Genomic DNA, 144179 nt, shown 5'->3' with positions numbered 1-144179 from the left:
CTGTGAGGGTTGAGGTGACAGCGGAGAAACTCCCAGCCTCACAGGAGAGGTTGTTGGAGAGACCCACAGGGTCCTAGAACATGCACAAACCCACCCATCCAGGAATCAGCACCAGAGGGGCCCAATTTGATTGTGGGTAGTGGGGGAAGTGACTGAAAAACAGCAGAGAGCAGAACAAGCGCCACTGTTTCCTCTCGGACCCCTCCCCTCACAACGAAGCCACATGGGTTACCCCACCCTGGTGAACACCTAAGGCTCTGCCCCTTACTACATAACAGGCATGCTGAGACCCCCCCCCCAAAAAAAAATCGGACCAAGTGAAAGAACAGATCAAAGGTCCCGAAAAAATACAACTAAGTGATGAGGAGATAACCAACCTATCACATGAACAGTTCAAAACACTGGTAATCAGGATGCTCACAGAAATGGTTGAGTATGGTCACAAATTAGATGAAAAAATGAAGGCTATGAAAAGTGAGATAAAGGAAAATGTACAGGGAACCAACAGTGACAGGAAGGAAACTGGGACACAAGTCAACAGTTTGGAGCAGAAGGAAGGAAGAAACATTCATCCAGAACAGAATGAAGAAACAAGAATTCAATAAAATGAGGAGAGGCTTAGGAACCTTCGAGACAATTTTAACCATTTCAACATCAGAATCATAGGGGTTCCAGAAGGAGAAGAGGGAGACCAAGAAATTGAAAACTTATTTGAGAGAATAATGGAAAACTTCCCCAATGTGGCAAAGGAAATAAACTTCCAGGAATTCCAGGAAACTCAGAGAGTCCCAAAGAAGTTGGACCCAAGGAAGCACACACCAAGGCACATCATAATTACATTAGCCAAGATTAAAGAGAAGGAGAGAATCTTAAAAGCAGCAAGAGAAAAGGAGACGGTAACCCACAAAGGAGTGCCCATAAGACTGTCAGCTGATTTCTCAAAAGAAGCCTTGCAGGCAAGAAGGGGCTGGAAAGAAGTATTCCAAGTCATGAAAGGCAAGGACCTACATCCAAGATTACTGTATCCAGCAAAGCTATCATTTAGAATGGAAGTGCAGATAAAGTGCTTCCCAGGCAAGGTCAAGTTAAAGGAGTTCATCATCTCCAAGCCCTTATATGAAATGTTAAAGGGACTTATGTAAGAAAAAGAAGATGATCAAAAATATGAACAGTAAAATGACAACAAACTCACAACTATCAACAACTGAACCTAAAACAAAAACAAAAATGAACTGAGCAAACAACTAGAACAGGAAGAGACTCACAGAAATATAGATCACATGGAAGGTTATCAGTGGGGAGGGGGAGGGGGAGAATGGGGGAAAACGTACAGGGAATAAGTAGCATAAATGGTAGGTACAAAATAGACAGTGGGAGGTTAAGAATAGTATGGGAAATGGAGAAGCCAAAGAACTTATATGTATGACCCATGGACATGAACTAAAGGGAGGAATGTGGGTGGGAGGCGGTGTGCAGGGTGGAGGGGAATAAAGGGAGGAAAATGGGACAACTGTAATAGCATAATCAATAAAATATATTCTAAAAATAATGAGATCAAGAAAGAAATCACAAGATAACTTGAGACAAATGAAAATGAGAACATAATGACTAAAATCTATGGGACACGGTCAAATCAGTTCTAATTCATAGCATTATAGACCTACCTCGAGACAAGAAAAGTCTCAAATAAACCATATAAACTTACAACTTAATAAAAAACTAGAAGGAAAGCAACAAACAGAGTCCAAAGTGAGTAGAAAGAAGGATCAGAGGGGAAATAAACAAAATAAAGATCAGAGGGGAAATAAACAAAATAGTCTTTAAAAATACAAAAGATTAATGAAACTAAGATGTGGTTCTTTGAAAAGATAACATTTATAAAATTTTAATCAAACTTATCAAGAAAAAAAGAAAGAACCCAAATAATTAAAATCAGAAATAAAAGAGAAGTGACAACTGAAACCACAGAAATACAAAAGATTATAAGAAAATAGTTCAGTTACATGCCAAAAAATTGGACAATCTGGAAGAAACTGATAACATCCTAGATACAGACAGTCTTCCAATACTAAATCAGGAAGAAACAGCCTTGCCTGTTGTTACTCAGTAGGTTGAGTGCCGACCTGCAAACTGAAAGGTCTTGGGTTGGATTCCCAGTCAGGGCACATGTCTGGGTTGTAGGCCAGGTCCCTGGTTGGGGGTGTGCAAGAGGTAACTGATCGATATTTCTCTTACACATTGATGTTTCTCTTCCTCTCTTTCTCCTTCCCTTCTCCTCTTTCTAAAAATAAATAAAACCTAAAAAAAAGAAGAAACAGAAAAATCTAAACAGACCAATTACTACTAATAAAATTGAATCAGTAATGAAAAAACTCCTAACAAACAAAACTGCACTGGATGGCTTCACAGGTAAATTACACCAGAGTCAAAGAAGAATTAGCACCATACCCTTCTCAAACTACTCCAAAAATATCAAGAGGAGGAAAGGCTCCCAAGCTTATTATATGAGGTTAGCATTACTCTGATTCCAAAACCCAACAAAGACATTTAAAAAAAATTATAGGTTAATATCCCAGAATAAAATAGAATGAAAAACCCTCAACAAAATACTAGCAAACCAAATTCAGCACCACATTAAAAAGATCATACACCATGATCAAGTGGGATTTATTCTTGGGATACTAGGTTGGTTCAATATCCGCAAATCAATTAACATGATATACCATATAAACAAAATGAAGTGTAAAAATCCTATCACCAAATCAATAAATACAGAAAAAAATATTTGTTAAAATCCAGCATCCATTTTTTCTGAATCCTCACCCAATGATGCTTACTGACTTTAGAGAGAGGATGAGAGAGAGAGAGAGAGACCAATATAAGAGGAAAATATTAATGTGAGAGAGCAACATCAATTGGTTGCCTCCCATACATGCACTGACTGGGGATCAAACCTGCAACCTAGCTATGTGTCCTGACTGGAAATGAACCTGCAATCTTTTGGTGTACTGGATGATGCTCCAAACAACTGAGCCACCTGGCTATGCCTGCACCCATTTTGATAAAAACTCTCAACAAAGATGGGAATAGAAGGAACATACCTCAACATAACAATGGTTTTGTATGACACCCACAATTAACATCATACTCAACGAGGAAAGGATAAAAACATTTTTCTTAAGATCAGGAACAAAACAGAAGTGTCCACTTTCACCACTCTTATTCAATATAGTACTGGAAGTCCTAGCTACAGTAATCAGATAAAATAAATAAATAAATAAAAAGCATCCAAATTGGCAAGGAGGAATTAAAACTGTCATATTGGCAGATGACATGATACTGTATATAGAAAATCCTAAAGACTCCACCAAAAAAATATGAGAACTAATCACTGTATTCAGTAAAATAGTGGGATACCATATTAATATTCAGAAATTGTTTGCCTTTTTATACACCAATAACAAACTATCAGAAAGAGAAATTTAAAAAACAACCCCATTTACTATTGCATCGATAAAAATACCTAGGAATAAATTTAACCAAGAAGGTAAAATATTTACACTTGAAAAAATATAAGAATTGAAGAAGATACAAATAAATGGAAGCACATACTGTGCTCATGGATAGGAAGATTTAACATATTTAAGTGCCCACACTACCCACAGAAATCTATAGATTCAATCCAATCCCAATCAAAATACCAATGGCATTTTCACAGAACTAGAATAAAAGTTTTTAAATTTATATGAAACCACAAAGACCTCCAATAGCATTGTATTAGCATAAAAAAATGCATTGAACAATGGAACAGAATAGAGAGCCCAAAAATAAACCGACATCTATATGGTCATTTAACCCATGACAAAGAAGGCGAGAATATACAATGAGGTAAAGATAGTCTCTTCAATAAATGGTGTTTGAAAAACTAGACAGGTATGTGCAAAAAGAAAATGAAACTAGACCACGTTCTTACACCATATACAAGAATAAATTCAAAATGAATTAAAGATTTCAATTTAAAACTATAATAGACCATGTGTGACATGAGGGAAGAGGCTGTCTTATTCATTGTTTTAGTCCCATAACTATCACTCAATAACTTTTTGCCCATAAAGAAAGCTGGTTTTCTCAACACCTTACACTAAATTATACATCATCCCCCAATATTTATGGTACCTCCTTTAATATACGTTTTAGTTTAGGTTCTGCCAAAAGCACAGACTGCAACAAAGCCCCAGGCGCAGGTAGTTTATTTGAAAGAAAGGTGATCTTGGGAAAGGAACAGGGAAGTGAGGCACACCAATGACAGCCGTATTAATGAGTGGGCTGGGTGCACTTCTGCTGGGGCCACTCTGAGAACTGTGTCTTTTGACAGTGGAAAGGCTGGGACATTGATTCGCCAGGTGCTAATTCCTCATGGTGAGGACTGTCCCCAGGAGCAATAACTGCCCTGCACTTCAGAGTTGTCCCTGCTCTGGGGTTGGTGGGGGTATAGCTGCTAAAGAAAAGAAGAGAGACCCTGGCACTTGGCTTGTGTTTTGGTTATCTGTTGCTGCAAACATGCCCTCCTCAAACATAGTAAAATGTCAAGAGTCATTTTGTTATTATTGCTTTTGACTGTAGTGATTGGCTAGGCTCAGCTGGCAGTTCTGCTGGGGGTCTCTCCTGTGGTTAGTCAGGTGGTGGCTGGGCCTGGGGAGTCTTGAAGGCTTGGTGCTGGCTGTTAGCCAGAACTCTCTTTGTGACCTCTCCATGTGGCTTGGGCATCTTCACAACATAGAACCAGGTTCCAATAGTGAGTGTCCCAGGGGAGCCAGACAGAGCTGCCTGGGGATACCGCTTCAGAAATCACACTTCTGCTCAGGTCACAGTGCAGCCAGTCAAGGGAGGGAGTAGATCCCACCTGTGTCAGGGAGGAGTGTTGAAGATGTATTGTGAGGAGAGTATGCTGCATGAGACATTATGTGCCTGGTTGGGAAGATACAAGCACCACATGCAGGCAGCTGACCATATGCTGGGTACTAGAGCAGTGGGTGCCCAGGGGGAGACAAGGAGGGATATGCCAACAACCTCCTTTAGGGTACCTCCCATGGGGATCTCTACGTTTCTGAGTCCCCTGAGTGGCTCCGCTGCTTGATATGTGCAGTGTCCATGGCAAGGACGGCAGAGGCAGCAGAAATGGGGATGACTGTAATGTTCTGGACACTTTTCCTGAATGTGAGGTATAGAATACAAATGAGGAACCAGGAGGCAAGACAAGGTGACGCAGGGGAAGTATCCAGACCAGAGAGCAGGAGACCTGGTTCTGGCCCCGGTTCTGACATGGCACGTCCTCAACCTTACTGGGGCTTGCAAACAGACTTGCGGCCTGACGCCCCTTTTTAGTCCTAACATCTTGATGCTTCTTTAATAATTGGGAGATACTTGGCCCCACAAACTCTGATGAGCTCACACTGGGGTTGTGTTAGCCTTTGTGGGGGCTTGGTGGTCATGAAGCATGTGTTGGGGTTTGCACGACTCACCCTGAGATATTAGCCACAGGTGCAAGAGAAACTTGTCCCCACCCTTAACTACCTAGAAGGACTTAAATCACAAACCTTGCCCATAAGAGATTATCAGACACAACTTCTTTTGACCTAAGTAGAGGAGAGCCAACTTCCATTTATTTTTTCATTATTTTTAGAATATATTTTATTGATTATGCTATTACAGTTGTCCCATTTTCCTCCCTTTATTCCCCTCCACCCTGCACACCGCCTCCCACCCACATTCCTCCCTTTAGTTCATGTCCATGGGTCATACATATAAGTTCTTTGGCTTCTCCATTTCCCATACTATTCTTAACCTCCCACTGTCTATTTTGTACCTACCATTTATGCTACTTATTCCCTGTACGTTTTCCCCCATTCTCCCCCTCCCCCTCCCCACTGATAACCTTCCATGTGATCTATATTTCTGTGAGTCTCTTCCTGTTCTAGTTGTTTGCTCAGTTCATTTTTGTTTTTGTTTTAGGTTCAGTTGTTGATAGTTGTGAGTTTGTTGTCATTTTACTGTTCATATTTTTGATCATCTTCTTTTTCTTACATAAGTCCCTTTAACATTTCATATAAGGGCTTGGAGATGATGAACTCCTTTAACTTGACCTTGCCTGGGAAGCACTTTATCTGCACTTCCATTCTAAATGATAGCTTTGCTGGATACAGTAATCTTGGATGTAGGTCCTTGCCTTTCATGACTTGGAATACTTCTTTCCAGCCCCTTCTTGCCTGCAAGGCTTCTTTTGAGAAATCAGCTGACAGTCTTATGGGCACTCCTTTGTGGGTTACCGTCTCCTTTTCTCTTGCTGCTTTTAAGATTCTCTCCTTCTCTTTAATCTTGGCTAATGTAATTATGATGTGCCTTGGTGTGTGCTTCCTTGGGTCCAACTTCTTTGGGACTCTCTGAGTTTCCTGGAATTCCTGGAAGTTTATTTCCTTTGCCACATTGGGGAAGTTTTCCATTATTCTCTCAAATAAGTTTTCAATTTCTTGGTCTCCCTCTTCTCCTTCTGGAACCCCTATGATTCTGATGTTGAAATGGTTAAAATTGTCTCGAAGGTTCCTAAGCCCCTCCTCATTTTATTGAATTCTTGTTTCTTCATTCTGTTCTGGATGAATGTTTCTTCCTTCCTTCTGCTCCAAACTGTTGACTTGTGTCCCAGTTTCCTTCCTGTCACTGTTGGTTCCCTGTACATTTTCCTTTATCTCACTTTTCATAGCCTTCATTTTTTCATCTAATTTGTGACCATACTCAACCATTTCTGTGAGCATCCTGATTACCAGTGTTTTGAACTGTTCATGTGATAGGTTGGTTATCTCCTCATCACTTAGTTGTATTTTTTTGGGGAGCTCTGATCTCTTCTTTCATTTGGGCCATAATTTTTTGTGTTGGTGCATTTGTTATGTAGTAAGTGGCAGAGCAGAGCCTTAGGTATTTGCCAGGACATGGCAACCCACGTTGCTGCATTGTGGTTCTGTGCTGCAACCAGCATGGGGAAGAGGTCCCTGAGGGCAGATGACGGGAGATGAGGAAAGACACAGACACAGACAGTTTAAGGAAAAGCAGGGGCCAGGTGGGGCATTGTCCTCTGATGGAGAGACAATGACCCTGAACACAGTCTCCGCATTTATTTTATAAGGGTTGTTAGTTAGATAAAGCTTAAGGATGTTTTGCAGACTCAGGGGAAGACTGCAGACATAATTGCTCTGTTCTCAGGCTACCTAAATGATAAACATTTCTTCTGCAAAAGTTACAGTTGCATTCAGCTGAAGCTTGTGGTTAACTATCTCCTTCTTAACCCCTGAGGGTTACGACTGTATGACGCCAGCCTTCACTGTCCTCCACAGTGCTATTTCTGGAAGAGGTGTCCAAGAGGGAACAATGCCGCTTGCTCAGCTCTTGGGCTGGCTTTCAGTTACTTCCTCCACTACCCACAAGCAAATTGGGCCCTTCTGGTGCTGATTCCCAGGTGGGTGGCTTTGTGTATGCTCTAGGACCCTTGGGTCTCTTCAAAGAGCTCTTCTGTGAGGCTGGGAGTTTCTCCTGCTGCCTCAATCCTCACAGGATTTTCAGTCAGAGGTTTTGAAGCTTTATTTCCCTGTGCTGGAACCCTGGGTTGCACAGTCTGTCTTGCTCCCTAGTTGTTCCTCCCAGTTTATGCACATGCAAGTGTGGGACTGCCCGGTCTGCCAGCCACTATCTTGTCCGGAGTCCACTCCACTCCCACTGCCCATCTCCACCCCTCCCTCCAGTCTGAATGAATGTTTCTTCTTTAACTCCTTAGTTGTTGGACTTCCATACAATTCAATTTTCTGGCAGTTCTGGTTATTTTTGTTTTTAAATTTGTTGTTGTCCTTCTTTTGGTTGTGCGAGGAGACAAAGTGTATGTACCTATGCTTCCATCTTGTCCAGAAGTCCTATTTCACAGGTCTGTCTTGATCTGATTTTTAAGCCATTCACTGGTTAGTAACATGTTATTTAGTTTCTATGTGTTTGTGTGTTTTCAGCAGGGGTTTTTTTGGACTCGATTTCTAGTTTTATACCATTCTAGTCAGAGGAGATGCTTGATATGATTTCAATCTTTTTAAATTTATTGAGACTTGTTTTATAAACATGTGGTTTATCCTAGAAAATATTTCGTGTGCATTTGAAAAGAATGTATATTCTGATGCTTGGAGGCAAAATGCTCTAAAAATATCCGTTACAGTCAAACCTCAGTTCTCAAACATCTTCCATCTCAAACAATTTGATTTTCAACCAAGTTCATAGAAAATATGTCTTGGTTGTTAAACAAAACTTTGATTCTTGACCCAACAGCCCTTTTATGTTGATACCTGGGAAAAAATCATTTAATTCTGAACAAATAACTTCTCAAACAGCCTTTGGAACAAATTAAGTTCAAGAACCAAGGTTTCACTGTAAATCCATTGATCTAATGTCAGTTAAGGTCATTGTTTCCTTGTTAATTTTCTGTCTGGAACATCTATCCATTGATGTCAATGGAGTGTTAAAAATCCGCAAGTATGACTGTACTGCTTTATACATTTAGGTGCTCCTATGTAGGGTGCATAAATGTTTACAAGGGTTATATTCTCTTGTTGGATTGCTCCCTTGAAAATTATGTAGGAAACTTCTTTGTCTCTTGTTATAGCCTTTGTTTTAAAGTCTACTTTGTCTGATATAAGTATTGCTATCCCATTTTTCTCCTTTCCATTTGAATAAAATATCACTTTCATCTTTTTACTTTTAGTCTGTGTGTCTTTCAATTGGAAGTGGGTCCCTTGTAGACATCTTCTGTATGGGTCTTGTTTTCTTATCCATCAGCTCTTTTGACTGGAACATTTAATCTGTCTACATTTAAAGTATTATTGCATTTAAAGCTGTTATTGCCATTTTACTATTTATGTTTATGTTCTTTTTTCCCCTTCTTATTTTTAAAGATGTCTCTTTAAAATTTCTTGTAAAACTGGTTTGGTTGTGATAAACTCCTTTAGCTTTTTCTTGTCAGGGAAGGTCCATATCTGTCCTTCAATTTTAAATCATAGTCTTGCTGAGTAGAGTAATCTTGGTTGTAGGTCCTTGCTTTTCATCACTTTGAATATTTCTTGCCAACCCCAAACCAGAGTCTACATAATTTATGCTGAGAAATCAGCTGACAGTCTTATGGGACCTCCCTTGTAGGTAACTAAGTGCCTTACGCTTGCTGCTTTTAAGATTCTGTTTTTATCTTTCCCTTTTGCTAATTTTTGATGTGTAGTGGTGGTGGTCATTTTAGCTTCATCTTTTTAAAAAAGATTTTATTTCTTTATTTTTTTAGAGAGAGGGGAAGGGGGGGAGGGAGAGATAAAGAGAGGGAGAGAAACATCAATGTGCAAGAGAAACATCCATTAGTTGCCTCTCACACATGCCCCCAGCTAGGGATCTGGCCCACAACCCAGGTATGTGCCCTGACTGGAAACCAAACTGGCAATCCTTCAGTTTACAGGCCAGCACTCAACCCAGTGAACCACACCATCCAGGGCTAGCTTCATCTTCTTTTGGATTCTCTTTTCTTCTTGGACTTGTGTATCTATTTCCTTCACCAGGTTAAGGAAGTTTTGAGTCATTATTTCCTCAGATAGGTTCTCAATTCCTTGCTCTCTCTGTTCTCCTTCTGGTACCCCTATTATGTGAATGTTGTTACACTTGATACTGTCCCAGAGGCCCCCTACACTATCCTTATTTTTTTTTTCCTTTTTGCTGTTCTGATTAGTAGCAGAAAGTAGCTTTCTGCTACTTTGCCTTCCAAATTGCTGATTCAGTCCTCTGCTTCATCTAATCTACTGTTGATTCATTCTAGGTATCCTTCATTTCTGCCTTTCCATGGTTTATTTTTTAATGTTTACTCTCTTTGTTGAAGTTCTCACTAAGTTCCTTGAGCATCCTTAAAGCCAGTGTTCTGAACTCTAAATCTGGTAAGTTGCTTGCCTCCATGTTGTTAGGGGTTTTTTTCCTCGAGTTTTGTCCTATTTTTTAAATTTGGAACACATTCCTTCCTCTCCTCATTTTGGCTTTCTGCTTGTTTTTATGTGTTAGGTGGATCTGCTACATCTCTCAGTCTTCTCAGGGTGGCCTTATGTAGTAAGCGTCCTGTGAATCCCAGTGGCTCAGTCTCCCTGAGCACCTAAGCCCGGTGCTCAGGGGTGTCCTTTGTGTGGGCTGTGTGTGCCCCCCTGTCGTAGTGGAGCTGTGATTGCTGTTTTCAAGTGCTGAGTGGGACTGGCCCTCAGGCTGACTGGTTATGAGGATAGTCTATGACCACAGCACTTGGAGCCACTGTGTGGACGCTGACCCCATGGAATGGGATTTGTCCCTGGAGGGCCTGGTGCCTGCTGACAGCACCCTTTTGGTGTACCATTTGTGGAGGGAATTGAGTGGTGCTCTTTTGTGGCCTGGACCCAGCCAGTAGGTGTGTTGGTTCTGGGCATCTTGGCAGGAGCTCTGATGTAGGCTAGTGACAGATGGTGGCCTGAGTGGCCCAGGGCTACCTGTTAGCAGCTAAAAGCAATCGGTGGTTGGTAGCTGCATGTGCTGGTCCTGTGTGGTCATGCTGTTAGCTGAGACTGGCTGCTGAGGGCTTGGGATGGGTCAGCAAAAGGCAAAGGCACTTGAGGCCTGCTGCCACCTGCCTGCTATTTATAAGGCTCAGCTGCTGAATGAGCCTCGGCTGGTACTCAGGAAACACTCTGGGTGTGGTGAGTGGTGTTCACCAGGTTAATGCAGATTCAGATTTGGCACCAGTGCTGATCTGAGGCCGTTCAGCAGAAGTCTCAGGGTACACTGAGGCCAGCCGCCACCAGCTTGGAGCCCACAGGCCTTTGCAGTGGAGCGAGTCTCAGGGACTTGGGAGGGTGGAGCTAGGGGAGTGTGCACCATGCTAATGTAGACTTGGATTTGACCCTGTGTGGGGAGGGCTTGGCACAGGGAGAATGGTGGCCCTCACTCTATATGTGTCTGGCACCGCTGAGCTTGGCCAGAACTCAAGAATTTGTAAAGAAAGACTGTAGCCTTGGCGAGCCACGACTGACTGACTAACTGCCACCTGAAGAGAGAATAGAAGCACTCTGAGATTACAGTCACATACCTCCTGACATGAGACATTGGGTAGGACACACCATTACTTCTTTGGTGATTTTCCACATAGCCTCAATGTAATCACGAGAAAACATCAGACAAACCCAAATTGAGCAACATTTTACAAAATACTGACTGGTACTCTTCAAAAGTGTCAAGGTCATGAAACATAAGGAAAAACGGAAGAACTTTTATGACTGGAACAGAAAAAGAATGTGTACAAGGTCAGCGCACCACAGTCTGTGGGCCAATCTGGCCCTCTGCCTACTTTTGTTAATAAAGTTTTACTAGCACACAGCCACACCCATCCATCTGTGTATTGTTTATGGCTGCTTCTGTGTCAAAATAGCAGAGTTGAGTGATTGCAACAGAGACCATATTGTTGGCAAAGCTGAATATATTTACTATCTGATCCTTTACGTAAAGAGTTTGCTTACTTTTACATTACAGGAAAAACTGGTGAAATCTGAATAAAGTCTGTGGTTTAGTTAATAGTATTTTTTAACTTTTTTTTATTGTTGTTCAAGTACAGTTGTCTCCATTTTCCCCTCATCACTTCCCCCACCGCAGCCATTCCCACTTTCCACCCTTGATCCTACCCCACTTTGATTTTGTCCATGTGTCCTTTATAGATGTTCCTGAAAACCCTTCTCCCTCCCCCCGCCCCATTATCCTCTCCCACCTCCCCTCTGGTTACTGTCAGTTTGTTCTGAATTTCAGTTTGTCTCTGGTTATATTTTGCTTGCCTGTTTGTTTTGTTAATAGTATTTTAAATATGTTGATTTCTTAGTTCTGTGAATGGTTTGTGGTTATATAAGATATAAATGTTAGGCAAAACTCTCCATACTATCTTTGCAATTCTTCTATAAATCTAAAACTATTTCAAAATTTAAAAAGTTTTTAATGAAAAAAAGCCCATACTATCTTTGCAATTCTTCTATAAATCTAAAACTATTTCAAAATTTAAAAAGTTTTTAATGAAAAAGGCTGGTGTGGCTCAGTGGATTGAGTGCCGGCCTACGAACCAAGGGGTTGCTGGTTCAGTTCCCAGTCAGAGCACATGCCTGGGTTGAGGGCCAGGTCCCCAGTAGGGGGCATGCGAGAGGCAACCACACATTGATGTTTCTCTCCCCACTCTTTCTCCCTCCCTTCCCCTCTGTCTAAAAATAAATAAATAAAATCTTTTGAAGAACTAAAAAAAGAAAAGAAAAGAAAAGAAAAGAAACCGAGATGCTTTGGCAGAAGAGATGTGTTGGCAAAAGAAGGCTTGCTCGGAGCTGGCCGTGGGGAGGTCCTGCTGGGAGGTCCTGTTGATGCAGTGACACATCTCTCTAGCTTGAGTTGTAAGGAGCAGGAACGTGCTCCTAACTACTGGGGCAAAAGAGAAAGTCATTGAAAGCAGAGGGTATGGGTGCACCAGGACTCTGAACCCAGGACTGTTACGTGTGAGTGTGCGTGAGAATACGTGTGGGAGATGTGTGAGTGCGTGGTGTGTGTGAGTGCACTTACCGCTCTCAGTTCTGTTCTCCCTCTTCACCTTGATGTCTCATGGTTTTGTATGTCTGTCTTGTCTTTCCTTCCTACCTCTCCTAGTTCTCTGTGTATCTCTGTCTTTGTGTGTCTCTTCTGGCTTCTAAGTCTCTCCTTGTCTCTCCCCCTGACCATTTCCATTTCTCTGGTCTTCCTGTGTGTCTCGTCTCTCCCTGCCCTCTCTGTTTCTCTCTTTCTCCCTGTGGGTCTTCTGTGCCTTGTGTTTCTTCCCACCCCTCTTCACTCCCTCCCAGGCTGTTTCTTCCTGTGTCTTGCGGTCTCTGTGACTCTTTTCTGTCATTTCTCTGCCTCCTTCTTGACACCCCAGCGCCTGTGTCTCCACACATTGCCTATGGCACCCAGGATGACAGAGCCCAGACAGGATGCCCCAGTGGCATGATGGGGCCCAACTTCACATTTCCCAGAGGCAAACTCTTGCTTCCCATTGTGGGCTAGAGGTCATCCCTGGCCCAATCAGTGATGACTGGGGACAGGGTCATGGGGCACAGCCTGACCTCCTGGCCCCACACCTGGAAAGGGGATTGTTAAGGCAGAGGATTCTCCAGGGCTGGCCCAGCCAGCACTGGGCCAGCTGGAAATAACTGATCTAGCAACAGAATAAACAACCATCTGAAGGCTGTGGGGGGGGAGAAAACAGAGGCTTACTGATCACATTAGTTTCCTGCTGGTGCTGCAACTCATTGCCACACGTGGTGGTTTAAGGCAACAGAAATGTATTCTCTCAAATTCTGAAGGTTACAGCCCTACATAAGTAGGCAGGCCTGTGTTCCTTCAGGTGGCTCTAGGGGAAGAATCCACTTCTTTGCCTTTTAGAGGCTGCTTCTAGGGGCTGCCCGCATCCCTTATCTCATGGCCTGTCCTCGTCTTCAGAGCCAGCAGTGTGGCATCGTCAACTCCCTCTCTCAGACCTCTGCTCTCATCCTCACACCTCCTCTCACTCTGACCTGCCTGCCTCCCTCTTATAAGCACCTTTGGAATCACATTGGGCCCACCTAGAGAATCCAGGATAATCTCCCTTCTCAAGATCTTACCTTGATCACACTTGCAAACTCCCTTTGGCTGTATAAAGTAGCATTGTCCTAGGTTCCAGGGTTTAGGACGAGGATATCTTTTGGGGAAAGGGGCTATGGTTCAGCTTCCCTCACAGGTCATCCACTAAAGTCAGACATTTTGCACACAAAATTCTGCCCCACTTCTGGCCTCACATGCCCATTGTGGGAAGGAAGTGAAGAAGAAAGAAGTGTTACTGGACAGGGCCTGGCCCAGAGCGGGCCTGCTGAGGGCCAGCTGTAGTGTGTGGGCTCCTGACTGCATGCAGGAAAGATCATGAGACCAGGTGACTATGAGGGTACAGTTATTAAAGATGAGGACAGTGAAACAAGGAAGAGCTTAGCATAGAATGAAGAAGCAACAGGAGAGCCTAGGTGGGGCTGCCTGAGGTCACTGGGAAGTCAGAGGAAAGGGACTTCGAGTAGGACATTTTCAGGGGTTTAGCCCGTAACTAGCTGCTACTGCCTGTTGCCTTAGGTTTAGGAGATGCATGCCTGTGAAGAAAGAAGTGGAGGGTGGGGAGAAGGAAAAGGAAAATGGTGTCAGATACATCCCAGAGGGAGAACACGCACAGTGGGTCCTTTGTCTTGAGGCTTTTATCTCTCTCTTGCAGGTGGGAATCTTAGGGGAGGACTCAGGGGAGGGTCTCCAAGTGTGCCCTTTCAGGATCCTGGTCTCCACTGTAGAGTCAATAACCAGGCAGGGAGTCTTTAGTCATCGCAGCTGGTCCTGGTGTGGCCCACCTGGTTTTGCTGCTTTTCTGGGCCTGGAGCTGAAATAGAACTGAGGCCTAGATGTTGTCTCTAGGGAGGCGACCTTCTGTATCAGCTGTAATTGCTCGGCCACTGTGTTCAGCCATCTGTCTGTTTCCCTAGTCCACTTGGCCAAGGAATTTTCCTGGCTTCTCACTATCCATCCCAGAAGGGGCAGCACCTCTGTTAGAAAAGAAAAACCTTTCCCATAAATCTTCAGCAGATTTCTGCTTGGTGCTCATTGTCCTCAGCTCTGTTAATTGGTATTGAATTTCTGTATCAGTTGAGATGAGCATGATTTTTTTTAAGTGTTGGGTACAATTCATCAGTGAAGTCATTTGGTCCTGGGCTTTTCTTTGTTGGGAGACTTTTGACTACTGATTCAATCTCCTTACTAAAGACACATGGTATCAGAATTTGAAGCCAGGCTTGTATACCTCCACCATCCTTGTGGAGGTATACAAGGATGCCCGAGGCAATGGTAAACAGTCTAGGACGGGATCAGCTGAGAAGCTGAATACCTCTGGTGTGCATGGGATTATGGGCCAGAAGATTTAAAATGAAAAGAAGGCACAGACTTCCTCTTGGGCTCTCTTCCTCAAGGATGCCTGGATGATCATGCTGCAGGTGTCTACATTTCCCAAAGTATTTTGGATGGATTTTGGGTGGGAGAAGATACTCTGGGCACAGCCTAGGACTGGGCTGGCCTGGCAGAGGGTGGAGGGTTATTTTTCTTCAGGTGTCCTAGAGGGGATGGGCTAGGAGGTAGAAGCCTGTCATTCTTCCCAAATTGTACAGATTTTGTGCTTTATGTTGCTTTAGTTTCTAAACTAATCCTACAGAAATAAGATAATAACAACTGACAGGGGAATGATGGAATTCAGGTGTTAAAGAGTTTAGTCTTAAATGATAGGTTTTAGTGATTAAAGGTACAACTAAAGAGTTAAAGATTTTAGCCTTAGTTGATAGGCTAAAGTGACTAATGCACGTGGAAAGGTGTTATTCCAAAATTGTGTAGCTCTTTGAATAAAGACTCCTTCCCTTTATCATCAAAACTTTTTCTACAAGGTGGCAGGGGGAGCAGGAGCCCACTTGCTATTTGGTAACAAAACCAGAGATGTCAGCATTCAGGCTGCCCGTCACTACCAAAACCAGTAAGTAGAGGCAAGGATTCAATCTTTATGGGCGCTTTATTCAGATGCTGGCAATCAGAGAAGATGGTACATTATGTACCCTCAAAAACTGTCTTAACATCTCATCTCAAGCTGACATTTTTACAAGGAGAAGAAAGGGTAGGTGAGGGGCTTGGAGAGAAGGTTAACAGGATAAGAGTTGCAGTCCCTCTATGATTTTCCTAGAACTTTATCTGTTAATCAATAATTCTTTATCTGCATCACAGACCTCCCTCCAGGGAACACAGTGGCCTAGATACCATCTCCATGGCTTGCAGACACCCTGGGGTACAAAGGTGGAATTGCTTGTCACCTCCTGGAGTCCTGCATTTGGTGGTCATGCATTCCAGTTCCTGAAACAATGGCTATCCACCTGCATTAATCACTTAAGCCTATCAACTAAGGCTAAAATCTTGAGCTCCCCCCTCATTCCTCCCCGATAGTTTTTAAACATCTTAAATCTATAAGATTAGTTTCATTAAAAAATATGTCCTGGGTGTGGCTCAGTGGATTAAGCTCTGGCCTGTGGACCAAAAGGTTGGTGGTTCAGTTCCCAGTGAGGGCACATGGCTCGGTTGTGGACTGGGTCCCTGGTTGTGTCCTGTGAGAGGCAACCAATCAATGTTTCTCTCCCTCTCTTTCTCCCTCCTTTGCCCTCTCTTTAAAAATAAAATAAATTAAATTAAATTAAAACATAAAAGCAGACAAGAATCATTAAAAATCATTTGGCTGTTAAATTAACAGTCTTTCCACACATTAGAAACCATCCTGCCAGCATTTTCACATGACTAAAGGCACAAGGCACATTAGCGGTGGTGTCGCAGTTCATCTAAAACAATTTTATTTTATTTTATTTTATTCTGTTTACTTTTTAAATTATATTTTATTGATAATGCTATTACAGTTGTCCTAATTTCCCCCCTTGGCTCCCCTCCACCCAGTGTCCCCCACTCCCTCAGGCAGTCCCCACACCTTTGTGCATGTCCGTGGGTCATGAGTGTAAGTTCTTTGGCTGCTCTATTTCCTAGACTGTACTTTACAACCCCATGGCTATTCTGTAACTACCTATTTGTACTTCTTAATCCCCTCACCTCTTTGCCCATTCCCCTACATGCCCCTCCCATCTGGCAACCATCTGGTAACTAACTTCTTTCCTCTTGCTGCTTTTAAGAGTATCTCTTTACCTTTAACCTTTGGAATTTTAATTAATATGTGTCTTGGAGTGGGTCTCTTTGCATCTGTCCTGTTTGGGACTCTCTGTGCTTCCTGGACTTGCATGTCTTTTTCCTTCACTATTTTTTCAGATAGATTTCCAATTTCTTGCTCTTTATCTTCTCCTTCTGGCAGCCCTGTAAGGTGAATGTTGGACCTCTTGAAGTTGTCCTAGAGGTTGCTTATACCACCCTCATTTTTTAGATTCTTTTTTCTTCTTGTTCTGATTGGTTGTTTTTCCTTCTTGATGTTCCAAATCATTGATATGATTCTGGCTTCATCCACTCTCCTATTGTTTCCCTGTAAATTGCTCTTTATTTCAATTAGTGAGTGTACCCTTTGTTTCTGACTATTATTTTTTTTTAATGCTGCTGAGGTCCTCACTAAGTTCCTTGAGCATCCTTATAACCTGTGTTTTGGACTGTGCATCTGATAGATTGCTGATCTCCATTTCGTTTAGCCCTTTTTCTGGAGTTTTGATCTGTTCTTTCATGTGGGCCATGTTTCTTTGTTTCCGCATTTTGGCAGCCTCTCTGTGTTTGTTTTTATGTATTAGGTAGAGCTGCTTGGACTCTGTGTCTTGATAATGTGGCTTAATGTAGCAGGTGTCCCATAGGGTCCAGTGGCACAGCCTCCCCTATCACTCACGCTGAGTACTTGAGGTGCGCCCTTCATGTGGGCTGAGTACACCCTCTTCTTGTAGTTGAGCCTTGGTTGCTCTTGGAAGATCAATGAGAGGGTCTTACCCAGGCCAGTCAGCTGCAGGGACTAGCTGCGACCACTGACCACCAACCTCCACCCTCCATGGAGGATCAGCTGTGCAGGGGAAGGGTGGGGATGCTCTGACATGGCCTGGAGCTGTCCACTCAGTGCTACAAGCAGTCCCTGGGGTTTCCCAGGTGGTGCAGGCCAAGATCAGCCCCCACCTGTGTTTTTCCTGGGGCACCCTGACTGAGTTGTAGAGCAATCTGAGATGGTTGCTACTTGTGCTGGGCTTGGAGATTCCCAGGTGAAGTCAAGCTGTGAATCTAATCTGGCTGCTGCTAGGGCTCACTGAAGCCAGCTGCTGCTTGTTTGATAGGATTTAGGAGCGAAGATTAGCCATTCTTATGGAAAAGCAGCTTGGGTGGACCTATAGGTTGGGTGGGGCAGAGCCTCTGGGGATTTCCAAGGGATGTCAATCAGTATTAGCCAGGTTGAGGGAGTCTCAGATATGGCACCATTTTACAGGATCTGTGAGGGAGGGTTTAGCAAAGGGACAATGGCGTCTGCTTGCCTTGTTGCCAGACACTTCAGTTTCTCCCCATATACTACTGGTGCCTTTCAAGCTGCTTCCCCAGTGCTGGAGCTCAGAGAGAGTAAGTCTGAGTAGGTGAGTCTGTATGTTGGTTCATTAAGAGGAACTGCTTGGGACTCCAGAACTTTCTTCCACCAACTTAATCCCTGCTGGTTTCTGCAGCCATAAATTGTGGGAACTTATCTTCCTGGAACTGGAATCCTGGACTGTAGGGCCTGGTTTTGTTACAGAACAGATGGGGTGGGGCGGGGGGAAGGGGGGTAATGAAGGATATACTATTACCAAAATGACCCCCCCTTTTTTCTCTGGGGGATCCCCCCCACCTACTAGGTTCACTTTGCTCGCCGCCAGGGGAAAGATGTCTCTCAATGCCAGAGGTTGGTGAAAATGAAAGGAATTATTTATTTAAAAGTTATACAAACTTAGAGTAATGACTTAATGTCTTCATTAAAGTACTAAATTTCTTTAGAATACCCACAAATGCACACAGTTCTTCCTTCTCCCCTTTGCCCAGTCTGGGGTACTGTATCTCAGGAAAAGAAGTAGAAGTCTATGGTTCAGGCAGCCCCTTGGTTCCAGCACCATCCACTGTGGAAGTCATTCCCATCCCTCTGGCTCAAAGCAGGGCCACAGCTATTTAGCATATCTATGAAACCAGTTGAAGGTTATAGATATGTTAAATGACCATACCAGAGGTTAGCTGAACAGCTCTTGCTGTACAAAACAGCTCTCAATGGCCCTGCTCCATGTGTCCCATCCCCCAGCTCAGACTGGTGGGGGTGAGGACATCATATACATTTTTTCTCTAATATTTCCTGAACACCCTGAGTTCTGGACCCCATTACAAATCCCTATTTGTGCCCCCCCCCCCCCGGCTGCACCCTGTTACAGTTTGGGTCTGTGACTCCTCATTCCCAAATGTCCCTCCCAAAGTCTGATCCACATGGGTCTGGGACCAGCCCATTCCACATCTGTGTCCCTCCTGCCAGTCTGGATGGGTGTGGTTTCTTTCATTCCATAGTTGTCAGACTTCCATTTCTGCTCAATTTCTGACGTTCCTGAGTGATGGTTGTTCTATAGTTGTAATTTCGATGTGGTTGTATGAAGAGGCGAGCCATGTCTGCCTGCACCACCGTCTTGACTGGAAGTCCCAAAATTTGTGTTTTAAAAGATGGCTTAGACAAGAGTTCTTGAAGAAGACCAAGTACTTGCATTTCAGACATGTAGGGAAAGAAAAGCAAGCTTCTTTGGTTTCATCAGGCAAAGGGGTGGAAATGTGGTTTGAGATTAAAATGCCATTTTTTCTCTGCATTGAGAGGCAGGCCCAGTTTTTCTGAAGATTTAGCAGCTCCCAGTGTTTTACAGTCTGGGAGGGGGCTGAAATTTTCTCCCTTTTTGTACCCTGTTTTTACTTATGGTGGGCAGAGTGGAGCCAAACCTTGTTTCAAAGGGGAATTGAATGCAGGACTTGGTTTAGGCAGGTAAGGAATAGCATTGCCCCCTGCTGGGTAACGTAGATAAAAAAAGCAAGGATTTACAGGATTAGAGTGCAGCTCAGCTGAAAAACAAACACAGCAATTACTTTGTAGCAAGATAAACTTGAGTGGAGGGGTGGTAGAGTGAGGCAACTTTGAATGAAAAGACATAGTTAGGAGAAGGAAGCCTGGAATCCCAGCTGAAGGTTAAAATCTTTCTTTCCTTTTTTTAAGATTTTACTTATTTATTTTTAGAGAGAAGGGAAGGGAGGGAGAGAAACATCAGTGTGTGGTCGCCTCATGTATCCCCTACTGGGAACCTTGCCTGCAGCCCAGGCATGTGCCCTGACTGGGAATTGAACCAGCAACCCTTTGGTTCACAGGCCTGAGCTCAATCCATTGAGCTACACCAGCCAGGGCTTAAAGGTTAAAATCTTGTCTCCTTCTCTCAGTAACGAAACCTAAGCAGGGGATTCAGACAGTAAAGGTCGAGTTGGAGGGTGGTATTATAGGTAAGAGATCTGTTCACAGGCCAGACTTCCTGGTCACCCAGTTTGTATCAAGAAAATCAAGCACTTGGGCCTCAGGTCAGTAAGTCCCAGAGCTTTCAAGATATATCCCAATGGGGAGTCTGTGGGTGGGGCTGATTGAGTATTGTCCAGGGTAAAGGGGAAGGATATCTCAGGGACAAGAACAGCCAAGGGTGGGGGGAAGGTTTGAGAAGAGCATCCCCAACTCAGACCAAAGCTCTGGCCACTAAAGTTTGTGGCCAGAGCTGAGCGTCCTTGAGCCTGAGGGCAGACCAAACCCAGCAGGGAGAAGGTTGGAGGCATCCCTCCCAGCCAAATGCCTATGGAAGTGATAGACCCAGTACTGAGGTTTATGACGAGATGAGGGGATATGTTGTCACTTTCAATAGGATGTTTTTGTTTTGAGATCCAGAGAGACTTACTGATCACTGGCTGTGCAGATGGGTGAGGTGGAGGCTGTCTGCAGAGTCCGGAGAGATGGAGAAGGGTTAGGATTCTCTCTCCAAACCTCACAGAGACAAGGCTAGGGGGTTAGCCCAAGTCGAGCTTCTACTGACCACTGCTCCCCTAATTGTAAGTCTCAGGAGGTAGAGGAGAGGAAGATATAGAGCATGTCCCCGTATGGGCCACCAAAATGTTAGGGTGGTCAGTAACATGGGCTGGGAAAGAATTCACAAAGAGAAGAAAGTGCAGAGAAAAGTTTTATTCACTCTCCAAGAAAGGAGAGGCCCACGGTGTGGAGGGATATAGCAGCACGGGGCTGGGTGGGGGGTGGCTTTGAGCTTTTATTGGATTATAATAGGATTATAAAAGGGTCGGGGTGGGGGGTTGCTCTTGTGTGGCTCCTGGGCTGTTGGTGCTGGAACAAGAGGCTGCAGTTGCTCCAAAATTAATCTTGTGTCTGTGGTTGTAGGGAGTGGTTAGTCATGATCTGTTGTTGCTTTCCAGTCATTTCCAGTCCTGGGGACACAAGCTCAGATGAGTAAAGTGGCAGTTATGTTTAACAAGGCCATAGGCCTGCTCAGCAAGTGGCGCCCGTGGGAGCAAACAGGGCTGGCTTTGTCCTTTCACCCATGCTCCCTTGCTGTCTCTGAACCTCCCTGCATGTGGGGTCTCTGACTTTCTCATCTAGTCAGGGTTTCCTAAATGTGCAAATTTGGTAATTGTCTCTTGCTAATCTGTCTCCTGTCTATTTGATTATTAGACAAGCCAGGACAACCTTGAGGGTGGAGGAAAGTTTGTTCCTCTCTGACATGTGCGTCCCCATTTATAGATACTTAAACTGAGGCTCCCATGTCTCCTTGTTGGTGATACCACCTGTAGGGGAGGAGACGCCTGGACCCCTCTGTGGTGGCGGTGCTCGGAGGCTCCATGCCGGTGGTTGGACCCTGGCTGGAGCCCTGTGAGTCAGAGGAAACGTGCCACTTCTCAGGTGAGGACACCAAGTCTTGGCATGTGGATACCACCCAAAGTCGTGCAGGAAGTAAGGGTGGAGCTCATTTTCTGCCTCCTTCAGGGTATTTTCAAGATAATGCAAACTTCCTTGATCTTCCCCCCTATACGCAAAGCCTTCCCAATTCATGGTGGATTCACTGCCAACTTGGTTATTTCCTTACACGCCCATAGAGATCTGTGGGAGACAGGGAGTGCATTTTCTCCCAGGGACAGGTAGGTGCCTCCCCCTTGCCCTTGGGAATTTTCCATGGGAAACTGTTCCTGGCTCTTTCAGGAAAGGCTCCTACGTGAGGGCACTGAGGAGTGGATGTGGCTCTGTTTGTTTTGCTCTTTCTGTCTTGCCCCAGATGTGTGTGGGAACAGCACGTGAGCCCAGTCGTTCTCCCCTGGCCTGCCCCAGCACAGCCCATCCCAGCACCATTGGTCACCAGACACATGGGGCGGGGCACGCACTGAGCCAGCTGGACAAAAACCTCCGCTGTCACCTTCTGTGGGATGGAGTTGTCATCTGGACAGGCAGGTGCCTCAGACAGCACAGGCCCCAGGGAATCCCTCTCTGGTGGGGCTCTACTGTGGCCACGCCCATGCCCTGTGAAGGAGGCTAGGGCTCCACACACCCTGTCGTTGCCTCCAATGGGCGGGCCCCTCTGCCTCCCCTTTGCTCCTCGTGCTGAGGTTCAGTGCGAGGTTCTGCTTGAAAAGACAGTTCTAGGGTTAAAGAGAAACCATCCAGTCCCCATCTCATCGCTCCCCCAGACAAGCTAGGAAGCAGCCCAGAGAGGGGTCAGAGCTGCCAGAAGTCACCAGGAGGTGGGCTGTGAGGGGTGCTCTGCCTGCTGTGGGCTTTCTCCCGCTCTGCCATGCACAGCCCTCTGTGGGAACATCGCCACCAAGCTCACTTGTTGCTGTCTGGCTTGTTGGACCTGACAACAAGGTTTGGAGCAATTTGCACTTTGTGGAGCGTTTCTTATTGAGAAATGAATCCAGGTCAAGGGGAGGGCCAAACAGAAATATGAAGTGTTTGCAGGGGCCCAATAGTGCCCCTTGGGGCTCCCCTGAAGCAGACCTGCCCATTTCCTTCCCCTGCAAGCCCTTATCTTTCCAGAATCCAGATCTCCTGGTTCCTAATTCGCCCCTCCCCCATGTTCTGGAGAAATATCCAGAACATGACAAGCACCCCCAGTTCTGCTGCCTTCCCTGTCTTCACCTTGTGGATCAAAGGCCTTCTGGTGTTGAGGGTTCGTTTTCCACCATGTCTGAGTCGGTCACTTAGCACAGTCTACAGTGCTTCCATTTACAGGATGCTGCCAACTCAGTTCTGGAGCCCTTTCCTGTGGATGGTCTGAGGGTCTACGGACCCTCAGGGAAGCAGGAGGCTGGCGGGAACAGGGGGTAGGCTGTGGGGTGGAAACCATGCTTGACTGGATGAACCTCGTTTTCTCCATTTTAGCCTTGCAACAAGCCCAGGAGGGGCTCTCTCTGCCCTGTTCTCTGGCTAGGAACGAGGCTCCCAGAGGTGAGTGAGAAGTGTGCCGTGCTGCAGTGGGTGCTGCCTGTGCCGCAGCCCCGCCTCCCTGCCCCTGACTCTGGGCTTCCTGGGGGGCGGAAGGGGGCAGCCAGGTATTGGGGTTTGGAGAAGGAGAAGTGGGTTCACACCCTGCTTGGATGCTGACTCCCCTCTAGACCTGGGCGAGTTCCACAGCCTCTCAGACCCGCAGTTGCCTCATCTAAAAATGGGAATGGGTGGTCAGGAAGAGTAAGCCCAAATATGTAATGGGGCAGATACCCTGCAGGTCCCGAACCGTTGTTGTCTAGATCAGTGTCACTGTCAGACCAAAGACCGTGTGCCTGATGGGGGGTTGGCGGCATTGCCCCGATGACCCCGGCAGTTGGGCAGGAGGTAAGCATTTTCTTAGGCTGCCAATCCTGAGCCACCCTGACACTCATTTAGGGCAGGGTCCTGGCAGGAGGGAGGAAGCTCACACACCAGGAACTACGGAGAGTTCAGTGAGGGCTGCATTGGTGAACATCAGCAGGAGAAATGGACCTGCCCCAAGGCTGGCAGCTGGCAGGGGGTGTGGGGGGAGTGTCACCACCCCTAGGTGTGAAGGGCAAGAGGAGGGAGCAGGTACTGGGACCCAGGGAGAGTGGCAGCTGGGGTGACAGGCTGTCTTCCTCAGAGGAAACAGCCACTGCCAGCCCTTGGCCTGGGAGGGACAGGGCTGACAAGTACCCCAACCCCAGTGCACTCTGCCCTCATTCCTCCCACTGGTCTGACCTCATAGGCAGCCAGAGAGCCAGGGGGGTTGTGCAAGCCAGCCTCCCTGGGCAGGGAGGGGGCAGGTCACAGACTGGAAGTACAGGGGCGAGGTGGGGACAGGGCACTGTAGGTGGTCTGCCCTCCTCCTGCTCCTGGCTCTGGGAGTTCTTTCATTTCACTGCCTCATGGAGCAGGTGGCTTTCCTGGCTGCCTGCCGACTTGCCATGCCGGGTTTTCTCCTCTGCCCACCTATCCCTGAATCCGGATTCTGAGTCTGCAACATTATTGAAAGGCAGCAGCTGCCACGTTGCCCAGTGCAGAGAGGGGGAGGCAGTGTGTGTGCTGTCTGTGGGTTGACAGGAGTGTTCAAGAGGCACCTACCAGCCCCTTAGCCACAGGGCAGCTGGGGGACTGGGTTCTGGGGCTACAGAGGTGCCCTAGCCAGCTGTCCACATCCTTCAGGCCTGCACTGGCTGGGCTCCAGTTGTTTCCCCATGAATACATCTGAGGTTGAGTGTGGGCACAAGGAAGTTGGTTTTTCCTGGCTTCTGTTTAAAACTGTTTCAGTGGCCTATTGATATGCTGGTCCCATAGGCCTCTTTTCCAGCTTCTTCTGATAAAAGATCAAGGGCAGGCAGACCAGCCAGACGTTTGCCCTAGGGCCCAGGCTCTACGTGAGTTTTCTCATTTCACCCTTCTATGGCGGGAATCCCTGGCTCTCTCAGGTCACTATGGAAATGTCAGTTCAGGAAGCTTCTCAAGCCTGTCCGGTCAGCCAGCGAGCAGGTGGAAGAGCCCAGAATCACTTTCGGGCCTGACTGGAACCAGAGCTCATCCACTTGGCTTGCTTTGTGACTTGTAGCGCCCTGCTGCCCCTCAGGCCTCCCTCTGGCCCAAAGTCATCCAGGAGCCTGTGCTGACACTCAGCAGGGAGAGCTCTCTGGAACATGTTCACACTTAGACATTCGTGGGCCAGCCTCCAGCCTGAGCCTCGCGGCCCGCCGCCCAGCACCCACAGGCCCCCCACAGCTGTGTGGCCGGTGCTCGGTGCTGCCAGCAGGTGAACGGTGGAACGCCACCCCTACCCCTGGTCTGAAATTAGCTCTGTAGGCTGCTGTGGTCTCAGTCCTTTTCTTTATTCATCATTTTTAAAATTGAGGTAAAATTCCCACACCATAAAATCAAGCATTTAAAAGTATACAATTCAGTGGCATTTAGTAGATTCACAATGTTAGGCAACCAGCACCTCTATCTAGTTCTATGAATTTACCTGTTCTGGACGTCTCATGCACACAGAACCACACAGCATTTGTTCTTCGCCGACTGTCATCTCAGCGTAATGCCTCCGGGTTCACCCACATTGCAGCGTGTGTTGTCCTTCATGCCCTTTTATGACTGAATGATCCTGCACTGTGCGGATGGGCCAAAGTTTGACCACACACCCACTGACAAACACTTGAGTGGTTTCCGCCTTTTAGGGATTATGAGTAATGCTGCCGTGAACATGCGTGTATAAGTTTTTGTTTGAATACCTGCTCTCAGTTTTTCGGGGCAATAGATACTTACGAGCAGGATTGGCAGGTCATAGGGTGACTCTGTTTAACTTTGTGAGGAGCGTGACCCCATGGCTCACCTTTCTCTTTAGACAGAGGGCAGGGCCCCCGTGTCTTTGGTCCGGCTCCTCCTCCGAGGGGCCCAGTCCAGCTCAGCTGCAGACCTGGGGTGCCACAGCTGTGGTGGCCTCACAGGGGAGCGTGCGGACTCTACCTCCTGGGCTGCGGCTCTGAGCTGTGTGTCGTCAGGCACGTGCGACCACAGCAGTGAGCCAGCCTGCGCTTCTCTGGGCCTTTCCAAGATGCCCACGGCAACCCGCCCCCGGCACCCCCCAGCTTTCATATTCACACCGGAGCTGACCTTGGTCTGTGTGCCTCTCCAAGTCCCCAGCCTGGGTGCCGGCACAGCTGTGGAGGCTGTGCTCTGCCAGAGGGCAGCCTGCCGGCAGCAGTGGGGCACGAAGTCCAGCCCACACTCTGCCATTCAAGCTGCATGCTTGGGGTGGCACCTGCCTCCAGGGGCACATTTTCTCCTTTACACATGTGTATCCTGTGGGCTGCTGCTAGCCGCCAGTGTACCTGTCTCTGGTGGGTGTGCCTCACACTCATTCCCCTGGCACAGAGTCAGCTCCACATTCATTTGTGATCTTTCTTCTCACCTGTGGACATTCACCTGTACCCCAACCTGGACTCCACATGTTATCACCACCACCAGTGGCCTGGCTGGTGCACTAGCAGCTCACTCCAGTGACCCTCTGCCCTGACCCCATGGCCTCTGGCCTCCCCCCTGCCCCAGGAGTTTTAGCCCTGGTGCCCTGGCTCTACTGGGTCCTGGGCTCCTGCCACTGGCTCCTGAGAACTCCCTTCTCCCTTCAAGACCAGGATTTGGAGCTCAGACCCCCAACCAGGCCCCATACCCCACCTTGGGCTCCTCCCAGGTGCGGTGGCCTCCCTAACATGCTCAGCACGCACACATGCCCTGTCACAGGGCAGAGGCTCCTGTGTAAACACACTCTCATCTGGACGTGACACATGCTTACACACACACGAGTGCACACACACAGGTATATGGCTTACATGTGCACAAATACGCCCAGTCTTTCCTTCCGCTCACCTCTGGGGGGTGTTTGTGATTGAATCTGACTATGAGACAGACCCCATGAGCATAATTACTCATGTGAACCAGCGGGAGGCCAGGGCCATGAGGGTTCACCTGCCCTGCGGATGCAGCACTTTGGGAGCCATGAGCCTCTAAGGCCCTCTGGACCTTGTGGAGCGCGTGGCCTGCTGTGAGATGCTTATGCCGGTGGTCTTCCCAGCCCCATGCCCTCAGAGTGTGCCCAGAATATGCCCACGTGCAGAGAGGGTGAGGACGGGGCTTCCAGTGGCTCTCCCCATGTTGGCTTTCTCACTCTGCCCTGTGTCTCTTCTCTGCAGGGCAGCCAGGAGTGAAAGGCTCACTGAGAAGGTGATGTTGAAAGGGAGTCTGAAGGAGGTGAAGGGGGCATGTTCTGTGGGTGTCTGATGGAAAAGTATCACAGGGAAAAGGGGAACAGACTATGCAAAGGCCATGAGGTGGGACCATGAGAGTTGTGGCCAGAGAGAAGGGAGTGGGAGGACTTGGGCTGCAGCGGGCGGCAGGAGCCCTAGGGGGCTCTGTGTAGAGGAGGCATGGCTGCTGGGAGGAGAGCCAGCTGTGGGGGCGGGGCTGGGGAGTGAGCAGGGAGGCCCATTGGGATCACTGCCTGATCCAGATTCCACAGGTTTGGGACCCAGAAGCAGGTCCCCAAGGGGAGCTGCTGGGCAGGCATCTGCAGGTCTAATTTTTTTCTTGGTGAGGTATGATTGGCAGTCCCGTTATCAGATATGAAAGTGTCTGATTCTAATCTAAGGTGAGCGTGCTAAAGGTGAGGGAGGTTAGGGCCAGACTTCAGCGGGGCAAGTTTAGGGTGGGCAGAGGCCCAGGGGTGCTCTGCTCCTGGATCAGCCTTGGCCCTCTTACTAGTTCCTCAGAACCCTCACCTCCAGGTTCAGTTATCTTCGTGGTTCTTCATGACTAGCACTCCTCTCTCAATGCTTGCGGACATCTAGTAAAATAGCTTATTTCCCCCACACATTGTGTCCCCAATTTTACCCTGCCTGCTTGTTTTCCTTGAGGGCAGCATTATTTGGCTGACCTGAATTTATTGTGTGGCCCACTGTGGCACTCGGGTTTTCTCCTGCCCCTGATGGCACAGTACGGATTTCTCTCTTCTAATGTGCTGTTTGGAAAATGTGCCCTGTGTTTCCATTTCGACAGGTTGCTCACCCTGCAGCAGGAGAGGCCAAGCTGCACCCTCCTTGGGGGAAGGTGGTAGGCCCGTGGCACTGATAGCAGAGACTGGCACAGATGAACAGTGCCCATGCGCACAGTGGCTGAGGGGAAGCCAGACCTACTTGAGCCCACCCCATGCCCCCTGGGTGGGAGGGAGAGGGCCTTCCGTGTCTAGGGTACACTGGTCTCCCTCCCTGTGTCCCCACAGAATGCCATTGTAACCGTGTGGCAGGGTGGGGAATCTACTCATGCTCTGTGAACCTTCATTCTTTCTGGAAAACAAGTAAGCAAGACACTGACCCCCTGCCTCTCCAAGAGACTTTGTACCAACTCAGGCTTGTCAAGTGTCCAGGCAGTTTGGAGAACAGCAGCCACTAAATACTGACTGTGGTCACACATTTGTTATTATTATTATTGTTATTACCCCTAAAAGGAGGTAACTGCTGTGACCCACTTGGTGAGCTCTTGTAACTAACGGTCTTGGAGGGCTGCAAAAACAGCAATCGTGAGTGGGAGGCAGTGGTGAGCTCTGGACAGTGAGCCCACATCCGTGTGCACAGGCCTCTGTATCTTGGTCAGAGGCCTTCAGAGTACTTCTCGAGGGAGCACTCCGAGTGCCCAACCCACTCCAGGGTCTCTGCTCTGAGCTTGGCCAGCAGGCCAACAGTGGGAGCTGCTCTCTTTGGTAAAGGAGAACGGGTACTCCGTGATTCTGAACACAAGGGCGGTGCTGAGGCTGGCCCTCCCTGGGAGGCCCGGAACCAGGGCCTGAAGTGGCATCAGAACCCTGGCCCTTTGTATGTTATGCCACTTTTGTGTGTGTGTGTGTTATTAAATTCAACAAATATGCAACCAAGAATGAAAATAGTATTGGGTTGGCCAAAAAGATCATTTGGTTTTTTTCCATATGACGGCTCTAGTGGTGCTTTGTTGTCTTTAACTTCATTCAAAACAACTTTGTTAGATTGTATCGTGAGTGTTGTCATATCAGCGTGCATTTTTTAAAAAAATCAAAATTGGTGATGAACTTTTGTGTAGCCATTTCACACTGAAGATGGAAGGAAATACACGACATTTTTGGCATGTTATGCTTACTACTTCAAGGAAGGTAAAAATGCAACTGAAATGCAAAAGAAAGGTTTGTGCCATGTGCAGAGAAGGTGCTGTGACTGACTGAACATGTCAAAAGTGGTTTTCTAAGTTTCATACTGGAGATTTCTCACTGGTCAATGCTCCACAGTCGCGTAGACCAGTTGGAGTTGATGGTGATCAAGTGGAAACATTAATTGAGAACAGTCAGCTTTATACCACCCGGGAGACAGGCAACATCCTCAAAACACACAAATCAATAGTTATTGGTAAAAATGAAAAATGTATCTTTTATGGAAAAAACTAACTGGACTTTTTGGCCAGCCCAATATGATAAACACCTGTGTACTCACCACAAGCATTTTCTTCATATTTGCTTCAATTTTTCATAAAGGAATAAAATACAATAGTGGTCCCTCTGTGTTTCAGTCCCACCTCTCCTCCCTCTGTAGCATTTTCTATTATTTCAAGTGCTTTTTGGGCTTTTAGTACTATGTGTGCCTGTGTTTGTAAACATGACTTCCTATCATTTTGTATGTTTATAAACATTTTACAAAGAATTTCCCATGGATGTTTCCTTTGGCAGCTGGCTTTTCTTCCATTCACATTAGGTTTGGGGGCCTCTCCCACTTGTCGGAGACGGGTCTCCGTTTGCGTGCTCACTGCTGTGCTGGGTTCAGCGGAACGGCTCCACCGCAGTGTTTCCAGTCCACTGTTGAGGGGCGTTAGGTTGTCCCTGACCTTTCGCTGTCCAGCTTGCCTTGCTGTGGGTTTTTCAAGGGCAGAGCCGAGATGAGGGCTTTGGTGCCAGCTGCCTAGAGAGGAGCTCGCAGGGCATAGGAGTGAGGATGCAGGAGCGTGATACCATCTCACTTTTATCTACTCTGTAGATAAATTGCCTCAAAACTTGGTGGTTTCCAACCTCAAAAACTAGAGGAATAGAGAGCCCAGAAATAGACCCACATAAGTATATTCAGCTGATCTTTGGCAAAGGAGCACAGGCGACGTATTGTGACAAAGAGTATTCTCAACAAATGGTATTGAAACTGGACCTCCACATGCAAAAAAATGAATCTAGACATGGACAACACACACTCCACAAAGATTACCTCAGAATGGACCACAGACCTACTTGTACGACGCAAAACTAGAGAACTGCCAGAAGAGAACACAGGAGAAAACCTACATGACCTTGGGTATGGCGATGACTTCTCAGATACAACACTGAGGGAGTGTTCTGTGAGAGAAATAATGGATAAACTGGATTTCATCAAAACTAAAAACTTCTGTCTGTGACAGATAATGTCAAGAGAATGAGGGGGCTAGCCATAGACTGGGAGAAAATATTTACAGAAAACACATGGGATGAAAGTCTTCATCTTAGTCTGTTTGAACTGTTATAACAAAATACCACAAATAGGTGGATTATAAATAGCAGAAATTTATTGCTCACAGCCCTGGAGGCTGTAAGCCTGAGGTCAGGCTGCAGCAGGGGCAGAGGAGGCGCTCTTCCACATCACAGATTCTCCCTGCGTCCTCACAGGTCAGACGGGGTGAGGGAGCAATCTGGGGCCTCTTTTATCAGGGCACCACCCTCATGACCTAATTACCATCCAAACGTCTCACATCCAGAAACCATCACATTTGAAGGTTAGGATTCCAACGTATGAATTTTGGGGGAATACAAACATTTAGACCATAGCAGACCGTTATCCAACGTATTCAAGAAAACAAATAAACTGACTAAAAAATGGGCCAAAGACCTTAACAGACACCTCACCAAAGATGATGTACAAATGGCAAATAAGCATATGAAAAGATGCTCCATATTATGGGTCATCAGGCATATTCAAATTAAAATAATACCTATTAACATGGCCAAAATCCAGAAGCGTGACACCACCAATGCTGGTGAAGATGTGGAGCAGTGGGACCTTGTTCACTGCTGGCGGGACAGCCACTTGGGAAGACAGTTTGGTGGTTTCTTACAAAACTAGACATACTCTTACCATACAATCATACTCCTTGGTATTTACTCAAAGGAGTTGGAAACTTATGTCAACACATTGCCCAACCTAGCCCCTCTGTCACAGACAAGAAAGTTGAAGCTCAGAGTACAGGTGGCTTCCTCAAGGTCACATGGTGAGCCAGGGCTGGGACTGGCTTCCTGGCAACCGTGACTTTATTGGAAAATGCTCTGTGACACAGAAATCCAGAGATCAAATTCTGACTCTGCCAGAAGCTTCATAGCAGCCCCCCTTGACCTCTCTGCCCTGAACCCCTAATTCCAGGCTTCCCGGACACCGGGTGATAGGTGCCTATGGGCTTGCAGTGACTCTACTGGAAATATCCCCATCCAGCCTTGTGGTAGCACCAGCCACCTGGAAGCATGAGGTGCCCTACCCCAGAATGCTTTCACTTCATTGTCACTTGCAGAGGGGGAGCTCCCAGACTGATATTTCCCATGTCCTCCTGCTCAGCAAGCAGTAGGAGGAGGATAACAGTGTTGAATGAGTAAATTAAATAGGATTCTAAAGTCATTTTTGGCAGGGGCAATCCCAGAGGGCCATGTGGAGGAGGTGGCCTTTGGGCCAGATTCTGAGTCATAAGTAGAATTAGAGGAGGTGGGAGGAGGGAGGAAGGATAAGGACATATCAGGGGGCAGAACAGGCTGAGCAAAGCCCCAGAGTGGGAAAGCAGGTGTCTGTGGGGAGAGCAGTGGTGCCCAGGGGAGCACTGGATTGAGATGGGGCTGCTGGGCCCTTTCATTAGTAAGTGCCCTGTGAAGAGGTACTTTGAGATGAAGAAAGTATTCTATTGTTCATCATACTTTCCTTGCATTCATTCATTTACTTATGTCCACGAGGACTTATGGGAGTTTTTCATTCCATGGGTTATAATCTGTTATTGTTTATTTTGATTGTCATATTATCTCTGTTTTGGGACAGCAGGAGCCCCTTTTCAAGATAGTGTCTGTATCTTTTTGACAAGTTTCCATCATGTTTTGAAAACTTTTTTTTTTTTAAAGTGTCCAATATGAAGCTCCAGGCACTCTTTCTGCCTTCCCTGCCCCATCCCTGGATTTGGCTGTTTCTCCAGAGTCCGGCATTCTTGGAGGGTGATATTAGAAACTGCAATCTGAGCAGTGTGTGTGCTCTTTGCTATTGCTGTGGTGCTGCTCCCAGGGCCTCCCCACGAGCACAGCCACATACATCTCATATCTACATATATGGGAAGTCATGAGTTTATGTGGAGCCCTTCAATTCCAGGTGTGATGGAGGAAAACTTGAATTCTTTCCCCCGTACCCTCCTATGCTTTCCAGCCAGGGCCCTGTAGCATAGGCTGACAAAAGACCAAAGGAAAGGAGAAAAACAAGTAGGAGTGTGTTAGCATGCACACGTGCACACAGGCGCTGCGCCCAGTTGTCAACATAGGAAATGTTCACACCTGTAGAGAATTTTTGTGGGTTTATTTGAGCCAAACTGATCACAATTGCCAGGAAACAAAATCTCAGTGGATTGAGAATTTTCTCCAGAAAATGGCAGTTTTGTACCTTATTTTATACATTACAATCAAAGGAGAAGGTGTAAGGGGGTTACATGAAATCCACTGGTGATGGATTAGGGAGGCAGGAGAAAGCAAAGCAGGGTTGGGGGGAACCTCTGGGATTGGATAAAAAAGTAAAATTATAGACACATCATTTACATGGGTGAGTACAGGATATGAGGGTGATCTGGCTGTGACATCTGTCACCCCACTGATCGCCAGGGTTGATTCGCTGATCTGGCTGGCTAGGCGGGTGTCCCCTTCCTCTGTCACCCACCCATGTGTGCCCCTCCCGAAGCTGTGCACTCAGTCGAAGAGGATGACCTTCCCAACTGGAGGGGAGGACCGGTCTTTGGTCAAGGGTTTACGAGTAGCTGCACTCCCCTGCTAGGACCTCCAAACCAGCTCTCGAGGTACGTAGGTGGGTACAGGACAGTTAACAGTCAACAATTAACTCAATAACAGTAACAACGAGGAGGTTTGTGGTCTTCACTGTGGTCCAGTATCTGTGCTTTGAGGGGTCCAGAAAAAAGGAAATTACTCAGACATTCCAAAGACATGTTATTGTAGATGCAAAAAGACAATAGACAGGCTCAGCTGAGGTAAAGATTGACTTTTTTTCAGGAAAGGTTAGAACCTAGGATGTGACTACCTGCCATAAACTACTATTAGTTAATAAGTTTTAATTTCAAACCATTGTTTTTGGTTACTTTAGGTTTCTGAGTTTGTAAGGCCACCACACAGGCCTCCCTTGAACTTGTCAGGTTGAGTATGTGGCTAATTTTCTTCCACAGAATGAGTAACAGAAAGGGGTGGTTCAAACCTGGGCTCATATAGCAACTTAACAAAAGACCAAACTATTTTCCGAGAAGTGACAAGACACAGGGAAAGCACTTTGCACTTCTAGGGCAGCCAATTGTGGGAAGGTAAATAACAAAAGCTCCCTTTTCAGGCCCTCTTTGCCAAAGCTATGGGGACCCCAGAAAGTATGACTGACCCTAATTGTTTCATGGGCCTTTATCCTCAGGACTAGAAAATTACTGAAGCACCCTGAAGGTGCAGAGGCTCCAGGAACCTATGAAACAGAACGTGCAGACTGCAAGGACCAGAGTGGACCCTGCACCCAACGATAGCATTGAGACAAGCGGCAGCACAGTGGAAACATCCTGCTCTACAACCGCCCCAATCACCTAATGAAAGCTCACAGCCCCCACCCTTCAGGGCCGGGTATCCCTCCACACCATGCCCCTCTCCTCTCTTGGAGAGTGAATAAAAACCTGACTCTCTGCTCTTTCTGCCCTTTGTGAATTCTTTCACAGCCCACTGCACCGACCACCCCAACATTAAATGTCTGGGGAACCTAATGAGAGTGAAGGGTTGGAGAGCAGGTTGTCATGCACATTCTGTGGGGCCTGCTCTGGCTGCTCAGGGTGTACAGTGTTGCTGATGAGTAATGTCTCTCCTTCCTGGAAGAGAGGGGAGGGGGACACTTTCTACAAATTTGTGTCTGGTTTTTAAGCAAATAGGGGGAGGGCAGAAGCCTTTTTATGTATTTGCTTCTTCCCAGTTGCTGTCAGCTCAAGATACTCCTGTCAATGTGGCGTGTTTAAGGTGACAAGCTCTGCCATCCTTCATAAGCCAGTGTCACAGGTGCATCTGGGTCTCTCCCTTCCCATATTTGCAACTCTCTCCTCTGACCGTAAGACTCCTGACTCCCAGAACCTCCCCCTTCATTGTTTAGCCCCCCTGCTGGGATAGCGACACCCTTGTTGCACTGGCTGTTCTGGCCCCTGGTCATGTCCTGGGGCTAGAAACCATCTCTGTGTCTAGGACTCCACCAAGGCATGAGGCCAAGATCCCTGAGGAGCAGGCAGTGTGCTTTTCTCCAGCTGCTGTGACCTTTGAGAACAAGAGATGCCTTATCAGCTTTGAGCTGGGAATTTGGCATTTGAAGCAGGATTTTTATGTGTTCTTCCCACCTTCCTGGTCAGACAAGAGTGTTTACTGGGAAAGAGTGTCTTAAGTGAACTCCTGAGCTTGCCGCACACACAACCTATGCAGGTGAATCTATACACTCACCTTATAAGTCAGAGGCTGAAACTCTACCCTTAGAGAACCCTTGTGGTTTCCCTATTAAAATACAAGTGATGGGCAGACTTCCAGTCTAGATGGCATCATAGGTAAACATGGCTCACCTCCTCAACAACCACATCAAAATTACAAGTAAAATATAGAACAACTATCACTCAGAACTATCAGATATCAAGTTGAATGGAAGTCTGGCAACTATGGAATTAAAGAGACCACACCCATCCAGACTGGTAGGAGGGGCACAGACATGGAACAGACTGGTCCCACATCCATGTGTGGTGGATAAAAATTCAGGAGGGATATCGTGGGAGCGAGGAGTCCCAGCCCCAAACCAGGCCCCCCAGCCCAGTGTTACAGTGCCAGGGAGATAAGTTCCCATAACTTCTGGCTGCAGAAACCAGCAGGGATTGAGTCAGCGGAAGAAATGTATGGAGTCCCAAGTAGTTCCTCTTAAAGAACCCACACACGGACTTACTCAGACTCACTCCCTCTGAGCTCCAGCACCAGGGTAGCTGCTTGAAAGGCACCAGTGGCATTCAGGGAGGAACTGAAGTGTCTGGCATCAAGGTGAAAGCTGGGGGACAGCTCTCTCCCAGACAGAAATACAAGCAGAGTCTGTTGCATTGTCCCTTTTCGGAGTCCTCCCTCCACGGAGCCACAGAGCTGGCAGGAAGGTGTCATATCTGAGACTCCATCAGCCTGGCTAACATTGCCCAGCTCTGGGGATCCCCAGAGACTCATTCCTACCCAACTTAGAGGCCCACCAAAGCTGCTTTTCCATATGAATAGCTGGTCATGGTTCATGCTTCACAACTTCCTAAATCCTTTCAAACAAGCAACAACCAGCTTCAGTGGGCCTGTAGACCCCATACCACTTGCTAACTGGCCCCAGGCCCGGCACTAACAACAGCCAGCCTAGATCCACAGCTTGACTGCTCCTGGGAATCTGCAAGCCCAGCACAAGCAGCAGCCATCTCAGGTTGCTTGTATCTCAGGCAGAGTGGCCTCAGGCAAAACACGGGTGGGGGCTGATCTTGGCCTGCACTGCCTGGGAAAACCCAGAGCCTGCGCACCCAGTGGGCAGCTACAGACCACATTAGAGTACCACCATCCTGCCCCTACACAGCTGATCCTCTACGGAGGGCGGAAGTTGGTGGTCAGTTGTCACAGTCAGTCCTTGCAGCTGACTGGCCTGGGTAAACCCCTCCCATTGGTCTGCCAAGAGCAACCAAGGCTCAACTACAAGAGGAGGGTGTACTCAGCCCACACAAAGGGTGCACCTCAAGTACCCAGCTTGGGTGATAGGGAGGTTGTGCCACTGGACCCTACAGGACATCTATACATTAGGCCATGCTACCAAGACAGGGAGTCATAGCAGCATTCCCGAATGCATAGAAACAAACACGGAGAGGCTGCCAAAATGGGACAAAGAAACATGGCCCAAATGAAAGAACAGATTAAGACTCTAGAAAAAGAACTAAGCAAAATGGAGACAAAAGCAATCTACTAGATGCAGAGATCAAAACACTAGTTATAAGGATGCTCAAGGAACTTAGTGAGAACTTCAACAGCATAAAAAAAGGACCAGTCAGAAATGAAGGATACACTAACTGATGAAAAATAATTTACAGGGAAACAACAGGAGAGTGGATGAAGCCAAGAATCAAATCAATGATTTGGAACATAAGGAAGTAAAAAACAACCAACCAGAACAACAAGAAGAAAAAAGAAAACAAAAAAACTGAGGATAGTGTAAGCAGCAAAGAGGAACACACCAAGACACATCATAATTGCAATGCCAAGAGTATCTCACTGTAAGATAAAGTGAGAATCTTAAAGGTAAATAGAGCCCTGGCTGGCATGGCTCAGTGGATTGAGTGCCAGCCTCTGAACCAAAGGGTCGCCAGTTCAATTCCCAGTCGGGGCACATACCTGGGTTGCAGGCCAGGTCCCCAGTAGGGGGCGTGTGATAGGCAATCACACATTGATGTTTCTCTCCCTCTCTTTCTCCTTCCCTTCCCCTCAAAAATAAATAGATAAAGTCTTTTTTTTTTTAAAGCAGCAAGAGAAAAGAAGTTACTTACTCACAGGGGAATTCCTATAAGGCTGTCAGCTGATTTCTCAAATGAAACTGCAGACTAGGAGGGATTGGCAAGAAATATTCAAAGTATGAAAAACAGGGACCTACAGCCAAGATTACTCTAACCAACAAAGCTATAATTTAGAATGGAAGGGCAGATAAAAAGCTTCCCAGACGAGGTAAAGTTAAAGGAGTTCATCATCACCAAGCCCTTATTATATGAAATGTTAAAGTGACTTATTTAAGAAAAAGATCAAAACTATGAATATGAAAATGACAACAAATACATATCTATTAATGACTGAATCTAAAAAACAAACTAAGCAAACAAGTAGAACAGAGACAGAATCATGGATACAGAGAGCATTTTGATGGTTGTCATATGGGAGGTGGTGTGGGGTAATGGGTGAAAGGTGAGGGGATTGAGAAGTACAAATAGGTAGTTACAGAATAGCCATGGGGATATAAAGTACAGTATAGGAAATGCAGTAGCCAAAGAACTTATACGGGTGACCCAGGGACATGAACAATGGTGGGGGGATTGCCTGAGGGAGTGGGGGGTGCTAGATGCAGGGTGAAAAGGGGGAAATTGGGACAAATGTAATAGAGTAATCAATAAAATGTAATTAAATGCAAATGGCTGTCAAGGGAGGTAACTCTTTAAATGAGGGGAGGAAGTGAGGAGAAGGTAGGGCCCCTTCACCTCCTGGGCTTACTGTTAACTTCTGGGAGAAGGGTTGACAGTTCACTCTATACTGACTCCTGGTGAGGGAGAAGAAGGACAGAGCTGGAGATGAAGTGGGCTGTGTAGAGGTGTGGGAGGCAGTCCAGAGTTACCAATGTTACCTGTAGTGTTGGCCATGAAACATTGTTACCGGTGAAGTTCTTGAGTTTTGCAAAGAAAGAATTCAGAGCCAAGAACTCAAATTATAAGAGAAAGTTTATTTACAAAATTACAGCGGTACTAAAACCGACCTGTAGAACAAAGGGCTCAGGGAGTAAGTTACAGAAGGGCCCTCGGAGCTCAGGCAAAAAAAGGGCCCTCAGAGCTTAGGAGAAAGATGAAGGTAACACACCTTGGGAGAGGGAGAGGAGACAAGAGAAAAGTGCAGGCATGCTCCCAGGAGGAAGAGAGCTCTGAGTCCTTTGTCTTGAGGGTATTTTTTAAAAAGCATATTTTATTGATTATGCTATTACAGTTGTCCCAGTTTTTTCTCCCCTTTCTACCTCTCCGCCCCACATGCCCCCCCAACCCTCCAGCATTCCCCCCTTAGTTCATGGCCATGAGTTGTACATGTAAGTTCTTTGGTTTTCCCATTTCCCATACTATTCTTAACCGCCCCCTGTCTATTTTGTACCTACTATTTATGCTTCTTATTCCCTGTACCTTTTCCTCCATTTTCCCCCCTCCCCCTCCCAGCTAATAATTGTCCATGTGATCTCCATTTCTGTGATTCTGTTCATGTTCTAGTTGTTCACTTAGTTTGTTTTTGGTTTTTAGGTTCAGTTGTTGATAGTTGTGAGTTTGTTGTCATTTTACTGTTTATAGTTTTTTTATCTTCTTTTTCTTAGCGAAGTCCCTCTAACATTTCATGTAATAAGGGCTTGGTGATGATGAACTCCTTTAACTTGACCTTTTCTGGGAAGCACTTGATCTGCCCTTCCATTCTAAATGATAGCTTTGCTGGATAGAGTAATCTTGGATGTAGGTCCTTGCCTTTCATGACTTGGAATACTTCTTTCCAGCCCCTTCTTGCCTGCAAGGTTTCTTTTAAGAAATTAGCTGATAGCCTTTTGGGAACTCCTTTGTAGGTAACTGTCTCCTTTTCTATTGCTGCTTTTAAGATTCTCTTTTCTTTAATCTTGGATAATGTAATTATGATATATCTTGGCATGCTCCTCTTTGGGTCCAACTTCTTTGGGACTCTCTGAGCTTCCTGGAGTTCCTGGAAGCCTATTTCCTTTGCCACATTGGGGAAGTTCTCCTTCATTATTTGTTCAAATTAGTTTTCAATTTTTTGTTCTTCCTCTTCTCCTTCTGACACCCCTATAATTCGGATGTCGGAATGTTTCAAGATGTCCTGGAGGTTCCTAAGCCTCTCATTTTTTTGAATTCTTGTTTCTTCATTTTTTTTTCTGGTTGAATGTTTCTTTCTTCCTTCTAGTCCACACCATTGATTTGAGCCCCAGTTTCCTTCCCATCACTATCGGTTCCCTGTACATTTTCCTTTGTTTCTCTTAGCATAGCCTTCATTTTTTCATCTAATTTGTGGCCAAATTCAACCAATTCTGTGAGCATCCTTATTACCAGTGTTTTCAGAAACCGGCTGATAGTCTTATGGGAACTCCTTCATAGGTAACTCTCTCCTTTCCTCTTGCTGCTTTTAAGATTCTCCCCTTATCTTTAATGTTGGATAATTTAGTTATGATGTGTCTTGGTGTGTTTCTTCCTGGGTCCAATTTCTTTGGGACTCTCTGAGCTTCCTGAACTTGCATGTCTAGTTCCTTTGCAAGATAGGGGAAGTTTCCCTTCATTATGTTTTTAAGTAAGTTTTCAATTTCTTGCTCTTCTTCTCCTTCTGGCACCTCTATGATTTGGATGTTGGAATGTTTAAAGATGTCCCAGAGGTTCCTAAGCCTCTCCTCATATTTTTGAATTCTTGTTTCTTCATTGTGTTCTGGTTGAATGTTTATTTCTTCCTTTTGTTCCAAATCATTGATTTGAGTCCAGGTTTCCTTCCCTTCACTGTTGGTTCCCTGTATATTTTCCTTTATTTCACTATGTATAGCCTTCAATTCTTCCTTTATTTTGCATCTGTACTCAATCATGTCTGTGATCATCCTGATTACCGTGTTTTGAACTCTGTATCTGATAGGTTGGCTATCTCCTCATCACTTAGTTTTTTCTGGAGTTTTGATCTGTTCATTCAGGCCCTATTTCTTTGCCTGGGTGCACCTGTTACATGGCAAATACCTAAGGGTTGGAGCCTTAGGTATTTGCCAGGGTGGGGCAACCCACTTCACTGCTGTTGTGGTGCTGTATGTGGGGGGTGGAGGGTCAGAGAGGGAACAATGCCACTTTCTAGCTTACTCGGATCTCACCCCACTTTCCATCACTTCCCACAAGCAAATTGGGCCCTTCTGGTGCCGATTCCCAGTAGGCTTGGCTTGTGTATGTTCTAGGACCCTGTGGGTCTCTTCAATTGACTCTCCTGTGAGACTGGGAGTTTCTCCCACCACCGCAACTCCCACAGATTTTTACAGTCAGGGTTTTTGAGGTTTTATTTCCCTGGGTTGTGCAGTTTGTCTCGCTCCCCAGTCATTACCCCTAGCTTATCTGAATGTGGGAAATCCCATCTGCCAGTAGCAGCTTTGCCATGTGTCCTCTCTGCCCCAGCTGCCCGTCTCCGCCTCTCCAGTCAGTCTGGATGAATGTTTCTTCTTTAAATCCTTGGTTGTCAGACTTCCATGCAGTTCGAGTTTCTGGCAGTTCTGGTTGTTTTTGTTTTTCAATTGGTTGTTATCCTTCTTTTGGTTGTGCGAGGAAGCAAAGTGTTTCTACTTATGCCTCCATCTTGGTGAGAACCTCTGTCTTTAGGGTCTTAAAGACTAAAAGTATAGAGGAGGTCTTATGGGAGGATCTCAACAGAATATTCATTAGCTTTTTGCTGCTGTACCAAAATGAGATTTATTCCCTTAACTTCTTCTGTGCTTGGGTGTGGCTAGCAACAATGGCAGGAATGCACTAACCAGATTTCAGTGATCTATCTCCCTGAGTAGGTGATTTGAGCTATTTACCCTCTGGTTGGGGAGAAGTATAAGCTATTTACTCTTAAGTGTCCTCAATTTAGAAAAAAATAGGATTTTGTGATTTACTTGATGGCTGTAAACTGTTGGCCATTTAACTATCTGCCTCAGTTTCCCTATTCCACTTGTCCTGGCTGATTGTCCTGTCTCAGTATCAGATGTGCAGAGCAGGCAATTCCATGGGCACAGAGAGCAGATAGGTGGTTTGCAGGGGATGAGGAGGTAAAGGGGAGACTGGGACATGGGTGAAATACCACCACTCTTATCGATTTTCACCAACCCAGTGAGCAGGGTAGGGGGTTGAGACCCAAGGTGCTCTCACCAAGCACCCAGCCAGCGCAAACCGGTTGGGCACAACCCACTCTGGGGACAGTGTCAGGTGGGGAGTTTGACTGGAGCAGTACACCTGTGAAATGGTAAGGCAGGTATTCTAAGGAAGGAGCACTCAGGGAGGATAGAAACCTCCTGTGGAGCAGAAGGGCGAAACCTTGCTTGATCTTGATTTTCAGTACAAATACAGACCATGAAAGTGGGGCCTCACAATCCTTCTGACCTTTTGCCAATGGGTATGGAGTTTTCTTTTGAGGTGGCAAAAACGTTTTGAAAGTAAATAGAGGTGCTGGTTGTACAACACTGTGAAAGTACTAAATGCCACTGAAATGTTCACTTTTAAATGTTTAAAAGGATACATCTCATTGTGTATTTTACCTCAATTAAGAGGCATATCCAGTCAGAAACAGAGTGGTGTGGCCCCAAGGAACCCATCTCTGTGGGCTTAGAACAGGGGTGTCAAACTCATTTTCACTGGGAGCCACATCAGCCTCGTGGTTGCCTTCAAAGGGCCGAATGTAATTTTAGGACTGTATAAATGTAACTACTCCTTAACTGTTAAGGAGCTGAAATTACATTCGGCCTTTTGAGGGCAACCACAAGGCTCATGTGGCCCCCAGTGAAAATGAGTTTGACACCCCTGGCTTAGAAGATGGTCACTGGTCAGAGTTAGTTCTTACAACTATTTCTAGGCCCTGTGGGATAAGCTATGGGTGGCTGTCAGAGCCCTGGTGACCCGGGCATCATCATCTGTGCCTGTGGCCTAGGAGTCATCATGATACGGGACCTCAAGAGGTAAAAATGTCAGCTTCAGTCATAGTTGATAGGCTTAAGTGACTAATGCATGTGGAACTGGAACTGGAACACATGACCATGTGAGTCCAGGAGGAAAACAAGCAAGTCAACCTTGTACCCCAAGGGGTCTGCCAGCCACGGAGCTAGTACCTGAGCCTTTGTGTATCAGGGAGGGAGTGTCCAGGATGAAGATAAAGAATTATTGGTCAACAGATAAAGAAGTACTGGGAAAATCATTATGGGACTGCAACACTTGCCTGATTAATCTTTTTCCAAATCCGTTACCTACCCTTTCCTTCTCTTTATAAAAAGGTCATCTTGAAATGAGATGTTGAGATGGTTTTTAGCGTGCATAATCCATTATCTTCTCAGATAACTAGCATCTGATTAAAGCACGTATAAAAAAATCAATCCTTGTCTCTACTTATTAGTTCTGGTAGTGACAGGCAGAATGACACTAACTTTTCCAGTTTGATTTTCTGGTGTCTCTGGTGGGACACCTTTGAGACTCCCTGGTAAGTCCAAGTATTTGCTAGGAAGTCTCTTTGGTTTCTTGGACTGGGGTACCCCAGGATGTTAATTTGGAGACTCCCTAGCAGCTTCCAATTATTTCCACTTGGGGACACTCCTTCTCCAATTCTTGGCACTCCCTGTTGCCTTCGCTTTTGATTGAATTACCGCACTTTCTGGTTCAGGGTTACAGTCCTGGGTTATGGTTTATTACAGTCATCAGGAATTAATACACCTTCTGGTTTGTGTGATATTACAGAGCTCTGTGTGACAGAATGGGGTGGGAAAAACCTCAATTCTGGGAAAACAGTCCTTTGGCTAACTGGTCAACCTATGCTATGACCTATGACTAAAAAGAAAATGATTTTTTTTATTGTAATACTGTTTGACTTACGTATAATCTGGAGTCAGGAGCGTGCTGGCCACTGAAGAGGTCTTTAAATTACTATACTATACTGCAATTAGAGTTGCTTTGTCAAAGACTGGGAAATGGGATGAAATGCCTTGTGTACAGGCCTTTATGAGTTTACATAACAAAGATTCAGGATTCAAAGGAAATACATAAATGGTCCAGAGAAAAGGGACTTTGCCTGTGGCAGATAGCAGAAGCTCAGGACAGGGACTAGGGAGATCAGGAAGTGTGGCTGCTGCGAGCATGGTCAGGGGTCCCACTGTCCCTCCAGCCCTGGGGGGGATCTTCCTCCTTACGCGGCTGACGGAGCCAGAAGAGGTGAGCTGGAACTGGTCTCTCTGTCCCAAACCCGCCAGGGAACCAAATTCAGTGCAGGACAAGCCCCTATTGGGACAGGGTAATCATTTTGAAAGGGACAAGGGCACTGGAAAAATGAGGGCCCCGAGTGGGGGAAAAGGAGGTCAGAGTCTGAGAACTTGAGAGTTATGCTGGGAAAAGGAAATGGCTGCGGTGATGAGTGATGGGGCCCAGGGGTTCAGTTATTACAACAACTTATTAAAGTCATCCCCTCCCCCAAGGAACCTTGAGTAAAACTACAGTATGGGAACAAATTGTAGACCTTTTAGACTGATACCAAAGCAACATATTCCATAGTCAATAGACCTCTAGCTGAACTGTAACTGGAATTTCTAGAAGCCCTGAAAGCCAGTTTTTCTTAAAGCCATTTGAATGTGCTATGGGAGATATGGATTTTCTCTTCTGGGAAGGGATTTGTTGTCAAAACTCCATGCTCAAATCACTTTCTTTCCAAAAGAACAAGAGCTTGACCTACAAATCCCTCCAGGGCATGCCCAGCAGTTCCTTATGCAACCACGGGAACGAGGAAAGCAACTCTGGCTAGAAGAAATTGAGAATCAAGTAAACCCCATTGTGTGGGCTGCTGGAAGGCCAGGGAGGGCTAAGTGAGCCTCCCCTGTAAAAGCTGACCTCAAACCCGGGGCAGGGACTCCTGGTAGGAGGCAGTACCCTTGCGAAAGGACACCCTAGAAGGAATGTGCCCAATAATTCAGGAATTTCAGGAATACGGACTCATTTGGCCCTGCTGCTCCCTGTACAAGATTTAAGGGCCATAAGTGACATTGTTCAGAACAGTATAGCTGGGCACAGCCTCTGGTATTCAGTACTGGACTGAAAAGATGCTTTCTTTTGCATTCCGGTTGACCAAGACTCTCAACTGTTGCTCACTTTTCAATGGTAGGACCCAGAGTCTCGAGTCAGGACTCAGTACTGCTGGACAGTCTTACCACAGGGGTTCAAGAGCTCCCCAGTGATTTTGGGGAGACCCTGAACCAGGACTTGCAAGCTCTAAAACTAGAAGGAGGAACTCCGTTACAATATGAACATGCATGAACCATTTGGCATCTGTGGCTATAAAGTATCAGCACAGAAGGCCCAGATTTGCCAACAAGCAGTAAGGTTTTTGGGGTTCCTCCTTGAACCTAGTAGAATGAGTCTTATTGGACTTGTCAAAGAAACTAGACCACACTGTCTGGGGGACCTAACCTGTGTTGCTCAGCACTGTACCCTTGACACCTGAGGCAGTGCCTCAATGCAGTACGTGTTGCGTGATTGCTGGGTGAATGCCTGAACCACAGGCTTCTGGCATGAGGCACCTCCCCAGCCTTCTCCCTGCAGCTCTGCTGCCTGCAGCTGCTGCCTTCAGCTGCTGCCTTCAGCTGCGTGCCCAGGCCTGGGAGTGGGAGGGAAATGGGGGTGGGGTGAGGGACTGTCCGGGGACCCCTGATGTATTGATGTGGGAGTTTGGGGACCCAGGAATCCCAACACCTTGACCTATCTGTGTTGGACTCAATTAGAAGGGGTGCTGAAACCTCCCCCCGCCCCCGTAGGGGACCCTGCAGGGTCAAACCCTGTAGGTCAGCCCTGCCAGAAAGAAGATATCCCCTGGATATCAAGGGTGGTAGGGGAGGGAGGCTTGGAAAGGGTCTGAATGGCTCCAACACGACAGTTAGCGTGGCAAGGGACCAGGCAAGGCAGAGAGATGATTGCAAAAGTTCAGTGATGTTGCTTTGCTATGTTCCCATTTGGTAAGAGGCCCACAGCATTGCAAAACCACCACTTCAGCTACAACCCCACAACTGGCATAAATAGCTCAAGTCTGCCTGTTCAAGACGTAAAACACAGAGTCACCACATGCCCCAGAAATTCACTCCTGGCTGTACACCAAAAGAATTCAAAACAGGTGTTCAAACAAAAGGTGGTGCACAGGTGTTCGTAGCAGCACTAATCCAATGGCCCAAAGTGGAAGCAACCCAAATGCCCATCGACAGATGAATGGATAAACAAAATGTAAACAGAATACAGTGGAGTGTTATGCAGCCACCAGAAGGAAGGATGTACATACACCTGCTGCAACATGGATGAAGCTTGAAGATATTATGCTGAGTGGAAGAAGCCAGATACAAAAGGCTACATAGTATGAGCTTTCATTTATATGGAAATATCCAGACTGGACAAATCCACAGAGATCTGCCATGCTGAGTGGGTTCAAATCCTGACTTCACCACTTACTTGCTATGTGACTTTGGGCAAATCAGTGAATCTCTCTGTGCCTAAATGAGCTGCTTTATGGCATTAATGGGAGAACTCAATGACTATTATTGCAAAGCACTACGAGTACTGTGCTTTCTGGTATTCTAGGAGTGTTTGCACTTTTCACTCTTATCTAGGTTTTTGGAAAGTCTCCACTGAGAAGCCACCGGACCTTGAAAGACAAATAGGGCTCATTAGACGGGGAGGGGAGGGACTAATGTTAGCCATCGCCCACGAGGGCCAGGTCCTGGGCCGGGGATTTTACAGCCCTTCTCTTAGGGAACATAGGTTCCCCAACAAGCCAATGGTGACTGTTTACCATCGCTCCCAGGTTACAGAGGAGGAACTGAGGCTCAGAATGGTTAAAACCTTGCCACAAGTTACACAATTTACAAGTGGCAGAGTCAGGATTTAAGCCAGGTCTGTCTCAGCACCAAGCCTTCCTCCACGGCCTCCAGAGGACTGTCCTGGAGGTGGCTTCTTTGCCACGGGGATGGTGATTGTGCAAAGTTTCTGCAATCGGGTGACCGGTTACACTTTTCCTTTAGTTTTCTTTCCTTTTAAAAAAATCTGATTGTGTAAAAGAAGGGAGACCAGTCATTCTACTCTGGGGGCAGTAGGGCTCCCTCTACCCCTAGGCTTCAGGTAGCACCAGCTGCAAGCTGGAAGCAAACCACTGGTTTTAGAAAAGCCTGCCTTTTTCACTGCTCCCTATGACCCTCCCACCCTGTCCTCAGGACAGAGGCAGAGACTGTGAGGCTGCCCCGCCAAGGTCTCTTCTTCTTACCAAACTCCATGTGCTGCAGATGCGGAACCCGAGGCCCAGGACAGGGTCCCTGTCTGAACTTCAGTTTTATTTTCTGATCAGTGGATAACAGAAGTGTCTGTGGAAGGAAAAACATTCTTTTGGCTGGTCTAATAATCAAATGACATGAGACAGATTAGCAAGAGAAAATACCAAATTAAATACATGCATACGTATGGGACCCCACACATGTGAGAGAGGCAGAGAGCCCACAGGCAGAGAGGCTCAGAGACAGAACGGGAACGTGGGCATGTGGCATTCTGAGCCAGGATGAGGGAAGGGGCCTCGGGGGCCTCACAGGGTCAGTGCCGGATGATACGAAGAGCAGGTGCTTAGTGAATGGAAGTCTGTCTGCCCTATAGAGAGGTCAGAGAGGTTTTCTCTGATAATCATTTATATGGGCAAGGCCCATAATTCAAGTCTGCCTAGGTAGTCAAAGGGTTGGGGGCAGAAGTTTTTCTTGAATCTGTGGTTAAAGTTGCCTTTAGCTCAAAAGAATCTGCCTACCACAGAGGCACGTCTTGGGGTGAGTCATTCAACCCCCCACAGAATGATGGGAGCTGATAGGCAAACCCTCATCTTCCCAACCCTCTGGGTTGGGGCAACCTGAAGTAGGTTGAACACAGCCGCCCAAGAGGTCCCCAGGTCCCCAGCAGGACTGAACCTCAGCTGCCCACAGAAGTGACCTGCTGCCTGACCAGGTGCCTCAGTTAGCTGGACATCATCCCGTACACCAAAAGGTTGTGGGCCCCACTCCCAGGCAGGACACAAGCCTAAGTTGTGGGTTCGATCCCTGATGGGGGCACGTATGGAAGGCAACCAATGTCTCTCTCTCTCCCTTTTCCTTGAGAGCCAATAAATGTGCATTCAGGTGAGGATTAAAAAAGAAGAAGGGACCTACTTACCCCTATTCCTGGTGATTGGACCACTACTCCTAGACATAGGACCTGGTGTTATATTAAGAGTTAGCATTCAGGGAGAACCAAGATGGCGGCGTAGGTGGACACACTGTGCCTCCTCGCACAACCAGAACTGACAGAGAATCAAACGGCAAGGGGGTCCGACACCAAGGAAATAAAAAATAAACATTCATCCAGACCGGTGGGAGGGGTGGAGACGGGCACTGGGGTGGAGAGGACTCACGTGGCTGTGGCGGGACCAAGACTGGCAGAGTGTGGGACAAACGGGGCAGGCAGTCTGACCACTAGCAGGCCCTGCGGCCCCACATTCGTGCAGATAAACTGAGAGGGCCGGACTCAGAGTGGCGGAGAATGGGGCAGGCAGAGCGTGGGTAGCACACCGTAGCCCCACATTCGAACATAGATAAACCGGACGAATGGCGGGGAATGAAGCAGACCACGCAACCCAGAGCTCCAGCTCGGGGAAATAAAGCCTCAAACCTCTGATTGAAAGCGCCCGTGGGGGTTGGGGCAGCAGCAGGAGAGACTCCCAGTCTCACGGGAGAGGTCGTTGGAGAGACCCACAGGGGCCTAGAATGTGCACAAGCCCACCCACTGGGGAACCAGCATCAAAGGGGCCCAGTTTGACTGTGGGTATCGGAGTGAAAGATTGAAATCCGGAGGAGAGTGAAGCGGGCGCCATTGTTCCCTCTCGGTCCCTCCCCCACGTACAGCATCACAGCACAGCAACCAGCGTTACCCCGCCCCGGTGAACACCTAAGGCTCCACCCCTTAAAGTAACAGATGCGCCAAGACAAAAAAAAAAAAAAAAATGGCCCAAATGACAGAACACTTCAAAGCTCCAGAAAAAATACAACTAAGCGAGGAAGAGATAGCCAACCTATCAGATGCACAGTTCAAAGCACTGGTTATCAAGATGCTCACAGAACTGGTTGAATCTGTTCGAAAAGTAGATGAAAAAATGAAGCCTATGCTAAGAGAAACAAAGGAATGTACAGGGAACCAATAGTGATGTGAAGGAAACTGGGACTCAAATCAATGGTGTGGACCAGAAGGAAGAAAGAAACATCCAACCAAAAAAGAATGAAGAAACAAGAATTTGGAAAAATGAGGAGAGGCTTAGGAACCTCCAGGACATCTTGAAACGTTCCAACATCCGAATTATAGGGGTGCCAGGAGAAGAAGAAGAACAAAAAATTGAAAACTTATTTGAACAAATAATGAAGGAGAACTTCCCTAATCTGGCAAAGGAAATAGACTTCCAGGAAGGGCAGGAAGCTCAGAGAGTCCCAAAGAAGCTGGACCCAAGGAGGAACACACCAAGGCACATCATAATTACATTACCCAAGATTAAACACAAGGACCTACATCCAAGATTACTGTATCCAGCAAAGCTATCATTTAGAATGGAAGGGCAGATAAAGTGCTTCTCAGATAAGGTCAAGTTAAAGAAGTTCATCATCACCAAGCCCTTATTATATGAAATGTTAAAGGGAGTTACCTAAGAAAAAGAAGATAAAAAATAGGAACAGTAAAAATGACAGCAAACTCACAGTTATTAACAACCACACCTAAAACCAAAACAAAAGAAAACTAAGCAAACAACTAGAACAGAAACAGAACCACAGAAATGGAGATCACATGGAGGGTTGTCAATAGGGGAGTGGGAGGGGGAGAGAGGGGGGAATGGTACAGAGAATGAGTAGCATAGATGATAGGTGGAAAATAGACAGGGGGAGGGTAAGAATAGTGTAGGAAATGTAGAAGACAAAGAACTTATAAGTATGACCCATGGACATGAACTATAGGGGGGGGATGTGGGAGGGAGGGGGTGGGCAGGATGGAGTGGAGTTAGGGGGGGGGAATGGGACAACTGTAATAGCATAATCAATAAATATGTTAAAAAAAAAAAAGAGTTAGCATTCAGCTGAATGCCCATGATGTCCCAGGCTCTCAATAATAAAACGAGAAGTCTTTAGTTCTCATGATTTGTTTTCATCATCAAATCAGTCAAAATAGTTATTTTTTGCTGCAGTAATGACAACAAAAACAAACAACCAACCAAAACCAACCCAAATCACAATGGGTCTTTCTCTGCAGATTTTCAAGGACACAGACTAAGTGATGCTCTACTGTCCTATGATACCACCATCTCAAAACGAGGCCTTTGGCTTTGTGCCCAGGCAGAAACAAGGACACTGGCTCTCCAGGAAGCAGCATCGATCACGTCTGCTCTTATTCCATTGCCTAAGAAGTCTCCTGGCCACACCTAGCTTTGGGGAATGGAGGGTGGAGCGTGCCTCCTGTGTGCCCAGGAAGTGAGACCTGGAGCTAGTGAGCACCAGTCATGCTGGCCACGACACCGCCCTCCTCTCACTGCGTGGACAGGAGAGGCACCAAGGCCCACAGAGGCAGCTTAGAAAGGGTCTGTGGCTCAACCGTCACTCCAGCTCTAGGCCGTGGTCCTTCTGAAGATTCATGAAGGAGACTCTGGTCTCCACCCTGAACTCCCCATCTCTGAACAAATTACTATTGTTGCATAATGGTGCACCCCAAAACTTAAGGGCTAAGACATTTTATTGTTTCTCACAGTATCCGTGGGTAAAGAATTCTAGGAGGGCTCACCTGGGCAGTCTTTCATGCAGTTCATCCTGAGCCACTAGGTGCAGGCCCACCTCTCCTTCTCTTGGTGTGACCTCCAAACTTATCCATGTGGACTAATTGGGCTTACCCAGAGCATGGCGACTTCAGACAGCTGCACCACTTCCATGACATTCCGGCAAAGCAGCAGAAACTGCGGTGCCTTCTCCGTCCTGGCCTCTGGCTGCTCTGCACACATTTGATTGCTCCAAAGTGAGTCATTCATCCACCCAGACTTGAAGTGAGAGGTAAGGTCACTTTGAGGAGAACGCCAGATGAAGGTGTTAGTATGGCCACCACAACCAGCATCAGAAGAGGTAATGGGGTGAAGCTTTGTTACGTCCTGGGAGACCCCCTGTCCCCACTGAGAATGGAGGGTGTCGAAGCACCCAAGCAGGACTCACTCAGAGATGCCTCACCCAGGTAGCCGGCCCCACCCCATGTGTCAGCGCTGTGTTTTCAGGCCCCCTGAGTGCTCAGTTAATACCTGGACTGAGGACATGGAACATGGTGGCACTGAGGGACACTGAAGGGACTCCGAGTGCCATCAAGACTGCATGAGGCCAGCAGGGTGGCCATCATTCCCCGATGGGTGTGTGTGGCCTGTGCCGCACTGCACGCACGTGGGTTGCAGAAGAGTCCAGACTAGGGCTCAGGGCTGCTGACTTCTGTCCCCACAGCCTTGCAACCCATGGCATGGGGCCACCAGGACCCTTCCTCACGAGCAAACGGTGGAGCTTCTTCAGAGAGATTGGTCAGAGACAGAGAAGGAGGGGTGGTGAAAGGAGGAAGCTGCCTCCCTACCATCTCCTGCGGAGAAAAAGTTCTTTTTTTTTTTTAAGACTTTTTTTTTTTTTTAAACTTCAGCCAAGGAATGATACATGCTACAGATTAATCTTTACTTTTCCCCCTTGGTTTTCCAAAGAATACCACCATTTCAACCCCAACAAACATGGTGCTCGTTTGTTTCTTCCCCTTCTAATTTATTCCAGATTTTCAAGTGTTTTCTTCAGTAACGATGCTTTCTCCTGTAGTTCAGGTCTGCTTTCTGTCTCCATAGTCGCTAAAGGCTCAGTCAGGAGCACTCTGTATTCAGATGTCAAACTTTCCCACTGTTTAGATTCTTCAAGTTTTTTAAGCAGTAATTCTATCACAGATAAAGCTTCTGTTCTCACAGATGAATAGGTCTTATTTTCTAAAGAATATGTGATTGATTTACAAGTTTCAAGGAGAATTTCAGCCAAAGCCTCAGGATCCGCATGTTCTTCTTCCAAAAGCATTAACCCCTGAAAAAAGGCATTCATTGACTGGAGGACTCCTAGCTGCACGTTCCACGTGCTGAGCTTCAGCTGTTCACACATCGACCTGCACAGTTCCTGACGGCAACAACGCTGAGTCCCCGCGCTCCGGGGCCAGGCTTTGCCCAGGCCCTCGAAGGCCGCCAGCAGAGATTCCAGCTGGAGCCCCTTCTCCTTCTCCTTCTCATCTTCGTTTTTGGTTGTCTGGACTCCAACACGGAGAAAAAGTTCTTAATCACTCACAGTTAAATGAGAATCAACTTGTCCAAACTTCTGTCACATCGTGGAAACTAAGGCACAACTGGGGAAGGGGCTTGGCCAAGGTCACCCAGGTGGTTAGCAGTGAAGCTGAGCCTGAACTGGGTTCCTGAGCCCCTGGCCAGGGTGAGGGGTCAGGGAATAGGACTCAGCTCAGCGAGACAGAAGGCAGATGTCATCCTGCTTTCCAAACAGTACAGTGGGTACCCAGCTGTTAATTTTTTTTTAATTTTTGTCTTTTTGTGTTAACTTTTTATTAGTTGATTTTAGAGAGAGGCAGAGAGGTGTGTGGAGGTGGGGAGGGGCGGACAGACAGACATTGGCTTGATGTTGTACTCATTGATGCATTCATTGGTTGATTCCTGTGTGTGCCAACCAGAAATAAAACTGCAACTTTGGTGTATCGGGACAATGCTCTGATCAGCTGAGCCACGGGGCCAGGGCTGTTGTGTCCTTTCAGATGTTTTCAATGGCCATCCCAGGGCTGTGAAAACAGAACTGCACAGAGACCCACTGGGCTAGGGAGGGGCTGGCCTGAGTATGCAGTGGACGGAGGCAGAGCTTGGGAGTGTGGCAAAGCCTGATGAGTCCACCAGTGTCCCTGAGCAGAGCTGGCTGCCTTGTCCGTTTCCTGTGGCTTGCTCCTGGGCTTGAGAGCCAGGGCGGACGGCCCCTGCTGGAAGGGGCATGGGCTGGGTCTCTGGGTTCCAGGAGGAGTGGATCAGAAGATTCCAGTGGGGCAGGACACGTCAGCTATCTTGGGTTTGCCTCTTACAGGAAGCCCTTCAAGCTTTCTAGAGGGTACTTACTCCCAGGAGGGTGACAGACAACTACTTTGTCTCTCTTCCTGTCTAGTCCCTTTAAATACACTTGGCCTTCTGGAAGCCCCACCCAGGGGGCTGCCCCACTACCCAGGGAGCTCAGGGCTAAAGCAGGGACACAGGTCCCTGGATATCACTTCACCCCAATTTTTGTCACTGTGATTTTGCACATGATTTACTTATATTCTGCAGATGCTCACTGGTCCCTGTGCCAAGTGCAGATGGAGCTGAGAAAGGCAGGCTGTGAGCTTGGAGACACTCAGTCACCCCGGGAACGGCGTGCACACGGGTCATGGTGACAGCAGGCTGACAGCAGAAGGTGCCATACCAAGCGGAGGCCATTCTGCTTGTCTCCTCCCCTACGCCCCGACAAGACCAGCGCTTCAGACACTTCTACTCTCCTCTGTCCCACAAGCCCCTTGACTCCTTGGTAGATTGCATCCGAGATTTTGATTCCAGATTGTTACTAAGTTTTAAGCAATCAACACTAATTTAGATTTAATGTTTCACTAGTACTTTGCTTATCACTGATTCTTATATGCCATTTATTGGATTAAATTTTCTTGCTGGGGCACATTAATTAATATTTTCAAAATGAAAGTTTCTTTCCAATGCTGAACATTTGAGACATCACGTGTCTTCAAGATGTGTTTATTCTTACATTTGTCTAGGTATAGAATTCTGAGTTTGAAATTCCCCTCAGAATTTGAAGATAATTGCTTCATTTTCTTTCTGCTTCCAGTACTACATTCTTTTGCAGGAAGTGGGGTTTGTGTCTGGAAAATACTTTGAACTTTTCACCCCAGGGCTCTAGAATTTCAACACTGTCCAGCAGTGGCCCCTCTTCACCCATCCTGCCTGGCACCCAGGTCTCTGATTAATCAGAGTCCCAGGACGATTTCAGTGTCAGCTCTGGGAAGCCCCTGCTCTGCGTTCCTGTCCCCTTTTGCACTAGGAAAAAAAATTTTGTCTTCCAGGTCTCTTTATTTTGTACTTTCCATCTTTTTGTTCTTTTGTGCTGTATTTGATGAGTCATCGGCTTAATCTACCAATTCATTTACTTGTTGTGTCTGCTCTTCAGCCCATTTAGTGTTTATTCCCCAATGACCAGATTTTAATTTGCTAAATTCTCTAGTCATTCTTGTTGAGGACCCGATATTCTAGCACATCTTTCCAAGGAGATTGACCACATTTGTTCTGAATTCTCGTTCTGATCACATTGACTCCCTTTCCTTGGGTGTCAATCCTCTCGTTTGAGAGTTTGATGCCCACCACTCATGGGGCTCATCGTGTTATCTGAGATCATTTAGCTGCAAGTATCCCATTGGTTTCCCACAGCCTCCTCCGCTCGTTGTGGGGGAGCAGCCTGCACTACCTGATGAGCCCTCATGTTCTGTGTTAAGGGCTTCTATCCTCCCTGGGTGTCACCAGCCTGTCAGGCCACTCTCTCCTCCGTCCTAGCACTCCCACTCACCCCTCCCCACTCCTCCGAGCACAGATGCCTGTGTTCTCTATGTGGCCCAGGTGGTGCACATGTGTGCACACGTGCATGCGTGTGAGGGCCTGTACGCGTGCTTTACGCACATGTGCTGTGGAAAAGGGTTCACTCACCTGGTGGCTCCTATTGAGGCGCTGCAAACAATCATTCTTCCAGGGACCCAGGGCGCTCTCGAGTCCCAGGGCCTCTGTCTCCTCGTGCCCTTTGCAGGAGCCACCCCTCCCACTGCTCTCTCCCTCCGTTGGGCCCAACTGCCTTCCACCCTGAAGGTATCCGTCACTGTTGCTGCCCATGTGGTTGGGGCTGGGGAATACGGGGGAGGCTTCAGCGAGAGCTAGCCCCCCACCTGACTTCCACTTCTGCAGTCTTAGGCAGTCCTGAATGGCAAAGAGGTCTGTGGAGTTAAACAGAACCTGAGCTCCACTTTCTCAGCCACTATTCTCACAACATTAAAATGAGCTGTTATTTTTACCACACTTTATAGTAATGTAGGAAGACTGGTGCACATGCTCAATAAATGTGAGTCCCTTCCCTGTTGTCCCACTGTCTCCCCACTCACTGAGACGGGAAACACCTGTCCTCGAGTCCGAGTCTGGAGTCAGTGGTTCAGGCAGGTAGTGCTGAGGGGGCGGGGAGAGGGAGGTGTCCCCATGCTGGGGACTGGACGTCTGTGAGGACTCTCTGGGGGAAGACAGAGGCAAGCAGGAGTGAGAGCTGTGTGGAGAGGGAAGGGGAACTGTAGGCTGGGAGTGAGGTAGGTGGGAGAACAGGGCTACGTTGAATGTGAGGGATGGTGGAGCCAATGATATTGATAGTAAGATTTTATGCCTTGTTCAGGGTCAGAGGTCAGGGACTAAAATGCCACCAGGGGTCAGGAGATAACAGGAGTGCAGGGGTGGGGACAAGTCTTCCAGCTTGCTTGCAGGAGGGATAGGATATTTATTCAAAAGCTCTGCTTAGCACTGCTCAACTGCAACAGCCACCAGCTGTCCCCAGACTGACTCCTGGACTGTTGCAGGGGGAGGGCATAAAAGTTCCCTGAAAAAACGCTGTCACTCTAATTTGCCCCCCAGTTGGTATGCGGTGCCTTGTGAAGGAGAAGGGGCGGGAAGTGAGCTTGGGGCCGCACAGCAGGGAGGTCCCATGAGGACGGGCCCCACAGTCCTGCCTTCACCTCCACAGCTGGTGCAGGACCATCTCTGCTTCTGTTCCTGGGGCCTCAAGGCTCCCACACATTGTTCTTTTAGGTGGGAGTCGGGGACGATGAGATTCATTCATTAACGCAGCCGTCATTAGCTGAGGTGCCCTCTGCACACAGCCTGAGCCCTGCCCCCAGAAGTTTCCAGAATGTACAGGAGGTCCTAAAGAGATGCTGGTGGTTGGGAATACCAGGATGAGACCTGAACACCAGGCTGGTGGGGCCCAAGAGGGCTAGCAGCCAGAACTGGTCATCTGTCGCCACTCTGTGGCCATACTTGGGAACTGCAGCTGCCGCAGCAGGCCGGCATCACCTGCTGTCTTTTCACATAAGAACGCCGCTGGGAGGGAGCCACAGAATTGAGGCAGAAACACTCTGCATCCCAGGCTGCATCTCTGAAGCCCCACTTCTGTCCCCGCTTCTAAATTTTAAATGCCCTGCTCATTTCTGGCCTCCTCCAGGCTCCAGCCTGTGGGTCCCAGCCAGTTGTTGCTGAATCCAATCAAGGATTAAAAAAATAAATAATTCATCCCAATTGCCAAGCGGCCAAGGTCCTGGACAGGTGATTTGGTTTCTGTTCATACGCATTTCTGTCCTTCAGAGTCATTTCATAACAGCTTCAGCTGAGCCTTTTGAGGACTGCAGCCTTGTGACAAAGGCCAGCCTCTCCCTCTGCGAGGCCCAGCACTTGGGCTGGGCAGCTGTGGACAAAACCTGCAAATGCAGCTAGTGACACACACCGTGGCAGGGCCTGGGGGGATGGCAGCCTGACTCCCCACCAGGAGGCCAGAGGCTGGGGGTTTTTCAATAGAAAGCCTTCCAGAATTGGAAGCAAATGGTATGTGCCAAGGCACAGGCAAGGTGCCTTCAAGGGACTGCAAGGATTTCAGGGTGTCTGAGGGAGGAGGGGCAGTGGCAGTGCGGAGGGTCTTCCTTAAGTGCTACGGAGCCTCTGCTTCAGCTCCAATGCAGCAGGGAGAGCTGGTGGTTGAGGTACAGGCCTAGGCCAGCTGGGACCTGCACAAACTCCCAGCTCAGAGGCAGGACGACTTTTGTCCTTGGGCTGTCTTAAGGCCTGACGGTGGTGGGTGTTTAAGGTTTATGGCTGGAGACATGGTTTCCTGCTGGCCAGGTGGGCTGGGTACTGGTCCTCAGCCTGGCTGACACCCACAGCCAGAGCCAACCTGCCCCATTAGCCTGGGGGTCCCAAGGGGAGCTCAGGGCATTTGGCCTTCCTTCCCTTCCTGCCATGGCCTGTGCTCTCCCAGACCCCAGCACCACCCCCGCCACCCACCCCCCTGCCCCCAGTTACCATGCAGTTTTTCAGGTGAGCCTCGCTGCTCCCTGGTGGCCAGACCTGAACAGGCGCCCCTAGTTCCCCCTTGATGACCACTGAGCCTCCACCTTGTTTCACAGAGTAAGTTGGCTGCCCCTCACCCCCAGCAGCAAGGTTCTGGAATAAATAAATAACTGTCCCTGTGTCCTGCAGCCCTTTCTCACAGAAACTGACCAACTCTGGAAATGCAGGGGGGCCGGGGGCGGGGGGTAGCGGGAAGTGGCCTTGCCCAAGGTCATGGCCCAAGGGTTTGACACAACCCACCCCTCTCCAGCGCCTCATCGGGGCCCCTCCCACTGTCCAGCTGCCTTCTGGGTCTTCCCTACAGGCTGTGCTCGCTGGGTGGCTTGGGGCTTGTCAGCGCATCTCTCCGAGCCCTGGCTTTCTGGGCAGGTTGTAGGAAGGGTCAAACTCCCATGTTGAAGCTCCGATGTGTGTGTGCGAGTTTGTCATCAACTGTGACCGGTCACTGATAACTTATCACTGTAGTGTCCTTCACTGCCAACTGAAACTTGGTCTCTTTCCACCTAAAATGGTCTTCTTTGGTCTCTAACTCAGAGTCTTTCTAGAAGCACTTAGTTCTGCCAAGGTGACAACTGGATCCAGGAGCGGCCTTCTGCTGGATGCGCTGGTCACACCGCCCTTCCTGCTTTCAGGGCTGTGCCCCGGCCACCAAGGACACACACAGGCCATGAGTGAGGTCTGCTCACAGCCCAGGTAGCCCCAGGGTCACCTTGCCCATCTTTGGTGGCCACCCCCTGAGCTGTTGACCAGTATCCTCATCCATCTCCACAGGCTGAGGGGACTCTGACCCTTTCCTTGCAGGGCCAAGGAGGAGGTGGGATCCTGGGGCACACTGCGGACCATCCGCTCTCAGCGCCGCAGCTGCGTGGGACGTCTGCCTCACCCAGCCAGGGTTTCTGCTCGAATTTCAATCCCTTCTCATGCCCAGGCACAGGTGGTTCAGTGCTGGCAGGGGGGGGGGGGCGCCCCCTCCCAGGGACCTGGCTCCAGCTAAGGCATTATGGGGAACCGTTCCAAGCGTGGGAAATATGGCCCAGCCCCCACTCAGAAAAGCCAGTGGGGAGCGAGGTTGGCGGGCAGGACCCATGCCCACAGTCAGGTTCTCCCATGGGGAATCAGGCCTGCATTGTACCTAGACTGCTATGAGACTTGCTTTTGCTAAAACTCCCTCACTCTGAATTGAGGCAGCAAATGTTTACTGCCTATCTCTCAAGTAACTTCCTAAAATCTGTGCTAAACCTCCCGAGTGTGGAGTGTAACCAATTCAATCACTTTTCCCCTTGATCTGCAACATCCTTCTCTTTGAAGCAATTAGCAACATTCTTTCCTTTGTTGTCTGTAAAAGGTAAATCACCTACAGTGAACCTGTGCATGGTAAATGAGGACCATCCTCGATGTAATGTACCCAGAAAAGCAATAAAAGCCTGCCCAGGCAAGGGTCGGGGCCCTCTCTCTCTCACTTAGAGAGTGGCCATGCCGTCCCTTTTTCTCCACAGGACTTCTGTAGTCCGTGTGTATTTGTCTATTGCCGCCACAACCCAGGATCCTGTGCTCCGGGATCCGCGTCAAGGCATCCCAAACCGGAAGGCCACTTTCTCTCCAGAGGGGTTTACCCACTCCATTCTCTCCTCCTCCCTCAGCCCACAGGCTTTCTGTTCCAGACCGTACCTGTGCTACCTATCCAGGGCCAGTAGGCCTCACAGCTTTGCTCGAGTGGCAGGAATGCAGGGGAGGACACAGGCAAATCTGGACGACAGGGGGTGTTTACAAAGTGTCCTTGTCTCCACGACATACACCCTTCCCTCCGCCTGCCCCAAGGAATCAGTGAGCTCCCCTCCCTCCTCTCCCCTGCCCTGGGCCTGTCACTGAGGGTCAGGTCAGCCAGATCTCTGGTCCTAGGAACCACCTGCTCTGGTCTGACCGGCTCCCACCTGTCTGCCAGTTTCTGCTGCAGGCCAGGTCCTAGATACCCACCGTTAGATGGAGGCCCAGCCCAAGAGAGACGGCGCTTTACCCATGGACCCTGGATCCTTCTGAGAATCTAGGTCAGCTGTCAGGACTGGAAGTCACAGCACAAGCCACAGAGTGCGGATGCCTGGCTGGATGCCTGGCACCAGTGGCCTGGCGCACCCTCTGTTAGGAGCCCTGACCCTGCCGGGCCCACAGTCCCGCTGGTTACTGGGAGAGACCACAATAGGGTGGTCACGAGGTCACATAAAGTACTTACCAGCACCCAGAGCACAGTAAGTGCTAGAAAACAGCTCTCATTGCTGCTGTGATGCTGGGAAGGGTCCCACATGGGAAAGTGACCCAGGAAAGTGAAGAAGTTACACTGAGCCTTTCTGCCCAAAACCCCTGGCTGACCCGGTGGCCCTCACTCCTTCCAGGGCTTCCAGTCCTGCAGCCCTGAGTCTTCCCAACCTTCCCACCTAGGGTGAGAGCTGAGGCGTTTCAAGGCCAGCATCGGAGAAGGCAAGGGACCACGCTGGCGCAGCACCGCGTCTCGGGGTTGGCAAACAGACTTCCTTTTCTGCAGCGCATTTTGTGGTTCTGAAGCAAAATATAGGCTTCTCGAGCTGTGAAGAGAGTCACTTTCATTTCAATTGGGTGTATCCTGTGTGACAAAAAGAAAATCAAAGTTTTGTGGACCTGGCCCCTGCCATCGGCTGTTTTCTAGGCCCTGCCTTCCTAGCACCATCACTGAGGGTGCCCCTGCAGGCCCGGCCCCAACCCTCCCCGCTTTGCTCTGGGCTCCAGTCCTGCTGCCTCCTCCCTTGTAGGCTCTGCAGCAAACCCTTCTGGTGGAGGAGCGTGCCCCGGGGCCTCTGCACGCTCCCCCACCAGCCGGACGTGCCCTTTCCTCTCCCACCCAGGTCTCACCAATGCGACCTGCTGGGAGCACCCTCCTACCTCGGGCTGCCCAGGGTCCTACTCCACCTGCTCCCCCAACACCTGGACTTGTGGCCCTCATTGTAATCACAGTGAGTTGTTTATTACTGCTCGTCTGGGATGGTTGCCCCTGAAATTATTTTTTCTCCTTTAACCTAAAGGCTGCTGAAGTGGCTGCTACCTCAGGTGCTACCACTAGCTTAGCAGAGAACAAAGGTGGCGATCCACAGCTTCAGAGTCTCTAGCCCTGCCGTTAATGCTCATGGCAGAGATCCATTTAAAAGAAAATAGTTTGGAAAGGTCAGCCTCTGGAGGGTCTGCAGCAGAGCGCCCTTGTTACAGCTTTATCAGGAGCAGAGCCAGAGTTGGGGCTGGTGTGAGCAGCAGAGTTGGCAGAGGCCAGGGTAGGGAGGAAAGGGCTGTGGGGGGTGAGCAGGCAGGGGTGTCTCACTGCCTCAGCAGGAGCAGCTGTCTTCCATGGGTGAGGGGCATCCAGCGGAAGTGGGGTCTCACAACTGAGCTCAAGAGAACCAGCCATCCCATCGGTGCCAGTACCCACTGGTCTGGTGACGCCAGCATGAGGGGACCATGGAGTCCAGACACCCTCACCACTGCCATCCCTGCAGGGAGCAAGCTCCCTGGGCTGGAGGAGGAGGAAGAGACTAAGACAGGACACAGTGGGATTAAATTTGTCATCAGCAGAGTGAGGACCCAGGACAGAAATTAATGAAGTAGCTGCTCTGCTCCCCATTATTAAGGTCTGAAGGTCAATGATGTTGGAGGGAGGGCAGGGTGCACCTGGTTTGCTTCTGTGCCCTGGTGCCAGCACACATCCCATACAGAGGGGCACTGGCAGATCCTCTTCCCCCTTGGAAGGCCAAGTGCAAGGGAAGATGCTGCTCCCATTGAGCCAGGGTCTGCAATTCTCTGGACAGTCAGCACTGGGGGTCTCAGAGGATCCCGGTAAGTCTAGACCTGACAAAGCTAAGCAGGAAGGCTCTTGGAAAGGGGGGCATGGAAGGCCGGAAAGGCAGGAACTGCTGTTGATGGGGAGGAGGGCGGAGCGAGTGAGCTGGGAGGGGGTGGCACTGCACGGCTCACTGGGCACTGTCTCCCGGCCCTCGGACAGGGGCGGTGTCCTCATGTGCGCAGGGTGGAGGGTCTCAGAGCAGCCGAGGAGCCAGTAGCCCCAGGTCCCGCCTCCTTCCAGGGCCTCATGCCAGGGCTCTAGACACAGCCCTGCTTGGGCCAGGTGACCTCGGGGCCAGCTGGTGCCATAGCAAATACTCTTCATCTGGACCAACCTGCAAAGCCCCCTACTCTGTCCCCCAAGGGATAAAGCCAGCCAAGGAGGGGGCCCTGCTTTTGGCTTAGCCAAGAGTTCTCCCTTTCTAATTTGGGGTGACAAGCTCAGGCTCCTGACAGCCTGAAAGCAGAAAGGCAAGGCGCTCTGCCAGCCCTGAGCCTCAGGCCCCCCCATCTCTCACCTCACCTTGCCTGGCCCCTGGGGAACTCAAGAGTACCTGTCACCGAGGGCTGAAGGCCTGCCAGGATCCCAGAGATGGGACAACTAGAGGTTCCCTGTGAAGGGAGTGAAGGAGAGGGCAGCGGCGGAGCAGGAAGTGGACGAGTGAAGACCCCTGAGACCACACAAGAAAGTGCAGAGAGCTGGTTGTTTAACCTTCCGCTTTCCAGTAGGTCAAAGGAACAAGAAATGAGACTCTAATGTCAGCCTGCTCTCCCCTCACACAGCCCGTGGGACCCTATAGGAACGTGGCTGTGGGAGCAGAGCAGAGGTGCGGGAATGCTGCTCTGGACCAGGGCAGGGGGCAGGGCAGGCACGGGAAGAGGGCCCTTGAGAGGGTGGCACTTGCTAAACTTGACCATTAGTGTTGGGTATGGAGTTGAGGTGGCCAAGCCCCACTACTACCAAGGTCCTACCCCCCTCAGCCTTCACACAGCACCCAATGCTCGGGGCAGGGGAAGCTGCACCCTCTTCAGCTTCATATCAGTATGGCGGGATGGCCCAGGTACTCACAGGGTATGTGGCTGGTGCCCGGGGCCCGGTGCTGAAGGATCTTGGGGTGGCGGCTAGAGGAGGCCACAACCTCAGGTGACACACGAAAGGCATTTATTTTTCAACAAATGTTCAAGCCTGATGACTCTGCTAGGTCCTGAGCGGTACCAGGGATGAGGGGTGAGGACCCTCTGGCTGGTCGAAGGCAGAGCCACATGCATGGCCCTGGAGCTCAGTGAGGGTGCTGGAGGCCCCGGGCTGGGCAGGCAAGGGGTCAGGGGCCATGGCTGAGGGTGTGAGCAGTCACACCACCTGACCCTGCTCATCGCCCTCACTGACCAGGACGGGGCTGGCGTTCTCACTGCTAGGCCAGGCTGCCAGTTTGGGGAAGCAGGGACACCCTGAGAGAGGGAAGGAGGACTGCTGGTCCTCTGAGCGATGCCCTTGCCCTCCTTATCTGGAGCAGCCTGGCCATGGCCTGAGGGCTGCCTACATCGCCAGGCTGCATGAGTCTTATCCAGTGCCCATGGGCCAGTCCTGCCCTGAGATCAATTTAAGGCCTAGCGGGGCTGGGACAAGGGAGGAGATATGCAGTGGGCCTGGGGTGTCTGAGAAGGAGCCCCTGGACCAGAGCACTAGCCCCTAGACCCTGAGCGCCACGGAGAAGCCCAGAGCACAGTCCCCTCAGCAGGGCCGCTTGCTGTCCAGAAGGGCCTTCCAGTCGTCCGCCCAGGAGAGCAGCCTGCGGCTGGGGGGCTGCAGCGGCAGGTGCCGGTTGTGGCAGGCTGTGAAGAGGACGTGCTCCCAGCTGGGGTTGGGCTCAGCCCCTGCGGGTGGGAAAGCAGCACTCAGTCTAACGCAGGAGCCTGGAGAAGCCGCCTGGGGCCCAGACCAGAGGGTCTCCCATCACACAGCTCACCTCTGACCCCCTGAGGCTCCCCGTCAGGTCCATGGTGACTGCATTGGCACCCATCTCATGGGGCTCTAGGGGTTAAATGGGGTGTCCCCACCAAGCAGCAACACAGTGCACAGTGGGGCCGGGCAGTGACTGTGCTGCTCTCTGTCACCACAGTCACCATCCAAGGCTGAGCCTTGCTGATGCCTGGCCTTCCTCTCTCCACGCCCAGTCACCCCAACACTGGCTGGCGCTAGCTGTTGGCCATGGACCCCGTGGGGCCCCTCTCCGAAGCTTCAGTCCACATGTGCACACTGGCACTGCCCCTTGGGTTACGGCGTGGCCCCCAGCTCCTTCTGCACAGGCCTCTTCCCTGCTTCCCGTGGCTGGAGATGGAAGTCACAGGGGTCTTTGGGACCCTCATGGTCACAGTCCCGGCTGGCACTGTGCCCTGACTCTCCCTGAGAAACTGCGTGGTTTGGGAGGTCAGGCATGGGTGCACCGCGATTCTGTCCTCTGGAAACAGCGACTAGTATAAAGGTGGGCATGCTTCCCAAACCAGCTCAAAAAGCCATTCGGGAAGAAATATGCTGTTATTTCCCCACTGAGGGGTCCTTATTCTCTTAAAATATTTAACTCCAACACTGTGAATGGCTACCAGGAGGAAAGAGCCTGCCTGTGTGTGCAGCACACCACAGCAGAACCAGGAGATAAAGACACTGAATGTGACTGAGGTTGTCTGGACACCTAGATTCAGCCATGCCTGAAGGCCTACTGCCCCACCTTCTCAGTTAGGTGCACCAATAAATTTCCCTCTCCTTTTAAAGACAGTTTAAGGTTGGTTTGTTGGTTTTTTGGGAGGGGGCATCCATAAGCAAAAGGGACAAATAAAGCTCCCAAAACACCTTCAACTGGAGAAATAAAGCTCCCAAACCACCTTCACTTTTCTGTTTTATATATTAGGTTCCATTCAAATTGCTTTTAGGAAACAAAGGGGGTTCTTCTGATGAAAATAAACATTTGGAAGCCAGAGTTGGGCCTTCATTTAAGATGGGAAGGCAAAGCTCCCAGGTGTAAGGGGCTCAAGGCCACCCAGTGAGTTCTGCCCAGAGCTGGGACCCGGCTCCCAGACCATATGCTGAGAAGAACCTTGTCTTCCCAACAAGAAAGAGGCTCGGCACCAGGCTCAAGGCTGGTTGCCTGACACAGCTGGTGACTAAGTGGGGGCCGCTGGGGAGAGGCGCCCGGGCCCTGCCCCGTGAACTATTTGTCTGAGCAGCTCCCAGCCATCTATACTCGCTCCTTACCTGCCCAGGCCACTTGCCTGTGATGTCTGGCCGGTCGTCTATGAGAAGGTCAGCAGAGACCACGGTCTTGTCTCTGGTCAGCACCACCTGATCCAGAAAGTCGGGGCCAAGGTGCTTCTCAACCCAGGCATACTGCGACATGAGCGGGCAGAGGGGAGAAGAGAGCGCTGTCAGGCCTGCGCACAGGTCGAGAGCTCCAGCATGGCCAGGCTTTCTCCAGGACCAAGGGCCAAGTGAGGGAGACACACTTACCCCATTGGCAGCAGAGGAAATGGGCAGTCAGTACGGAGCTGTGACTTGTCCATGTCACAGTCCCAGCTCCAACCCAGACTGCCCCACCAGCTCTAATGCTACATGGCAGCTCTGACACAGGCCTGGTGGCTGCCTCCCTCTGACCCGCTCCACCTGAAAATGCCTCACACCTGTGCACACACAGGCTCCAGGAACACAGGAAGCAGGATGGAGATCAAAGGCGAATTGAAATGATTCGTTACTTGACACTTGGGAAAGTGCTACCACAGATGGTCTGCAGGGCCCCTAATCCAGCCAGTCCGCCCATCCCGCCTGGTTGAGCCTAGGAGGGCTTTCTTCAGGATTCTGTAAGGCATCAGAGAGCATCTCGGGCAGGTGACTTGTGTGAGGTGCTAAGGCAGAAACGGGCAGGTATGTCTGGGGAGCAGAGAGAAAGCAGCTGACTTAGGGGGCATAATCCTTAGGGGATGTGGGGGCACTGGGAACATGATATGGGGCGTAGAGCGGCGTTCAGAAATAAAGTCTCCCTGGCTTTGGTTTGGGAGACGGGAAAGCCGAGCACAGCAATTGGGAAATTTTATATATCTTTGGCAACTTGGCTAGCTTCATAGTTACGTTAAAAAGCTGTGCTGCCAGGGAGATAGGTGCGACTTTAGCCCCTGATGTAGCCGGGGGCTTACAGTGCTGGCCGGAGAAGCGTGGAGGTGGTGCACTCTTCATCACAGGGCCATGCCTGCTCGAACTAACAATGGCAGGCAGAGAAAGGCAGAAGATACCAGAAACAGCCGATGTGGTCCAATGAGGGAGGGGCCGGAAATGGGGTTATGGAGGAGGCACAGGGCAAGGATTTAAACTCCAGCGCTGCAGCCATTCGCTCTTGGCCGAGCAGGGAGTAGCAGTGGGGGAGGGGGTGTGCTGTCTGTAGTAAGGGATTTTTGCCACACGGTTTGAGAGAGAGCAGTGAGAAAGGAGAAGTAAATAAGCAGCTATGTGGTTTATAGTGAAGAAGGAGTCCATGCGGCTTGGACTCCAGAACCGCAAAGGACTTCCTTACAAGATGCTGTCCTGCTGCACCTGGATACCACCTGGGCACTCGGGACTTGTGCCTTTTCTGGACTATTATATGGAGGCTGATGACCACGTACCCCAGATACTGAAGAAGAGAGCTGCTGTGTGAGGATGGCGACTTCAGTACCTTCCAGAGGGACTGGAGAACTGTTTGCACAGGATTAAGACCAGATAAGAACATGGGGAACTTTTGGAGCTTTTGGCTTAGAGCCTGGTGGGGAGCATGGGAAGTGCTGGGTCTCATGGGAAAGGAGGGTTCTGAGCTGTGGTGCTCTAAGCTTTCCCAAGGTTGGAATGTTGTAAATAAAGACCCGCTCCCTTCAGCTTTAATTGTTGGGTTTTACAGCAAGGCACCATGTGCACTGGTCCAGTCTGCTGGGTAACAAGCAAGCTTGGGCTGCTGCCCTCTGGCTGTTCTGCATACTCTCCCTTTCCCTGCAGGGTGTGGTCTTGGTGGGGGGTGCACTCCCACCACGGAGGCTAAAATGGGTCCTCCCAGCTCCCTCCAGAGCCTCCTACCTCCCACCACCTCACTGCAGGATGCCTGGGCTCCGTGGGGCAGCCAGCATCATGAGGGAGCCTCAAGGGCAAAGACAGGAGCCCCTCCCTGCCAGACTGCCAACGTCCCAGCCTTCCCCTGTCCTTCCAAGGTCTCTCTTAATTTCTGCCTCTAGCCACTTGCCAACAAGCACCTTCAGCAACAGACCCTGTTAGGTGTATGACTTTTAACCAGCGTCAGGTTTGAAGTAGTGGAGGGACCAGATGCACTTTCTTCGAAAGCACACCCTTGTTCTGGTGCAAAGAACTCCGGAAGCCACAGCACAGGTGGGCATGGCCCAGGCCTCTCGGGGAGCCGGGTGGCCCCACACAAGGCCTCCCGGAGCCCATATCCCTGTGTGTGAAAGGAGGGACAAGGCCACAGTTGCTAGGGATTGCCTCTTTCAGATTGAAAGGGCACCATGCAAAGCCCCACAACAGCCATAGAAAGTCTCCTTAATCTGAGGGGTGGGAGGGGTCAGCTGGTGAAGGCAAAGTGGAGATGCCAGGCGGCCAGTACAGCCCCTGCCATGACCTGCCAGTGCAGCAGAGCTCAGGGTGGCCCTGTCTGCTGGCCCAGCTCCAACTTGCCCTGTCATCCTCTCCCTTTCTGTGTCCCCTTCTTTTGATTTCTTGACTGTGTTATGCTCTTCCCCACTTCATTAGCTTCACTCAGAACATTCCATTCCCTCTGCCTGGAACACTTTCTGCCACTGTTTCTTTCCCCACACACTCACACACACACTCATCCCTCTCTCCCAGCCCAGCTAGCTCCTGATCCTTCTAAAGCTGTGCTTCCTCAGTCTTTCCTAATTCATCACACTCTGTCCTTCCTAGCAGTGGCTATAGGTACAGCCATGTGCCTGGGTACTTACTTGTTTCACATCTTTCTGCCCCACTTGACTGTATATTCCCTGAGGTCAGGGACCATGTCTCAGTGAATATTTATTGAGTGACCACACAAACCCAAAACAAACATATGATAAGAAGAAATGTGTCAGTGTTGGCGAGCCCTGCCCAAGGGGGAAGATGTTGATTCTGAAGGCCTCGTGGCCTGGATCACAGGGTGGTCCCACAACGATCTGGAAGCCATTGGGCGCCCTCCTGCCTATCAATGGCCCAGTTCTGCCTTCCCCAAGTATCATTGTCTAAGTCCACGAGTCTGGCAGAGCCAGGTTTCACAAACTACCTGTGGAGGAGGACCAGCTGTTTTCTTTTTTCAGTTTCCAATTGACCCTGGACCGAGACTTCTGTAAGATCTGAAACCCAGTCACATGTTTAGACGTGGCATCCACGTCAAACAGCCAGCACAGTTCTGAGCTGAACACACCAGTTCCTGCCTTTCTCTCCTCTGGCCCAGCACTGTCTGTAGGCCATGAGTGGGGTAGCTCTAGGCAACGGGTTTTAGGAAAGTGACACTAGGTTCACATCTTCCAACACTCACGGTGGTGAACAGATTCTGTACTGATAAAGAAGCTCAGAGGTTCAACAAGGGGCAGAGCCCTGATGAACACAGGGTCTGTGCCTCCAGCCCCTCGCCCCACACTCTGCTTCACAGCCCCTGAGTCCCTGAGCTCCCCTCCTGTGCCCGGGTCTCGCGTCCCCCCCACCACTACCCAGGTGCAGGCCAAAACCTAGTGTGGACACTTGGCCTAAACAGGCAGTGCTGGCTTTTCATCACTGGGTCTCCTCCTCAGCCAGTGGTCCAGACCTCGATACAGTAAAATGGGTAATAACAGTGCTCCTTCAAGGGATTGCTTTGGGGGTTAAATGTGAAGATGTACGTGCAAGTCTTGGCACAGCACCTGGCGCCTAGGAAGTGCTCAGTCAAGGCGGCAGGACAAAGAAATCTGGCTCTGGTCTCCCCTTCACCCGTGGAGGGTGAGGTGCATCAGAGCTGCAGAGCCTCAGGCAAGTCTCCAAGACTCCAAGACTCAGGGTCCTCACAGTGTTATTGCAGGGTTAAGTTACATAAAATCCATGTAGGACGCACAGAGTAACGCCTGGCACATAGTAAGTACTTAGTAAGTGTTATTATTATAACTAAACTTTAATAACCCCAAATAGTACATAAAAGCTACTCATACTAATCAGCTTGGCAAAGTTGCAGGATATAAGGTCAAAATTCAAAAATCACTTGTATTTCTATACAGTTGGATATTGAAATGACACAATACCATTTACAATAGTGCCAAAAATACAAAAGAGGCTGGCTGTATACTTAGAAATGGTTAAGATGGTAAATTTTATGTTATATGTATTTTGCCACAACCTTTAAATGTTTAAAAAATAAAGAATTAAAAAAATGCCCTGGCTGGTGTAGCTCAGTGGATTGAATGTGGGCCTGTGAACCAGAGGGTCACCAGTTCGAGTCCTGATCGGGGCACACGCCTGGGTTGCGGGCCGGGTCCCTATTGTGGGGCACGTGAAACGCAACCACACATGGATGTGTCTGTCCATCTCTTTCTCCTTCTCTTCCCCTCTCTCTAAAAATAAATAAATAAAATCTTTAAAAAGTAACCTCTATGCAAAAAAAAAATGAAATGAGGATTAAATTGAAAAAAATGTGTGAAAGACATGTATACTAAAAACTACCTATCACTGATAAGAGAAATTTTATAAGACCTAAATAAATGAAAATGTATAAATGTTCATGTGTCAGAAGATTCAGCGTCATCAGGCTCCACAGTTATGTTGCAATCCCAGCCAAATTCCAGCCAGGCTTTTTGTAGAGACTGACAAGCTGATTCTACAATTTATATAGAAATACCCAGGACCTAGAATAGCCCAAACAATTTTTAAGTGAAGAATAAAGCTGGGAAAACACAAAAGAATTGCTGTATTTTTCAAGACTATAAGATGTACTTTCCCCAAAAAATTTGGGGGCAGGAAATGGGGGTGCATCTTACAGTCCGAAAGTAGGTTACCTGGCTCCCTGGGGGTGGGGGAGGCAGCAGTGGAGCGGAGTCACAGGAGGCAGGAGCAGAACCACATTTTTTGCTTCAGTAATTTTTTTCCTACTTTCCTCCTCTAAAACCTAAGTGCGTTTTATAGTCTGGTGAGTCTCATAGTCCGAAAAATACGGTACTATAAAAACAGCCCTGGCTGTTGCGGGCCTGGTCCGTGGTAGGGGGTATGCAAGAAGCAACCATACATTGATGTTTCTCTGTTTTAAAAAAATACGAAAAAAAAAGAGAAAAACCAGCCCTGGCTGGTGTGGCTCAGTGGATTGAGTGCTAACCTGCAGACCAAAGGGTCACTAGTTCGATTCCCAGTCAGGGCACATGCCTGGGTTGCGGGCCAGGTCCCCAGTAGGGGGTGCACAAAAGGCAACCACACATTGATGTTTCTCTCCTCTTTCTCCCTCCCTTCCCCTCTCCATAAATAAAATCTTTAAAAACATTAAAATAAAAAAGAATTACTATAAAAACTGTATTAAAAAAGACTTAATATAAAATTACAGTAACCAAGACAGTGTGGTATTCACGCAAGGATAGCTGTTTAGATCAAAGAACAGAATAGATTTAAGAAACAGACACACAGGTGCCAAGGTAATTCAACAGTGGAAGGTAATTTCCAACACAGGAACAGCTGGACATCCATAGGGAAAAACACTCCACAGAAACCTCTGCTTTCACTCCTACCACATATAAAGATTGACTCAAATAGGATAATTACTTAAATATAAAACCTAAAACTATAAATTCTGCTCTTCAAAAAATACTGGTAAGAAAATGAAAAGACAAGCCACAGACTAGGATAAAGTATTTGCAAAATACATTATCTGATAAAGACCTTGCATCTGGCATATATAAAGACCTCTTTCACTATTAAGAAAATAAACAAGCCAATGAAGAATTAGTCCAAAAATGTGACCATTTCATCAAAAGAGGCATGCAGAGGGCAAATGAGCAAGCACATCAAGTTCAACTTCATCAGTCATTAGGGAAATGCAAATGAAAACCATGATCAGACACCCCTGGCCCCCAGTGGAACAGCGGACATGGAAATGACTGACACCACCAAGCAACAACAGGAACACGGAGTGACGAGACAGTTTGCACCTTGCTGGTGGAAAGGCGAGATGGGATCGCCATTCATAAAAACAGTTTGATAGTTGCTCCTCGCCATGTAAGTTAAATACACACCTGCCACACGGCCCACCCATCCCACTCTGGAATTTACCCTGTTAGATAAATGCCCATGTCCACCCAAAGATGTGCACATAAGTATTTTTGAGACCTTTATTCACAAAAGCCCCAAAATGGCAACAGCCCAAATGCCCATAAACTGGCCAATGGATAAACTGTGGTTGAGCCATAAAGTAGAAAGCTACTCAGCAATAAAAAGGAATAGACTACTGATCACGCAATGAGCGGGATGAACCTTGAAAGGATCATGCTCTGTGAAGGTCAGAAGCGAGGCTGTGTACTGTGTGACTCCACCTACCTGGCATTCTGGCAAAGGCAACGACTGCAGGGATGGAGAGCCAGTCACCCAAACCAACAACACCAGCAAGGGGGTGGGGGAGGGGAGGCGCCGGCTGCAAAGGGAGTGCTTTTTCTAAAGATAGGCTTTAATTTTATTAACATGTACTGGGGTGACATTAGTTACAAGATTATGTAAGTTTCAAGGGTCATATGCTAAGAGTATGTTTAGTGTTGGGAGAAACTGCCATACCGTCTTCTGAAGTGTCGGTACCACCTGCACCTCCACCATCAATGAGCAAGAGGTGCTGCTGCTCCACCTCCTGGCCAGCACCAGGTGTCTGCGGTGCCCTGGGATCGGGCCATTCCAGTCACTGTGCACGGCGTCCTGTTGTTCTTTTAGTCGGCATTTCCCTGGTGACACACAATGCTGAACATCCTTTCACAGGCTTGCTTGCCATCTGTACCTCTCCCGTGGTCAGGTGTCTGTTCATGTCTTCGGCCCATTTTTTAAATCAGGCTGTCCATTTTCTTACTGTTGTGTTTCAAGAACTCTTTCTAAATCTTGGATAACAGTATTCTTATCAGTTACATCTTTTGCAAATATGCTCTCCCAATCCATGGCTTGTCTTCTCATTCTCTTGACAATGTCTTTTGCATAACAAAACTTTTTAATTTTAAAGAAATACATCTTATGAATTATCCTTTATTTTTCAATTACAGTTGATATTCAATGTTATTTTATACTAGTTTTAGATGTACAGCATAGAGGTAAGACATAATTTACAAAGTGACCCCCCAATAAGTCTAGTGTCCACCTGGCACCATATACACTTATTACAATACTATTGATTATATTCCCTATGCTGTACTTTACACCTCTGTGATACATTATTTCTTTCGTGAATTGTGCCTTTGGTATTATATCTAAGAAGTTATTCACATACCCAAGGTTATCTAGGTTTTCTCCTATGTTATCTTCTAGGAGTTTTATAGGGTTTTTTTTAAAGATTTTTACTTATTTATTTTTAGAGAGAGGGGACGGGAAGGAAAAAGAGAGGGAGAGAAACATCAGTGTGTGATTACCTCTTGCATGCCCCCTACTGGGGACCTGGCTGGCAACCCAGACATGTGCCCTGACCAGGAATCGAACCAGCAACCCTTTGGTTTGTAGGCTGGCACTCAATCCACTGAGCCACACCAGACAGAGAGAGTTTTATAGTTTTGATTTTTGCATTTAGGTCTATGATCAATTTTAAGTTGATTTTTGTGAAAGATGTAAGATGCATAAGGTCTTTGTATAGATTTTTTTTGCATGTGGATATACAGTTGTACCAGCAATGTTTGTTGAAAAGCCTATGTTTGCTTCATTGTATTGCCTCTGACCCTTGTCAACGATCAACTGACTGTATTTGCGCGGGTCTTCCTCTGGGCTCTCTGTTCTGCTCCACTGACCTATTTGCTCTGTCACCAATGCCACATGGTCTTGGTTTATTGTAGTTTCATAGTGGGTCTTGAAGTCAGGTTGCATTAGTCCTCTAACTTTGTTCTCATTCAACATTTTGTTGGCTATTCGGGGTTTTCTGCCTTTCCACATAAACTTTAAAATCCATTTGTTGATATCTGCAAAATAACTCACTGGGATTCTGACTGCATTGAACTGAATCTATAGATCAGGTTGGGTAGAACTGACCTCTTGACAATATTGTCTTCCTATCTGTGAACATGAAACATCTCTCTATTTATTTAGTTATTATTTGAATTCCTTCATCAGGTTCTTGTAGTTTTCCTCATAAAGATCTTGTATGTGTTTTGTTAGATTTACATATGAGTATTACATTTTGGGGGTGCTAATATAAATGGTGTTATTTTTAATCTCAAATCCACTTGCTCATTGCTGGTATACAGGAAAGCAATTGATGTTTATATATTAACCTTGTATCCTGCAGCCTTGCTATAATCACCTATTAATTCCAACAGATTTTTCTTACAGTTCTCTGATTTCTACATAGATGGTCATGTCATGTGCAAACAAAGACAGTTTTATTTCTTTTACAATCTGTATATTTCTTATTTCCCTTTCTTGTCTTATTTTGTTAGCCAGGACTTCCAATACAGTGTTGAAAAGAAGTGGAGAGAGGGGACATCTTGCCTTGTTGCTGATCTTAGCAGGAAAACTTCTAGTTTCTCCCCATTAAGTATGATGTTAGCTGTACATTGTTTGTAGATATTCTTTATCAGATTGAGAAAGTTTTTTATCATGATGGGGATTGCATTTTATCAAATGCCTTTCTGCATATGTTGATATGACCACGTGATTTTCTACCTTTGGCCTGTTGATGTAGTAGATTACATTAACTGATTTTCAAGTGTTCGATTTACTAATATTTTGTTGAGGATTTTTCCATCTATGTTCATGACAGATAAGTTGGGAAGTATTCCTTCTATGTCTATCTTCTGGAAGACGTTGTAAAGAATTTTCATAATTTCATTATTAAACATTTGGTAGAATTCACAAGTAAATCCACCTGTCGTTTTTTGTTTTGGAAAGTTATTTATTATTGGTTTAATTTCTTTAATAGATACAAATGCTCTTTGAGTTACCATGGGGTGACATCCAGATAAACCAATTATAAGTTGAAAATACTGTAAGTCAAAAATGCATTTTAGCCCTGGCAAGTGTAGCTCAGCTGGTTGGAGCAATGTCCCATAGACCAAAAAGTCACAGGTTCAATTCCCAGTCAGAGTATAGGTTGCCAATTCAGTCCCCAGTCAGGGTAAGTATGAGAAGCAACTGGTCAATGTTTCTCTCACATAGATGTTTCTCTCCCTTTCTCTTTCCCTCCCTACCCCTCTCTCTCTTAAAAAAAAAAAAAAAGCACTTTAATACTACACTGTAGAATAGCGGATTTTTCACTTTTGTGATTGTGTGGCTAACTGGGAGGTGTGGCTCACTGCCACAACCCTGCATTACTAGAGAGCATCATGCCACATATTGACCAAAATTCAAAGTATAGTACCCACTAAATATGCGTTTCTTTACTATAGTACAGTAAAAAAAAAAAGGTAAGTCAAACCATTGTAAGTCAGGGACCCTATCTATAGGCCTATTCATACTGTCTATTTATTCTTGTATGAGTTTAGCTGATTTTGTCTTTCAAGGTATTGGTTCATTTTTATCCAGGTTATCAAATTTGTGGGCAGAGTTGTTCATCATATTCCTTTATTATTATTGATATTTTAATCCCCACAGGATACAGTGATGTTTCTTCTTTTATTTCTAATATTAGTAATTTGTGTCTCTTTTTTCTTAGTGAGTCTAGCTAGAGGCTCACTGATTTTATTGCTCTTTTCAAAGAACCAGCTTTTGCTTGTGCTGTTTTTCTCTATTGATTTCTTGTTCCAATTTCATTGATTTGTGCTCTAATCTTTACTACTATTTTCTTCTACTTACATTGGGTTTAATTAGTTCTTTTTCTAGTTTCCTGAGGTAGAAGCTTAGATCATTGATTCTAGATCTTTCTCCTTTTTAACACATGCATTCAATGCCACAAACTGCCCTCTAAGCACTACTTTTGCTGCATCCCATACATGTTGATAAATTGTATTTTCATTTTTATTTACTTCTATTTTGAATTTTTGGTTGCAATCCTTCTCTGACCTGTATGTTATTTAGAAGTGTGGTGTTTAATCGCCAAGTGTTTTTGGATTTTCCTTAATTTGTTAAGGTGTGTATTACAGCCCAGAATGTGGTCAGTCTTGGTGAATGTTCCATGTGAGCTTGTGAGGAATGTGTACTCCACTGTTTTCAAATACAGTAGTCGTCAGATGTCAGCTATGTCCAGGTGGTGTTGTGGAGTTCTGCTATGTCCTTATTTTTCAAGTCTGGCTGTTTCTGACAGAGGGGTGTTGAAGTCTCCAACTGTAATAGTGGATTCATCTATTTCCCCTTGCAGTTCTAAAAGTTCTTGCCTCACATATTTTTATGTTCTGTTGTTAGGCACATACACATTAAAGATTGTGTCCTGGCTGGTGTAGCTCAGTGGACTGACTGCCAGCCTGCGAACCTGAGTTGCTGGTTCTATTCTCAGTCAGGGCACATGCCTGGGTTGCAGGCCAGATCCCCAGCTGGGGGCTCGTGAGAGGCAACCACACATTGCTGTTTCTCTCCCTCTCTTTCTCCCTCCCTTCTCCTCTCTCTAAAAATAAATATATCTTTTTAAAAATTAAAAAAATATATTGTCATGTCTTCTTGGATAATTGACCCTTCCATCACTATATAATGCCCTTCCTTATCCCTGATAATTTTTATTGGTCTGAAGTCTGTCCTGTCTGAAATTAATGTGGCTACTCTCACCTTGTTTTGACTAGTGTTACCATGGAATACTTTTCTACATCCCTTTCTTTGCTTTCCATATGTATGTGTCTTTGTATTTAACATGTGTTTATTGTAGACAACATGTATTTGGATCTTGTTTTTTCTTTTTTATCCACACCAACAATTTTTATCTTTTAGTTGGTGTATCTAGACCATGACATTTAAAGTGGTTATTACGGAGTCCTGGAGGAAGATGGTGGCAAGATAGGTGGGAGTGGAGGCCACTTCCCCTCGGCACCAGTGAAACGCCTAGCTGATCTGAGGAACACAGCGAACAGCCAATGGTATTCCAGCATATATGAAGATCGGAGACAAAAGATAGAGGACATTGAAAGATCAGATGGTGAGACAATAAAACCTGGAGCTATGAAAAGACCAGAGTTAGACCCCGTTAGACCCATAATCATCAGCTCAAGACCAGTGAGCTCAGGAGATTAAGGAGACAGCACCACTGAATCCCACTAGCATTATACCATAGAACTTCACACCATAAACCCAGGGAGTCAGAACAGATCAATTTAAGAAGCAGAGGCTAACAAGAAGTCTCACAAACAATGGGAAGACAAAGAAACAATCCCCAAATGAAAGGAAAGGAGGAAGCCTCAGAAAGAATGCTAACTGAAATAGAGGCAAGTCAACTATCAGATACTGAGTTCAAAGCAATGGTTATCAGGAAGCTCACTGAGCTCACTGAGCTCACAGAGAACTACCAGAAACTACAGGGAAACTACAATGAACTCACTGCAAACTATATCAACATCAAAAAGGAAATAGAAACTATCAACAAGGGCCAAGAGGAAATGAAGAATGTAATTTCTGAACTGAAGAACACAGTAGAAGGAATAAAAAGCAGACTTGATGAAGCAGAGGATCAGATCAGCAAGCTGGAGGACAAAGTAGAAATAAACGCCCAGAAAGAGCAATAAAAGGAAAAGAGGCTCAGAAAGAATGAAGAGGGGTTAAGGGAAATGCAGGACAACATGAAACATAATAATATCCGTATAATAGGGATACCAGAAGGAGAAGAAGAAGAGCAAGGGATAGAAAACCTGCTTGAAAAAGTAATGATGGAAAATTTCCCTAATCTGATAAGAGAAAAAGTCACACAAATCCAGGAAACACAGAGTCCCAAGCAAGAGGAACCCAAAGAGGCCTACTTTAAGACACATCATAATTAAAATGGAAAAATTCCAAGACAAAGAGAGGATCTTAAAGGCAGCAAGGGAGAAACAGGAAGTAATATACAAGGGAGCCCCAATAAGGTTAGCAACTGACTTCTCAATAGAAATGCTCCAAGCCAGAAGGGAATGGCAAAAAATATTCCAAGTAATGAGAACCAGAGGCCTGCAACCAAGGCTACTTTACCCAGCAAGGCTGTCAATCAAGATAGAAGGCCAAATAAAGAGATTCCCAGACAAAGAAGTCTAAAAAATTACACCTCCACCAAACCAGCTCTGAAAGAGATGCTAAAGGGACTGCTTTAAGAAAAGGAAGGAAAAGAGAGAGGAACACAGGTATGAAAAAATGGCAATGAATAACTACCTATCAATAACAACCTTAAATGTAAATGGATTAAATGCTCCAATCAAAAGACATAGAATAGATGAATGGATAAGAAAACATGACCCACACATATGCTGCCTACAAGACACCAACCTCAGGACAAAAGACCTGCACAGAATGAAAGTGAAGGGCTGGAAACAAATTTTCCAAGCAAATGGACAGGAAAAAAAAGCAGGGGTAGGAATACTCATATCAGACAGAATAGACTTCCAAAGAAGGGCCATAAAGAGAGACCCAGAAGGTCACTTCATAATACTCAAAGGAAGAATCCACCAAGAAGACATCAACATTGTAAATATATATGCACCCAACATAGGAACACCCAAATACATAAAGAAAATCTTGGAGGACTTCAAGAAAGATATTGACAGCAACACAATTAAGGTAGGGGACTTTAACACCCCACTGTCAAAAATGGACAGATCTTCCAAACAAAATATCAACAAGGATATTGTGTCACTTAACAATACCCTAGATGAAATGGAATTAACTGATGTATAGAGGGCTTTTCATCCCAAAGAAGCAAAATACACATTCTCTTCAAGGGTACATGGAACATTTTCAAAGATAGACCACATGATAGGACACAAAGCAAGCCTCAACAAGTTCAAGAAAATTGAAATCATATCAAGCATTTTCTCTGACCACAAGGGACTGAAACTAGAAACCAACCCCAAAGGAAAAAACCCCAAACACTCAAAATCATGGCGACTGAATAGCATGCTATTAAACAATGAATGGGTCAAGAACAAGATTAGGGAAGAAATCAAAAACTTTCTGGAAACAAATGAAAACAAACTCACAACAACCCAAAACCTATGGGACACAGCAAAGGCAGTCCTGAGAGGGAAGTTCATAGCAATGCAGGCCTACCTTAAAAAAATAGAAACATTTCAAACAAACAACCTAACCCTATGCCTACAAGAACTCAAGGAACAACAACAAAGACAGCCCAGAGCAAGTAGAAGGAAGGAAATAACCAAGATCAGAGCAGAGTTAAATGACATAGAGACTAAAAGCACAATTGTAAGGATCAATGAATCCAGGAGCTGGTTCTTTGAAAAGATAAACAAAATCGACAAGCCTTTAAGTAGGCTCCTCAAGAAAAAAAGAGAGAGGATCCAAATAAACACAATTAAAAATGAAAGAGGAGAGATTACAACTGATACCACAGAAATACAAAGGATTGTAAGAAATTACGATGAAGAACCGTATGCCAAGAAATTTGAAAACGTAGGTGAAATGGACACATTTCTAGAAAAATATAATCTTCTAAAACTGAATGAAGAAGAAGCAGAAAACCTGAACAGACCAATAACAGCAGACAAAATTGAAGCAATAATCAAAAAACTCCCAACACACAAAGGCCCTGGGCCAGATGGTTTCACAGGAGAATTCTACAAAGCATGTAAGGAAGAGCTAACCCCTATCCTTCACAGACTATTCGAAAAAATCCAAAATGATGGAAGACTCCCAAACTCTTTATGAAGCCAACATCATCCTAATCCCAAAACCAGATAAAGACACAACGAAGAAAGAAAACTACAGGCCAATATCGCTGATGAACATAGACACTAAAATTATCAACAAAATGCTGGCAAACCGCATCCAGCAATACATTAAAAAGATCATCCACTATGACCAAGTGGGATTCATCCCAGGGATGCAAGGATGGTACATATTCGCAAATCAATAAACAGAATACATCACATCAACAACAGCAAAGACAAAAGTCACATGATCATATCAATAGATGCAGAAAAAGCATTTGATAAGATACAGCACCCATTTCTGATAAAAACACTCAGCAAAGTGGGAAGAGAGGGAGCATTCCTCAACATAATGAAGGCCATATATGAGAGACCTACAGCCAACATCATACTCAATGGACAAAAACTTAGAACTTTCCCACTAAGATGAGGAACAAGACAAGGATGCCCTCTCTCACCACTCCTATTCAACATAGTATTGGAAGTCCTAGCCACAGCAATCAGACAATAAAAAGAAATAAAAGCCATCCAAATTGGAAAGGAGGAAATGAAACTGTCACTGTTTGCAGATGACATGATAGTGTACATGGAAAATCCTATAGACTCCACCAAAAAACTACTCGACCTAATAAATGAATTTGTCAAAACAGCTGAATACAAAGTCAATACTCAGAAATCAAAGGCATCCCTGTATACCAACAACGAAACAGCAGAAACAGAAATCAGGGAAAAAATCCCATTTGATATAGCAACAAGAAAAATAAAGTACCTAACCAAGGAGGTAAAAGACCTGTACTCAGAGAACTACACAACATTGAAGAAAGAAATTAAGGAAGACACAAACAAATGGAAGCATGTACCATGCTCATGGATTGGAAGAATTAACATCATCAAAATGGCCATACTACCGAAAGCAATTTATAGATTCAATGCAATCCCTATTAGAGTACCCATGGCATATTTCACAGATATAGAACAAACATTTCAGAAATTCATATGGAACCATAAATGACCCCGAATAACTACAGCAATTTTGAGAAAGAAGAACAAAGCAGGAGGGATCACAATACCTGATATTGAACTGTATTACAAGGCCACTGTAATCAAAACAGCCTGGTACTGGTATAAAGACAGGCACATAGACCAATGGAACAGAACAGAGAGCCCAGATATAAACCCAAGTCTTTAAGGTCAATTAATATTTGACAAAGGAGGCAGGAGCATAAAATGGAGCAAAAACAGTCTCTTCAACAAATGGTGTTGGGAGATCTGGACAGCTACGTGCAAAAAAATGAAACTCAATCACCAACTTACGCCATACACAAAAATAAATTCAAGGTGGATAAGAGACTTAAATATAAGTCGTAACACCATAAAAGTCCTAGAGGAAAACATTGGCAGGAAAATCTCAGACATTCCACACAGCAACATCCTCAAAGACATGTCCCCTAAAGCAAGGGACATGAAGGAAAGAATAAACAAATGGGACCTCATCAAAATAAAAAGCTTCTGCATGGCTAAAGAACCCAGCACTACAATACAAAGAGAACCAAAAATATGGGAAAACATATTTGCCAATGATACCGCAGACAAGGGCCTGATATCCAAAATATATAAAGAACGACTGCACTCCAGGAAGACAAAGAACCCAATTAAAAAATGGGCAAAGGACTTCAACAGACACTTCTCCAAGAAAGACATACAGAGGGCCCAGAGACATATGAAAAGATGCTCAGCCTCACTAGCCATCAGAGAGATGCAAATTAAAACCACAATGAGGTAGCATCTCACACCAGTCAGAGTGGCCAACATAAACAAATCAACAAACAAATGTTGGAGAGGATGCAGAGAAAAGGGAACCCTAGTGCACTGTTGGTGGGAATGCAGAGTGGTGAGGCCACTGTGGAAAACAGTATGGACTTTCCTCAGAAAACTAACAATGGAACTGCCCTTTGACCCAGCAATTCCACTGCTGGGATTATACCCTAAGAACCCTGAAACACCAATCCAAAGAACCTATGCACCCCAATGTTCATAGCAGTACAATTTACAATAGCCAAGTACTGGAAGCAACCGAAGTGCCCATCAGCAAATGAGTGGATCAAAAAACTATGGTATATTTACACAATGGAATTCTACGCAGCAAAGAGAAAGAAGGAGCTTATACCCTTTGCAACAGCATGGATGGAACTGGAGAACATTATGCTAAGTGAAATAAGCCAGGTGGTGAGGGATAAATACCATATGATCTCACCTTTAACTGGAACATAATCAACAGAAGAAAAAAGGAAACAAAATATAACCAGAGACATTGAAGTTAAGAACAATCTAACAATAGTCAGGGGGGAGTGGGGAGGGGACAGTGAGGAGAGGGGATTACAGGAAGTACTATGAAGGACACATGGACAAAATCAAGAGGGAAGGGGGAGGTAGGGGAGGGAGGTGGGTTAGGGTGGAGGGATGGGGAGAAAAGGCATACAACTGTAATTGAATAACAATAAAACATTTAAAAATAATAATAAGTAAAATAGAAAGTGGTTATTACTGTCTTTGTTACCATTTATATTTGTTGTCCTTGTTATCTGTTCCTATTTCTATCTTCCACTCTTTTTCTACCTTTTTTGGTTTTAATTAAGCATTTTATATAATTATACTTTCTAGCCTTTCTTAGGCATCAAGAAACATAGAGTTTAAAAAAAAACCCAAAAACCTCTTTGTGTTGGTTGCCCTAGAGTTTGCAATATACATTCACAATTAATTCAAGTCCACTTTCAAATAACAGAATACTGCTTTGCAAGTAGTGCAAATACCTTAATAATAACAAAGTATTCCTAGTTTCTCCCTCCCATCCCTTGTATCATTGAGATTACTAATTTCACTTATACAGAAGTTACAATTATTACTAATGTTATTCTGACAATATTAAAAATAAAAGTGCTTCTATAATGTGCTTCTGTTCTTAATATAGATCTGATTTTCTGGCCTATATCATTTTCCTTCTCTCTGAAGAACTTCTTTTAGCATTTCTTTCAAGACAGGTCTACTGGCAACAAATTCCCTCAATTTCTGTTTGTCTGAGAAAGTCTTTATCTCTCCTTCTCTTTTAAACATAATTCCACAGGGTACAGAATTGTAGGTAGTGGGTTTTTACTTTCAACATGTTAAATATTTTACTCTACTTTTTAAAAAAGATTTTATTTATTTATTTTTAGAGAGATGGGAAGGGAAAGAGAAAGACAGGGAGAGAAATATCAATACGTGGTTGGCTCTCATGTGCCCCCAGTTGGGGACCTGGCCTGCTATCCAGGCATGTGCCCTGACTGGGAATTGAACCAGTGACCCTTTGGTTTGCAGGCCCGTGCTGAATGCAGTGAGCTACACCAGCCAGGGCTACTCTACTTTCTTCTTGCTTGCTCGGTTTCTGAGAAGTCAGATATAATTCTTATCTTTGTTATAGGTAAGGTGGATTTTTCCCCCTCTGGTTTGTCTCAAGATTTTTTCTTTACCTTTGATATTCTACAGTTGGAATGCGATATGCCTAGGCGTATGGTTTTGGTGAGGGCAGGGGTTGAAGTCATGCTACTGTGTTCTCTGCACTTCCTGGGTCTGTGGTTTGGTGTCCCCCAATAAGTTTGGCGAAATCCTCAGTCATTATTGCATCAGGAATTTCCTGTTTCTCTTTTCCCCCTTCTCCTTCTGGTATTCATATTACATACATATGATACCTTTTGTAGCTGTCCCATATTCTTTGATATGTGGTCCCATTTTTTGTTTTCCAGTCATCTTTCCTTTTGGGTTTTCAGTTTTGGAAGTTTTTACTGAGATATCCTCAAGTTCAGAGATTCTTCCTCAACCATGTCAATCTGCTTATGAGCTCATCAAAGGTATTCTTCATTTCTGTTAATAGTGTTTTGGGGCTCTAGCATTTCTTTTTTATTCTTTCTTAGAATTTCTATCTTTCTGCCTAGATTATTCATCTGTTATTATAAGCTGTCTACTTTTTCCATTAGAGTTCTTAGCATATTAAACATAGTTGTTTTGAACTCCTGGTCTGATCATTACAACCTTGCTATGTCTGCTTCTGATGCTTGATTCACCTCTTTAAACTGTGTTTTTGCCATTTGGTTTGCCTTGTAATTTTTTTTTTTTTTTGATGCCTGTACATGCTGCCCCAGGTAAAAGGAACTTCAGAAATGGGGGGGGGGGGGGCGGCGCTCTGTAGGCCTGTGATTAGGTCTCAGTGTTGTCTTTTCTCCTTTGGCCTGATATTGAAGTGTTGTAATGGGGTGCAGCCAGGGTCTCCCCTCAAAAAAGGGATTTGAAACAGGGTCCAGAATTTGGGGTGTCCAAGAATTATAAAATAGAGGATATACCCACCCCCACAAGCCTGGACTGGGGGATGGGACACATGGAGCAGGGCCACTGAGAGTTATTTTGCACATCAACAGTTGGCCAGCTTCATACCTGATATGCAAAAACAGTTATTTAACATATCTATTAACAGCTGGCTAGCTTCGTGGATACTACTTAAGTAGCCATGGCCATGCTTTGAGCCAGGGAGGTGGGAGTGACTTTGCCCCATGACGTAACTGGGGGCCAGCTCCCCCTGGTTACAGCACCTGCGTGAGAGGTTGGAGATGGTCCTCTCCACGCCATGGAGCCATGCTTGCCCGCACTTACTATGGCAGCCCAGAAAAGCTGGAAAGATATGGAATGCTGGCAGGTGTAGCCGATTGTGGGAGGAGTTAGAAATAGGGATTTAAAATCCCAGGCGCAGCAGCCATTTGGGTTGGAACCATGCAGTTTGGGGGGCAGAGAGAGGCCCTTAACCATGTGGCTTAGGAAGCAGGAAAGCAGGATGGAGCAGCCACGAAGAGCTCTCTTAGCAGTTTGGAAGAATGCAGGAAAGACGTTGTGGGAAGGAAAGGGGTGAAAGGACTCTTGCTGGTGGGTCATGAGAAGGTGCCATGTGGTTTTGGATTAAGAACTGGAGACCCCAGCGACACAGCTGATGGTGTGGGAACCTTGGAAGGCCTACCAGCCAAGCACAGATTACTGGGAAGAACCAGGAGCTACCTGAGCCACAGACTTCTATTTTTTTCTTGAAATACGGTGCCCCAGACTGGCCTGACTGTGCAAAGCGGGGAAAGAAAGACTGTGTGTATTTGTGGCTGTTTTAAGGGACTTTGAGATTTTAACAAAGACGTTAAGTTATTACTCTAAGTCTGTATAACTTTTGAATAAATAGTTGCTTTCCTTTTCATGAAACTCTGGCATTGAGAGCCATAATTCCAATTCCTAAGGGTGGCAGGCACGGCGAACCTAGTATAGAGGGACCCTGGGGAAGGGGGTGGCCTATTCGGTAACAGTATCTTGTCCCTCCACCGGTCTGTTTTGTAACAGTGTCTTTATATTTCTCACAACAAATGTTTTACTGGATGAAAACTTGGATAAAATAAATGAAATAGACTTATTCTTTAAAATTGAAATTTAGATATTCAAATTTTAGTAATAATTATGTGAATAATGACCATGTTTTTATATCAAAATCAAATAATTTAAAAATATTTTTGCATGAAACTGGACAAGAGAATATTCAAGCTATGGACTGGGAGAGCTTTAGGTTTTTGAAATAGGAAAAAAGATAAAGCAGTCTAATAAACTATAATGTATCTGGGAAAATTTACATTTCACCAGTCAAAACGACAGAGGCTTTACGAAAGGAAGCCATCTCTGAAACCTCACTTACCTAAAATGTATGGCCATCCTGACTATAAAGATGTGGGGCTGGGCCTGCTCCCTCTCCAACCAATGAGCTGTTTCTAAAGGCAGTAATGTGAGATGATGTGGGTTCAAATCTCAAATCAACCACGTACTGCTTGTCAGGCCTTTGTCAAGTTTCCTTAACCTCCTTTATAAAATGCAGGCATTCACCCTTTTGGGTTCCCATGAAAATTAAATGAGTTAATTCATATGACATGTTTAAAACAGTACCTGACTCACAGTAATCACTTTTTAAGTGTTAATGCCTATATTACTTTTATTGCTAGGGAACATGTTCTGGCAAATATTTTTCCATTGCATAAACAGGTTGACATTTTACAGCATACCTCATAGATATTGCAGGTTCAGTGCCAGACCACCACAATAAAGCAAGTATCTCCACAAAACAAGTTGCAATCATTTTGCTGGTGAAGGGACTTGTCAATTTGTAAAAACTGTAACATCTGTGACGCATGGTGAAACAGATTATGGCTGTACTCACAAAAAATCAAAGCCCTGATGGGCCTGTCTCATCTTCTTTTTAAGTTATTTTTTTAGAGAAAGGGGAAGGGAAGGAGAGAGGGAGAGAAACATCAGTGTGTGGCTGTCTCTCTTGTGCCCCCTCCTACTGGGGACCTGGCCTGCAACCCAGGCATGTTCCCTGACTGGGAATCGAACCGGTGACCATTTGGTTCACAGGCTGGCAACTGAATCCACTGAGCCACACCAGCCAGGGCTCAAGTCACATCCTGACTTATATCAAAAACAGCAAAGACTTTAGAGATGTAAAGATAAATGTGACATTACTTGCTTTCACTGTTTATTAATTATATTATTTTGGACAATCTATTTATTGCCTAAAATGCTTTTTTATGTACTATTTTTTTTAATTTAGGTATAATTGACATACAACATTATATTAATTTCAGGTGTACAACATGATTTGATACTTGTATATATTGAGAAATGATCACCACCATAATTTAGTTAACATCCATCACAATACATAGTTACAATGTTTTCCTGTAAATAAAAACTTCCAAGATCTACTCTCAGCAACTTTCAAACATACAGTACAGTATTATTAACTATAGTCATGTTATACATTACATCCATGGGAGTTACTTATTTTATAACTGGAAGTTAGTACTTTTTGAATCCCTTCACCTGTTCTACCCCACCCCCCAACCCCCACCATCTCTGGTAACCACCAATCACTTCTCTACATCCATGAGCTCGGGTTTTCTTGTTTGACTGTCTTACTGTTTGCACATGTAAGTGAGATCACATGGTGTTTGTCTTTGACTAAGTCACTTCACTACAAATAATTCCCTCACAGTCCATCCCCGTTGTTGCAAATGGCAGGATTTCCTTCATTTTTTTTGTGGGTTTCCTTGAATAAATACCCAGAAGTGGAACTGCTGAGTCCTTTTTTGTTTCTTCTTATAGCCTTTGTTTTAAAGCAGGGGCGTGCAACCTTTTGGTGTCTCTGCACCACATTGCAAGAATAAGAGTTGTCTTGGGACACACATTAAATACATTGTGACATGTAATCACACACACAAAAAAACCTCGTAATGTTTAAAGTAAATTTACGATTTGGGGTTGGGCCTGATCCTGGGCTGCATGAGGCCCATGGGCAGCTGGTTGGACACCCCTGTTTTAAAGTCTATTTTGTCTGATATAATACTGCTACCTCAGTTTATTTCGTCATTTCCATTTGCACAAAATATCTTTCTCCATTTCTTTACTTTTAGTTTGTGTGTGTCTTTGGAACTTTATGTATGGGTCTTGTTTTATTATCCATTCAGCCACTGTATGTCTTTTGATTGGAGCATTTAATCAATTTACATTTAAAGTAATTACTGATTGATATGTAGTTGTTGCCATTTTATTATTCATATTTTTTATTGTTTTTTCTTCTTCTTAAAGAAGCCCCTTCAACATTTCTTATAATCCTGGTTTGGGGGTGATGAACTCATTTAGCTTTTCCTTGTCTGGGAAACTCTATCTGTCCTTTGGTTTTAAACAACAGCTTTGCTGGGTAGAGTAGTCTTAGTTGTAGGTCCTTGGTTTTCATCAGTTTGAATATTTCTTGCCAATTCTTTCTGGCCTACAAAGTTTTTGTTGAGAAATTAGCTGACAGTCTTATGGGAGCTCCCTTGTAGATAATTAACTGCTTTTCTCTTGCTGCTTTTAAGATTTTCTCTTTATCTTGAATCTTTTGCATTTTAATTATGAAATGTCTTGGTGTGGTCCTCTTTGGGTTCATCTTGTTTGGGACTCTGTGCTTCCTGGACTTGTATGTCTATTTCCTTTGCCAAATTAGGAAATTTTTCAGTTATTAATTCTTCGAATAGGTTCTCAATCCCCTGCACTTTCCCTTTTCCTTCTAGTACCCCGTGATGAAATGTTGGCACACATAGTGTTGTCCCAGAAGCACCTCAAACTATCTCCATTTTTGGATTCTCTTTTCTTTCTGTTGTTCTGATCAGATGTTTTCTGCTACTTTATCTTCCAAATTTCTGATTTAATCCGTTGCTTCATCTAATGTACTATTGATTCCTCCAGTGCATTCTTCATTTCAGCTACTGTATTCATTTCCAACTGGTTCTTTTTTATTTCCTGTCTCCATTTTTGTTTCCTGTGTCTTTGTGGAAGTTCTCACTGAGATCATCTCTTCTTCCCCTAAGTTCTTTGAGCATCCTTTTAACCAGTGTTTTGAACTCTGCCTCTGGTAGATTGTTGTCTCCATTGTTTTTTTTCTGGAGTTTTGATCTGTTTTCATTTGAAATATGTTTCTTTGTCTGCTCATTTTGGCTGCCTCCCTGTGTTTGTTTCTATGCATTAGGTAGAGCTGCTATGTCTCCCAGGATTGGCAGAGTGGCCTTATATAGTTGGTGTCCTGTTGCGCCCTGTGGCACAGTCTCTTAAGCCAGTGCTCCAGGGGTGTCCCTTGTGTGGGGTGTGTCTGCCCTCCCATTATAGTTGAACTTTGACTGCTGTTGGCACATCAGTGGGCAAGACTGACCCTCGGGCTGATTGGCTGTGAGGACTGACAGTGACTACAGTGGAGGAGCTGTTGTGTGGGGGCTGACCCTGTGAGGCAGAATTTGCTTTGGTGGGGCTCTGGTGCTTCCAAGTCCCCCCTTAGGATGTGTCCTTTATGAAGGTGGTTGGGTGTTGCTTGGGAGTGGCTATAGTCTCTTGAATACCTTCCTGGTGTGGTCGGAAGCTGGCCACTAGATGTGTTGATTGTGGGGTCTCTTGGGAGAAGCCCTGATGCAGGCCAAGGTCAGTCGTTGCCTGTGTTCTGCCCAGGGCCCCTTGGTATGAGCTACAAATGATCTGAAGATGACTGCCACTTGTGCTAGGCTTGGAGGCACCTGAGAAAGGCCAGCTGCCACTAGTGCTGGCCTTAGGGCTACTTAGCAAGAGGAACAGGGCAAGCTGAGACCAGGTACTGCTTGTGTGGGGTATGTGAACCTTTGAGAGATTTTAGGAGAGTCCACAGCACAAGCCAAGACAGGCCATTTGTGTGGAAAAGCCACTGGAAGTGGCTGGAGTGGATCTCCAAGTCCGGTGGAATGGGGGTCTCAGGGAATCACCAGGGCCTGGCAAACAGTGATAGCCAGGTGGATGGAGTCTCAGATGCGGCACCTGAGCCTGCAGGCTGAGTGGGGGAAAGGCTCAACAAAGGAACAATAGTCTCTGCCAGCGCTTTGTTTGGGAGAAAGCTGCTCCTCCAGCCCTTACTTTGAAGCCAGACAATTCAGTTCCTCCCCTTATGTTCCTTGCACTTTTCCAGCTGCTCCCCCAGCCCTGGAACTCAGAGACAGCAAGGCTAACAGTGATTGAATCCATGTATGGGCCCTTTAAGGGGAATGCTTGGGACTCTAGAAGCCCTCCGTCTCACCTGGATGAAATCCCTTCAGCCACAATCTCCCCTGGTTTTCACAGCCAGAAGTTACAAGGAGTTCTCTTCCAGGCACTGGAACCCTGGGATGGTGAGCCTGTTGTGGAGCTGGGACCCATCTCTCCTATGTGGGGACCTCCACAACCAAGAAACCCCTCCCAGTGTGGGACCTTCCAGTTCGGCATCTCTGCCCTTCCTATCAGTCTCGATGTGGCTTCTTCTGTAAGTCCTTAGTTACGGGACTTCTGCTCAGCTAGATTCCAGGTGGTTCTCAATGATGGCTGTTCTGTAGTTTAGTTTTAATTTTAATGTGGTTGTGGGAGGAGGTGAGCACAGCGTTTACCTCCCCGGTCATCTTGACTGAAAGTCCCGTGTGTGTGTGTGTGTGTGTGTGTGTGTGTGTATCTTTTCAAGTTAGTGCTTTTGTTTTCTCTGGTTAAATACCCAGACGTGGAATTACTGGATCACAGGTAGTTATTATTTTTAATTTTTTTTGAGGAAACTCCATACTGCTTTCCACAGAGGCTGCACCAGTCCGCATTCCCATCAACAGTGCACAAGGGTTCCCTTTTCTCCACATCCTCTCCAGCACTTGTTGTTTGTTGACTTACTGATGCTAGCAATTCTAACAGGCGAGAGGTGATCTCTCATTGTGGTTTTAATTTGCATTTCTCTGATGATTAGTGACAGTGAGCAACTTTTCATATGTCTATTGGCCACCTGTATGTCCTCTTTGGAGAAATGTCTATTTAGAACTTCTGCCCACTTAAAAAAATTAATTATTCTTTTCTGTGTTACTGAGTTATATGAATTCTTTGTATATTTTGGATATTAACCTCTTATCGAATATATGATTTGCAAATATTTCCTCCCATTCCATGGGTAGCCTTTTTGTTTTGTTGATGAATTCCTCTGCTGTGTAGGTCTGTCTTTTAGTGAGCCTATGATTCTTGCATGTGAACTTCATGAGTGGGAGGGTGCCTCTGGGTGGCTTCGGTGCGACGGGTGACTAGGGGGCTGGATTGGAGTGTTTCCCATCCCCCAGGTCATCCTCCCAGATAAGACAGTTCCCCCTTGAGGGCAGGCTTTTTTAAGAATAGAACACTACCCTGGCTGGTGTAGCTCAGTGGATTGAGCTTGGACTGTGAACCAAAGGGTCGCCAGTTCAATTCCTACTCAGGGCACATGCCTGGCTTGTGGGCCAGATCCCCAGTGCAGGGTGCATGAGAAGCAACCACATGTTGATGTTTCCTCCCTCTCTTTCTCCTTCTCTTCCCCCTCTCTAAAAATGAATAAATTAAAAAAAAGAATAGAACACTTGAGCATGTTTCAAAATAGTTACTTTTTTCCTGCCCCTGCTAGAAACTTAGCTCCATTTCTTCTGAGATTCTGAGAACCATGTAAAGGTCTTGGAGCAGGGCTCTGGTGATCGGGCCAGCAAGGGGTGCTATGGCCGTGTTCTCTGTCCTGACTGTACTGGTGATTATCCATTAAGGAGCTCAACTACACTGAGTTCACATTACATCTTCATAAATTAGAAGCAAAAAAAATTATAATAAGGGCAATTTTTAAAGGCCTTTGAGCTGAGTATTCTGTCCAATTATCAACCAGCAGGACTTTTATTAGTTTCTTTCTACCAGCCATTTCTGAAAATGCTGGTTTTTACAAACCTTTACCAGTACTAGTTATTATAATTTCAAATGATTATCATTCTAATAGAAAAAATCATTTCAACTTTCATTTCTTTACTAACAAAATTAAGTAATCCGTGCTTACGTTCACTGTGTTTTTTGCTTTTGGAAAACTTTCTATTGGCATCCATAGTGCATGTTTCCATTGGGCATTCACTGTTTCTCGTGGGCGTAACAAGTCACCGCCATGGTGACTGTCCTGTGGGCTTTTGTCACTGTCTAGGTTTAGGTCTTCATTACAGTCCGTCTGGATCGCTGCAGCAGGCTCCGTGTGGTCTCCAGGATGGGCATGAAGTCCACAAATGACCTGCCATGCTGCTGCAGGGAGCTTTCAGAAAGACCAAGGGGATTTATGACCACTTTGCTTAAACGCCCTTCAAAGGCCTCAAAGTGCCTGTGGCAGTGAAGTGCAAACTCCTGATTACTAAAGGCCCTGCCTGCTTATTCAGCTCATCTCCAGCCTCCCCCACTCATGCCACCCCACCCTCCGAGCTCCCCCTTATGCCCTTTTGTGTTTGCACTGCTGTTTGCAACACTCAAAACTCACTCCCCCGCCCTCCTTTGCCTGCCCATTCCCATGGCTGACTCATTGGTCACTTTCCCCAAGAATGAGCCATGGCTTCCTCCTCCTGTGTGACCACAGAGGTTGTGACATGGAGTGACAACCCACTATCTGCCTGACACACTGTCATCAGCTCCTGAAAGCAGAGATGGAGCATCTTTTTAAGTTTTATAGCAGGTGCTTGGTAACTGCCAAATGAATGAATTCATTACTTCCTTAAATTCAAACACAGCCTACCTTTTATATTTGAAGTTAAATGAAGAGGCTCAATTCTGGGGTAGACAGAAACACAGTGGAATGTTAACAGTGTTGCTGTAGCTAGGTACAAGGTTCAAAGTGGTGGGTTTTTGCTTTTTTCCTTCATTTTAATCAAGGCCACCATCACTGCTCCTCTTCCTCTGGGAACAGCACCTGAATTGTCTTCTGTGAAGCCACCTCATCCTTAATGGGACCTCCAGGAGGTCCACCTATCCGTTGCCACAGGTCAGGCGTGGGACCCGAGCTCAGCTGGTAAGCTCTTTCTCCTGGAATGTGACTTGGACACAGAAACACATGGGTGGAGACTGGCCGGAGCGGCAGTCCTGCGGCCCAGGTGCTAAGGAGGCCATCTGTGGCTCTGGCTCCCGCACAGCTGGTCCAGGGCCTGCTTCCTCTGACTTTCCTTTGATTCTCTGGGCAAACCAACATCCTTCTAATAAATTCTAGTTTTGTTTTAAGTTGGCTCGGCACTGTTGATATTGCTTGTGACAAAAGAGTCCTAACTGGTACCCTCTTCTCACACAGTCACTGTGCTCTGAGTCCTCAACAGCGAGTGCGCTGCAGGCGGGCGAGGCTAAGGGCAGGGCTATGAGACAAAGACCTGGCCCAGCTCCACTGATCCAGTAGGAAAGCCGCCACCCCTCATTCGGCCTCCGTCTCCATCTGGCAGATCAGAAGAGTGCTGTTGACCCTTGAACTGCGTAGGCCTGCGCAGGTCCACTTACACGCGGATTCTCTGCACTGAACACCTGCACTGGTTTTGATCTGCGGTTGTGAGTGTGCAGATAAAAAGGGCCGACTGTATGCATTGATTTATGCCATCTCATATAGGGGACTTGCGCATCTGCAGATTTTGGTATCCACAGAGGAGCCAGAGGCATCCTGGAACCCATCCGCTTTAGGTATGAAGGGACAGCTTAAGTTTTAGGGAGTCAAAAGTTATACGCAAATTTTCGGCTGTGGGGGTAGGGAGTTGGTGCCCCTTATCCCCATGTTTGCCGAGGGTCAACTGCATTCCTGTTTCGCAGGGAGATGCTGTAAGCCCTAAAGAGTATACTGCCAGTACAGCATCTGCCACAGTAAACGTGCTGAGCGGCCCTGACGCTGTGGCTCAGTTGATTGGGCAATGTCTCACATAGCAAAAGGTCCCACGTTTGGTCCCCTGTCTGGGCATGTGCAAGAGGCAACTGATCCATGTTTCTCTCTCACATGGATGTTTCTCACCCTCTCTTTCTCCTTCCCTCCCCCCTCTCTAAAAATACATAAATAAAATCTTTTTTAAAAATAAAATAAAAGCATTAGCTAAATGGTAAACATTATTACTGAACGATGTGTAATAACTCTGTTGAACAAATAACTCTATTCATCCAACAACAAATAGTGAGTGCTTACACCATGCCAGGACCTGTGCTAGGCACTGGGATCGGCAGTAAGCAAGAGAGTCATAGTCCCTGCCCTTGTGGATCTGGCAGTCTAGTGGACAAGGCAAACAGATGACAGGACATAGACAAAGAAATAAATCCATTTCAAATCGTGGTGTTATACAGGAAACAAAGGTCTGAGAGGTGGAACAACAAGGTGGAGGGAGAATGTATTTTAACTATAGTCAGATGCTGTGGGGAGGCTGCTGGGCTGAGGCCCAATGGATGAAGAAGAAGAAACCAAGCAGGCAGAGGCCAGCACGTGCAAGGGCAGGAAGCAAGAATGCGCTACGTGCTCAGAAGTGGAGGAGCACTCAGCATCATGAAGGGACAGGACAGGACCCTGGGGTGGGTGGGAGGGGTGGTGAGGCAGGGCCTTGTAGGAGGGTGTATGTGTGTGTGTGTGTGTGTGTGTGTGTATTGTATGTATACACTTCCTTTAATCCTATTTTAAGTGCAGTGGGAAACTAGTAAAATGGTTTAAAGTAGGAGGCTGACAAGAAATGCTGAGGTGGTGGCAATGAGGAGAGGGAGAAGCAGACAGATGCCAGGTATCAGAAACGGGTCAACAGGAGCTATGCCTTGCCAACGTGCTAGAGGTGAGGGGTCAGAGGATGTCACCCGGACAGCCCCGGCTTCTAGCCCGGGAGGAGCAGGATGGGAAGAGCAGCACCAGGGATGGATGGGGCAGGTTTGAGCTGCATGGAATTCAGAGGAGAGTCCTGGGCTGAGGCTGTACAGGGCAGATGGCAGGCATACAGATGATACTTAAATCCACGGGAATGGGTGACTGACAGCAACCTTATCAATCTTATTCCAATAAGCACTAGACAAGCATCCTGATCTCCAGCACAACCCCGGCTGAAACAGTTACTCTCGCCCAGCAGTTCTCAAAATTAAGAGCGCACCTGGTAAGCTTGCTTAAACACACTCAGCTGCTCCCAGAGATTCTAATTCAGAAGGTTGCAAGGGTGTCCAACCTTTTGGTGTCTCTGGGCCACACTGGAAGAATTGTCTTGGGCCACACATTAAATACATTCTGACATGTAACCACAAAAAAAATCTCAAAATGTTTTAAGTAAATTTACAATTTTGTGTTGGGCCGCATTCACAGTCACCCTGAGCCACATGTGGCCCGTGGGCTGCAGGTTGGACAGCCCTGGCCTAGGGAGAGGCCAGAAAACACCCACTTCTATTAAAGTGCCCTGGGCGTGCAGACGCTGCTGGCCTGGGGGCCTGACTTTGGGTCACTGCTCTACAAGAAATAGTGGATCTGGCCCTCAGTCCTAACTCCACACTTACTGACTTTGGGGAAGTTGTTGACTTCCCTGAGTTTAACTAAACTCATGTTTCTCGCATGTTCTAAGGGTGTAAGGGTAACCACGGAGTGGGATGCTGTGAGCACGCAATGAAATGGTGGGGGCCGAGCACCGTACACGACACCACAATAATTGCTCAGTAAGGGCGAGTTCCCAGTCCACTGAAAGCACAGAGAAGGCACCCAATGCTGGCTGACTAAGTGCATTTTGCTTCTAACATGGAGTTGGAGAGAAGAGATGTAATGTGAAGACGCTCGCCAGAACTCCTGCTGAAGGGCTGAGCCAAGCCATTGACCAGGGAGGCGCTGGGCTTGGCAAGGGCTGCTCGAACTTCCTCAGGAGGGGCCAGGCCCTGAACCCACCTCTGGTGTGAATGCCCACCTCCTGGGCAACAGACCTTCCCTCTGGTCTGGTCAACCACAGGTTCTCAATCTCCAGAAAAGTTTCACTTTCATGCAATTCTAATATTTTCAATAAAGAAGACAGTGAGTATGTAGCAAAACTCAACTATTTCACCTTTTGTAAGACTTTTTGTGTAAATAAATTTGTGTGTTCTAACATGTGAATTTGGGTTGCCTCCAGCCCTTCAACAGACACATTTTCTCTTCTTGTCCCATTTTTCACAAATGACACTGCACTGAAATGTGGACGATCACCCTCTCCAGAGAGCCGTCACCTTCCCCAGCTCCATCCAGACAAGGTGGCAGAATGTCGGACTGGCGCTAGGGAAGGTTGTCAGGGAAGGAGACTCTGGCACAGAAACAGGAGGGATCGATGGGAGAGGAGGCAGAAACAAATCCACCCCAGCCGGCAGCAGCTGTGTAGGGGTTCAGTGCCCTTCTTGTTGGGCACGTGGAGAGCTGGCACCCCTTACTTATGACCCTTGGGGTAAAGTGAGGAGAGCAAATCACCAAGCCCTCTCTGCAAGCAAGCACACAGCTCACCTTCTCGTAGGGACAGTACTTGTACATCTTGATGGGGCTCGTGCAGATGAAGACATCAGTGCTGTGGGAGAGGAAGGAGAGTAAGCCTGGGAGCCACATCCCTGACCTCACCCCACCCTCCGCTTTGCTGCACCACACCCACCCACCACCTGGAAGGCGTCAACACACTGCCCAGGGCAGCCATATGGGACCCCACCCCTGGCCCAGGCTACCAGCTCAGGGGTGGGCATTTGACTTATGGCAATTCTGCAAGGCCAGACCCAAAAGATTAGTGGGGCTAATCAGATGCACAGCCTGGGATCTAAACAGGGAAATATTGAGACAGAAGCACTTACGAGAGGCATTCAAAGAATGCAGAGCAGGTTACTGGGGGAGAAGGAAACCCTGAGGACAGTCTGTGTCTGGCCAAGCCTGCTGGCAGGGGAAGCAGTGAGGAGGAGCCCTGACCCACCCAGCTAAGCCCCTGGCACTGGGAGTCCCATTAAAACAGACATGGCTCTGCTGAGGGGCACCCCTTCCCCCATCTGTGTTTCCATGTTCAATGTGGAAGCTGACCTTGAAGGGCCACCCAGGAGCCCACTTCTCCCCACAGCCCCAAGGGCCCCAGTTGCTCAACAATGGAGCCACGTGGGCCCGATGGTCCCATAAAGCCGGTGTGGCACCTGGGACAACTGGCTCATCAACTCAAGCCCATGAAGACGATTCTCCTGGTTCCTTTTCTCATTGGTAATTAGTCCTATGAGAATCATCAGAAAGCATGTGCCTGTGACGACCTGGCTGCCTGAGGCACCCCCCCCCACCCCCCGCTGCAACAGTCCCCTGGACCTGCGGCCTCTCCATCATGTGCTCCCACCTCCTGCCTGCACTGAAGCCTGGCCTCCTGGGAGAGCCGGCCACCTACATGTGCTCGGAGGAGTGAATCCCAAGCTTCTAATCAGGGCTTGGTCTCTCTAGTGACCAGCCCCACCCAGTAGCCACCCAGAGTCACCCCATTAAAACAAGAGATGCTCCTCATGCTCTTGTCACTCAAGAAGTCACAAGGTTTTCAGAAGTCTGTGCCGTGACACCAGGGGCAGAGACCAATATACACCATCTAATACCTTCCATCTTCCCTGAACTCCGGGCTTACATCCTCCGCAGCCTGTTAAATATCCCCACTTGGACATCACACTGGCATCTCAGATTCAGCCTTTCCAAAATGCAACATGTGATTCTCCCAAGCCCCCCAAACCTGTCCTCCTCAGCTAACGGCACTATTACATATATCTGATGGCTCTAGTGAATTAAAAAAAAAAAAAAGAACTAAAAACCACCCTTTTTCCTAACTTCCCTCCACCCCAACATGTGGGTTGTCTTTCCAAAGCATGTTTTGACCCTTCACCTGCTGTCCACGGCTGTCATCCAACCCAGAACACAGCACTTCTCCCTGCAAACACCCCAGACTTGCTCCCCAGCCTCCAACCCCGCCCCCACCAAGCCACTTTCCACTCAGCACCTAGACCAATTGTTTTCAGCTTTCCTGAGGTGCTGTAATTGGGGGGAGGGAAAAACACACACACACACCCAGAAATGGGGGAGGGGTTCGAGCTGCGCATGAGTGACAGCAGACTTGGCCCCCTTGCTAAACACAGTGGTGGTAAGAGTGGCAAAGGCAACTGTGGCTGACACTGGCCCTCCTTGGTTGGAAGGCTGGACACTCCCACTGGCTTTTGGTGCGCGTGGGATTCTGGGAGAGGACTTTCGAAAGAGTGTGACAGAAAGCAAAAGGGCAGTTGGTTCTTTCCCCTCTCCTGGTGGGGGGCTTGTCAATGGTCATCAGAAGGCCTGTCAACAATGCCCAGTGCAGGCCTGTGCCCAGAGGCCTGGAAGCACAGACTCTGGAAGATGCCTGAAGCTGGACAGCGACTAGAGACCAGCTAAGCCACCTACGTTCCTAAAACTTTTGGGTGGGAGAGGCTCCTGGTGCAACCTTGAACTGAGCTGGCAGACGGTAACAGGGTGACTTTCCTTTGGGTATCTCAGAGGGAACGGGCTTTGAGACAGAAGCTTGCTGTTATTGCCAAAGACCTCGGTGATAAGAGTCCTGTGAACAGATTTTTGTTCTTGTGTTATTTTCAGCTCTTGAACCTATGTAGTGGTTGTAATGAAACTATTTTTTATGTCATACTCTGACTTTTTCTTTCCCCTTACTGTTGTTACCCAGATATTTTAGGCAGAAAGTTGCCATTAAATAAGATTCCTTTCTTTTCCACTGAACTCTGTCTTTGGAGATTTTCCTGGTAGGCAGCAAGCAGTAGGACCCCCTCTACTGGCTGGGTTCAGTCACAGTGTAACTCACGTGCAATAAACTACACATATTAAAAAGGTACAATATGGTGTCAACATTTGTGAAACACAGACCACCACAATCAAGATAATAAACACATCTGTCAATCCCCAAAGTTTCCCAGCACCCCTTGTCATCTCTCCCTGACCCACCCCACCCCTCCTGGGCCCAGAACCATTGACCTGCTTTCCACCACCATAAATTGAAATGCGTTTTCTAGAATTTTATGTAAATGAAACCACAGAGCATGTATTCTCTTTTGATTGGATTCTTTCATCCAGTAACATTATTTGGGGGCTGCATTCATGTTCTTAAATGCATGAATAGTTTGTTCCTTTTGTTAAATTGAGTAGACTGACTTTTTAAGACAGTTCCATTAAAATATAATTCCCATACTATGAGAGCAACCCATTTTAAGTGTATAATTCAATGACTTTACAGAGTTTTACAATAATCACCAATTTCAGAACACTTTCACCTCCCCCCAAACCAACCCTGTCTCCACAGCAGTTGCTCCCCATTCTGCCCTCAGCCTTAGGAAACCACCCATCTGTCTCTGTGGATTTGCCTATTGTGGGCATTTCATATAAATGAAATCACACAACATGTGAAGTTGTGTGACCGGCTTCTTTCAAGGGCCATCCATCGTTGGAGCATGTGTCAGTGCTTCATGCCTTTTTGCTGTTCAGTAATGCCCCATTGTACGCATACGCCACATTTTTAATGCACCTACATCATTGATAGATGTCTAGGTTGTTTCTCCCTGTGAACAGCGCTGGACACACATGTGCAGTTGTCTTGAGTACGTTTCCAGGAGTGTGGTTACTGGGTCCTACAGTAACTCCATGTTTAACATTTCCAGGGAATATTTTCCAAAATGTTTTCCACAGCAGCTGCACCATTTTACAACCCCACCAGCAATGATGAGCATTCCAAAATTCTCTCCTCTCCCAACACTTGCAATCACTTGTCCTTTTTTTTATCATATCTAGTGGGTGTGAAGTAATTTCTCATTGTGGCTTTGCTTTGCATTTTCTTAATGATTAATGATATCAAGGCAAATTTTTGTGCGCTTATTGTATATCTTTTTGTGTATCTTTTTTGTGTATATTTTTGGAGAAATATGCATCCAAATTCCTCACCTTGAGCCCATGTTTTTAAAACCTAAGTTCAGTCACATCACTCTCTCTTCAGCCCACCCCCCCCCACCACGCCCCCGTCCCAACTGCCCTCCCTTAGTTCTAGCTGCACGAGTTCACTTTGTGTTATACAGACAAGCCGAGTCCTTGGCCAGCCCAGAAGCCTTACACATGCTCATAACTTAGTTCATTCTTATCCTTTGGGCCTAAGGTCAAGTGTCGCCCCTTCAGAGCCACCCTTCCCATCTGAGGAAGCTTCTTCTCCATGTACTCCCTAACACATCACCTTGTTTAGTTCCTTCACAAAGCTTATTACAAGCTGATGTTTTATTTACAAATACATCCCCAGTGTTAGTACAGGGCCAGGCACACGATAAGTGATAAATATGTATATATACATACACATATGTATGTGATTAGTGAATGAATGAGTAAGTTGCCTCATTCCAGGCTTTACAACAGAGTAATGACAACCATGTTTAAACACAGGTTTAAGCATGTCTAGACTAATCCTTTTAAATAAGTGATGTTTCCTTCAAAAGTAGTCCCTGAGGAGGTCAAAGTTTTGTTCTGACAAATACTGCTACAGCTTGATACATGTTTCAAGTTATATACAATATGATAACAACTATGGACAAAATATATAGGAAAGAAAACTTAAGCATAAACACCAAAATGTAGGAAAGTGGTGGTTTCAAAGTAGTTGAGATTATAAAGGATTTTTTATCCTGCTTTTTATTTTTCCAAAATCAACCATAAGCTATATACTTTTAAAGCAAACAGTTTTCAACCTTCTCTTAGGGACTGACCTGGGCAGCTGCTTACAATCACATCAGAAAGTACTCATTGCTTTAGATATCATGTGTTTCTTTTATTCAACACACACGGAAGTCCATTACATTCGAAAGACTAGGGAGATTCAGATATGACTCATTTATTTTCTGGCATGCACCCCAAATAAGTGTTCGTTATTTTTACCCATCAAATAAATGCCCCTTTCAAGGACAATTCATATTGCCTGAGGATATTTCATATGGACTATATACTACACTAGCTGTTATGGTAGGGTACCCACTGAAAGAATAAAAATGTGTCACCAGGCATCTATCAGAATTTTAAACGCACGTGGCTTTGATCCAGCTCACCCACTGTTGTGCAGAATTACGTGCATGTGTACACCAAGACTCTCACGTAGCCCTGACACACAAGAAATGGGCAATGACTTAAATGTCCACATGAAAATCATTAAATGAATTATGGTATATGTGTATAATAAAATACCATGCAGTAGTTTAAAGTAAGAGTTCCATAGTGTTGGTATGGGAAGATGCCTAACATATTGTTAGGTAAAAAAGAGAAAGCTACAGAATAACATAGAGGACTGCATTCCTGGTTTTTGTTTAAAAAAACCAACTACTATGGGAATATTCGTTCAGCAAAAATCTGAGTGCGTACTACGCGCCAGCTATCGCTCTCAGGATGAGAACGGAGACATAACCAAGACAGTCCCTGACCTCAGGGATGGTATTCGAAAGGGAAAGGGACAAACAGAGACATACAATTTCAGTAGAGAATGTAACCAGGGCAACGGGGCAGGCTAGGAGGGGACAGTGGCCACTTAAGCTGCAGTGGTCACTTCTTTGAGGAGGTGACATTCCAGGTATATGGAACTAAAGGATAAAAATGACGTGGCATGCAAAGGGGAGAAACATTCCGAGACGCTGTAATCAGAACGAAGGCCACGGGACCAGAAACACTCTCGTGCCTGGCAGAAAACAAGCCAGTGTGCCTGGAGCAAGGAAAAGGTAGAGGGAGGGCGGCAGGGCGGGGCTGTGAGAACTCTTCCCAGGCCTGGCTGACTTAGGGTTTTATTTCAGTGCAACAGGAAACCAAGAGGGGACCAACATCCCTAGAATTTGGTTTAAAAGTATCACTCTGGCTACTAGATGGAACACAGAAATTTCCAAACCCACATACAAATATATACATGTGTGCACTGTAAAAGGTCTGAGAGCAAAACACCAAATTGTGAACCAGGGTAGAAAGAATGGGGTCAATGGGGGCGGGGGGTGGACAAGCAGCTACATCGTTCAGATTCCACATTGTGCGAGGTTTTCACAGAATATACTAATAAATTACTGAATATTTTTTTAAATTAGTCACCACTGAAGATACTCCAAATAAGCTCTTCAGGGTGTGAGGCGGTGTGTAGGGGATGCAGTCTCCCGCTCAGTGAGGACGCGCCAGGGCAAAGAGCCTCGCGAGGCCAGTCCCTCCAGTAGGCAGTTAGGGTCTTTGCTCACACTATTCCCCTCCGGCCTAAACCCCTCTTGCCTTCCCCACCTAGCAGATTCCTTTTTATTCTTTAAGATGACAACTTGTGGGCGGAGGGGGGCAAAGGGGAAAAAGAATTGGGACAACTGAAATAGAATAAATAATAATAATAATAACAACAACGACAGCTCAATGGCCCTGCTTTCCCTAGGGAGTCTGAGCTGCTGCCTGTCTGCATTCCCGCCCTCCACACATGCTGACATTCTCCAGCCCTTTCAGAGCCACGTTCTAGTCCCTTGTATACTTATGAACTCCAGGAAGGCAAAAACCATCTCTCATCTACATCTCTATCTGCAGCACCTGGAACTGGGCCTACCATGTAGCAGGGGCTTGACAGATCTTCATTAAGCTACATTTTAAACACTGGTCTCTGTCTGCCGTGGTACGAGGCACACAGCTATCCGCTTAGTTACTGACTAGACCCCTCTCTTGGTCCACACTTTGAACAACAATGACTGTAGGAATCTTCTCCCCAGTGAAGAGCCAAGAGGCAGGTAAAGCACCACCGTTAAGGTCTAGACTTGCACTTCCCAGACTGGAATTTCTGCAGAAGTATGAACAGGGAAGCTCAGACAGAAAGTGTTCCAGGACAGAACACATTTGAAGAAAGCTGCATCCTCTGCTACCCCAGTGAAGAGTCACAATGCACATGAGCAAATGAAAAGCTCTGAAAAGTCCTACAGTAAAGAAACCTTAATTCAGTGTTTCCCCAGTGGTTTTGGTTAAAGAATTCTCTTCTTTTGCATACCTATTAAATCTTTTTTAAATTTTTAAAAAGATTTTATTTATTTAATTTTTTAGAGAGGTTAAGGGAGAAAGAGAGGGAAAGAAACATCAATGTGTGGTTACCTTTCACACTGTCCCCACTGCGGGCTGGCCTGCAACCCAGGCACGTGCCCTGACTGGGAATCAAAGTGGCAATGCTTCGGTTCGCAGGCTGGCGCTCAATCCACTGAGCCGCACCAACCAGGGCACATACTTATTAAATCTTGCAGAATAATACAAGAGCATTTACTGAGCATCTACTGAGCATCTATTAAGTGCCGGGCACTATACCAAGGACTTTCTCATTCTCATTTTACAGATGAAGAAATGAGACCCAGAAAGTTTAATAGCTTGCCCAACATCTTACAGATTCCAGACAAGCCTGGGTCTGAGCCTGGGCAGTCTAACTCCAGTTAGAACTGAATCTTAATCACTCCTCTACCCAGCGCCTCAGAACCTGGTCAGGTGAATGTGATCCAGGAAACACGGGTTCAGACAAGAAGAGAGTTTTGAAAAGCTTTAGTGCAAACATACATATTCTTTGCCTTTCCAGGCTCCTGTGACAGAGATAGAACTTATACAGCACTACTTCACTACAAATCAAGTGCAAATGATAAACCAGCATAAAACATACTACTCTGTAGGACCTAGGCCGGTAAATCACTGATCAAACAAATCCACAGTCAACTCAAACTCTAAGCATTTTGTGTTTCTCTGAAGCCTATTTATCATGTCAGAACTTTAAAAGCTGACAATTTGGGGAGAAATTTATATGGTACAATGAAGGCCAAGTCACACCTTATGTTTGATTTGTCATTCAGGTTGCTAAATTCAAGCAAATTTGTGACCAATAAAAGTTATGCAAGTCTAGAAATAAATCCTAACATTTATCGTCAACTGATTTTTGACAAGAATGCCAAGACAGTTCAATAGGGGAAGGAAAAATCTTTCCAACAAAGGGTTCTGGGACAACTGAATTTCCACATGCAAAAGAATGAAGTTGGACCTCTTTCTTCCAACACATGCACAGATTAAGTCAAAATGGACCAAAGACCTTAATATAAAAGCTAAAACTATAAAACTCTTATGAGAAAACATAAAAGCAAAATCTTGGTGACCTTGAATTAGGCCAAGGATCCTTAGATGAGACACACAAGTGACAAAAGAAAAAAATAAATTAAACTAAACCAAAATTAAAATTTGTGTGTTTCAAAGGACACCATCAAGAAAATAAAATAATGCCCCGGCCAGGTAGTTCAGTTGGTTAGAGCATTGTCCTGGTACTACAAGGCTGTGGGTTCAATCCCTAGTCAGGGCACATACAAGAATCAACCAATGAATGCATAAATAAGTGGAACAACAAATGGATGTTTCTCTCTCTTCCTTCTTCTTTCCTTCTTTCTTTCCTCCTCCTTCTTTCCTTTTTCTGAAATCAATAAATTAAAAAAAAGAAAACAACAATCCACAGAATGAGAGAATGTATTTGCAAATCATATATCTGATAAGGGAGTTATTATATAGAATATATACGGAATTCTTACAAGTCAAAAATAAAAAAGGACAAACCAGTTGAAAAATTTAGCAAAGGATTTGAATAAACATTTCTCCAGAAAAGATATACAAATGGCTAATAAGCACACAAAAAGATGTTCAACATCCTTAGCCATCAGAGAAATGCAAATCAAAACCATAATGAGATACCTCTTCATACCCACTAGGATGGCTAAAATATAAAAGACAATGACAAGTGTGTATGAGGATGTGGAAAAATTGGAACCCCCATATACTGCTAGTGGTGGTGTAAGATGGTGTAGTCACTTTGGAAAAGTTTGACGGTTCTCAGAATGCTAAACGTGGATTTTCCTTGTGACCCAGCAATTCCACTACTGGTTATATACCTAATAGAAATGAAAATATACAACTGCAGCCCTGGCTGGTGTGATTCAGTGGGTTGAGCACAGGCCTGCGAACACAAGGGTCACCGGTTTGATTCCCAGTCAGGGCACATGCCTGGGTTGTGGACCAGGTCCCCAGTTGGGGGCATGTGAGAGGCAGCCAATTGATGTTTCTCTTGCATATTGATGTTTCTCTCCCTCTCTTTCTCCCTCCCTTCCCCTCTCTCTAAAGAATAAATGAAATCTTTTAAAAAGAGTTTAAAGAAAGAAAATAACTATAAAAAATGTTTACACAAGTACAAAGGTTCAAAGAGGCATTATTCTTAATATCTAAACAGCAGAAACAACCCAAATGTCTACCAACTGATGAATGAACGAAATGTGACATAGCTATACCATGGAATATTATTCAGTAATGAAAAGGAATGGCCACAATATACACAAATATCAAATTATTATGGTAGACATCTGAAATGAACATAATATGTCAACTGCATCTCAATTTTTTAAAAGTTACATAGGGTATGCAAATCAGAAAAGTGTGTCTCAGCAGAAGAGAGAATTCTGTTTGAAAATGCCATGGCCTCATTAAATACAGATTCCATTAAAGCAAAAGAATGAAACGCTGATATCTGTGCTACAACATGGATGAACCTGGAAACACTATGCTCAGTGAAAGAAACCAGTCACTAAAGACCACATATTGTCTTAAATGTATATGAAATGTCCAGAATAAGCAAATCTACAGAGACACAAAGTAGACTGTAGTTGCCTAGGGCTACAAAGAGAGGGGCAGGAATGGGGAGTGCCTGTTAATGGGTATAGGGTTTCTTTAGGGGGTGATGAAAATGTTCTAAAATTGACTATGGTGACAGTGGTACAACCCTGTGAATATTCTAAAAACCATCGAGTTGCAATTCTAAATGGGTGTATGGTCTGTGACTTGTATCTCCATAAGTCTATTTAAACCAAGTCCTCGGGGAAGCACATCATCTATAACCTCTAATGGGCTTCAGTGGATGGTATGCGATGGGGGTGGAGTGCGGACTTCAGTCCACAGAACCAATCATTGTACCAGAACAAAACAGAGCTATCTCACACGATACCCCTCCTGCTTCCTCACTGCCCTTTCTCATTGCATCTGTTACACCTCTTCATACACCGTACTCTTCTCTTTTCAGAGCTTATCACAATCTGTGATTATCTTCACTTGCGTGATTCTTTGTTTAACATCTGCTCTCTGGCTGGACTGTAAACTCCATGAGGGCAAGGACCATATTTTGTTCATTTCTGTATCACTGGTATCTAAGTCATTCTCAGATATTTGCTGAGTAAATGACCTTTCAACACCTAGTGAACCATGTCAAATTAGGCTCAATATTTTCTGAAGTTACTAAATCAAAGTATCTTAATATCCTACCAGTGGAATCTGTTTTATTCAGTTAGGTTTTGCATCAGGTCCAGTGATGATGGAAAAGCATGGCCCTGTGCAGGGAGTGAGGAGAGAGAAGGGAGAGAGGAGAGGGAGTGGGCAGAAGCAAAGGAGGGATTGCAGGAAGGTGCAGATGCTGGAGTGGGAAGACAAACTTACTTTTCTAGGTTGGCCATCTGCTTCACAGCTTCCACAGCCCCTGGCAGAGGCTCAAGGTCAAAAAAGAAATTCTCCGACTCCCATATGCTGATGGCCTTCTCCTGAGGAGAGAAGCAGATGAATCCAGGGCCCTCCACACCTTGCCTCCTGGCAACGAGGATGTCTCAGCTGAAAAGGTCTGCTAATAAGAAGAGGGCGGGCCTTCCACATTCCCTTCACCCCCTCCCACACACCCAAGGACATATTTCCAGGCAGGAGGGGAATCCAATGGAGTGTGTCTGTGCTCTAGTGCTCCCCAAGTGGGGCCCGACTTCTGCAAGGGTCCAGCAAAGGCCAGCTAAGGTGTCAGGGACTGTGGTTTCCAAAGCCTGCTCTGCTGGAGGCACAGACAAAGCTGTGGGGGGACCAAACATCATGAACCACATGTTTGCTTGATTCTAATGGCCAGAGGCATGCTGGAGGCTCTGAGGATGGACAGGGTCTTGCCATGGCACTTGTGGACCCTGAGAAAGAAGACACCTACTAAGAAGGGCTCTCACTAGCTTAACTGGACTCAAATTAAAAAAAAAAAAAAAACAGTCTAGCAGTCATATCTACATAGGGGTCTCTCACGCAAACCACACTTCAGAGAGAATCCTGCACTAAGCTGCCTACCCGAACTGTGTTCCTCCCATCTGAGCCAGCCTTTATAAAGGAGTTCCTGGTATTCCAGTAAGACCGAGGCTTTCCTTATCCAATTAGAGCTGCATACCTACATTCCCATCACCATTTTCACTAACCAATCAGAGCAGCTCCATTCTGATCAACCAGGACAGTGATTTTTTGTAACAATCAAACTGTAAAGATCTGGAGTCCTCATTTGCATGAGGACAAACCAATCAGGGACCCAGGACAGGGACTTGGGTCTATATCAGTCAGCTCTCCTCTGGCTCGGAGGTCGATCTCCCTTTCCACTGAAGACTGGGGGCTGGCCTTCCCCAGCTGGAGGTGAGCTGCTGAAGACATCCCCAGACCAGGGAAGAGAGGAGCAGGCAGAAATGGAGTAGAGCTGTCTAGCTGGAGAGGGGTGCCCCAATTTCACTGCCTTGCGGCATCATAATGGGGTTGTAACACTAGTGAGCTATTTTTGCAGCCCTGCTCTGTCACAATTGAGCTGTTAGCACTAAATAAAGTTGCCTTCTTCACTGTCCCCCAAATTGGGGATTCCTGTTGGTGTTGAATTGATGCCAGTGACCATTGGTTAACACCGGAGTCCTTAAACTCAAGAGCCACACAAACTCACGGAGATCCTTAAGAGCACTGCTACGCCATGGTTGGGGAGGCAGGGGTGGGTGGGTATTTGGGGGGTGGATAGTCAAACTGGGCAGAGTTCCGGGCTCCTCATCAATCAGAACAGCTCTATCATCTGTGTTATAGGTTGGGCTACGAAGAAACACTGTTTAAAAGAAAGAATTCTGCAGACTTTAATGTTTGAAAGCCGAGAATCTAGTCCCTCATTTACATGAGAAAACCAAGGCTCAGAAGCAGAAGTGATTTACCTAACATCACACTGGAACATGGTGGCAGGAGAACCCAGTCTCTCCACCCGAGGCTAGGAGTTTCAACCTCCTGCTGCTGAGCCAAAACCCGAGTTTGCAGAATGCCACACCTGTCCAGGAGCGGGGCCAGGGTAAAGTGACAAAAAGAGGACAAACTCCCACCTCCGAGAAGCAGGAACCCAAGTCCTGTGTGCTGTGCAGGAAGTGCCTCTGGCAGGTCAGAAGCTACGCGCCCCAGAACAGGCGCCACCACCAGGTGAGGTGAACAGGTGCAGTGCACTGAGGTCACACCGGCAACAATACAGAGTTAAGCAAATGAGTGCTTATTGCTAACATGTTTTTCCTTTGACCCTCATATCCCACAAGGGGTAAGAATTGCTACCCCCAACTTACCAATAAGGAAACTGAGGCTAACAGATTTTTTTCGAGGCCACTTATGTGTGTTACTATCAGAACTTGGACTTGGGGCTCCTAACTCCCCTGGAAGCAGTGTAGTGCAGTGGAAGACATGCTCCATGGAGCAGTCAGAAGTCCTGGCCATCGCTGTGTGGCCCTAAGCTAGCCACCTCACCTCACGATCAGCGTCCCAGCATTTCTTCCCTCCCTCCTTCACTCACTTGCTCTGAACCCTGGTCAAGGCGCTTGCTCGCTCTGGGCTCAGTTCCTCAACGGTCCTAACAATGTGAAATTCTAAGTGAGTTCAGATGAGCTACGCCTCCCACCTCTGCCATGCTTACCTCTCAGGGTACCGTGAAGATCAAAGGGAATATGCATAGTGTGGTATTTTGTAACGTAGAAATGCCTACATATGTAAGCTGGTTGGTTGTTTTCAACCAGAGGTGCAGGGCCAGCTGGGCCAAAGGGAGACCCAAGGATACCCTGCTGGGCTGCGCTGGTGGTAAAAGGCATGTGTCCATCTATTAAAATCCAATTTTCTGCAATGCTCTCAGAAGCAGAAGAAATGAGCAGATCAGTCCCAGAACACCCCCACCCTAGTGCCCCATGAGCTCTGTTCTTTTCTTTGTACTTGGAAATGGCAGTTCATCTCCTTAGACCTGGAGGCTATACCTCTGCACAAAAGACAAAAAAAGCCACTGTCCTTTTTAGAGTTGGGGGTAGGCTTAGTTTCATCACCCTAATATATGAGGGGGGACACAAAAACCCAGTTTATTTATAAAAAATTGTGTATTTATTCTTACATGTTTAAACTTCAGTAACCTTCAAAGTATCCTCCATTTGATGCAATACACCTATCAAGATGTTTTTCTACTGCTCAAAACAGTTTTTGAACTCATCGATTTTGATGCCTTTTAGTGCTTCTGCCATTTTCTGTTTCACCTCTTTCACATTGGCAGAATGTTTCCCTTTAAGGACTTTTTTCATCCAGGGAAATGAAAAAAAGTCGCTCAGGGTGCAATCAAGTGAATAGGGAGGGTGGGGCACAAGGGTCATGCTGTGTTTGGTCAAAAACTGCTGAACACTCAAGCAGTGTGGGCAGGTGTGCTGTCAATCGCCCATAAAGAGATGGGCAAACACACTGAAAGAGTCTTCAGAAAAAATTCACTGAAGCCAAATGCAGCCTCTTACAACAACGCCAGCTGGTGCACTGATACAAATGGGTTCCTAGAACACTCACCTAGTGGGGGAAGCCTGTGCTACAAGGGGCCCACCCTCCAGAAGATACCTCCGGTTTTTGGGGGGGATCCCCCCTCATACTCCTGGGAGGAAATAAGGTGCACAGATTGCCAATGCGGTGCATTGTCTATAAATGAGCACAAAGAGCAGGGCAGCATGCTACTGAGGCTGCAAAAATTACTGGGGTATTTCTGTCAGGTATCAGGACTGGGAGAAGTCAGCCCTGGGCTCTGGGAAAGTCGCCCAGAGAAGTACCTGTTGTTAACGACCGGAAACAGCACTTAATTTCCCTTTTAACACCTGTCCCCTCAAGAAACCAAAATTGTCAAGGTGCCTTTTATAAGTCAGAAGGCTGCTGGGGAGGCAGATGGATTTGGGTTTGAATCCTGTCTGAGCCCCTCACTTGCACACTGGAGATAATAATGTCTACCTCACAGAAAAGAGGTAATGAAACCAACAGGTGGTACCAAATAGGTTCTAATATCATCATCATCACCTGACAGTCACCTTAAGAGGTGCCTCAAGGGAAGCCAGAAAACACCCAGGCTCTTTAAGTTTGTGCGTGGCAAAAAATCCTGTTCCTTTCACGAAACAGCTTAAATTTACAAACCAAGTTATCTGTCTGCACAACTGCCGGGACAGCAACTCCCGCGCCCGCATCAGCAACTGCGAGAACGAGCACACTGGGAGGGGGAGGGGAGCCGGGGGCCGAGGGGACGTGGGGGGCGGTGCGCCGAGCTCGGGTTTGGCAGGGCCGCACCGGGAGAAGCCAAAGAGTTGGTTGATCCCACGCCAACTTGACCACGGACTCACTGTGTGAGGCCCACAAAGTCACTCAACCCCCTGGGCGGGCTTCAAATTCCACAGGGAGCTGTTTTTATGGAAAGGGGGAAAAAATGGTAAAAACACAAATCCATGAGAATGAAGAAATGGAAATGTGCCTGTATCAGGGGTCAAGGAGGACTTTTGTTATGTTTACTTCATTAAAAAATAAAAGACTTAAAGCTAAATATGCCACAATTTTAAAGTCAGCTGATGACACAGAGGTAGGTATATTACGCTTCAGAGTCCCCTGAATTTTGAGGTCCTGGATGACAGCCAACAGTTACCGAGCACAGGGCTGCCTGGTCGCTGCGCCCCTGCTCCTTCCCAGGACCCCGATTCACGCGAGGCTCCGGGCGGTGACCCACGCAAGGTCACGCAGGCTGCCCCGCCCGGGCTGGGAAGGCCGGCCTGGGTTTCCCTGCCCCCGGGGGGGCGCGGGGCCCGAGGCAGAACCGCGGGGGGCTCGGGGGATGCTCACGCTCAGCCCGGGCTGCAGGCGGCCGTACTGCTCCGACACCCAGAAGCCGCGCCGGTCCTCCAGCGCGATGAAGGGCTGGTCAGGGAAGCGAGCGCGGAACTTCCTGAGGAAGCCGCCCTCGAAGTCGGCCAGTACGCCGTCCATGTCCACCAGCACCCGCAGGGCGCGGCCGCCCAGCCGGCCGGCCGGCCTGCCCGCCACCCAGCGCCGCCCGGCGGGGACCGCCGCTCCGCGGGGCCACCGCGCGCACCAGCCGCCCAGCCAGATCATAGCCTCTCGAGTCCGCTGGCCGCGGCCGGCCGGGCTGGGGCCGGGCCGCCACGCCCCGGCCGGCGAAGAGACATGGTGCGGCGAGGGGAAAGCTCTGCGGGCCGGAGCGCACCGGCGATGGGGGTTAGGGGTGGCGGGTTGCGGGGAGCCAGCGCGCAGGCTCCAGCCCCAGAGCGAGGCTGCGGCGTGCACCGGGCCCGGGAGCGTGGCCGCGCTGCCCTTAAAGGGACACGCGTCCCCGCGGAGACGGGCTAGGGGAGCGTGGCTTCGAAGGCAGTTCTACGTGCTGGACTGACTCCAGAGCACCCACTCTCCGGCTCTCCACGTCTTCTCCCAGGCCCCTGGCCCTGGGTCCCCTCCTTCCACTGTAGCATCGAGGATGGAGGAGCAGGGCACGCATCGGAGCACGCCTGTGTCCCTGAAACATTTATTGGGCATTTTTCCGTGAACAAAATAGGTCCCTAACATACTGAAACTTAGGTGTTGGAGGGACAGACAGACAAAAAGCAAATATGCCTACAAAACAGCCAAAATACTTCCAGGGACTGCGAGTAGTGTGAAGGAACCAAATAGTGAATATCTGGGGAGAGGCTGATATTAGTAGAACAAATACATACCTTGCAAACATCACAAAGCCTTAATAAAACTGGTGGTGTTAAAATAAACCTATAAATAAGCATATTGTTATATACCCTGGGATGGGCTGATGGAGAGGTGGAGGGGTTGGCGGGGTGGTTAGGGAAGGCCGCCTGTGGGAGGCCATGCTGAAGCAGACATCCATGATGAGAAAGAGCATGCAGGAACCCTGGAGGCCAGTGGCCCAGACAGCAGCATATGCTTGCTGAGTATCTCTGATGTGCTTGATGCTGGATATCAAGCAGTGAACAAAGTCCTCACACTCATGGAACTGACATTTTTGGATCTTTCTGGAAGTACGGTAAAGTGATCCAACCTGAGGTCAGAGAGATGGCCAGTAAGAAAGCAGTGTGGCATTTGGAAAAGTACATGGGCTGTGGGGTCCCCTGACCCATGCCACATAGGAAGTCTTCAGCACCCTAGCACAACTGGTAGCTCTAATGGCATCTCCTGAACTCAAGGGCGGAAACAGAGACCAGGTTTGATTCATGCCTGAGTTCTGAGTGAATAAGCGCACGAGTGAAGGTGAAACCTGCAATAGCTGTTCCCCCTTCTTCTCTGACCCCCCCCGACTAAAATTTCCCGCCATGCTTCTCCACCTTGATAGTCATTCTGTTCTATGACATCACTATAGAATAGACAAAAAAGACATCACCATATCTTTTTCATAATTTTACTATAAAAATTTTGATACAGAAAAGTTTAAAGAACTTTACAATGCAGAGGAAAATGCTCACCACCTGGATTTTGTAGTTAACAGTTTGCTATATTTGCTCTACCGTATGACTGTGCACCCTCCATCCACCCGCCCGTCATCAGCCCACTTTATTCTTCGGTGCACTTCAAAGCCAGCTGCAGACAGCAGTGCCCATGGCCACCGAACACATCAGCCTATGTAGCCTTAGTGAGGGCAATGTATTTAAAGGTAAATTTTACAAGTGAAATGCACAAATTTAACTTTATCATTCCATGGGTTTTGACAAATGCATCCCCAGTGAGATGCAGACCAGGGCTGTCGATGGAAGAATCTGTGGTGATGGGAATGACATGTACTGTTCAGACGCAGTGGCCACTAGTCACGGTGCCTATCAAGTAATTGAAATGTGGCCCCTGTGACTGAGGAACTAAATTTCCCATTGTATTTCACTTAAATAATTTAAATTTAAATAGCCCATGTAGCTGGTGAACAGTGCTGATTTAGAACATCTCCACCTTCCTGGAAAGTTCCCTCCTACTCCTTCTTCATCAGCCCCTTCTGCCACTGTTCTAATTTTTTTCAGCACAGATGAGTTTCGCTTCTTCTAGAACTATGAAGGAATCATATGCTATGTACTTCTTCTGTGACTGACTTCCTTCACTCAACATGTTTTTAAGAGTCACTCATGTTGTTGCATGTATTGGAAGTTTGTTTCTTTTATTGCTGAATTCTTTTTCATTGTGCGAATACACCTCAGTTTACCCATTCTCTCGTTGATGGACGTTTAGCTGTTTCTGGTTTGGGGCAATTATGAATAAATCTTCAATGAACATTCATGAGTCTTTTTGTGGATGCATTTTTTTTCTCTTGCGTAAACACCTAAGATTGGATTGCTGAGTAACAGAGCAGGTATAAGTTTAGTTTTACAAGAAACTGCAAGTCATTCTTCAAAGTGATTGTACCATTTAACAGCCCCACAAGCAATGTTTGAGAGTTCTGTTAGCTCTGCATCCTCACCAGCACTTGATGTTGTCAATCTTTTTAATTTTAGCTGTTCTGGTGGCTGTGTAGTGGCACCTCGCTGGGTTCTATTTGCATACATCACCATTATTTTCTTTATTGTTTACATACAGCTTGTTATTTTTGGTCTTCTCCCTTTGGCATGTATGTTCCATTAGGGTAAAAACCCTGTCTGGGGTTTTTTGGTTTTTTGTTTGTTTTTTTTTTTGCTAATATGTTCCTACTGACTAGAAAGGACCCGGGATATGGTACATGTTCAATGAATTCATTCATACATGTACCCAACAAATAGCTTTTGAGTACCTTGAGCAGGGCAGATGTTATTATTCCCGTCTGACAGGTGAGAAAATTGAGACTAAGAGATAAGAGACTTCAACATGTTCAACATAACTGACAATAAATGCTAATTATAGCTAACATGTGGGTGCCTACTGTGTGTCAGGCACCATCTAGGCTCTTTATGTATAAATTGTCTTACTTAATTCCCACAAAATTTCTCTGAAGAATACGAATATTAATCTATTTTAAAAGATGAAAACATGGAGGCACAGAGAGGTTGATTAATGTCCCTTGGTGTGGTAATGAAAAAACAATTTTGATATTCCTCCCTTCAAGTGGTGGAGTTGAGTTTCTGTTTCCTTGGAAGTGGGCTGGATTTAGTTATTTAATTTTAATGAATAATGTGGTGGAAGTGATGGCTTATGATTTTCAAGAATAGTTCATGAAACACTGTGGCTTCCTCCTTGTGCTCTCTCTTTCTCTCTCTCTCTCTCTCTCTCCCTCTGGTTACTGACATGCCATGTCAGAGGATGCTGCAGTGGCTGTATGGAGACTCCCTCATGAAAGGGAACTCAGAGTCCCAAACACAACTGAAGAATGGAGACCTTCTAAGCATAGACAGCACTTGGGTGCGCCATTTGGAGGCAGGACCTCTGTCCCCAGTCAAGCTCTCAGATGGTGCAGCCCTGATGGGCACCTTGACTGCAACCTCATGAGAGACCCTAGCTCAGAGCCAACTCATCTGCCCTCAGACCTGTAACCTAGAAACTGTAGGAGATAGTAAATATTTGTTGTTTCAAGCCTCTAAGTTTTGGGGTAATTTTTACACATCAATAGGTCCCTAATATACTAGGTCACTAGTGTTAGAACTGGGATTGAAATCCAGACGGTCTGGCTCCAATGGCCATGACATTCACAATGATATCTGTCTGTCAGTGAGTGTCTGCCATGTGCCAAGCCCTGGGAAATGCTCTCCTGGCATTAGTGACTTTGGTTGGGACCTGGCACCTCGATCTCTGTGCTGCAAGCAGTGATTGGGATTCAGGCTCTGGAGCCCAACAGCCTGGGGTCCAACCCTGACTCTGTCACTTATCAGTCTGATACTCTGACATATCTTTAAACATCACTTGGATTAAATTTCCTCATTCGTAAAATGGAAATAATAGTAGGATATACCTCATAGGGTCATAATGAAATTACATGGGTTTTTACATATAAAACATTTAGAACTGGATCATGCACACAAAAGGCATTTAATACACATCAGTTGAATTACCTCGAATGTCATTTTCTATCAATTGTGGTGCAGCATGCAAAGCACTTGTCTTGTTGTATCTTCATAATGACCCTATGATGTCGACACCATTATTTCACAGGGTGGAAATAGACTCACTGAGGGGAAGTGACTTTTGTGAGGTCACAAAGCTGGTAACTAACACAGTGAGCCTGTGAATCAAACCCATATCCCTTCAAACCAATCCTTCCCATCATGTTATCTCCCGGTCTCTGCATTTACCTAGACTTTCTGCTAAATGGGTTGAAAGAGAACTCACGTACTGTGCTGGGGGCTTTCCATATTCTCTTTCATTCACCCACACACCCAAGCAATGAGTCTCGCACTAAAATGTTCCCCTAGGTTCCTTCCCATGTTTAGCACACAAAAGGTATAAAAATGTTCTTATTGAATTGCAAATGGCCCAATATGTACAGAAGCTGACTTTTTATAATAATAGGGGTTATTTTTGCCTTAATGGGAACAAACCCAGCTTACCAAAAATAGTATCTTGGGTAAAATATAGGGAGCTCCTGAGCAGGAACCCAGCACCTGGTCCTGTTCCCCCTTCCATCACCCAAGCCAGTGTTCACTGGTGGTCTCTCCCAGCTGACATGGCGTCTGAGAGGGGAACAGAGCTTGGCTTGGCAACATTAGATCCACTCAGTGTCCTTGCTTTCTCCATGGGGCGTAGCTGCTTATACCTGGCCCTACCCCTGTGCTAGTCTACACTGAGGTATATGTGACCTTGTTAGCCTTCTGGGGTGGCCTGCTTGCCCTGCTGTTAAAGCCTGTGACCTGGTTTTTCACCTCTTTGCAAAGTCCTCTTACTGAAGCTTCCATGTTCTGACCACTGTACTTGCAGCACTGGATACATCTGAGCCACCTGAATGCCCTGCACAGGTCACAACAACTAGGGCGCTCCCTCAGGCCCACTTAGCACTAGACACCTCACTCGGATACGGCAGGCCTGCCAGTGAGAGGCTATGCCAACCCAGCACCAAGTTAGCAGGAGCCATCTCAAAGAAGACTTGACCACTTCCCTGGTGATGCCAGGGGAGCTCTGGGACTATAGTTCGTTTCTGACTGACCTGGCCCTTGGGAGTTTCAACTCTGAGTCAAAAGACGCCAGGGCCAGCATCTGACTGCTTCCCTATTTAATTTTATTCACGTGCCCACTTCCAGAACTCTTTCCCATTTCCCCCTAGGTATCTTGAAATTCCCTCTCCATACAGCTCACTCTATATCAGTCTTAGAGCAAACCTCAAACAGAACACCATGCTTTGCCTTTGGTATACAGAAGGAGTTTTGGAATTGAGGAAACCTCAACCAAAAAGCTGGCTTTGAATCAAATGACCTTTTTGTTCTAATTGCTGCTATCTGCCTTTCAAACCCTTCTGGAGGGTAACAAGCTTGATGGCTTAAGCTTTTTCAGCAAAGAGGGTAAAGAGAAAGAAGCCAGCTGGTTGATAAGGAAGGGCATGACAGTCTATATTTCAAATATACTGTGCAAAATCAGAAAAAGAAAAAATAAAGAACTTCATCAAAATTTAAAAAATTTGTGCTTCAAAGGACCTTTTCTGAAAGTGAAAAGATAAACTACAGAATATGAGAAAATATTTGCAAATCACATATCTGGAAAAGGGCTTGTATCCAGATTACATAAAGAACTCTTACAACGCAACAGTAAAAAGCCTTCTGGTCAAGATGGCAGAGTGGGTAAATGCTGTGCTTGCCTCCCCAATGACCACATCAAATATACAACTAAATTATACCACCACCCTCCTGACAACTAGCTGAACAAAACTCCTATAAGTTATATATAAAGAAGAAGCCACATCAAGACTGGTAGGAAGGGTGGAGGAGCAAAATAAGCTGACCCACAACTATGTGTGATAGTTAAGAATCAGGAGGGATTTCTTAGCTGTGGAGGTCTCCCTGAAGAGTGAGGGGTCTTATCCCAATACAGGGCTCCCCAGCCTGGGACACCAGCACTGGAAAGAGGACTCCCCAAAACATGCGGCTGTGAAAAATCAGTAAGGGTTCTGTCTGGGCAAGATGGAGGGCTACTGTAGACCCAGGCATCTTCTTAAAGAGCCCAAGCACAGGCTCAGTTTTTCACACTCATCTTAAGCTCCAACAGAGGGACAATTGCTTGAAAAGCATCAGAGATCTATGGGCAGTATCTGATGTGCCTGGCTTCAAGGCAAGAGCTGGAGGGACGGTTGTCTCTGAGACAGAAGTTCTGGCGGAGCTCATTGTTCCTTTGTTGAGCCCTCCCCTCATATGGCTGGTAGGCACATGCAGGAGCCAAATCTGAGTTTCCATCAACCTGGCTACACTGCTTGCCCTACCCTGGTGATGCCCACAGGTCTCACTCCACCTAACTGGTGCACTGGCCCCAACCTCTTTCAGAGGCTGTTCTTCACAACAGCTGGCCTTGGCCCTTGCTGTGGACTTTCCCCAAATCTCTCAAAGATCCACAAACCCAAAACAAGTAATGTCTGACCATGGCATACCCTGTATATCTTGCTAAGTGGCCTCAAGCCTGGCACTAGTGGCAGCTTGCCTCATTTCACAGCATAACCACAAATAGGCACTTCCAAGGCCAGCACAGGCAGTTACCAACCACAGGTCACTTTCTAGCTCCTACCAGGAGGCCCCAAGCTAGGCACAGACAGCAGCTGACCTTAGCCTGACCCAAAACCCCTCCCAAGAAGCCCAACGCACTTGGTGGCCAGCTTCAGACCATACCAGAGCACCACCCAAATCGCTCCACAAACAACACATCCAAAGAGTAGATTTGGTAGGCAGCAAAGCCTTGCTAAAGTGAATCTGTCTCTGTGGGGTCGGCCACCCCACAACAACTTGTCTGAGGTAGTCATGGCCAGTCTTCACAGCCAGTCAGCCTAAGGATCAGTCCCACCCACGGACATGCCAACAGCAATCAAAACTCAACTACAATGGTAGGGCCCACACAACCCACATGAGGGACGTTCCTGGAGCACCCAGCTCAGGTGACTAGGATGACTGTGCCACTGGGCCCCACAGGTCACCCTGTACATAAGTCCACCCTACCAAGACTGGACATTGTAGCAGATCTACCCAATACACAGAAACAAACACAGCCAAAATGAGGAAACAAAGAAACATGTCCCAAATGAAAGAACAAGACAAAACATCAGAAAAACAACTGAACAAGATAGAGGCAAGCAATCTACCAGATACAGAGTTCAAAAACACTGGTTATAAGGATGCTCAAGGAACTCAGTGAGAACTTCAACAAAGAGATAGTAAGTATAAAAAAGAACCAGTCAGAAATAAAGAATACAATAACTGAAATGAAAAACACACTAGAAGAAATCAACAGCAGATTAGTTAAAGCAGAGGATTTAATAAGCTATTTTGAATACAAGGTAGAAGAAAACACCCAGTCAAAACAAACAAAAAAAGTTAATGAAGATAGTTTAAGGAACCTATGGAGTAACATTGGTTTTAACAATATTTTCATCATAGAAATACCAGAAGAAGAATAGAGAGAGCAAGAGATTGAGAACCTATTTGAAAAAATTATGACTGAAAATTTTTCTAACCTAGTGAAGGAAATAGACACACAAGTCCAGGAAGCACAGAGAGTTCCAAATAAGATGAACCCCAAAAGGCCCATATGAAGACACATCATAATTAAAGTGGCAAAGGTTAAAGACAAAAAGGAAATCTTAAAGGCAGCAAGAGAAAAGCAGTTAATTACCGACAAGGGAGCTCCCATAGATTGTCAGCTGATTCCTCAACAGAAACTTTGCAAGTCATAAAAGACTGGCACAAAATATTCAAAATAATGAAAAGCAAAGACCTACAAACAAAACTACCCTACCCAGCAAGGCTATCATTTAACACTGAAGGAGCAATAAGGAGCTTGCCAGACAAGAAAAGGCTAAAGCTGTTCATCACCACCAAACAAGTATTACAAGAAATTTTAAAGGGACTTCTTTAAGAATAAGAAAGAAAAAAACATAAATATGAAAAATAAAATGACAATAACTATACACCTATTAGTAATCACTTTAACTATAAATGAATTAAATGCTACAATGAAAAGACATAGGGTAACTGAATGGGTAAAAAATAAAGACAAGACCCATACGGATGCTGTCTACAAGAGACCTACATTGAATTGAGAGACACATACACAAAATAAAGGGATGAAAAAAGATATTTCATGCAAATGGAAAGGAGAAAAAAGCTGGGGTATCAATACTCAACTCAGACAAAATAGGCTTTAAAAAAGGGGTATAAATGAGACAAAGAAGGACACTATGTAATGATAAAGGGATCAAACTAACAAGAGGATATAACCCTTGTAAACTTTTATGTGCCCAACATAGGAACACCTAAATATATAAAGCCAATATTGATTGGCATAAAGGGAGAGAGTGATAGTAATACAGTCATAGTAGGGGACTTTAACACCCCTTTGGCATCAATGAATAGATTTTCCAGACAAAAAAGGAACAAGAAAAGAACAGCATTAAATGACACATTGGGCCAGATAGATTTAATTAATATTTTAGTGCATTTCACACCAAAGAAGTAAAATATACATTCTTTTAAAGTGCACGTGGAACATTTTCCAGGATAGACCATGTTTTAGGTCATGTAAAAAGTCTCAATTAATTAAATAAAACGGGAATTATAGCAAGCATCTTCTATGACTAGAAATCAATTAGAAAAAAGAAATGAAACTAGAAATCAATTAGAAAAAAGAAATGAAAAACACACAAACACATGGAGGCTAAATAACATACTACTAAACAATGAATGGGACTTCGGTCAAGATCAAGGCATAGGTAGATATGCTTTATTTACTTACACAACTAAAAGAAGGATAACAACCAATGTGAAAACAGAAGACAACTAGAACTGCCAGAAAATCAAACTGTATGGAAGTCCAACAACCAAGGAGTTAAAGAAGAAACATTCATCCAGACTGGTAGGAGGGGCAGAGAGGATGAGCAGCAAGGCAACAGCTAGTGGACCAGGTGGTCCCACATTCGTGTGCAAATAAGCCAGGAGGAACAACTGGAGAGGGAGAAAGACCATGTAACCCAGGGTTCCAGTAGGGAAACAAAGGCTCAAAACCTCTGGCTATAAAACCTGTGGAGGTTGCAGTGGAGGGAGAAACTTCCAGTCTCACAGCAGAGTCCGTTGGAGAGGCCCATGGGGTCTTAGAATGTACACTAGTCCACCCACCCAGGAATCAGCACCAGAGAAGCCACTAGTGGGGTGCAATTCCCTTGTGGGAAGCGGGGAAAGTGACTGAAAGCATGGTGAGAGCTGAGTAAGCGGCATTGTTACTTCTCTGACTCCTCCCCCACAGACAGTGCCCCAGTGCAGGTTTGCCCCGCCCTGGCAATTACCAAAGGCTTTGCCCCTTAAAATGTAACAGGTACACCCAGGCAAAGAAATATTGCCAAAGTGAAAGAACAGATCAAAACTCCAGAAAAAGAACTAAGCGATGAGGAGATAGACAATCTATCTGATGCAGAGTTCAAAACACTGGTAATCAGGATGCTCATAGAAATGATTGAGCTTGGTTGCAAAATGAAGGAAGAAATGAAGGCTACACAAAGTGAAATAAAGGAAAACATACTAGGAACCAAGAGTGAAGGGAAGGGAACCAGGACTGAAATCAATGATTTGGGACAAAAGGAAGAAATAAACACCCAATTGGAACAGAATGAAGAAACAAGAACACAAAAAAAATGAGGAGAGGCTTAGGAAACTCTGGGACAACTTTAAATGTTCAACATCCGAATCCTAGGGGTGCCAGAAGGAGAAGAGGAAGAGTAAGAGGTTGAACATTTATTTGAACAAATAATGAAGGAAAACTTCCCCAATCTGGTGAAGGAAATAGACTTCCAGGAGGCCCAGGAAGCCCAGAGATTCCCAAAGAAATTGGACCCAAGGAGGAATAGACCAAGACATATCACGATGAAGTTACCCAAGATTAAAGATAGAGAGAATCTTAAAACAGCAAGAGAAAAGGAGACAGTTACCTACAAAGGAGTTCCCATAAGACTAACAGCTGATTTCTCAAAAGAAATCTTGCAGACAAGAAGGGGCTGGAAAGAAGTATTCCAAGTCATGAATGACAAGGACCTACAAGCTAGATTACTCTACCCAGCAAAGCTATCATATAGAATGCAAGGGCACACAAAGTACTTCCCATATAAGGTCAAATTAAAGGAGTTCATCATCATGAAGCCCTTATTATATGAAATGTTAAAGGGACTTATCCAAGAAAAAGAAGAAGATTCAAAACTATGAACAATAAAATGACAACAAACAAGTATCAACAACTGAACCTAAAAAACAAAAACAAAAACTAAGCAATGAGAACAGGAAGAGAATCACAAAAATGGAGGTCATGTGGAGGGTTATCAGTGGAAAGGGGGTGGAGAATGTGGGGAAAAGTTACAGGGAATAAGAATAATAATAGGTAGGTACAAAATAGACAGAGGGAGGTTAAGAATAGTATAGGAAATGGAGAAGCCAAAGAACTTACATGTATAACCCATGGACATGAACTAAGGTGGGGGGAATTCTGGAGGGTAAGAGGGGTGCAGGGAGGAGGGGGATATAAGGGAGAAAAAAACTGGGACAACTGTAATAGCATAATCAATAAAATATACTTAAAAATACTTTCCAGTCTCAGGGAGGCATGCTTTAGTGTAGTTTTTGTCACCTATTCTGGTTTTGAGGTTTGTTGAGCTTCTTGAATTTTCCAGCCATTATTTCTTCAATGACTATGTGGATACCAGCCCTATGCTGTAAATTTTATTATTTCTTGTATGTTATTGATAATTGGAGCTCCATGGTTGGAAAATATAAGACATTGTAATCAAATTGCTCAAAACTAGTGATAAAGAGAAAATCATAAAAGCCTTCAGAATAATAAAGACAAATTATCTACAGAGAAACCTAGATAAGAGTAACAGTAGACTTCTTGCCAGAAACAATACATTAATTTCTTTAAATGGGTAGAGGATCGGAATATGGTTCCTAGACCCATTTGCAACGTGTGTGTGTTGAGGGTGTGAGGTCCACTGCACCAACAAACAATTCTCAGACACCAGCAAGGGACTGAGGATTCAACTCAGTTCTGACACTGTGTATCCAGAGATAGCATCGGATCCCACAAGTTAGGGTTCAGCACTATAAGACATTGCCCCCCCAACACACACACACACACACACACACACACCACAACACATAACACACACACACTTCAGGCACCAGTTACAAATCCAGGCTGTTACCTATGCTTCGGACCCACTGGCTATGGGTTGGAGGTTCAGTGAGCCCCTCCAACTTGGAATGCCGTCACAAGTCCAAGTCGTTACCTCTACTTCTGACTGGCTATAAATCAGAAGTTTTCACAGCCCCCTCCTTCGGTTTGATTAATTTTCTAGAGTGGCTCACAGGACTCGGGAAACCCGATTACTCACTACGAAACTGATTTATTATAAAAGGGTATAACTAAGGAATAGCTAGATGGAAGAGATGCATAGAGCAAGGTATGGAGAAAGGGCACAGAGCTTCCAGGCCCTGCCCAGGAGCGTGACGCCTTGTCTCCACATGTTCAGCAACCCAAAGCTTTCAGAACACTTGCCTTTGGGTTTTTATGGAGGCTTTACTACATAAGCACGATTTCCTACATCACTGGTGCCAACAATTGATTCAGTCTCCAGCCCTCCTCCTTCCCTGGAGGCTGTGGTGGGGAGGACTGCAAGTTCCACCCCTCTAATCACTTGGTTGGCCACATTGAAAACCAGCCTCCATTTTTAGTGCTTCTAAAAGTTGCCCCATTAAAATAGCAAAAGACACTCTCAACACTTGGGAAGTTCCAAGGGTTTTGGGAGCTCTGAGCCAGAAATTGTGGACAAAAATAAAATATATGTGAGAACTATATTTTAGTCATCTGAATGAGTGAATATATGCTTCTCTTTTAAAAACTAAATTCTTTACTTTTTATTTTAAATTTTTTTATTTGTAATCTTCACCTTGAAGCAGGGTGCAGCCAAGAGGAGGGCCCTAAGAAGGGATTTGTGATGGGGTCCAGGACTCGGGGTGTCCAGGAAATATTAGAAAAATGTATGTAGGATGTCCTCACCCCCACAGGCCTGAGCCAAGGGGGATGGGACACATGGAACAGGGCCATTCAGAGCTGTTTTGGGTAGCAAGAGCTTTGCAGCTAACCCCTGGCACAGTCATTTAACATATCTATAACCTTTAACTGGTTTCATGGATGTGTTAAGTAGCTGTGGCCATGCTTTGAGCCAGGGGGATGGGACCAAATTCCACCCAAGATGGGACTGGGAAGCAACTCCCCCTGGTTACAGGGCCTGCGTGAGAGCGTGGAGATGATTGGCTCCATGCCATGGGGCCACACCTGCCCAGACTTACTATGGCAGCCCAGTAAAGCTGGAAGAATACGGGGATGCTGGCAGGTGTAGCTGACTGTAGGAGGAGTCGGAAATGGGGCTGCAAAGGAAGATGGGCACTGGGATTTAAACCTAGGCCCGGCAGCCATAGAAAGAAGAGACCACGCGGCTTCAAAGAGTGGGGAGGACCACAAGGTTTTGGGGGAGAAGGAAGAGACCACGCGGCTCCAAAGTAAATAGGGAGTAGACCATGCGGCTCTGAAGGAAGGAGAACCACGAGGCTCTGAAGCAAGTAGATAGATAGAGGTCCATGTGGTTCTGAAGTGGGGAAAAGGACCACGCGGTTCTGAAGGAGAGTAAAGAGGACCACGAGGTTTTGGAGTGCTTCTTCTTGCCACGCGGCTTAGGCAGCAGGAGAGACTTTGCAGCCATAGAAAAGGGGAGGAAGGACTCTTGCTGCTGGGCCATGAGAAGGTGCCACATGGCTTTGGATTAACTGGAGATTGCAGCAGCCACACAGCTGATGGTGCCGGGAGCCTGAATCACGGACTTCTACTTCTTTTCCTGAGACACGGTACCCCAGACTGGGCACAGGGAGAGGGAAGGACTGTGCATCTGTGGGTATTCTAGAGGACTTTAGTATCTTATTGAAGACATTAGGTCATTATTCTAAGTTTGTGTAACTTTTGAATAAACAATTCCTTTCCTTTTCACCAGTCTCTGGCATTGAGAGACGTCCTTCCTCTGGCGGCGGGCATTGCGAACCTAGCAGGTGGGCGTGGGGGAAGGAACCTCCAGAGACAGAAAGGGGGAATCCTTTCTGTAATAATTTATCGTGAAGGAACCACCCCCCGCTCTGCTCTGTAACAACCTGAGGATATGTTTATTGATTTTAGAGAGAGAGGAAGGTGGCGGGGGCGAGGGATGGGGGGACACATTGATCAGTTACCTCCCGCATGTGCCCTGACTGGGGATGGAACCTGCAACCTAGATACATGCCCTGACTGAGAATCAAACCTGCAACATTTCTGGTGTGCAGGACAGCACTCCAACCGAGCCACCTGGCCAGGGCTATTTTTTATAAATCATGTCGATGTGAGAAATGTTCAAATCTGTAGGGAATTTTAAAATTAAATTTATTGGGTAATATTGGTTAAGAGTATCATATAGGAAAATTACATGGAGGTGGGAGAAGCAAGGTAGGAACTGGATCACAGGGTAGTTGATGAGATGATGTGCTTTCTTGAGGTTGGTTACAGCTCGCTGCAAAGGCGTGTTAACCTAGGTGCGTGGAAACAATGGACCTGGCTGGCTTCAGGCAGATATAAACCTTTTCCTAAAATGTTATATTATCACTTGCTCACCATGACCTGTCCAGTGAGGAATTCATGATCAGATCACCCTGTGACGTTACTTTCCATAGAACCCTTTTTCTTGTCCACAATCACAATGTCGCAAACTCGAATAGATAGATTTTCAGAAAAAAGATACATACGTGGCCAATAAGCACATGAAAAGATGGTCAATATTACTAATCATTAGGGAAATGAAAAATCAAAACCACAATGAGATACCAGCCTAAGAAAAAGTCTCGTAAGAGGTTTGAGCCAGATTGGTGACAATTGCTGGGAAGCAAATATCAACGGATTGAGAAAACACTCTGGAGAAGGGCAGTGTTACAGCTTCTTTTATACACTAAAATCAAGGGAGGAGACATAAGGGAGGTACGAAAAATTTATTGGTGATAGCTAAGGGAGGCAGGAGAAAACAAAGCAGGGAAATCTGAGATCAGATAAAAAGTAAAACACATTGGTGAGTGCAGGGTAGTTAACACTCGCAGTGCACAGAGGTGATGCGCAGGGAAACAAACCAAGGAGGGTCCCGTGGTGTGTGATCAGGTGGGAGGTTGTGCCTCCAGAAGTCTGCAACACGAAATCACTCTGGCATTTCAAAGGTCTGTACTCTTGATGCAAAAAGACGATAGGCAGGCTCATTAAGGTGAAGATTGACATTTGTCAGGGAAGCTACAAGCCTAGGACATGACTACCTGCCATGATTTGCTTTTAATTAGACATTTTTTTGTTCAAACCATCCTAATTGGTAACGTTTGGTTTCTTAGTTTCTAAGGCCCACCATATAGGCCTCCCCTGAGCTTGTCAAGTTTAGTATGTGGCCCCCTTTACATCCACAATAGCTATTATAAATAGAAAATAACAATGATACATAAAAAAATCAAAACCCTTCCACATTGCTGGGGTGAATGGAAAATGGTGCAACCACTATGGAAAACAGTATGGCGGTGCCCCAGGAAATCAAAAACAGAATTACTATGTGGTTCAGCAGCTCCGCTTTGAGGCGTGCACTCTAGAGAGTTGGAAGCAAGGACTGGAATAGGCATCTGCACACCCTTGTTCACGGCAGTGTGACTCACACCGGCCCAAAGTGGGAAGCATGGATACACAAATGTATGATATGATGTATGTATATGGTATACACGTACATTGGAATATTATTCAGTCTCAAAGAGATATTCTGACACACACTGAACATTGATGAACCTTGAATTGTGCATTATGCTAAGTGAAAAAACCCAGTCACAAAATGTCATGTGATATAGGATTCTGTTTACACAAAATGTCCAGAATATAGATAAATCTGTAGAGACAGAAAGTAGATTATTGGTTGTCAAGGGTGATGGAGTGAGTGAAATTTAAACTGCTAGTAGATATGGGTTTTTGCAGGGGGGTGATAGGGATGACATGGAATTTGATAGTGGTGATGGTTGCACAACAGAGGGAATACACTAAGACTCGCTGAAGTGTACTTTAAAACGGTACATTTTTTGTGTGTGTGAATTACATATACAATGACTACGAAAGAAGAGTAAGAGGAAAGAACTTCTTATTTTTATTTATTTACTTCCAGAGAGGGGGAAGGGAGGGAGAAAGAGAGGGAGAGAAACATCAATGTGTGAGAGACACACCCACCAGTTGCCTCCCCCACACCCCCTACTGGGGACCTGGCCTGCAACCCAGGTATGTGTCCTGACTGAGAATTGAACCGGCAACCCCTCAGTTTGCAGGCTGGCTCTCAATCCACTGAGCCACATCAGCCAGGGCGGAAAGAACTTTTTAAATATATAAAGCTGAGAGGAGAAATGGACAAATTCACAAATATTATCAGAGATTTTAACATATTTGTCTTAAAAACTGATAGAACAAGTGGACACAAAACCAGTCTACTTGAAGGCTTGAGCAACGCTGTCAACCAACTTGCCCTTTTATATAATGCTCCACATGCAACAGCGGCACACACATTCTTGTCCAGAGCACATGAGGCAGAAACTGCAGGTGGGAATGAAAAAATTGCACAAACACTTTAGAAAGTGTTATCGCAGTTTATCCTGCTATTCCACTCTTGGCTATGTGAGGGGGGAGCCAAAAAAACCAGAATTTATTTATAAAGTTATGTATTTATTCTTATATGTTTAAACATCAGTCACCTTCAAAGTACTCTCCATTTGATGCAATATACCTATTGAGACACTTTTTTCCACTTCTCAAAACAGTTTTTGAACTCATTGATTTTGATGCCTTTTAGTGCTTCTGCTGTTTTTTGTTTTGCCTCTTCCACGTTGGCAAAATGTTTCCCTTTGACGACTTTTTTCATCCAGGGAAACAAAAAAAGTCACTCTGGGTGAGATCAGGTGAATAGGGAGGGTGGGGCACCAGGGTCATGCCATTTTTGGCCAAAAACTGCTGAACACTCAGCACGATGTGGGCAGGTGCGCTCGTAAACTGCCCATCATGAAATGGGCAAATGCATTGAAAGGGTCTTCGGAAAAATCACTCAAGCCGAAGGCAGCCTCTCACAACAACGCCAGCTGGTGCACTGATACAGACAGGTCCCTAGAACACTCACCTAGTGGGGGAAGCCTGTGCTACAAGGGGCCCACCTTCCAGAAGAGAATTCTGGGTTTTTTGGAGCTCCCCCTCATATACCCAGGAGGAAAGAAAGTATATATCCATATGAAGACTTGTATAGGGATGTTCACAGCAGATTTCTTTGTAACAGCCAAAAAGTGGAAACAATCCAAATGTGTCTATCAACACATGACTAAACAAACAATCTGTGGTACACATATAATAGAGTATTATTTAGCATAAAAAGGTACAAACTAATGATAAGTGCAGAACATGGATGAATCTGGAAGTAATTTTGGTGAATGAAATAAACCAGATTTGTGTGTGTATGCATGTATATACATATATGTACAGTATGATTCCATTAACATAAAATTATAGAAAATTCAAACTAATCTATAGTGACTGAAGCCTGTCAGTGGCTGCCAGGGAGCTGGGGAGCCCAGGGAGGAGAGAGACCGCGAAGGAGGCCGGGGGCGTGTGCAGGTGACGGACACATGCACCGCTGCGACCGAGGCGAGCTTCACAGGTGTGTGCATTTCAAATTTTTAAAAAATTTATCAAAATTTTATCAAACTTTAAATGTGTGGGATTTATCGTATGACAATTACACTTCAGTTTAAAAACAGAAGTTTTATCCAAGAAATGGGAGGAAAGAAATCAAATGAAATGGAGACAATATTCAGATTGCTACATGGCCAAATCCAACTTTTCCTGAGTCAACAGTCAGTTCACTCCTTGAACTTTCCAGTAACATAGGCCAATAAACCCCCTTCCTAAATTAAACCAGTTTAAATTGTGCTTTCTCTTGCTCGCAACTCTGAGTCCTGAGCAGTACAATTCTGAGCTCTGAATGATTGGCATTAAGCCTAGGATGGAAGTAGGGTGTGGGTGCCAGGAGTTGGAGGCATCAAATACTTTTGGTATTTTAAAAGTAGAAGTGGAAGCAAAGGAGAGTAAATCCTCAGGAAAAGGTGGGAGAGCTCCTGGTGGCCTTGCCCCCGCCAGGGTGCGGCCGGTTTGACACACCTGCACTGCTGGCACAGATGCAAAGGACACCGCTCCCTGCAGGGTGGGGGGTCCGGGGAGATGCCCCTGCCGTCACGAAAAGGAGCTTAGACTAGACTCCGGCAGTGTAGGTCATGCTCCCACCTCTGGCACTGTGTGCTGGGTGACTTTGGGCAAGTTACTGCTCCTCTCTGGCCTTAATTGAGTCATCAACAATAGGAAGGGGTTGACAAAATGGTCTCATACATATTGTCCTTGATTGTGTCCATCTTCCCACAAGACAAATTCTGCATGTGGCTGTGGGAAGAAACTTCGAGCTGCTGATAAGAGAAAGATCATGAATCTGAGAATATGAGATGTTCTGAAGCCAATCATTTAGATCACTATATTAAGAATCGTCGGGAATCAGATTACAGGACTACAGGGCATGTTTTTGCCTGGGTTCTTTTTCCTCACCCTCTCACCCCTGATAACCTGTAGCCCCCAGTCATTATGGGAGGTCGCAACTGTCCCACTGACTGCCACTGAATGCTGTTCCCATCTGCACATTTCCCACAGGCCCAGTGTTCTGCCAGTAACCAGCAGTGTGTCTTTGGCTAAACCCCTAAATCTCTCTGAGCACCAGTTTCCTCTTCTGAACAATGGGGAAATTGTAGCAAATAAGAATAGGCTAGGTTATGCAGCAGTAACAACCAGCCCCCAAATCTCAGTAGCTTAACGGAAGTCTGTTTCTCACTCATTGTGGGAGTCATCCTCTTAAATGACTCCCTGTGAGCCCCACCTCCTGGCGGCCATGCTTTTCAAAAATCCCTAGCCTTGAGTCCAGGTTACAAAAAGACTGACTTCAGTATGCTTCGCTCCTCCCTCTCTCCTGTTCCTCTCTCTCCCCCATCTCTCCCTCGCTCTGTCTCAGTCTCTGTCTATCTCATCTACCTGCCACGCACGTGGAGAGGCCCACATGGCAAAAAGTTGGGGTAGATCCCAGCCAGCAACTGAGGTTCCACAGCTGGAATCCTTCCAACAACCATGTGAATGATCTTAGAAGCTGACAGTCAGGCCTTCAGATGGGACCACATTCCTCAACAACAAATACCTTGAGGTGCTGGGGGGAGGGTCCTTAAGGAGGAGATGCCCAGCTAAGCCATGACAGAGTTCCTGACCCACAGAAACGGCGAGTCAGTAAATGTTTCTGAAATACAGAAGGCCACATCCCTAAGTGTTACGGTGGTTTGTTACAGAACTACAAGTCTAATCAGGGTTCTGACCGGGGAGGCACTACACGCTGGCACCCAAAGCTCTCGCTCTGAAGTGAAACGTGCCGCCCCACCTGTGTTTCCATGGCCAAATGAAGTCATGTAGTCATGCCTACACTCAAAGGGCATGGGAGGGAGAGAGATGGAATAATTATCAACAGCCCCACGACTCCCACAATAAAATCTGTCTTGAAAGATTGTTGCAGGGACAATGCCATTCATGTGCTGTATCGACACCCTTGCACCTACAAGTAAGAGAAAATATGTGAATTTAATAAAAGCTTAGAGAGTAAAGGGAATTTGTTAGTGCATATTTTTTGGCTAAAAATTCTGCAGGCAGGGTTGCTTCGGTATCTAGTGATTGATGGATGAGGCTGGTCTGTTTCTGTCTTCTCTGTTCTGTGTTTTGAGATATTAGATTCACCCTAACCCTCACTCCCCTCAGGGCCCCAAGGTGGCTGCCAGAAACCCTTAGGGATGAAGCTCCCTTCTTCAACTCAGCAGGGAAGAAAGTTCCCAGGAGTCCTGAGCTTACCCCAGATTGGATCAGCCTAAGTCCCACACTGAAGGTGGCCGGAGAGGGGTGTAATGGGATGTGCTGGAGGGTGGCTTCCCTCAGCCACTTGCTCAGCCCTCCACCTGGGTGTGCTCCCTCCAACCACATGGATCTTCCAAGAGAAGGCAGAGTGTGTGGAAAGTGTTTACACCACTATCTGACATTGCCCGCCCCCCCCACCAAATGATCTAATATTCCTCTTTCAAGTCTCTACACATGGTGAAGATATTTCAGTGATGAATCTAAAAAACTACTAGATCTGAAAATGGTTTACAAATGGAAAGAGTTGGACAAATGTAGGGGACCATTACTACTGTTATGGACAAGCAATACTCAACTGAGACACACCAGTATTCTCCTTCCTATATCCTAGCCAATCTGGCATTTTTTGCTTTTCCAGAAATACACCAAGTTTGTTTGGGTCTTCTAATCTTTGCATATAACATTTGTTCCTCTTTCTCTGGATTTCAATGCCCCAGACCTCTTTTTAAGAGGCTCTTTCTCATCTTTTAGTTCTCAGAAGCATTTTCTGACCTTCCTAAACCCTATCACAATGTTTCATTTTCTTCATTACAGGTATTACCATCTGAAATTATTGTATTTGTTTGTTTGTTTACTGTCTTACTCAGCAAACCAGACTTTCATATCAGCAAGTACTTGCTGTCTTGTTCACAAACACTCTACATTCCCAGCATCTGGCACAGGGCTTGAAACATGTTAGACACAAAGTAAATGTGTGTTTAAAGAATGAAATAACAGATAATTAAAGTAGCATCTCCACCCACTGCTGTGCTTTGCTATAAAGCAGGGGTGTCCAACCTTTTGGCGTCTATCCGCCACACTGGAAGAAGAGTTATCTTGGGCTACACATTAAATACATTGCAACACATAATCATGCACACAAAAAAATCTCAAAACGTTTTAAGTAAATTTACAATATTGTGTTAGGCTACATTCCTAGTCATCCTGGGCCACATGTGGCCCACGGGCTTCGGGTCGGACACCCCTGTAAAGTGTGTCTTAAGTAATTGCTAGATTTTACAAATGACTAGCTTTTAAAAAATACAAATTAGAATATATTCAAGGTTATCCTTGTAATCATATATATTTCAGTTATTTCATTCTTGAGAGGAAGAAAGATGGAATGGTGCTTAGCTGTTGTGAAATGAATGTGATTTTTGTCCTGGCTCCTCTGTGCTACAGTCCAGTCTTTCTCACTCTTCTGTGTGCATCAGAAAGATTGCAGGGACTGTTAAACTCAGATTGCAGAGCACCACCCTCAGCACCCTCAGTTTCTGATGCACTAAGTTTAGAGTGGAGTCCATAGATTGCATTTCTAAGAACTTCCGAGATAATGCTGATGCTGCTGGTTGGGGAAACCACACTTTGAGCACAGCTGCCACAATCTAAATAGGCAATAAATTTTAAAGTATCAGTAGTATACTGATACTACTACTTGTGTCTATTTTAAATTATTGCAATGTTTTACTTCTCTGCCACATATTTGGTTTTCATTAAAATCCATGCAAATCCATGGAAACGGGTGCTGTAAGTCAAGATCTCTGTCTGGTATGTTGTAAGAGATCAAAGATTGAGAACCAAATGCTGACATAGGACATTCAGGGGCAGTTTCATCTTAGAGTACATGTTCAGGCCATTCATCTAATTTATTTCCATTTCTACTTTCAAGGTACAATTATAACTATTCTCTTTCTTTCTTTTTAAAAATATTTTATTTATTTTTAGAGAGGGGAAGGGAGAAGGAAGGGAGAAAGGGAAACATCAATATGTGGTGGCCTCTCGAGCGCCCCCTACTGGGGACGTGGCCCACAACCAGGCACGTGCCCTGACTGGGAATCAAACTCTTTGGGAAGCAACTCTTTGGTTATCAGACTGGTGCTCAACCCACTGAGCCACACCAGCCAGGGTTTTTATTATATTTCATGTTGACTACTGTAATAGATTCCTAAATGGTTCTCTGAGGTTATCTATGTGAAGTCAGACACATAGAGTGTGTGGAACCTTTTCTAAAAGCAAATCCAATCATCCCACTTGCTTGCATAAAACTCAGTGGCTTTCCAAACTTCTTGGGGAAGTGTCCCTTATCTTTAACACAGCTTACTTGATGTGAACCCTGTTTACCTTGCAGCTCCATCTCATACCACTCCCCTCCGACCACCTCCTTTCAGTTCCTCAATCTCGATGGCATGCTTCCTCCCAACACAGAGTTTTAGCACATACTGTCTTCACACTTAGGATAATTTCTTCCGCTCTTACCTTATTAACTTCTACTCTTTCTTCAGAGCTCAGTTTGTGGCATTTCTTCAAGAATGCCTTCCCTCTTGTTCCTGGGCAAGGTCCATTTCCTCTGCTGCATGATTTTATAAAAGCTTGTTTCACTCCTTCAGAGCACTACCCCCTTTTCTCTAGGGTCTTTATTTGTGTATTATCTATCGACAGGGACAAAGGGCCATGACTGCTTAGCACAGCACATTGTAGATGCTCAATAAATATATGTTGGGTGAAATTTTAAAATGCATGTTTATTTACTCAGTCCTTTTTATGCACCAAATCATGGGTGTGGACCTGAGAAAGATTACCTACTAAGAAGGGCTCCTGTGGATAAATGGGCTAAAATTTAAAAACAGATCCTGGCAGTCATTTCTACATGGTGGCTTCACTTGCAAACTGCACTTCACAGGGAAGCCTGCAGTAAGCTGTCTGCCTGGCCCTAAACTGAAATGCCTGCCTGCACTCTGTTTCCTGCCAGTTGAGCCAGCCCTTACAAAGGAATTCCCCAGAATGCTATTTCAACCAATAGAACTGAGGCTTTCCTCATCCAAACAGAACTATATCTGCCCCGCCCCCATCAACCAATCAGAACAACTCCATCCTGACCAATCAGGACAGTGACTTTTGGACCAATCAAACTGTGAGGATTTGGAGTCCAGGTTTGCATGAGGACGAACCAATCAGGAACCAGGAGCAGGAACTTCTGTTTATGTAAGTCAGCTCTGAGACCAGTAGGTAGTTTCCCTTTCCATGAAGACTGAGGGCCTGTGGTTGTTGGTTATACTTTTTCTTTCCACTGAAGGCTGAGGGCTATTTTCTTTGGTGGGAGGTGAAACACAGAAGATGGAACACTAAAGATGTCTCAGGAGAGTCGAGCTGTCTAGCGGGAGAGGGACCCGGCCCCAGGCTGTTTTCACAGCCATGCTGTATCACAATTGAGATAATTGCACTGAATGAAGTTTCCTTTTTCACTGAACCCCCAAAGGGGGACTCCTTTGGTGTTGAATTGGTGCCAGCAACCTTTGATTGATACCTGCTGAGCCTTAGCATGGTGCAGAGGCATGTAAGACAGGTGCTTGATGTCAGGGAATTCCATGTCAATTAAAGGCAATGGGTGTGGTACAGATTATGGAGACAAGTGTCTGCAGAGAGAAGTGGATATATGAGAACAACAAAGTGCTTTAGGAGGAAGGCTGAGGAAAGATCAAATCCACGTGGGGAAATCAGTTCAGTCAACATACATTTTGAATGAAAACATAGTTGTAAAAGTGTTTTTAGGTGGTTGAGGTCATTGTAAGAATTTTGCTGGTGGGGAAAACCAGACGGATTGTCAAATAACTTGCCCAAAGTTATGTAGCTACTAAGCGGTGGGAAAGTGATGTGAACGCAGGTTGCTTGCCTGGCTCCAGTGTGTATGTTCTACTACATCGCAGGAAAGGATTCATGTCAGTGGCCGTTAAGCGGGATCTGAATGATTTGGCCCGGTAAAAAACGGACGGCCATTTCTAGCAAAATCCGGAAAGTATGTGCCAGATCATGAGTTCAGGTTCTCCCTTTGCCCACCGTCCCCATTAAATAGAGGGAGGGACTTCCCAGGTGCACGAAATGAAAGAAGGAAAAGAAAGCTAACTTCCGGCTATGGCGAGCTGCAGAACTGTTTCCAAGGGAACAATAACTGGTTCCCTGGTGGGTGAGATCTCGCGGTGCTTGACCAGCGGAAGTGACGTTACCGCTCGTGAGGCCTCTGTGGATCGCCGGCGCCCCACCTCCCAGAGCGGACACTTTTTCCCGCGCGAGCTGGCTCCGGTACTCGGGTCGCTCAGGGGAAACATGGCCTCTGCCCTGGAGCAATTCGTGAACAGTGTCCGGCAGCTATCAGCTCAAGGTGAGGCCCTGGGCCGGCCCTCCGGGCCGCGGGGACGGGCCTGTCTCCCCAGCGCCAGTGGGAGCGGCGGGACCGCGCTGGCAGTGCCGAGCGTGGTCTCCGGGGCCGGGTTCGCTGCGGCGCTTAGGCCAAGGAGGGATCAGGCATGCCGGGCGCGGCAGAGTTGGAGCGGCCCCCTCGCGCTCTCAGGCTCCGTGGCCCCTCCCGCCAAGCCGTGCGCTCGGCAAAGCAGCCGCCGCCTCTCCCGAGGGCCCTCCGGGCCCCTCCTACCCGCCCTCCGGCCCCAAGGGCCCCTGTGCTCCGGCGCCTCGCTTGACATTTGGGGGGCGGTGACTTCCGTCGAACGCCTTCGCGAGCGCCCGTGGTCCCGTGGGCTCCCCTTGCCCGCAGTGATTGGTGCCCTGGCCACCGGTTCCCGCAGCGCCTCCGTACCAGGCGGCGGGCAGCAGGCGTCAGGCGAACCTTTTCTGGGCTCCTTGGCACAGAGACTGCGCTTGGCGGCCCCTCGGCTGCTGTCCGCGCCTAGTTTAGTCCTGCAGGACGTGCAGGAGCCTTCGCTCGTTGGACGCCGTTTCTAGGGGTGCGATGTTGACCATTATTATTTTGCCCTTAATTTTCATGTAGTTTGGTTCATTCATCTTATGACTCAATAGATCTCTGGACTCACAATTAAAGTCATTAGCTGATCGCTGTGAAGTCCCCTTTATCCATCTTATTTCTTCAGCTGTAAAATAAAAAGTCCATGCTTCGAGGAGCTGCTAGGATTGAATGAGACAAACCGTGTAAAAGCTCTGGAACAGTGTCTACCATAGGCAGTGCGATAAGTACAGTTAGGAATTGTCAACGGCCATTAATTATGAGTTCTAGGAGCTGCGTGACCTTGGACAGTCACCGTCAGTCTCCATTTTTCCCCACCTCACTACTGTTGTGAGGCTTAAGGATCTAGTTAGGAAGACCTGCCTAATGAAATACTGCTGCCTCATTTCCCTTATTTTTGATAGGTTAGGTTCACGGGTAAGGGATAGACTTTCACTCCGTATGAGTGAAGAAGATGCTCATTTATTCATTTGTGACACAAACAGTTTCTGTTTTCTGGGATGTAGTATGCTTAGAAGATTTGGGTTGGAATCCTGTCTCAGTCACTTCATGGGCAAGCCACTTAATTTCCTAGGGCCAGTTTTCTCATTTACAAAATGGAACTAGGCCTGTTGAGCATCAGGAGGGATCACTTGCTTGAAAGCTCTGTGTACATGGCCTGTGCCAGATACCGCTTTAGGAACAGTCTGCCAGGTGGAGATAAATATACTTTCACTGCCCTCGGTTTCTGCACCTCACCTTCACAACATAGTACATGTTTGTGAGTGTTTTCTCCATTCTTGTTCAGAATTTATAAACATGGACCTTCCATGAAGGGAACATCATAATTTCCTGCCTTCCCTGATTAGAGGAAATTTCACTGGCCTTGGCCCGGCAGTAGTTAATTTTAGGATTTCATGGTGACTCGGCTTTTAAGTCAGCTCAGCATTGATTATTTACTTGGGGAGAAAAATATTGGACCGAAATGCTTGTTTCTGGGTGTTTCAAATCATTGTAAACGTATTTAGAGTAGTGGGTTTAAAGAGGGGAGCATTTAACTGGAAGATGCTGCATATTTCATACCTACCGGTGAGATCTTTATAAAATGATAGTGAGTTGCTATTTCCCAGTTCAACTTGTATTATTGTCTTGAAAAATAATGTCTAATATGATCATGGATTTTTTTATTCTTGTTTTGCGATGCATGTGATAATGAAACATTTCCTTTATGTTTGGTAAAAGTTATCAAATTTATAAATATTCCAGAAGTCCCAAATTAAATTATTAAAGTTCCTAGCCACAATCACTTGGATTTTAAGCATTATATTACTTAAATGGTTTTTAATAAGGAAAAAGCACCCAGCTGCCAAATAGAAATAGTTGGTATGAGTAGTTTGAAGTTGAAAGTGTAAAAGAGACTATTGGAGGAGGAAGTTTAAGAGATCGATGCCCAAGGGCTTGTATATACCTCCCACCCCTACCAGAAGCACAGCTAGTGGGATATGAGAGTACAGAGTGTGGTCATAGTGTTTATTATTAGAATAACCGATTAAAATTGGTAAGTCTACTTCAAAGTACCAATTTAGGCCTAAATAGATTCTATACTTTAGCTGTCATGGCATTGTGGTATCAGGGAAAGAAGAATGGATCCCAGGAGACTCTACTTGTTGATTGATGGGCTGCTGAGTAAGCCATGTATTGTGAAGCAGGAGACATGAGACTCTCCACCTGAGTTTTTGTGGACTTACCTAATCACCGCATTCCAGGTGGTGGAAAGATGACACAGAAAGGACAGATATACAACCAAGTTAGCCATGAGAAGAGGAGGTAGGTAAAGGTCCAGGGAAGACCTAGGCAGACTATTGAGCAAATTGAACGAGTCAGTGGAGGATGTGGGGGAGGAGCACAGGCATAGAAGCATAAAGGTGAGAGGATATGGAATGCTGATTGGATTTTGAGCTTGATGTGACCAAAGAGGAGGTGCGTGGAGGCAAGTAGCAGGATGAGGCTGGGGTGGCAAGGCACAGGAACCAGTTACTGGGCTGAGACATGTGGACTTCTTTTTATTTCTTCTCCCTCCCCCCTCCCCCCTCCCCCCTCCCCCCTCCCCCCTCCCCCCCTCCCCCCCTCCCCCCTCCCCCCTCCCCCCTCCCCCCTCCCCCCTCCCCCCTCCCCCCTCCCCCTTCCCCTCCTTCTCCTCCTTCTCCTCCTTCTCCTTCCCCTCCCCATCCTCCTCCTCCTCCTCCTCCTCCTCCTCCTTCTCCCCCTCCTCCCCTTCCTCCTCATCCGTCCTCTCCTTTCTCCTCCTCCTTCTTCATTTGAAAGAGAGAGAGAAACATTGATTCGTTGTTCCACTTACTTATGCATTCATTGGTTGCTTCTTGTATGTGCCTTGACCAGAGATTGGACCCACAACCTTGGCGTATTGGGATGATGCCCTAACCACCTGAGCTACCCGGCCAGGGCGCATTTGGACTTCTTAAAGCCATTGGAGTAATTTGATTGAATTTTGCATTTTAGAAGGATCACACAGGTACTGATATGGAGTATGGGTTGGAGGAAAGAGTGGACTGAGAAAATTTGTGATGTAGTTAAGATAAGAAATGATAAGGATGTGAACTAAGGAAGGGCAGAAAGAAAGGAATGGAGCTGAGAGACTTAGGAAGTAAAATTAAATCTTTGGTGACATTCTGGACAGAGAGGGAGCTGAGAGTGGTAGTGATAGCGTGTGCATAGTTCTGGCTTGGGGGACCAGAAAAGGGAATAGAGGAAAAGGAGAAACTTTCAGAGGCCAGAGGGATATGGGAGACTGAGTTTTGAGACTGGGTGGGGTCATTTCAGTTCTTGCCCTTCTTGGTCCTCATCTGAAATGAAGGAGATAGAAGAAATCATCTTTAGGTATTTCTTGCTCTGAGGTATGAAATCTGGTTATACTTCCTTTAGCTTGGTTAATGCTATAACTGAATGACATAGTGTTATTCCTGTTTTCCAGGGCAAATGACTCAGCTTTGTGAACTGATCAACAAGAGTGGGGAACTCCTTGCAAAGAACTTATCCCATCTGGACACTGTGCTTGGGGCTCTGGATGTACAAGAGCACTCCTTGGGCGTCCTTGCTGTTTTGTAAGGGGCATCTTCTTATATAGTTTCATGCTGTCTGAAACTGAACACTTTGTGACTTAATTCTTTTGGTGTAGGAAGTAAGCCATGTATAAACAACATTGAACTCTTTTGCACAACTAAAGTCATGTCGTAGTATTACGTTTTAGTCATTCCAGCTAATCATTGCTTATTAGGTTTTGTTGTTTTATCATTTTAAACTTGTTTGTATTTATACAAATTTTGAAATTTATTTTAAAAAACAAGTAGCCATCTCAATTATGGGCACTGGAGTTTGTATTTTTGTGAATACTTTTTATATAGTCCATCAGATTGTCCACATTTTCTAACTTGAATATAAAATAGAGAAGCCCTGACTGGTGTGGCTTAGTTGGTTGTGCATCGTCCCACAGAGCGAAGGGTCACTGGTCAGGACACATGCCTTGGTTGTGGGTTCAATCCCTGGTGGCAGCGCATATGAGCTCCTTCCCTTCCCCTGTCTAAAAATAAATAAAAAATAGGGAAGAGTGACAAAACAGGACATGGTGTAATATATTGAGTGAGATTACCAGTGATCAGTAGCAGCATTGCTTTGAATTCTCTTCTAACAAGTTTACGCTGTTTGAGACCAAATTAAATAGACCTTATTTCAGTTGGGGTTCCTTATAACTCTGTGTGCCTGGCAGTAGAACTTATTTCTCTTGGTATTTTAATATTAAAATTAGGGTGTTACGGTTTCATGAGAGTTGCAATAATATAAATAAACTGAGAAGTCGTAGAGTGAGGGTCAGACTTTACTTGCACTGGGATCCCAGAGACAAAGGTAGAGGTCAAGAATACAGTTTAGAGAAGAAACTTTGTCAGAATGAAAGGGTGGCAGGGGTGTCCAACCTACGGTCCGTGGGCCACATGCAGCCCAGCTGTGAATGCAGCCCAGTATGTAAATTTACTTAAAATATTATGAGATGTTTTTTGTGATTACCTGTCACAGTGTATTTAACCTGTGGCCCAAGACAACTCTTCTTTATCCATTGTGGTGCAAAGATGCCAAAATGTTGGACACCCCTGGAGCTTTGCTCTGCAGTACTGTAGCCACTAGCTATACAAGGCTATTTAAATGTAAATTAGTTTTAAAGAGTTAAAAATTCAGTTTCTCAATTGTACTGGCCACATTGCAGATACTCCGGAGCTCCTGTGTTAGGGCAGATGGAGAACATTTCTGCCATTGCAGAAAGTTCTGTTGGATGGTGCAGGCTGGTAACTCTTTCTACTGCCTGTGTTTACTGATTAAAAGAACAGATAGCATGTATGTTTTAAACACATAAATTCACATGTACAAACGGGTGGGCAGAAGCAGTTTTACAGTTGTGAGTACACGAAAACACAGTTTATCCTTGTGTTTATTTATTTTTGTATTATTTATGTATTACTTATTTTTGTATTATTATTACTAACCTACTTTTGTCCAATCCTATGTATATATCAAGTGAGATATATACATTACATTCATGAAAGCATTTTGAATCTATAAGGTGTTTACCATTGTATATCAGGAAAAGGAAACCTAGAAAGAACCCTGAACTTATTTCCGAGTACCCTGGATTTGAATTATGTTCTTCCGGTATGAGGCATGTGGCCCTTTGCTGCGTATTTTTCTTTATAAAATGGAAATCACAATGCCTTATGGGCTTATTGTGAAGCCCGAATGAGATTGTTTCAGACATGTTTGACAACTGGAAAGTGCAGTGATAGGTGTATGGCGACACTTAGTCGAATATCACTATGTAGCTGGAAGTACAAATTGAAAGATGTAGAAGAAATTGTGATTAGGCAAAAATACCCATTTCATTTCTTTTTTAAAATTAGTTTCAACGGTTTTATTTATTTTAGAAAAGAGCTTTAAATTCACTTGTAAGTAATGCCTGAGTGGTGGCAGCTTGCATGGTTTCTCTCCCCAAACCTGTCTTTAACCCCCTCTCAGAGCATTCATCATGGACAGTTGAAAGGAAGCATCTGCCAAATGACTCAGGATGGATCATAAGAGGCCTCTCTCTTCTCAGCACCTCTCATTCTTCCTGTCCTGTTCATCAGATTGTTTTTTCTCCCGGATGGACCACAGCATCGCCAGAGTCCTGTACAGCAGCATTTTTAACTTGACTAACTGCTGCAGTATCCTGCTATGTGGTCTGGAGCTTTATTTAGTGCCTTGTTCCGGTCAGCCTATTGTCTTAAGAGCAGGAAAAGCAACACTAGCTTTTATGAGTTAAATAGTCCTGACCACATTGGAGCTCAAAATAAAAATATTTTTAAAAATTTTTGCTTAAAAGTTTATACTCAGTTCCTTCACAAATATTAGGATGACCTGATACTTGGCCTTATTTAAGGGAATTTTCTTTTTTGAAAGCTGTTCCTTTTTAAGCATATTTTTCTTAACTTCTTTTTGTGTCTGTGTTGTGATTATTCGGAAAGCCAGGCCAGGAGAATCTCAGAGACTGTTTCTTAATTTTTTTAAATACTGTGACTCGTTGTTGGATGGACTCCTGGCCTTGGTTGCTTCTATGTTTTCACCCTGTGAAATATCATGATAAATTGATTCTTTCTCTTTATTCTAGATTTGTGAAGTTTTCTATGCCCAGTGTTCCTGACTTCGAAACGTTATTCTCACAGGTTCAGCTTTTTATCAGTACTTGTAATGGGGAGCACATTCGATATGCAACAGACACTTGTAAGCTTACTCACATTTTGTTATTTTCCATTGAATGTATTTTGTCTGTCTTGCCATTTATATTTTTAATATTTTGTTATTGTATCTAGTTGCTGGGCTTTGCCATCAGCTAACAAATGCCCTTATGGAAAGAAAACAGGTGAGTGATGTTATCCAAGTATTTATAGTTCTATTGTAATATCTGCCAAATACAATGAACTAATTTGTTATGGTTTCAGGTTAGTACCAAGCATCCTAACACTTAGGTATATGTGGTCACTTCAGAGTACTCACCCCCTTCGCTGTAAGGACAGCTAGTCCCCGCTGCGGGTGAGGACTGGGGACAGGGAAGAGGAGTGCCTCAGGGAGGCTGCTGCTGGTGCTGTGACTGTGCCTGGAACTACCGTTCTGGTGTCCTTCACGTTGTAATATGCTGGGGTTTGTTTTAAAACTTTTTAAACTTTTAATTATGGCATAAATTTAGCTTTACAAAGAGTTGAAAGAATAATATAAATAATTCCCATATACCCTTCACCTAGATTCTCCAGATAATTAACATTTTACCACACTTGCTTATCCTTTTCTCTTTCTCTTTTTTTTTTCCTGAGCTATTGGAAAGTAAATTGCAGACATGATGCCCCTTATCCTAAATACTTCAATGAGTATTTCCTAAAAAATAGGACATTCTCTTACATATACAAAGTTCAACATCAGGAGATGAATGTTGATATAATCCTTTAACAATCCACTGACCTTATTCAGATTTTGCCAGTTGTGTTGGTAATTTTTTTGTAACAAAAAAAAAATCTCAGTTTATGGGTCACAACTTTTGTTTCCTTTAATCTGGAACAGTTTTTTGGTCTTTAATCTTTGTGATATTAACATGTTATAGTTTGGGTGTTTCTTTTTGATTTGAAATTGAACTTTTAAGACTAGTGGTTGGAAGGAGACTGAAAACCAAAAGAACTGGTTGGTATTTTATAAGAATACTGAATAAATTATGGTTTGAAAGAGATGGTTAAAAAAAGTCAAAAAATCTTTACTGAAAAAACCATGTAGTTATTCAGCTATTTTATTTATTTACTTTTTGAACTACATTTTATTGATTATGCTATTACAGTTGTCCCAATTTTTCTTCATTTGCCCTCTCGCCCAGCACCCCTGCTCCCTCAGGCAGTCCCCACACCTTTGTTCATGTCATGGGTCATTTGTATAAGTTCTTTGGCTACTCCATTTCCTGTGCTGTACTTTACATCCAAGTTATTCAGCTGTTTTAGAGTTGCATCTCCTGTCCAGAAACTGTACGTCACTTGACGTTTGGTTCTTGTTATTAATAATCAGGGCAAGAAATGGTCCATTTACAACTTGTGGTATCTGTTTCAATAGTAATGTATTGTCAGGGAAGAGACGATATTGTTGGAGAACATTTGCAGATGATACCTAGACTGTCCTGAGGGAAAATGCCAGCCCCCTTAAACACAATTAAGTTTACTGAGCATCGGATCAGATAGCATCTGTTGTAAATGATTTGGAAATTTTTTTGTTTGTTTAGATGTAAATATAATAAACTGTTGGGAAAGTAATACTGCTTTTGATTATCTTCATTGTAAAAAATCCTTTTTTTTAAAATTGAGAATTCTTTTTAATTGATTTGAGAGAGAGAGAGAGACAGACAGACATTGATTTGTTGTACCACTTATTGATGCATTGATTGGTTGATTTTTGTATGCGTCCCGACTGACCAGGGATCAGGGTCAACCTTAGCCTATCGGGATGCTGCTCTAACAAACTGAGCTACCTGGCCAGGGCAAAAAGCTTTGTGATTTAGACAGTGGTGCTGAATTACTCTAAATGTCACAAGAAATGGCTTAAGAAAACATTTTCTGACTGAATTGGGACAGTCCTGAAAGAGTATGGAAACCTCATGTTGTTATTTAAAGGAACCTATCAATTAGTGTTATTTTTTATTTGTAAGTGACAACATAAGATCCAATGTGCTGCCATCTTTGAGAACTTATCTGAAAGAGATGTCATTTCTGACAGCCCCTGCGAGGCATTGGCATCCTTAAGCAAGCCATAGACAAGATGCAGATGAATACAAACCAGCTGACCTCAATACATGCCGACCTCTGCCAGGTGAGCAGCCAGCGAGTGGTAGACTGAGTCAGAGGTGGGAGGTTGGATGTGGGTTTGCTTGACATCAGATTAGATAAATGAGGGTAATTTGGTGGAGATTGACAGGTCCTAGTAGTTATAATATACAAGTACATCTGTTCTGTGATAAGGAAATTTTCAGCAGCTCCTGGATACAAACTGTGCTCTCCCAGTCAGCTTGTGATGTGAGTAGAACAGAGTTATTGATGCTGTGACATTTAAAATATCCCAAGTTATTTTCTTTTTGAGGAATATTGGAATCAGAGAATAGACATATATAACTTTTTACACCTTAAAATGTTACTGATTTTATTGTACATGATTCAAAATCAGACAGGCAGAAGGTGGGTATCTAATGAAGTCTCCCTGCTGCCCTGCCTCATCGCCACATCTCAAAGGAGACCCGTGTCAGCAGTTTCTCGTTTTTCCTTCCAAAGATAGTTTGTGGATATATAAGCAAATATGTCTATATTTTCTTCCCTTATACAAATAGTAATAATCTATATGAACTTTTATATACCTTGCTTTTTTTCTAACGTATCTTGAAGATGATTCCATATCAGTGCTTTACAGCTGCTGAGTATTCCATAATATGGGTTTGACCACTTCCTATAGGGCATTTGGATTGTATCCTCAAAGAATAACAAGATATGTGGATGATTTCAAACACATGTTCTGGTTTCAAGGAAGATGTGCCTTTTTCCTTTTTTCTTTATTTTTCATTCTTTTAAAAACTTTGTGATTGAAGTATAAAATATATAAAGTGCTCTGATAGTAAGTGTACAGCTCAGAGAGTTTACACCTATGTTACCATCACCCACATATTGAATGTTGCCATGTGCTTGCTTTTTTCTTTTTTTAAGAGAAAAACATCAATTTGTCATTCCATTTATCTATGCACTAGTTGGTTGATTCTAGTACGTGCCTTGACTGAGGATTGAACCTGCAACCTTGATGTGTCAGGACAACGCTCCAACGGGCTGAGCTACCCAGCCAGGGCTCTGCTTGCTTTTTTGAGTTATACTATTCCCTACACTTACCTAAAGGATTTAGAAATTGAAAAGGTATAATCAAAGAAAAAACTTCCATTTTTAATCACACCATGTTGATCTATTTATAGTCCACTAGTTCAGCAAAGAGAAAAAGGACTCACATGTTTGTGCGTCTGTAAACAGAATGGGTGCTAGGTAAATTAAGTGTTAGAAGAAATGCTCATTTATTCGGAATGCTTAAGAGAAGAACAGAGTAGGATGTTGACATGTAGATCATTTTAATCAACAAATTAAATGTAAAAAAATGAAACAAAATATTTTCTGGAACTTTCTGGAATCTATGAATTTGCTCCTGCCAAAGCTTGCCAGAGTACAATTAAAATGACGATTTAATGCATTTTTTTTATAGCTTTGTTTGCTGGCAAAATGCTTTAAGCCTGCCCTTCCATATCTTGATGTGGACATGATGGATATTTGTAAAGAAAATGGCGCCTATGATGCAAAGCACTTTTTATGTTACTATTATTATGGAGGGATGATCTATACTGGGCTGAAGAACTTTGAAAGAGCACTCTACTTTTACGAACAGGTAATCTTATCTCTCTTAATGCCCCTAAGGTTGCTTTGAACTTTTGTGATCAAAATCTTGTGCAACTGGAGCTGATTGGAGTCCAGGCCTCTGAGTTTCAGGTGCAGGTCCTTTCAAAGACTATTTCTCTGTGGCCATGTGAATGGTGGTAGTCTGGTCCTGAAGTTGAAGGGCAGGAGCAGTGGAGGGAGGAGCACTATGACTGGGATCTAACCTGGGCTTTGCCACTTGTACCCTAATTCGAGTTAAGTTCTGTACATCTCTTGACCTTTATGGCTTCCTTTGCATTTAGGGAAGAGATTCAACTGTTAAGTTTTATTTTAATAAGTAAAGCACTTATGGTTCAATCAAATTCAAAGGATATTAAGTAGTACACAGTGAAAAACCCCTTCCACCATCGTCTGTGTCTGTGTAATGGCCTCTGGTCTATGTAATAGGACATATTACATAATTTGATACAATATTCTGAAGGTTTACTTAGAGTTTGAAAATGAGATCTACAACACGGGTGGGGCAAAAGTAGGTTTGCTGTTGTGAGTACACAAAACACAGTTGATCTATTATTTATTAATTACTATATTTTCTTTTTTTTTTAAGTTTTTAAGTCTATTGTATTGATTATGCTATTACAGTTGTCCCATTCTTTTTTCTGTCCTTTGTCCCCCTCCTCCTGGCACCTCCCTTCCCTCCAGCATTCCCCCCTTAGTTCATGTCCATGGGTGTTACATGTAAGTTCTTTGGCTTCTCCATTTCCCATACTATTCTTACGCTCCCCCTGTCTATTTTGTACCTACTATTTATGCTTCTTGTTCCGTGTACCTTTTCTCCCATTATCCTCCTACCCCCTCCCTATTGATAACCCTCCATGTGATCTCCATTTCTGTGATTCTGTTCTTGTTCTAGTTTTTTACTTAGTTTTTGTTTTTGTTTTTAGGTTCAGTTGTTGATAGTTGTGAGTTTGTTGTCATTTTACTGTTCATAGTTTTGATTTTCTTCTTTTTCTTAGATAAGTCCCTTTAACATTTCATATAATAAGTGCTTGGTGATGATGAACTCCTTTAAGTTTACCTTATCTGGGAAGTACTTTATCTGCCTTTCCATTCTAAGTGATAACTTTGCTGGATAGAGTAATCTTGGATGTAGGTCCTTGCCTTTCATGACTTGGAATACTTCTTTCCAGCCCCTTCTTGCCTGCAAGGTTTCTTTTAAGAAATTAGCTGATAGCCTTGTGGGAACTCCTTTGTAGGTAACTGTCTCCTTTTCTATTGCTGCTTTTAAGATTCTCTTTTCTTTAATCTTGGATAATGTAATTATGATGTGCCTTGGTGTGTTCCTCTTTGGGTCCAACTTCTTTGGGACGCTCTGAGCTTCCGGGAATTGTATGTCTATTTCCTTCACCAGATCAGGGAAGTTTCTTTCATTATTTGTTCAAATAAGTTTTCAATTTCTTGGTCTTCCTCTTCTCCTTCTGGCATCCCTATGATTCAGGTGTTGGAATGTTTAAAGTTGTCACAGAGGTTCCTAAGCCTCTCCTCATTTTTTTGAATTCTTGTTTCTTCATTCTGTTCCAGTTGGGTGTTTATTTCTTCCTTTTGTTCCAAATCATTGATTTGAGACCTGGTTCCCTTCCCTTCGCCACTGGTTCCCTGTATATTTTTCTTTATTTCACTTTGTGTAGCCTTCATTTCTTCCTTCATTTTGCAGCCATACTCGTTCATTTTTATGAGCATCCTGATTACCAGTGTTTAGAACTCTGCATCTGATAGGTTGGCTCTCTCCTCATCATTTGCTTCTTTTAGTGGAGTTTTTTTTTTTCCCCCAAAATTTTATTTATTTACTTTTAGAGAGAGGGGGAGAAACATCCATGTACAAGAGATACATCAACTGGTTGCCTTTCATACACCCCCAACTGGGAAACTGGCCACAACCCAGGAGTGTACACTGATTGGGAACCTGCAACCTTTCGTTTCACAGGCCAGCTTGATTCACTGAGCCACACCAGCCAGGGCTTTTTGTGGAGTTTTGATGTGTTCTTTCATTTGGGCCATATTTCTTTGTCTCGGCACACCTATTTTGTTGTAAGGGTCGGAGCTTTAGCTGTTGGCCAGGGTGCAGCAACCCACTTTGCTGTGCTTTGGCGCTGTATGTGGGGGAGGGGCCCAAGAGGCAATAATGCTGCTTGACTGGCTCTCTCCCGGCTTTGAAGAGACTGGCAGTTTCTCCTGCCACCACAACCCCCACAGGTTTTTACAGCCAGTGGTTCTGGCTTTATTTCCCTGTGCTGGAACCCTGGGTTGCAGAGTCTGTCTCCCTCCACAGTTGTTCCTCCCAGTTCATCCGCATGCAAATGTGGGACTGCCCTCTCTGCCAGCCGCCCTGGTCCGGTGTCCTCTCCTCCCTGGCTTCCTGTCTCCTTCTACTGGTCTGGATGAATATTTCTTAACTCCTTGGTTGTCCGACTTTCTTACAGTTTGATTTTCTGGCAGTTCCGGTTATTTTTTGTTTTTAAATCGGTTGTTTCTTTGTTTTGGTAGTGCGAGGAAGCAAAGCATATCTACCTATGCCTCCATCTTGGCCAGACTTTATTAATTTTCACACGAGCAACTATAAACCGACTTTTACACTACCTGTACTGGCTAGTACTAGCGTTTTAAGATAAATTTGTTGGAAGTTAATTTGTTATTATTTTAGTCGTAGCCTATGTTAAAGTAATAAAGGATATTTCAAACCTTCAGTTTGAAACCTTACAGTTTAGTGTAAATGCTAACACATGAATAACACAGACGTACATCTGTGACTGAGCATTGCCTCAGTGAATGGAGGTTGACAAGTACTACCAAGAGAATCTCGAGAAAGGTGAATCTCGAGAAAATCTTCACCAGAAGGTGCTGGTGTCATTAAAGGATGTGTGTAGTTGGGCAAAATCTTCAAGAGTACACAGTCAGTAATCTGAGTTCTTCAGGCAGCGATAAACACACGCTTCATAGCCACTGAGTGCGTTATCATTGTGCGGGCCACTGTAATAACTGATCAGCACACCGAGGCAGGAAATGTACAACGTACGTAGAAAAATATTTCTATCACGCATAGTTGAACTATTAAAAACATTTTTTATATTTATAGATGGAAGCCTTTTACCTCAAATATACTTAGTCCCTGACTTTCCCCTAATGACAAGCATTGTCTAGTGTTAGTCTCCGTCATGCCATTGTCTTTTAATGATATGTGTGCAAAGACTATACTTTCAGGGATCATTTGTATAGTTTGTTAATGATATGCATGCAATTGTAGATGGTATATTGATATTTCACCTTAATTTCAGAAGGTGAAACATGTTTTTTACTGCTTCAAAAAAGTTCTCAAAGAAGGGCATACTTGGTGAAAAAAATTCAGTACAGCATTGTATAAAGCCAAAGGTGAAAGAAACATCTTAATCTTCTCATATCACACAGCCTAGTTAGTTTAC

General features: G+C 45.7%; 2 protein-coding genes and 1 long non-coding RNA gene across 9 annotated transcripts in view; 2 read left to right on the top strand and 1 right to left on the bottom strand.

The window, feature by feature from the left end:
* Positions 1–32697: 32697 nt before the first annotated feature.
* LOC123480207 (uncharacterized) lies at positions 32698–33696 on the top strand. The gene is made up of 2 exons (XR_006656119.2): positions 32698–32821; positions 33436–33696. It is a non-coding gene; the product is annotated as an uncharacterized lncRNA (long non-coding RNA).
* A 15697-nt stretch (positions 33697–49393) lies between these two features.
* Positions 49394–107508, bottom strand: NT5M (5',3'-nucleotidase, mitochondrial). Of its 5 annotated transcripts, none has more exons than XM_053930692.2 (5): positions 107065–107501; positions 102589–102689; positions 92539–92599; positions 62950–63081; positions 49394–58455 (listed from the first exon to the last, which is right to left on the bottom strand). In XM_053930692.2, the coding sequence occupies exons 1-5, from the start codon at positions 107332–107334 to the stop codon at positions 58441–58443; spliced, it is 579 nt and encodes a 192-aa protein (XP_053786667.1). In that variant the 5' UTR covers positions 107335–107501; the 3' UTR covers positions 49394–58440. The 5 variants fall into 5 exon arrangements, with proteins under 5 accessions (XP_053786667.1, XP_053786668.1, XP_053786664.1 ...); XM_053930693.2 differs by having other exon boundaries at positions 62967–63081; XM_053930689.2 differs by lacking the exon at positions 49394–58455 and adding an exon at positions 60845–61574 and having other exon boundaries at positions 107065–107500.
* A 22926-nt stretch (positions 107509–130434) lies between these two features.
* COPS3 (COP9 signalosome subunit 3) overlaps positions 130435–144179 on the top strand; it is a 28386-nt gene continuing 14641 nt past the window's right edge. Inside the window, exons 1-7 of one of the 3 annotated variants that reach the window (XM_024564863.3) lie at positions 130461–130600; positions 133577–133709; positions 134169–134298; positions 136887–136999; positions 137089–137138; positions 139022–139114; positions 140534–140713. In XM_024564863.3, the coding sequence (XP_024420631.1) occupies positions 134174–134298; positions 136887–136999; positions 137089–137138; positions 139022–139114; positions 140534–140713 (561 nt within the window). In that variant the 5' untranslated portion in view covers positions 130461–130600; positions 133577–133709; positions 134169–134173. Of the gene's footprint in view, positions 130601–133576; positions 133710–134168; positions 134299–136886; positions 137000–137088; positions 137139–138953; positions 139115–140533; positions 140714–144179 lie in introns of those variants that run through there. The other 2 variants (XM_024564862.4, XM_045199154.3) reach the window with 2 other exon arrangements.

Source organism: Desmodus rotundus, chromosome 9, assembly GCF_022682495.2.
Source record: "Desmodus rotundus isolate HL8 chromosome 9, HLdesRot8A.1, whole genome shotgun sequence".
Classification (NCBI taxonomy): domain Eukaryota; kingdom Metazoa; phylum Chordata; class Mammalia; order Chiroptera; family Phyllostomidae; genus Desmodus; species Desmodus rotundus.
The sequence above is the reverse complement of the archived record's forward strand: the minus strand, read 5'-3'. Positions and strand labels throughout refer to the sequence as shown.

What these genes read in the sequence shown, in the direction of transcription:
- NT5M (XM_053930689.2), bottom strand. Translation starts at nt 107,334, where the DNA reads ATGATCTGGCTGGGCGGCTGGTGCGCGCGGTGGCCCCGCGGAGCGGCG. An exon ending in GCCTGCAGCCCGGGCTGAGC is followed by an intron (nt 102,690 to 107,064) that starts GTGAGCATCCCC and finishes TTCTCTCCTCAG; the next exon opens with GAGAAGGCCATCAGCATATG. An exon ending in CAGATGGCCAACCTAGAAAA is followed by an intron (nt 92,600 to 102,588) that starts GTAAGTTTGTCT and finishes CCTCTCCCACAG; the next exon opens with CACTGATGTCTTCATCTGCA.